At 38.4% G+C, this 124,221-nt stretch overlaps 1 protein-coding gene across 5 annotated transcripts; it reads left to right on the forward strand.

Moving 5' to 3' along the window:
* The first annotated feature begins 31,597 nt into the window (after positions 1 to 31,597).
* On the forward strand, positions 31,598 to 106,808 carry C11H3orf67 (chromosome 11 C3orf67 homolog). Of its 5 annotated transcripts, none has more exons than XM_032120448.1 (18): positions 31,598 to 31,662; positions 32,579 to 32,796; positions 38,895 to 38,982; positions 41,199 to 41,288; positions 41,775 to 41,868; positions 43,812 to 43,884; positions 54,737 to 54,851; positions 56,707 to 56,863; positions 60,421 to 60,579; positions 65,993 to 66,129; positions 67,300 to 67,474; positions 68,006 to 68,152; positions 73,272 to 73,603; positions 75,354 to 75,767; positions 81,189 to 81,341; positions 87,568 to 87,629; positions 101,240 to 101,331; positions 106,567 to 106,808. In XM_032120448.1, the coding sequence occupies exons 3-18, from the start codon at positions 38,947 to 38,949 to the stop codon at positions 106,677 to 106,679; spliced, it is 2,349 nt and encodes a 782-aa protein (XP_031976339.1). In that variant the 5' UTR covers positions 31,598 to 31,662; positions 32,579 to 32,796; positions 38,895 to 38,946; the 3' UTR covers positions 106,680 to 106,808. The 5 variants fall into 5 exon arrangements, with proteins under 5 accessions (XP_031976339.1, XP_031976341.1, XP_031976342.1 ...); XM_032120450.1 differs by lacking the exon at positions 106,567 to 106,808 and adding an exon at positions 102,786 to 103,095; XM_032120451.1 differs by lacking the exons at positions 101,240 to 101,331; positions 106,567 to 106,808 and adding an exon at positions 88,777 to 90,339.
* Positions 106,809 to 124,221: the final 17,413 nt, after the last annotated feature.

The following is a 124,221-nucleotide window of genomic DNA, read 5'->3' on the forward strand; positions in this document are numbered from 1 at the left end:
GGGCTCTCTCCCCTTTGACACTGACCTGCTGGAAGACTCCTAATGTTCTCCTCACACCCCACTGTTCTCACTAAATGTATTTCAACAAAAGATCAAAAAGGTGAATGACCAGCACATCCCTGTGGCTGCTCCAGGTTACCCCCATAGGTTGTAAAGAGAACAAATACAAATCACAATCTGTGTGCAAAAGGCCAAGAATAACTCACAGGCAGTACTTCTGGTGCCTTTAGAAAGCTTCCCTCCCAATTTTGAAAATACCAGAAACTGCTAAACAACATGAGAACAAAAAACCAACAGAAAATTTCAGCCCTATCTACAGTCTGTGTTAGGGAAGCCCCAAAAGCCCCAGGCTAAAAATCACACAAGAAAGGGCAGCGAAAGGCTCCAGGTTCATCAAACCCGTTTTCTATCCCAAGGCAGGAACACACCTAGCTGTTCCTCTGAAGTATGTACCTGTTCCACAACTCTGCCCCCCTCTGTCCAGGTCTGCACAGATGAAAAAGACCCACACTGGCATCATCAGGATTTCCCCTGAGAAGGAACAGTTTTCCAGCATACATGTCCCCAACACTCCATCCCAGGGCTCAGATGAGACCTCTGTTCCATATTCTTGTGCAATGAATCTAAACAAAATCAAAACAAGCAGTGATTGCTTTTGACAGAATAGAGAATTTTTCTCTACAGTGTGGTAATAGTAATTTTCCACTGATTTTCTTGGCACTTTGCTAAAGATTAGATTTTTCTGATTGTAAGAGAAATATTCACAACCACACAAAATTTCATCTTATTTTCACCATTAAAAAAAGAGAATCCTTTCAATAAAAGCTGCTGGATTTTCAAATTCCAAAGTCTTTGTCACCATAAGTTCCATTTTCACTAAGTACACCTACCAAGTCCATAAAATATCATCCAATTCCAAACCTGATATCAGCTTTGCAGACAAAGTACTCAAGGCCAAGCCAAATGTCAAACAGCTCAACAAATGGTGAGGCCAGGAAACATACTCTCAGCTTCCCAATCACCTCTATAGCACCTTGTTCCCATGCCGTCTTAGCCCTCTCAGCTCTGTACTCATATTAAGAGAAGCTACATAACTGACATCACCTACATCCTGTCCATGGCTATTTTTAACACTTCAAATCTGTTGCAAGTCTCTCCCTCATCCCTTTTTTAAGTAAACCTATCAAAGAAGTAAGTCCTGCTCTCTGCAGAACATGGATATTTTTTCCTCTCAGGAGACAGGATAAATTTAAGACCCAACACCTAATGACTGAGCAGAGACAGAAGAAGGAAATGTTCAGCAGCAAAAAGGGAAGAGTTTCAACTTTTCACTCTGAGAAGCATACCATTTCCTTCTTCCATAAGTGCTCCCAGGAAATGTGTGCCTAGAAAAGAGATCTGAAATCATTTTTAACGGGTTTTATTCTCCCACTGAGCTCTGTGCATTTGGACTCATGACAGCACTACTGAAAGATTACAGTGGATTCCAGTCATTCATTCTTCACCACACATATTTCAAATTCATCAAACAGGAGTGGCTTGCTCTTCCTGCTTCCAATGGAAATTACCAAGCAACAGCAATACTTCAAATGCTTTTGCTCATAGAATGAGGACAAGTTTTGCCATTGTAAATAGTTTCCTTACTACCTCAGATCCTTTGCTACCTCAGATCATGGATGTCTTAACATATGTTTGTGCTAACCTTTCTCCCAGAGTGTGGTTTTATTGGTATCTCAGAAACAAGACCACATGGGCCTTTGGCTTGTTATTCCTCAGGCTTTATCCAAGATCTTCTCAACACTCATTCCTCCTGTCAAGGGAGTAGCTCTCTCCAAGGTACTGGCACAGGTTGCCCAGGGAAGCTGTGGATATCCCATCCCTGGCAGTGTTCAAGGCCAGGTTGGATGGGGTTTTGAGCAAGCTTGTCTAGTGGAAGATGTGCCTGCCCATGGCAGGGGCTTGGAACTGAAAGATCTTTAAGGTACCTCTCAACTCAAACCATTCTGTGATTCCTCATCCTCACTCAAGCAAACAGGCAGAAGCTCCCAAGCATGAACAACCTCAATGCACCCTTAGAAAATTCTGCTCCTTACAATTAAATCTGGAGTATGTTGCGCTAATTTGCTTCTCAGTCTCACTCAGACTGAAAAAGGGTACAGAAACTTTGTTGCCCTATTCTTTAGATAAGCAATGATTCTTGTATTGCTTTCAGCAGTTTGAGTAACATAGTTACTGCTCAGTGCAGACTCCAGAGCTCCTTTTGGGAGATATTTAGGCAAAAGCTTTGATTGAGGAAGTCACTAGAATCAGTCTGGGTTTAAACAAGTAGTTTAACATGCCAATGTCACTATTAAATGGACAGAAGCTTATGGCTTCCTTGCAGCTGTGAATGCAGAGCTGCTAGAGACCATCTTTATTATAACAAATATATAGAAATCCTTTGTGTTCATCTAGGGTTTTGAGCTGAGCCCAAGCTGAAGCCAACAGTATCTATTTCATGGTACACGGTTCTCAAGATGCCTCTGAAGCTTTTATCAGATATTTCAGCACACAGGTATTGAGCACAGGTGACAAAATACAAGTGCTTCCATCTCCGTCTGCACTCCTTGATGGAAGAAAACAGGTTCTCTGTTCTGTGCCACTGCTGCCATCCAGAGCCAGTATGAATGGCTGTTTTTTGGAGGTCTGACTCCAGCAGCAGGATATCTGCTAGAATTTCATGCTGCAGCATTGAGATTTTATTTGCTGCATTTGCAATGCCATCCTTTTTCCCCTTTAAACAAATGGACTGTTAGAGCACATCACAGAGGGAAAACAGCTCTGAGAATGCTGGCACTTTGAATGTTCTGCTGTAGTATGGGAAATTTCTATCTTTTGATGGAACAAAGTCAGTGGCTTTACTTTGCTGTCACATTTTGTTAAGCATGTGTCCAGTTTCATTTACATGGCTGTTAACATCCCTTTTTCCTCGCTTAGAAACACCGAGGCCAGTAACACAGAGCTCAGACTGGAAATGGAAACACAAGAATGCCTGTCTCTACATTTATACACTCAGAGCCATAATGACAGAGCCAGGGCCAGCAAGAAGAAAAATACCCGTGCATCTGACCTATGACTACCAGATGAAGTCTCATATTTCTGAATTTGATGGCCAAAATATGCATGTTTAGTTTTCTAATTAACCAAAGCTGTACTTGCCACGTGCTGAGAGCTTTTTATTTATTTTTTTTCTTGTTGTTCTTCAAACTGATGTAGGGATGTGGAAAAGGGGAGGCATGCATCCTGCATTTTACTGCTAGATGCTTTTACATAAATCCTGTCCACTACATTATGTTCTCTTCTACTTTCCCAATTAAGACAGCTTCACAGCAAGCTCTTTGGCATAACATTCCCTGCCAGCTAATGCCAAAAGTACACAGTATGTAACAGTTTTACATGTTGGATATAGTTCCCAAAGGTGTCAGAGCTATATTTGTGACCAGAGTGGACACCGGTCTTCCCATTTGTGAAGCTGTGCATGTAGCAGAGGGTGGTTATCAAACAAACCAGCCCCTTCAGGGTAACACTGCACCAGGTAGAAAAAGGTTAAGGCAAGGGCATTTATAGGACTTAAACACAACAGAAAGGTCTTTCCATATACAATATGATGCATAAAACAGCCTGATAACATGTGAGTGGTGCTGGACTGCATGTACCGGCCTAACCCAGGTGGTGTCTTTGAGGTTACTCTAACTCACCAGTATCTGACATGACCCAGGATGTTCTTTGGGAGCAGGAGCTCATTTCAGCTGCACAGACTCTCAACAGCACTGTCCTGCATCAGCATCTCATTAAAATGACCTGGAACATTTAAAGACATATTAATTATTAATAAGGTGGGTAGAATTCAGCCTATAATGACTTCAAAAAAGTTAAGTGGTTTTAGGCAGCATGAGGGCTGTTCTATCAGAGTGCTGAATGCAGTGAAGGCATTCGCTCACTTCCACAAAATGACTGCCTGTCTCAGTCAGTTTAGACTCATTTGACAGTGTTCTTGGTAGAATCAAATATTTCTAAGTTTAGAAATTCAGCAGGGAATCTCTCTTTGTCTGAAACTTGAGAACATTGGCATCTTCTAGACAAGTTACTACTAGCACTGCAATTCAAATTTTCTTTTTACATCTCAGTACTAATAACAGTGAAAAATGCATCAGGCCAATTTAACAAGCAACAAACTCATTTTTGGTATAATTTCCAAGGGCTTTGCCTTATGATCCACTTAGTGAAACCAATATTTATGCTCCAAAGATGAATATTTAATTTTATTTTTTAAACCATGTACCCTGCATTATACATAAGAAACAGGCAGGGTATGTGCCTGTGCCTTAATCAAAACCAACTCCATTTCACTAAGACTCATATTCCCTTTGAGAAGAAAGGTGTTAGGCTGGGATTCAGCAGGTGGCACTGTTACACATAATTTAACACTTTTTTACAGGATAGGCATACTTTTTGATATGGAGATTGATTATGCCTTTGTTAGGTTTTCCAGTGAAGTTTCTTTCTGGGGAGCAGGAAAAAAATGACAGCTCTTCCAAAGTGTAGGAGTCAGCAGTTGAAGCAGAAGTCAAGGTGTACATTGGAACCGCTGGGAGACATGATGCATTTAACTTTGAGACCATTTCTGTTTCACGAACCAGTTGAACATTTAAATAAATCTCACATCACTTGGAAGAGAGACATCATCCATATTACTCTGCTTTCAACAGGGAGTCAACTCACAAAAATTCCTGAGGGGTAAAACCTTCACACTGAGAATGCTTACAGTATTTAGTGGCAGTTATAAAAAAATAAATAAATAAATAAAATTGAGTACCTAATACTTTTTCTTTCACTGAATGTTACTTTATTGCACTGAAATTGGTCCTCCCCTCCATGTGAGCACCAGCAGGTCTACTGGGATTAACAGGGGAAGAAATCTGGGTATAATACTTCAACTCCACTCTCTTCTCCTGCCCTTGTATTTTTCCTGGATTACCTGCAGCCCAGGTCCTTGTCTTGGTGCCCTCTATCATAGCTATTCCCACCACTAGAAGCTCCCAGATGAGAGGCACTGACTTGCAGTTCCACACCAAGGAAGAGTTCAACATTATGAGAAGCCTTCTTGCAGCTGGGAAAACAAATTTTCTATTGTTTTGGCACATCCATCACTCTCTAGTTTACTCCTTAAGATCACCAAGCACCTCCCAGCAATGTGCACTGCAGTTATGAATTTGTCTTGATGGCAGAAAGCTTTTCTCTAGGCTCCAGCCTTGTTTTCCTAGATCTCCCTCACTCACCCACTTCCACTGTCACTCACAACAGAACTGGGGAGGCCTGCTCCCTCTCTACTTCCCACAACACAGCACGGTCAACCTCTGACTGTCCATCAACTCTTCACAATAAGTTTTAAATGTGACTTCAGTTTCAAAGAATTGGTTCTTTATCACCTTTGCTAGTATTGTAAGGAAAGAGATTTTCATTTGCTTTCTGCTGTACAGCCAACACTTTTGAATCAAATCTAGGGTTTAGTGTTTTGTTGTTTGCTTTGTCTGGTTGGTTTTTTTTTTTCCTATCTACTTGCATGGAATTCACCAAACATGAAACAAAGTACTTTTTTCTTGCTGATTTTTTGAGGGGTTTTGGGGGGGTCTTGTTTGTTGGGGGTTTTTTAAGTCATATCATTTAAACCAATTTGTGCCAACATCAAAAGCTTTGAACTTTTATCTAGGAGGTTGAGCTGAGCAAATAACAGATATTGCTGCCTAAGCTTTTGGGGAAAAGTGAGGATGTGGAAGCATCAGGAAAGATTTATGAGACAGGATTTTTGTACCTTTTGAGGCAAATCTATACTGAGATTACAACAGCTTTTAAAACAGATGTTTGAGCCAGGAAACCACAGGTGGGAAGAGTCAGATGGCATCTTCTTATGAAGGCTAAAGGAACTCTGGAGAAAAGATCTATAAGAGGCAGGCTGGTATCCATTACAAACTCTGGAGCAAGCAGTCTTACTGGCAGATGATATGTGGGGGAAAAAATGGGGAAGTTGCCAAAAAAAAGGAAATTATCAGATCATTCTATTTTACTAGTGAGCATGCTTATTTCTTTGCCAAGAGAATGATCAGACCCTGGGATAGGTTTCCAAGAAAGACGGTTGATGTCCCAAGCCTGTCAGTGTTTAAGGAGCATTTGGACAACGGCCTTAGGAAACATGCTTTAACTTGGTCAAACAAGTTATCAACCTTGTGTGGGAATGATTTAAATATAATTTGCTCCTGGATACTAGACAAGGAGACTGTACTTCCAAAGACATGCTGCTGCTTTGAATTAGCATTTGCCTTTGAACTCATGTCCATTTGTAAAGTTAAGGCTTTGGCACCAAGAAGAGCATCAATGCTATACAAAAGCTGCCGATTTGGGAATGAATTTTTCAGTGACCTTCACAGGACATGGCCCATTTCCATGCCTGCAAGTTATTCTGATAGGAAACTAATATATGCAGTTTGAAGACAATGCATAAGCTAAGGAAACCAGCAGAGAAAAAACTCAGAGACCAGTATCAGATGGGCTCAAAGAGACTTTTAGTATGGCAGGACATGCTGGGCTATTCTCTCTGTAAAACAATACCATCTGCCTTCCCCCTTTAAAAATTAAAATTCAAATGGAAGCATAATTCTGACTGTTTCAGCCTTTATCAAACTCAACTGTTCAGCACAGCATTAAATAGTATGAAATAAGGACTCTTGGAGGACTGTGCATACTGCATGAAAGCATTCATTAAGTCTAAGTTATGGTTACTTCTGCTGTCAAGTCAACAATGCACAATCAGTGGTGGCTAAAATTTTAGGCTGGTATGCTAGACTAACAAATAGCTTTTGAGTCATATAAATTCTGTTTCCTGCTAATGAGGACAAATTATATGTCACCACAGAATTAATTTCTTTCTTCGCACTAAACAAAATAACAGGAAGAAACTTCTTGCAGATACAACTTTGTAAAAACTTGAGATTTTTGCCAGAAACACCACTTCTGCTTTCAGCATAAGTGGACACAAAGATGGGGCAATGGCTAAAACATTTGGATTCAGACTTTTAAGAGAAAGAACAAAAATAAATTGAAAATTACACCTAAACATGATTCTGCAAGTGCCCCATGATGTCAAAAAGATTTGGATTCACATCAAAATGAAGCATCTCTGAAGTTCAGGCTGTACTGAATCCAAACACAAACTTTATGACCAGGACCATCACTAGTTAGGCATCCTACCATATCACAGACCACCAACCTGAGCTACTAGATTTTATTGAGCACTCTTCCTAAAGTTCATAGGCTACTCCTTGCTGGCTTGCCGAATGCCAACTCAGAGTCATTCAAAACAATGTCCCCATCTCATTTCTCTCTGACTGCATCAGCACCATTTCCTATAAACCACTTGGCATAAAGCACAAAACCTTGTCATAGAATTATTCAGTAGTTTGGGTTGATAGGGATTTTAGAGATAATTTATCTAGAAAACATTAGGTATATGGTATTTAGAGTAGGATTTGGGAGTAACACCACTGGCCACACCACCATGGCTCACGTTAAGAGCATGTAACCCCTCATGGAGGACAAAGCTTATGCCTCAAGGTCAGAACAGGAATCACAGAAGCATTCTACAGTTACTGTACTTCCTCAGGATTACTAAAACAAAAAATTACATGTTTTGCAGTCCAGGTCATGCAAGTGAATCAAGATAAAATGGCCCATAGTTCCATAAAGCTCTATTCATCTAGTGGGCAAAGACCCCCAGAAAACAAGCACTGTATAGGCACTACAAGGTGCATAAGTTCAACTTGTGTCAAAGAAAAAGACTGGTTTTCCATTAAAAGATGGTAAAGCCTGCTATAGATGGTTTGGAAGAAAACACAAATAAGAGGCTAAACCTATCTTAAGCTTGTGTTGCACTGAAATGAAGAAGAAAGCTTGCACAAAGTAGCCTACCACCAATAGCTTCAAATTTTCTCCCAAGGCACAAAGAGCCCGGCTCCTCCACAATCCCAAAACACCTGAAGGCATTTGGTTGATATCTGCTCCTCAGCCCAGGTGCTCCTGGGAAGTGCAATTCAGGTAGTTAAGTGACAAAGCCTGTGGATCTGAGAATTACAGACTGTGAGTTCAGAGAACTGTGTATTTGTATGCAAGAGAAATCATTCATCCCTTGATTACAGAAGACAAAATCAAGTGTTTTCAGGTGAAAAGACAAAATCTTTGGGCTATTGCAAGAGGTTAAATTCCTTCTACAAAGCCAAATTAACAGCATCTCAGGTAAGGGAGTTGGGATAGAGTTATCCTAGGAAAAGGTTCTGTAAACTTTGATGTGCTCATTGTTATATTTGATAGGAAGTTCTAAAGGCTTAAATATTTTTTATTAAGTCTGCTAATATTTTTATCTAAAAGAGATCTTTTAAACCATTTTTTCCATTTCTCCAGGAGTAAGCCTGCCAGTCACAATTGATTCCTGCTTTCCCAGTACCTCACAAGGATGTCATCCCTTTCATTTTAAACCAAATCCTTACTAGCATTTCAGAAGACAGAAATAAAATCATCTACTCACAGTTTTAGCTATAATAGTTCTGAATAATTTATATGTAGGAAGAGAAGGAGATGTACAGCATATGACTGATCATATTAGCATAGAACAGTCAGATAAACTGTTTTCCAGAGGAGAGGCAGTTTAGTTGCATCTTTGTAAATTTTACACTGAAAACTGAACAAGCCACTTCCAAAACAAAAATATTTATAATTAAATCATTGCATATAAGAGTAGCTTTCCCTATCCTATTGCATGCATATTTCTTTTTCTTAGAAAAGCAGGTAATTATTTGACTTTATCAAAATTCCGATTAGATTAGGAGAGGGTGCACTGAGTTATAGGCCTGAGAAGCAGGAATTCAGGTCTCATCTATCCAGTTAGCTGTTCTTTCGGAGGCAGTGATGGATGGAGCATCATGCTGAAAGGCAGAAGGCAAGTTCTGTTCCCAGTTCTGCCAAGTGATCCCAGGCAAGACACTTGTCCTGTTACAATACTATGGTCTTCACAATATAGCAATAGACTTCTATGACTTCTTTTTTTTAAGGTCTACAAGACTCAAAAATCTGCAAAGTTTAGTGAGACCAAAAAATAAAAGGGAACCTTGGCACTTGTTCTAACATGAAAGAATTAGTGAATTGCCCAAATAATTAGATATAATTACACACTCCAGTTGGCAAAACACACAAACTCTCACAAACAAAACCCACAACTCTCAGTCCTATTCATCTACCTTCATGTGCATTTGTAGGCTGGCATCCACATTAGCACTAGAAATTTTCCAGTATATGCCAACTGAAGACCTTACTAGGAGGTGAGTAGGTCCCCAGGCATGGGAGTAGTCCTTTGCTCTTCCAGCACAGCCATACAGATTTAATGATATGGAATATTTACAGTTTAACAGGCTCAGCAGATTATGCAAATTTCACCCTTTGTCTCTCCACAGTATTTCCAGATTGTATCATTAACAGAACAGCTCCTACCAGGAAAGAAGAAAAAGTGGGTGTGAGTGAGAAAGACTTCATGTACTATACATATACAGAAAAGTACATGGGAAGAAGCTGATGCGAAAAAAATTAGTCAAATGACTGAAAAAAGACAAGGAGAATACAAGCAGAACCACTCCATAGGTTGCTGTATGCCACTCTGCTCCCTAAAAGGATCGATCATGATGGTCATTGTCATGTATATGGTGAGAAGCTATTTACATACTTAAAAATCCCCTTCTATTGTTGGGTCAGACTGCTGAGAGAGGAAATAGCACAAGAGCCAACACTTGACCAATTCTGAGGGAAGGTTAAAGCATTGCCTTTTAAATTTAGACTGAATTGACTGCTCTTCCTTTTCTGTCTCTCTGTTCTGAGCTGCTTGCTGAGAAGTGACAGCTTCCTTGCCCTCATCCCAGGCCCCACTTACAAAGTGGATTCTGGCAGGAAAAAAAGAGGTGTTCTGCTCCTGTTTGGACAAGGCTGCTCTGTGTTAGTAACCCAATACAGCCAGTCAAGCAGGTTGTATCGGTGTCACAGCTTAGCCAGTCCCGCCTGAGCACACTGACAATGGAAAATTGTGCAACATTCTGCTTTCTTTTGTAATAGAGGAAAACAAGTTAAACTTCGTCAGTCACCAGGAAAAGCGCATCTAAAATTGATATTCAACTTTTCAGAGACATTTTTTACATCCAAGGAGGTATTTTCTAATCATCTCTGATGCTTCTTATTTTCCAGACATTCTAGACACTGCCGTGAGGAAGCGGATAATTGATTGAGGCTTCAAGATTTAATGTATTCACTGAACCTTGGTCTACTAACAGCTCATATTCATCTCAATAAGAATTGAATCAGCAGGTCACACCATGCCACCAGGATAATTATAGACAAAATGTATGAGATTTTTAAAATCCACTATTTTTTGTGTAGCTTTAGTTTATATCAAGCATGAATGACAAGGAAGGTCCAAAAGGTTAAAGCAAATGCTTAGCACAAGAAACAGACAGCAGAATACTGTGATATTCAGAACCAAACCTGCGATGTTTAGGGAAGTAAAACACAGTTATTTTCACTTGGAAGATTGTTTCTTCAAAGGGTTTTTTTTCCCCCCACGTAACATTTGGCCTTCTTCACATCTGAACTTAAAGGCACTTTATTACAATTTATAGTGAAACTCAGAGTGTAAATATGCATTTAAAAGTATTTATAAAAGCAATCACTTCTACAGTCCACAATTTCCACACTTCAATTTGGATCTTATTTCTTCACATTTTGTTATTTACACAGTAATTTCTGCTTATCCAAGAGTGCACTGCTCAGATGTAATATCTCGCTTTCAGCAAGGCCCTGCTTTTTATCCAATTTTTCACAGCTTAATTCACTGGAGTAGAAGAAGGTCAATAAGCAACTCTCTCAAGAGTCTTAATATATAATCCAATTATTTTATGCATTTTTTTAACTTGACAATGTGAAGGGTTGATAAATTGAGAGTTAGATAGATGCACTGGAAACAGATGTTGGAGGCAAACTCTTCTGGCTCCCTGGTCTCTGGGCCCTGGCCATTGGCCAGATTAGAAGACTCTTGCTCATCCATACCAAGAACACTTCATTTAGAAAGCACTTATATCCACCAACTGTATCTCAAGGCTAATGACTCCCACAGACCTGTGCCTGTGTCAGAGTTAGGTACCTACATGATTTTGCTGAATTGTGACCAGCACCAACTTTGCAGCAGATCTTGTGGAGCTGCAAGTGCTGACATTTCCATTGCATGTGTTGTGAGCATACAGGTGGGAGAGATGATGCTACCAGAGCATTAGGAGTCAGACAGAGACTTCTAATATTTTCAGATATTCTTAGGTATTTTGGAAAAATAATTTATCCCTGAAGCAATGTTTAACAGCTTAGACTTTAATGTAGGCAGGCAAAATAATGTTTAGCAATGGGCCAGATGACCAAAGGTAAATCCTACAAGAATGTAAATGCTACCAACTAACAAGCTGGTAATTCCTCTTAGAATGACTAAGGAATGTGTTACTGGTGTGTTGATGGGGGAAGGCAGGTGTAGTAAGTGGGACAGTATAGGAGGGATTTGGAGATAGACTCAAGGACAGAAGTCATTTGTAATTGCCTCAGATGAGATGACAGCAATAGCTGTTTCCATCTGACAACTATACATATTCCCATGCCAGTGGAATAAGGGCTGTATAATAAGATGAGATCTGTGGTGCTCTGATTCCCATAAAAAATAAATAAAGCTATTACAAATAATATCTCATAAATAATTATGATATACATAAAAATAGAGCAACAAGGTTTATAACTGGACAGTCGGAAGTGTTTTGAGTGACTGAAAGAAATTATCGCATTTAATTTAAAAACATACTTAATGCTGATAAATTATTTTCAGATGGGGAAATTTCAGGCCATTATGCTGCAACTTGCTGTTTGAAAGATTCGGGATACAAATATGGTTGACTTGGTATCAACAACCTGGCACAGTTAATCACTGCCAAAGTAACTGAAGTGAAATTACCATCGTACCACTTAGGACTCACAGTTAGGCATTGCGAGTCCTGTATATTAGAAAGACAGAGCAGAAAGTCAGTACCTACTGTGAGAAGCTTATAGACTGGTTTGTCATATGAGACAACAGAAGAATGGACACAAACAAGCAAGAGAAAACACACACTGGCAATGCATAAAGCTCTTAGCAGAATGCCCTGCAGAGACCCCCCAGGTTTGTTTGCTAAGGTCACACCAGAAAACAGCAACGTGTAAATTAGGTCCTACTGCTTGAGCACCTGCATTAGTCTACACTTGTGCAGGCTGAATTGTGTTTTGGTCAGTAGAAGCCAAGGCTTCAGCAGAAGGTAACAGCTCCCATTCCCTGCAGGAAGAGAGGACCTCACTCATAAGGTGAAAGTCATCTGAACCACTGCCAGCAGTTCAAACTCAGCCCACCTTCCTTTGATACAAATGCTGCAATTGCTAGCACATGCCCTTGGCTGCCACCAGTAAATGAGTTAAATCATTATGATTTGTTGCCATAATTTCTTTTTCTGAGACATTTTAAACTGTTTTAATCCTAAAGGTTGTCCATTCCCTCCTTATACTGCAATTTTGGGATGTCTGCTCTAAAATTGTCATGTGGTGGAGCACTATATGATACTACTGGGTGTTGGTGATTAAAGATAAACAAACTCCATGTATGGTTCAAAAGTTCAGCTCCAATTTGAAGGCTTTGGAATACGAAGTGATAAAAGAGGAGAGAAAAAGAAGGGAGAAAATATGGGATAAAAAATGCAGTTGAGAAGAGGAAGTAGAAAGTTGTAAATAAGCATGAAGCAATTTAATTACCATATACAGCACAGTTGTCAAATGCTACATTTCCCTGCTTTAACACCTGATCTACAGAGTAAAGCTGTTTGCTGCTCCTTCAGAGGCAGTTTGGTTTTGCTTTACTGATTCAGCAGATACTATTGGATCCTCTGCTCTTGACTTCTGCCAAATGTAGCCCAGAGAATTTCACCAGTCAATTCCTGCATGGAGCTCAATAACATCTTGTTGAACTGGGGCACAGCTTTTAGGAAGACATCTGTTCCTGACTGGATCCATAGGTGAGTTGTTTCAATTATTAATTTCCCTTGCTTTTAAAAAAAAATTGACTTTATATCCCATTTGAATTTGCCAGCCTTTGTTCTAACAGTCACAGGTTTGTACCCTGATGACAGCTCATCTATCAGTTCAGTATTAGACAATTCATATGTGCCAACAATCCTGTCTTTGGAAGGACTTTCCTTTGGAGGGAGAAAGAAAAACAACCTTTAATAAAAACTCCTCAGCAAGAAAAACAGCCTTTAATAAAATCTCCTCTGTAACTAAAAAAGTGAATCAGAAACTACAGGGAGAAATGATACAGGGATTAATCAGTAATGACTCTAGAAACTAGAGTGACAAGCTTTAATGTTACAGCCTGAAAGCCCGCTGCTGATGCAAAACCAGAACACCCTCTCAATGATTTTTTAATGACTTAGTGGTTCTGCATTGGACTCTGCAAATCATCTCTAAAATGGAAGGAATGAGGTGCCCAAAATTCGTCAATCTTTATCATCCAGACGGAGGCACTGTAGCAAAAAGTTACCACAGTTATGTCTTAATGACAGCCGAAGAAGGTTTCAGAGTGGAGCACTGCTGCTACTTTTAACTACTCTCCAATATTTGTTGCTATTCACAAATATCCAAATACCACTACATCACCACCAGCTGCCCAAAGCAGGGAAGTGCCAAGAGCAGAGAAGGGTCTACTTCCCTTTAGCACCAATGAATGAAACTCAGCTGGCTGAGGAAAAGAGCTGTGTGATCTTGGTGTAGGGTTAACCCACCAAAGGCAAAAGGGCTTGGCCAAGGAACATGTTATTGCTAAGACTGGCTTTGCAGAACATGCAGTTTTGACTGAAATGCAGTCTTCAGGGACACAGATGACTGTTCCATGTATATGCACCTTCTGCCAAATTCCAAAGAGGGAAGAGAACAGAGAACTAGCCATAAAATAACTAAAATCACTATTTTTATAGGTAGTATTAAGTATTCAGGGGCACAGTAATACTGGCCAGATAGAGATTTGTATTAAGGCAACAGAATCTTGCCTATACCCTCTAGTGTCTCTCCATCTAGATTTTCCCAGATCTCTGTTAGCAGGTGTGCTATGTACCTTCCTAAAACCCAAGCTGAAATCCATGCATCCATCTATTTACTCACTTGCAAGCTCCATATTATTTTTCTCCTTCTATTACTATATATAGACACACACATATGCAAACATAGCTATCTATATACAGGATGCATGTGTGTATCTGCTAGTTTAATTGTAGTCAACACAGCACTTACATTTCACCACAAAAGAATTATTTCTTGCATTAGGCATCTTACATACACTCATTATCTTCTCTCCATTTGAGTTATTTCAAGTCCACTTTTTCTGGCTACCATCGTTTTATGTTATATAGGTGGACATGTGTGAGACAAACCAAAGGACTGGAATTGTATCACCATCTGAGCCAATGTCAACCAACATTTCCTACATATTCCCCAGTTCTGACATTCTCAATCTGAGAGATGTAAATGCACATGAGATGGAACAACACCCTGACCTTGCACGGAGAGCAAGAAAAAGTGATTTCCAGCCAAAACAGTTTGCTTTTTGCTCTGTGTATCAGGCATGAAATTAAAAATCATCAGAGCCATGTCTCAAGAACTAAGTTCAAGTTTTCTTGCATGCATCTACAACTTTGTCTATGAGAGACTGGCAGGTAGATTGCTGAGCACTTGGAAGGGTTTGAATCAATATATGCTTCTGACTGACAGGTGGTCAACTACTGTGAAGGAAACTTCCCTGTCTGCCAGTCCAGGAGCCACTCTGGCAGCCACATTCACACCACCTGAGCTGGGACTGAGGCCCCTTCAGAGCTACACACCCCACACCCACATAGACAAGTTTTCCTTTCCTGCTCAAGCCAAGGTTTCCCATAGCAGAGCCACAGATATCTCAATTTTTAAAATACTTTAGTCATGGTGCAACAACAAAGTAATACCTCGAGCTTGACCTGGGTGCCTCCAAGGAGGGATCCCAAACAAAGGAAGCTGTGGGTTTTATACTCTTAGAATCTAAGCACACGAAAGTCTGGGGTCATCGGCTCCTGTCATGTCTCTGAGTGTCCAGTCAAAGTTTCCAGCCTCTTGCCTGAGGCTCCTGTCACCCAGAGCTGAACCTGCAGCTGCACACTGAGCTACCTCCATGGAATGTATTCCTCAACACCACACAGTACAAAACTACTCCATGAAGAGCCTCCTGGATGCTGTACCGAAGCAGCTAAGCAGCTATCCAGGTTAGTGTGGAAAAACAAAATGGGAAAGTTTAATGTCAAAAACTGTGAATGAGCCAATTACTGCTCTGTCTTCTATAGAAATCCTCTCCAGAAGGTATGGTAGACCACATAGGACATGTGCTGGACTGCAAGCAGACTGTTGACTGTCCATGTGGGGGACACCAAAGCCGGATGAACGGCCATCCTACAGCAATTCAGCTTTTGCTCAGAGCACTCATTGTGCAGGCTCACCAAAGTAGTTGCATTACTATGAATTCATTGTCATTAATAATCACCAAAAATTATTATTATGAAAAAAAGTACTAGAATAGCCTGTCCTGCTGCAATGTCTCCTGATTACAACTACCACAAGGCATGTAAAGTTCCCTAGAAGGCCACCCCAGTTAATAAATTGGTGAAAACGCAGCAAGATTTTTTGTCTCTGCGTTGTGACCACAGATCTTGTGACTAAAGAAAGACAGGAAAAGTTTCAGTGCAGTAAGATTTTCTTAGCTGCTTGAGAGCGCCAGCAGCTGCCTGGTGGAACAAGCACTGAGGTCTGGCTGGCAGGAATAACTTTATGTCCTTTTTGAAAGTCTTCAGCCAGAACCATTTGCCTCCCCACAGCAGCTAAGAATGTCATCTTGTGTTACTGTCCTTTAGTTCCAGCTCTACACCCCCTTATTCCAGCCCCATCCATCCTTATTTCTTTGGCTGGCACTTTAATAAGAATTAAACCTACTCACACTTTTCTGATGTTAACTTTAATTTCAGTTTCTGCAGAACAGGTGTCATGAGGAATTAGTACCATTGCATTTAGCAATTCAATTAATGAAAGTATATTAAAATTACAGTAGTAATGAGTAAAAAACTATTTAAACCGTTAGCAGTGTCAGAACTCCCAAATTTCAGTAAAAATATGCAACTCCAATGAATTAATATTAACTCTGGAGCCTGAGAACAAAATTTGAACCCCTTGCCATCCAATCACATCTCTGCTCTTGGCCTAACCAGTTATTAATAATTTCTCTGCTGGTGATGAGGGCTATTTTGCAATTTTATTTCATCAATTTCTAGTAGAGCAAAGAGGACATGTAGTTTGGTTCCATTTTTCATCTCTAAAGACATGCGTAAATTATCTGTGGAGGCAGAATTTGAGTTTCTGACATTTAAATAAATCATTTTCTCCTGTAGAAATGATAATAAACAAAAGTCAAACTCTTATTGATCTTCACCTTGCATTCACCACACTGAATCATAGAATTGGCATCCAGAACCTGCATGTATAATAGATATTTTTTAGCGTTATGATTGTAGAGCTAAGCCTGAATTTTGACAGCAAAAAAGCATATGTCACTGCTGCCTGTCAGCATATGTGGACAGCTTGAATAAAGCTCTAGAGGTGTCAGCTGCTCTCCTCTTCTTCTCCCTGACAGCCAGGTAGACCCCAGAGCTCTGCAGCTGTTTCATGTGTCAATTAGCCAGCATGCAAAATGCAAAATTTTTGTTATGAGAATTGCCCGGCCCCAGCAAGATGTGATAGGACTTCCTGCCAGACCCACTTGTACTTGCTTCAGCTTTCCATCTTTTAGAGAGAAAGGCTTGGAACAACTTGAGGATCACTTGGGAGGCAATGGAGCAGGCAGGAAGATTGCTGGATTGCAAATGATCACATGTAAGAAAAGGGAGATTCTATGTTGGATTGCTCAAAGAGCAGAATTTTGGGAGAAAAATCATGAAGTTCTTCTGCAAATTATTACAGACAACCCGATCTGCAAAAATAATGACTGACAGAAACAATCCTTCACACATTTTATGTCATCTATTATTTTCAAATATGGGACTGTAGATGTGCATGCTTTGGTGACATCACAAAAAGAGTGAGAATGACAAACATACCCTGCTAAGAGGACAATTTAAGGGAGTAAAACATTCTGGAATTACTAATATCTAATGTAGGATGGAATGTTGAATAAAGTGATTCAATTTTGCCACACACTTTCACTGAACATAGCGGTTGCACATGAATGGATTACAGGATCTGATTGATTTATGTATTCACTTTGAGATTTCTAAAAATATAGATTAAAACCACATTGAATAAAAATGTAAAATTACATCCCATTACAAAGCCCTAGTAGTGGTAAATGAAAATGGAAAGTGGAAATTGGTGGAAAGTGTGGTTTTGAATATTTCTCCATACCCTCACACTCTTTGGACTATGTGAGGCAAAAATACCTATTTTCTACATTTAGAAATGAATAGAAAAAAAGCAGCCAGGATTTATAAAAATAATTCTCATTAAAGCTCAGCATTTCCAGATTACAGAAAATGTTTCACATACAATCAGCTATATTCCTTTAAGTAAGAAATTTCCCATTGATAGTTATGGAAACAAGACTGGATCCTGAACTATAGAGAACATTTGCATTTTTCATTTTAGTAATTGCTCAAAGTTCTGTTTGACTAAGTGCCCACAAACAGCCACAAGAATGCAGTGAGCAAAGAGCTGATGCCAGGGAGGACTGGCAACTGCCATTACTATCACACACAGCCAGCAAAGCTGCCAGTTATGTCAGGCTCCCTCCTCTTCCCCTCGAAAGCTATAAAATCTTTTTAAATACTCAAGAAGGGAAAACAGGTTGGGAAGCCAAGTGAGTTGAATAAATGATCTCTGGAACCAGATTTTTAGCTACATAAAACACCTTTCATGAGTCAAAGTCAAGATGTGTTGAGTCAAGACCCCCCAGAGGGACAGTGCTTTGAGCAGGGAGGAAAGAAAAGCCCACAGAGAACTGCACGTGCACTGTGCACAACAGCATTCCTGAGCTGGGGGGACTGGATTCATGCATGTATAATTTATCAGTCTAAAATGTGAACAAAGCTTTGCCCCCCATCAGAGGCACTGTCCTTTCACAGGGCTTATGTTCTGTAAACACTGCAGATCCTCAGTGAGATTTCCAGGACACTATTTTCCTCAAAACCTTCACCTAGGTATCACCCAGCAATTCTTTTCCTTAAGCAGTTTTATAATGACAGTGCCATGACCTGACTCCAATGAAATTAATTCTATAGCCCTTTTTAACTTAATCCAACAAAAACCTACTCATCTCAACACATACTCATGAATCATTTTAAAATATACATTTATACTAGTACAATTAGTGTTATTAATATAAATTAAATGAGAACCCTAACATTATTTTACAGAGTAGTGATAGAATTATTAATGCCAGTGAGTATTAGAACAGTATTGAATATTGAATATGCTGTAGATCATAGGTGTTTTTAAAGTACATGATCAGAGAAAATTTGTTGACATAAAAAAAAGTAGGGTTTTTTGTTCCATTTCATGTAAGTGATTTTTTATTTACACAAGTTAAACACACACATAGAGAATGGTTGACACAATAACCCATTGTTAAATCCCTCCAGTGAAAACTCTTAACAGCAGATGCAAGTTTCGTTTCCTTAACCTACTTCTGTACCTGCATGTCTTCACTCAGATACTGCCTTTTCTGATGGGGACTAGTGTATGTTTTTTTCTTAGTGTGACAGAGACCTCCAGCAGATCACTCTGTCTCTGTGTCATTAGAAACATGAAAGTATGAGAAGAAGTATCTGTTGTGTCCTATATTAAGTACCTACTCAATTAACAGATTGTTGAATTCTTTTTCAACTGTATCCCTCTTCTCTGGAGAAGCTTTACTCAACTTTTCCAGGGTCTCCACACCACATGCCTACAAAAGACAAACTATTTTTATCTGGGTTTTTTGTTTCTTATATCTAAGAGACAACCATGCCTTCTTCACCTGTTCTCCAATTACCAGTCTTCATGTAGAACCTTCCTTCTCCAGAACACCGGCTGAGAGCCCCCTCCTACTTTAATACCAACAAGAGCAGTAAGTCACCAGCCATGAGGAAAGATGGAGCTTCTTTATAGAAGAGGATATTATAGAATAATATCCTCAACATCTTTACATTTCAACAAGTACAAGTGCAAATCATTTTCCAACAAGTGGAAAATCATCATTTATTCGAAACAAAAATTCAAATGTATCCAAGTATAAATTCATTAAGTTTAGGCAGCTTGAGAAGTTCAGAGTATTCTGCCTGGCAAAAAAAAAGTCTGAAACTAGGCACTAAATTTTATTAAAAATCCATTTTTAATCCAGATTAACTCAAAATCCAGGTAAACTATCACACTTGAAGATTTACTGCATTTTCTGTATAAGATAAGTGCTGAAGTCTTCATTTAAACTCAAGCGCAGACCCTAACTATAAAATTACCACTAGAACTTCTGGAAATCCATATGGACAGCTTTTCTGGTGCAGAAAGACATATATTATTACATTAAGATCAGCAGGGCCAAGAAAGTGGTTCTGTATTTGAAACAGTTTTAGCACAAAGTACAATGTCTTTGTAAGGGATGTGCATAGAAGAGAACTTTATCTTAATGCTTTTGCTGTGGGAAATGAAGTTTAAGGAGTATGATTTTGTTAAACCAAAAAGCAAGTGCAAATATCTGATAAGTGATATACCAGATGTGTGTGAACAGAATGAAGGTTGTCTTGTCAAGTATTGCAGAAAATGATATCTATGTTTGTATTAGGGACAGATACCTCAGGGAAAAAAAAAAAAGAAAAGAAAAGGAGCATTTGATTTCATGAGTAGAAAACATTCATCTGACAGATTAATTATTTTTGAAGCAACAGCAGCAATGAGCTGATTAATACATGGAGCTCTCTATCTCCATGCTCGTATAACCACCACATTAAGTAAATTCCATTTCCCTGAAAAGATTCTGACTTACTGAAAGGTCTTTATGCACTTATAAATGTGTCAACAAGTGACAAGGAGGTAATAGTTTCCAGGAGGTATTACTGCAATGTATATTTGATAATGAAATTTGCTGGGTAAATTAGCCAAAGAAAAAGTATAAAGGTCTAATGGGCTTAGTATACCTTTCAAAGAAGCACACACTGCCGGCTGTAGCAAAGATATGATGCATGCTTTCTGCAATGGAGTATCACAACCAGCCAGACAGAGAAGAACTTACCTGTTTGCAAGGGAGATATTTTTACAAATAAATTTGGCCATGAGCATGAAGTCTTTTCTTTGACAAACCAATCCTCATTACCACAGTCAACAGTTTACCAAAAAAAATTAAACTTTCTAGATCACTGCAACTTTCCCACTTCAGGAACCCTTTACTGGATATCCACCAAGGGTCACTGACCACTTAAATCATAAGGTGTCGCTGCTGTTCTGATCCCTAAACAGATTGTTCAAACTAGAAAGTGATAAACAGCAAACCAACAGGTCCATTCTGAACATTTGGATACTTTCAATTTGTACTGAAATTAAGATTTTTAGATTTGCAATTAAGGTGGAGATTCAGAGACTTCTGGGGGCTGTTCAGAGAGCACACATTGGGAATTTTATGCCCCAAAAAATTAATATAAATCAAACTCAAAGCTTCTACTCTACAAAAATCACTTAAAATCACTCTTGTTAATAGTTTAGATTAGCCATACCAGCTAAATAGGGTAATGAGTGCTACTTATTACGCTGGAGAGCAGAGCTGCCTAAAAGCAGAAATCAAAATCTCAAGGATTTAAAGATGCAGAGCACTGGGGAAGCCATTTGACCAGTACTCAGTCATACACTCAGATTATATGATGAGTGGCTTACAAGGAAGGATTCAAGTGTCAGAAATGTGTCATGTGCTATCGTGGGATGATATTTAACATGTATATCACTTTTGTCACTTCAGCTCATTGTCTAAGAAAAGGAAAAACCTAGCAGGATGTAGTAAAATGGCAATGGTATATTTATGTAAATGCATCCTTCTCATAGATTCTCATCAAACAAGATGAATTACAGTTCATTGTCAACTTGAGACAAATGATAGAATATCAGAATATTTTACAGGTATGCAATTATTATCATCTGGAAGAACCCAATTGAAAGGGGTGATGTGAAGCAGTGGAGAGCTCTGGGACAGGATTTCCTTAAGTAAATACATCCCATATTTCTGTAGAGAAAAAATTCACGTTGCAGAGTTCTGTATTAATATAGAATCATGAAAAAAACTTTGTAAAACTATACTGGTATGTTAATGGACTAGGTCTTCAAAATAGGAACCAGATTTATATTTCTTCTTATGAAATGCAACAAGTCCTTTCAGATTCTTTCAGAAGTGAAAAGAATTAATGTTGATTTCTGGAAGTGTGAGAAATTATGTTTTATCTGTAAATACAATATCTTTATGGATTCCAGTGTGAAATTAATACATCACCACTACATAAAATGTATAATTCATATACTGATGCCCAGTCAGATGTAGCAACCATGAAAACTGGGGCATCTGCAAATCATCAGCATACATCTGCAGAATAAGTGAGGGCAAAAATCCTCTAAAGGTGGACTATGTGGGGGGCTTTTTAAGTATCAAATTTTCACTGCATCTACCTGTTACCTTTGCAAGCTAAGATTCAAAAATGGAAATAATACTTAGAAAAGAAGATAAGTTTGTTTGTTTGTGTGTGTTTGTTTAAAATCATTATCGTGTCTAAATAGGAAGCAAATTAGTTGTTTTGAACTCTAGAAGACAAACAAGTATATACAATGAATATAATTATGGTATGAGCTCTAGGAGAACAGTAGGGGCATATATTGAAACGATGTAGCTTGTCAGTGCTGCTGAGAGCGGGATTTGGGAAATACAGTGAGCAAATCAGAAGCTAGTGACACAGACCATAGGCAGACCCTCACAAACTCCCATTTACTTTGAGTCCTTCTCTGTTGTGGACCAAAGTGTGAAGGATCCTCCCTAGCACATCCAGAAGGTCACAGATCTCTGATAAAGTCACTGTGAGCAGATTGCAAGGGACACCATGGGACAAATAACAGGTACCATGGAAGTGAATAAAAGTAGTGTGTAAAGTTGTGGATTAGCTTGTCAGTAATTTAAACAAAGAAAAGGTAGATATCCTGAATATAAATTTATATACCAAGAAACAAAAAAGTATCCCAAAGAAGCCAGAATCTGTACAATATATTTACTGAGAGAAAGAATTGAGTGGATTTGAGACAGCGTGCATAATAAGTATTCAGTGTCTGATGTAGTGGATATCACAGTCACAGAGTAAAAATGAGGGAATAAAAATGCCATGTGTCTGCCATGGCTGGAGTGCCAGAGTATAGGGCTCACAGCAGGAAAAGCAGGAAAAGCCAGTGCAAAAACACCTCATTTCTGTGGCTCTTTACAGGGATCTCTTTCACATTTCAGCTCAGTGCCAATGTCCCCACGTAACCAGAATACGGCCTGAAAAACAATTGACTTTGTTGCATGAACCTCAGAGTATTCCCCCAAAGTATTCCTACTCATCCTTAGGGGAAAATGCTGACAGGATTTGCAGGACCTTGCACAGAAGCCACAGGAGACGGAGGCCTCATTCTCCTCTCAATTACCCAAGGCTATACAAAAAAATCCCTCTCTCCCACTGAGCCTGATCCCGCTTTGCTCACCAGCTGCCATTCACTGTTCTAATGGCTTCAAGCAGCCCTAAAGCCCATTAGCCATTCACTGGCAAGAAACGGGACATTTCCAAAGCATCCCGAATGTGCTGCAGTCCCAAGCTGTGAGCACAGCCTCTACAGACACTGGCAGAGAAATGAGGGGAGGTGAGTTTTCACTAGGAATTGCAGCAGAAGATGGATGGCTTCAGGGTACTTATGGCATAAAAGATGGCCTTTAAGTCACCTTCATATGTAGCCACAAATGAGGGTCTGGCTCTTTGCACAGGACTGAAACATGAAAAGAATCTTTTAAAAGGATACAAGAGCAAAGAAGCATTTTGTACTGGCTAGTCCCGTTCTCCCTGCTGTGATCTCCACACATTGGCACACTGGCCTTGACAGATGCAAGGCATTTTTTGTTCCTTCACTCTCATTTTGCAGTGGTGGCACAACTACAAGAAACACTGTGAATCCATTAATCAATTACTCTCAATATCCAACTCCTCCTCAGACCAAACAGATGTCCCACAAACTTGTCACTGCATGTCTCAGGGTGCCTTTGTGAAAAAAGTTGTTTGGTTTGTTTTACTTAAATAAAGAATTGGCAGAAGAAGCTACATGTAAGGTTTGAGGAATAAGCAGAACTTGGTATCACAGGATCATAGAATGGGTTGGGTTGGAAGGGACCTCAAAATCATCTTGTTCCAACTCCCCTGCCATGGAGGCAGGGACACCTTCCACCAGATCAGATTGCTCAGGTCTCCATCCAACCTGGTCTTGAACACTTCCAGGGATGAGTTATCCACAATTTCTCTGGGCAGCCTGTTCCAGTGTCTCACCACCTTCTGAGTAAAGAAGTTCTTCCTAACATCTTACCTAAATCTCCCCTCTTGTAATTTAATTTTTCTTTGCCCCTACACCTCTCACGGGAAAACTGTTCCAGAATTTTACTTCATCGACAACTAAAAATGTCCTTTTAGTTTCCAAATTTAATTGTATTTATGATTGCTTTATACTCATTTGTCCTTTTGCCAACACTGCTCTTTAGCTTCAGCACTTCTTTTGCTTCCTCAGTCATTTCCCATACACAAGCTTGCAACTTATTAGTCTCCAAATGCATGACCTTGCACCACACAGCAGTGAATTTCATCTGATTTTCACTACTCCAGGCCTTAAGTTAATCCACTTCTTCCTAGCTGATAGGCTGCTCCTATTCAGAGCTCTTTCATCTATGTATTTCACACATACACATCTCTTTTTTGGGAAAACGATATGAACAAAAATACCAAAAAAAAATTAGTCAGAAGACCAGTCCTTAAAAATTGTACTGTAACCTAGTCCTTCAATTAAAATTTTACAGTGTCTCCTGCAGTTCTCAGACCCTCACATGATTCTTTACTTGCTTTGTAACTTTCTTTCTGATGAGCATTATCCCTAATTTCCCTAGGAGATGCCAGATCACATACGCAACTACAGTCCAGCTAGAGTCCAATTGCATTTTCCTATATAGAAAATGAGTTATCTTATCAATGAGGTCCTGATAGATTTATCCTCAATGTATTCCATCAAATCAGTGCTGAACAGTGGCCAAAAGGACAAGTTGCTGAAAGATTGTTTGCAAAAGTGCCAGGTGCTGTATATTTTATCCAGCCGAGTTCACCTTCATTGCTCATAACCCAAACTTCTGTTAGTGGCTAATGTGACACCAGTGCCAATGTTTGCCCCTGCCAGGCTGAACCAAGTTCCATCATCACTTGGACCTGAGTACCCCTATTTATCTCAGCAGCTATCCAGGGGCACAGAATCCTCCCTGTCTTCCCTGTCTTTAGATTCATGTTGTAGCAAGGTGCAACATAGTCTGTAGTAGACTGTGGTAGAAAATTGCAACTCTAGCAGTAAGCTCCAAAAACAACAGAAAGTTCGGTCAGGGAAGGGACAAGGCAAAAATGTGATCTCTTCTTCCAGATTCATGACATTCATAAACACAGTTTCACATCATCATGATGGCACTGGTGTGCAGGACTGCTGAATTATGCCAGTTTGATTTGCGTCCCAAACTTCTACAGAAGCTGAAGGTAACACAACAGAAATTGAAGAGATTGAAAAACTTTTTCTATTTTAGCAATTCCCTAAAGCCTATTATTCTACAGTTACTTTGCATTTGGCTTTATTCATAAGACCTAATGATGAAAGCATTCAAACTATATTAGCAGAGTTCTGTGAAAGCTCAGATCATCAGTGCAAACAAAAGCATCGTGTGCTTTCACCTTAGCAATACACCCTGGTAAGAAGTAAATAAATGTACCACTCCCCAAACTATCCTCTGTGAGAGTGGCTGCTGCTCTACAGGCAACCCCAAGAACTTGGTTCATTAATTTAAAATTAAAGTCAGAGTAATTCAAGTTTTATCCTTTCAGAGGAATCAGTTAAAAGTCATACAGAATTCATGCTTTGGAAGGGAGCAATGTATTTATGTCACATATTTTGCCTACTGCAAAGTCATTGCAAGCAAGCACATAAATGTATAATAGGAATTTCACATTCACTTTGGTAGGTTTAAATTTGTTCATGCTCCCCTCATGACAGAAGAATTTGTCAGCTCCCTCTCAGAAATATATAGAAACATTTGTTTTAACTTGTTTAAAATGAACCTGCTAAGAAATTATCTAAGACATGGCTCCCCTCCTTTTCAGTCTGCTTACAATAGAAAAATAAAATCTGGCTGCATCTGAAAGAGGAACACAGCCTTAATTTCTACCAGCACTGGAGGTTTTGACAACCAGCTACTCAGTCATAACGCAGTAAATATTGATTTACATTTCAGATCAAGGATATGAACAAAAGACCAAAGACAGTTAACTTTCAGAATACACTGTATTACACAGAAATGTAAGACATTAGGTCAAGTACTCCAAATCTTCCTCTCAAAATTGGTGACATTTTTTAGTCTTACTTCATATGGAATATCCTAAGACATTAAGCTCCTGAAAGGTTTATGAGAATCAACAGCAGGGTGCAGAACAGATGTTATTGATGCTGCCATTAGTGAAAGGTGGGAAGAAATTAAGTCACTACTCATTTTCTTTGGCAGCAGCCAGGCTGACTGGCTGTCCACTCAGCACAGCTACTGTTGGTCACAGCACAGACTTTCTTTTCTGGCTGCTGAACAGAAAAAGAACAGAAAGGAGTTTGGACATCTGGGAACTCTGCACTGCAGGAAGAGTTTTAGGAAAGCAGAAACTGGTCAAGATACAAGATAAATGACCATGGATGTAGAAATGTGAAAATATTACAGAGGGAAAAGGAAAAACAAGTGGGGTTGGTGTTTTAAGGGAGTCACGAGAGACAGAGGAAGTTGAGGTTTTTAGACAGGAGGAACTCAGGGCACAAATCTGCATGATATCTGTCTTTGTGAAGATTCTTTTTCAGAGAACAATTTTGTAAGAGCCAAAATGAAGAATGCTTCATGGAATCCAGTGACTCAATCCAAATGAATTAATTGAAATCTGCAGATGCTCTTTATTTCTCAAAATCTGTATTTGTGTTTTTAGGTTTAGTTCTATTCCCAATGTGCAAAGAATTTTATTTGAAAGTGCTTGGATTTCTGAAAAACCAACATTAATTTATAAAGATTAATGTAAAAGATAACCCAACAGAGGCATTTATATGCAGTGCATACTCTGAGAAACCTTAAACCCTAACAATGTGAACAATAATTGAATAAAAAAACAGTATCAAAACACTAAACAAAAATCTGACAAGTTGGATGAGCAACATCAAACTATATATCGACTTCTTTTTCTATCTTGTCAGTAAAAATAAAATCAAAAGTGGAAAGAAAGGAAAATAAGCCCCACAGTTATCAGAACAAATAAAGGCTCTGTTTATCCCATCTCAGCACAAAAGAACACAGGAAATGTCAGAATAGAAGAGCCCATTTTGATCCATTGCAACCAATATCTTTCTTTCTAATATTTTATGCTGCTTCAAAGGAAATACTCTATGGCATTCTTGTTCATTGTACAAAGTATGTGATGGAGAGATGAAGAAATTCCTCTGTGAGTCCAGACAGCCATCCATTTTAATGCTGGATCATGAGGCTGCTTGTGAAATTCCAATTTTTATTCTTGTCTGGGCAAGTTACTAAAACTTTTTAGGTATTATAAACTATCTGCCATAAGAATATCCCAATAATAGTAAAAAACTGGTTAAATTTTTTTTGTATATACAAATCACAATCAATGGGATAAAGACCATCGGTACATTTCAGAGGCAAAACTCTGCAGCATTGGACTGGTGTGGAGAGTGTTTCATTCCGGACTGAGAACACTCTCCTCCGATTTATAATAGATAATGTGCTGAGTGCATTATACAGAAAATGTACAACAATTTCTTAAGAAATCATTGGCACCTTAATTGGGTTATAAAAATCAATAGTTTATCATTTAATGAATTTACTGGACAGAGAAGAGTGGTTATGCTATTTAGAGTTCCCACCAGTCATCCAGAGGCTGTTTTTTTTAATCCTATTCAAAAATTCTCTGAATCAAAGAAGCATGACCAAACTAAAAAGGCATTAGACAAAATATCCTTTTACACTGCAAACCTGAAATGAATCAATCGATTGGTATTGTTTGGGATGTTTGAAGACTGTAACTCCTGTAAGCCCAATAGCAGGTGCAAAGAGAACGTTTTTCACTCTAACATAACTCGGCAAACTTAAGCACAGGTTGCTTCAATAATAAAGCAAACCATGGCAGGTTTTCACTTTTCCTGTACGCTTTCCTTGTTGCTACATAGCTTTAACAAACTATCTTGAAGGAATGAAGGGCATTAGCACATACACTGCATAAAGCTGATGGCTCTTTCAGTTACAGAAATTCACCACCTTTCTTCAGATGGTACCACATTTATTTTTATCTGTAAATAGATTCCAGTTGCCTCAAAGTAAACCAAACAAAGCATAAAAGAGGAACAGATTCATAATCTCTTTAGCTGTGTGCTGGTTGTCTTTCTACATCCATGAATGCTGGCTAACTAGCTAGGCATCCTCATTAAATACATCTTCATGATTTTAAGGGTTTAAATGCCTGCTCTGAACTGAAATGTGGCCAGCTGGTCACATGGGTGGATTCCTATAAAGCCTGACAAGATATAAGCAGCCAGTTTTCCACTTTCAAGTATTACTGTCTGTGGACTCAATGCTTTCTGGAGTGGTGCAACACATTTATTTTACAGAAAGACCATGATTTTTTTCAAGCTTTGTCAACAGAATTAGTCTGGTGGTGGAGAGTTGTCTTTGCTCTCAACTCAACACTGTCCAGTGTGGTGTAAAGAATAGGCAGATGCAGAAGGAATGTCTCCACAACTTTTCCATCCCTGCTGCAGCTGTCTATCCCCTTGACAGTCCCTTTGACCATGACCCTCCTGGAGTCCCCTTCCACATTTGAGCATCAGGACTACATCAGTAGTAGTATGAGCGTCAGTGAGAGGAAACTTTGTGAAAGTCTAATCTTGGAAGTACACACCACAGAAACTGGCCCAAATGTGTTTTGTCATAACTATCCACAACCCTCAATAAGGATTCTTACTCAATGTCTATAGATTAAATATTTTTGTGGCTTTGGAAAATAGGTTGTGAACTGATTTGCAATTTTAACATATTTACCCAAGAACAGTCTTCTGCAAATTGCTGCTTTCTGAACCAAAGGTGTTACTCCACCCTTCTAAAAGCAAATCCTAAAGCTGATGGAGAGATTATATGCATCTCTCATAGAATTTATTTTGTTCTAGAAGATCAAACAGACAGTCATGCTAATTAATAAACTTCACTTTTTTATTTATTTGAACAGTATTTCTATCAAAAGACCAACGTAAAAATAAAATCAACAAAAAATTCAGAGCACATGTACATGGCTGAAGAAGGATGAAGCATTCTGCTGGAAATTGTTCAGAGATCCACAAATAGTAGCAGATACAATGGTGACCATGCAGTTAAATTACCCTGCATGATGTAATCTTGGCAAACGTACTCCTAGGAAGGTCACTGGCTGAGCAGGAATGTTCAGAGGAAATGCAGAGTGGCTTGGCACTGGGGCAAGTACGCCTTGGCTCCATGGCAGCTGTTACCAAGTGAAGGCTAAGCAGGCAGCAATTCACATCGTGTCTTCCTTCCCTACACATCAAGAATGGCAAGAAGAAACTACAGAAAATTTCATAGGATGCCCGGGTATCTTCTTTTTTAGCTTAACTTGCATTTATAATATATATAGATCTCAAGACATACCATGACATTTTACACAATACAGTAGGAACTAGAAAGACAAGAGATCTCCAGACTACATGAACTGACAGTCTTAAAAAGCACAAACCAAACCTATTCAGAACAATACTGTACAGAACAGACTGGCCAGTGGTTATTAGAGCTGAAATGGAGCTTTACACAGAGGGAAGGGAGACTGTTCCAAGTGTGAGCAAGAGTATGTAAATGGTGTGTTTGCAAAGTCAGGAAAGGATGAAGGAAATTACAGAACTATTCCTATGGATACAAACCCAAGCTATGTCAGTGGGGGTCCTTTAAAAATGGCTGGGTTTAATACCACACATCAGATATCCAGTGCACATTGAATACTCTCCTAAATTAAATCAATTCATTTCCCAGCATGATGCTCCTAACTCCTCAGTATTTTAATTTAAGACAGGAGACCTAACCACACGTTGTGCTTAGGTTATTTATGAGAAGAAGGGATGTTCATGTGTTCCAAGACACAATAGGAATCTCTTCACTGAAATATGTTCTAACATGTAAGGGGTGAAGATAAATGTATATGAGTTCTCACAGTTTTTCCGAATTATTACCTAAGCAGCTGGTGAGCACTCATCAGCCTTTCCAGGGCTTTAGTAGATGTACACTGCACAGAGGCTTCAAGTATTTAGCCAAAGAAAAGTACATAACCCAGCAACTCAGGTACCAACAGCAGCTGACCTAAAGGTGCAATCTTAAAGAATTCATCATTCACACCTTGATTGTCTCATCATTACTTTTACAGTGTTCCCCACATCACCGTAATTCCAAAATAGACTATGGACGCATGATGTGCTCAGGCTACAGATGAACTAAATTTAATGACACAAGATTCCTGGCTAGTCTTACATCACCTGCAACTTTTGAGTCATAAGATATGAGGTTTTCTCTGTAAAACCGGAAAAAACAGGGAAAAAAATTCCCCTCACAGTATGTCTAAAACCAGTTTCCTGTGGCAGCTGGGAAAGGGTAATTGGGCAGCCCAGATTTGCCCCCAGCACGCAGGTAGCTCCTTATACCTTACACTCACAGATGGCTGCTTCATATGCCATTTGAACTTTAGGCTCTTTAGCCCAAATCTCAGCTTTTAACTGGAATTTCTAAACTACTCAGGCCTTTGCATAACTCCTGTCAGAGAGGATGCATGATTTTTAGATACAGTATTATGTGTAATTAATTTCAAAACTACTTCAGGTTATACCACCTGTAATGAACTATGTAGTTTCTGTTGGCTACTGAACTCCACAATAGTTTTTTAACCTTTCTTTTGCTATCATCATCTCTCTTCTGTCCTCGTTCTATTAACTGTTTTTATTTAATAACCTGTAGCTCTGCTTTAGTATTATTGTTTTCCTTATCTCCAGTACCCAAGAACTCAAATCAATGTAATCCAGTGTATGATAAAGCTACACTGGATTTCTTTGAAAATCCTAAGGTAAAATGAGAAAGCTAAATACATCCTAAAGCTGATTTAACTCATTCCCTTCCTTGGCAAAATCAGGATAGTACCTTTCAGGAGGAAAAGCGAGGAAGGTGAGCAAGTGATGGTGGGCTGAGCACAGTTGGTCCCATTGGTGGCTCAGCCCTTCCACTTCATATATGTCAATATGCCGTGATAGGTTACAAAGTTCTTAATAATTGCTCTTCGTAGAAACATTAAGACCCACTTTGAGGAAGAAAATGGTATTTCAGCATTTTTCTGTGAAAAGGCTACAAAGTTTCATGAAGAAACGCTGTGATCAAAAAAGCAGTCACTTCAAGGGAAGATCTTGTTTGACTAATACCGCATTATAAAACCCCAGATCAAATTAGTTCCCCATAACCTTGTTCCCAGAGATTTTTGAAGCCATCGGGAGGTGTTTGTCTGTACTTGCCAGTGATGTTAAACTAATGGGGCCGTCCTTCTTGCTTTCTTCTCGTAGGGAAAAATGCCAGACCTCCGAGGCCAGTGTAATTCCTTAAAAACCAAGGACTTTGATATGGCTGCTGTAGCTCATCCTTCATCCCTCTCACAAAAAAAAAAAAAAAAAAAAAAAGAAACAAAACAAAACAAAAAATTTTAGAGAATGAAGCCTTAAAGGGTAAAGGGCAAATATATTTAATGAGTTGACATGTCAACGACATTTGCGCTCGCGGGACCTGCACGGGCCCTGGGTGTCACGGCGTCATTTCACACACGCTGGGGGCCAGCAGAGGCTCTGCGGCAGCCCCGGCCAGGTGTGAGGGACTTGGTTGCGGGGGCGGGGACCGCGGGCAGCGCAGCCGCCGCCAGACACCGGCACCCCCCGCACCCCCAAGGGGCCGCCGCCGGCGAGCCCGAGCCGGTACCGGCCCTCAGGGGCCGCCCCGCCCGCGCCGCCATCTCCAACGGCCCCGCCGCCCTCACGCAGGTGAGACCCGGCGGGGACGGAGCTCCCCAGGCTCGGCGGCCCCGGCCCCAGTTCCGATCCCCATCCTGACGCCGACTGCGATCCTGAACCCAACAGCAGCTCCGGCGGAGGGGCGGGGGGGGGCCGCGGCCGTGCCGCTGTAGCTGCGCAGGGAAGGGGGGGCCGCAGGTTGTCGTGGGTGTTGTGTCAAAGCGTTTTGTGGTCCTATTTTTATAAAGCAAGAGTTCCGATTTTAAGTTCTTTTTCCCCTTAATTCTGCACGTTATGCATAAAAGCCGTTCTGCTTCGCGCGTTGGAGCACCAGTAGTTTTGCAATAGCTTATTAATGGTCTTCTTGCCCATTTATTATGCTAACTTGTATTTTGAGAAAATATATAGCGGTGTTACAAACCCAGCTTTAAATATTTAATGTGTGGAATTCATTTGTCTGGGAGATACTAAAACCTTTCATCAGTGATGAACTGCTTTCCCTGGCGTGTCCCAGCCGCCATAAATCAGCTCTGGCTTTGGGCCCATGATGGTGAGTTATATGTATCAACAGTCGTGGGTCTAAGCCTGCGTGCCCTGCCAAAAATAGTGTATTCGTGTCATTTTTCAATGCAAATTAGTAGTAAGTGCAAATTCACTTTATTTTGCTTCACGAATTTGACTTTAGAATAGAAAATCTTAAATAAACACAGCTTTTCCAACATCGGGATATTTATCAGAAACATGTATTCATATACTTATGTAAATAGTGCCTTTTAAAACAAGGGACTAACCATGACTATGAAGGGGTTTAGGTTTGTGTGAGTCTGACCATCCCTGTCTCTCCTGAATTTAGAACAGTGCTTAGTACTAATTAGATTAAGAAAGCATGAAGGTCTGTTTGCATTTGCTGTTCATGAAATACTCTTTTTGCTTATTACTTTCAAAGGACCAATTGTTGGAATCCTGGGGCTACATAAACACCAAATATTATTGAAAAATACATAAGAAGCTGTCATAGAACGGAGATATTTCTGCGGAGTCCTAAGTGGCTTGTGTGAATGGAAAGAATAAGGGGCACTTTGGACACTGCTACTTTATTATCAATTATAAGAAACATGGTGAAACTAATGATCAAAGTCACTGCACAAACCAAGGCATCACAAGGTAAATCCTGATAGGACTCTATTCAAAGATAAGTATCTTTAATTGTTGCTTAACTTTATAAGTTACATTCTTGATTGTTTGTCATTGACTGATACCTTAAGCCTGTATTTCCAGTTGGACTGACATACTAAAGTACATGGTTCAGGGCAATAAAAAAGTAAGTTTGATCTGTGACTGAAAAATGAGAAAGCTACTAGTTTATGGCATTCTACAAAGATGCCATAAAATTCCTATTTATTTCATAACTATGCAAAAAATTGAGGACTTGCATTTCAAATTGCTGTTGATTTTTTTTAAATAGTCCCTCTGGATTTTAAATGCTCTTGATGTTTAGAATTTCTGGAGGGACTGGGAAGGGGAAAGGTGAAAAGAGGAAAAATACTGCAACTATCAATTTTCCAGACCATTCTCTGCTTTAAGAATAGGTTACTATTATTAAAGACAATAATACTTGATGCAAAATGAAAACACATTTTAACATTACCTCAGTAATTACATGACAAATACATCATTCACTTAATGTTGGTAGTGGCTACCAATCTTAATAGCAAAGGTAATTTCTAGTCTTCATTTGTAGTAATGAAATTTGATAAGTTATAATTAAGCAATATATGAGCAAAGATGTGTTGCAATGTCACTTGCAGTATTTTTCCTGCCTTTTTGAAAAACAAATTGACATTTTGCTGATTTCACAGAGGTGTTTACAATTATCAGCTTTGTAGCTGAATGACTCATCCAAACACAAATGCTTAAAAACTTTGGGTCTAGTTTACTTTCCACTGAAGTTAGGAAGAGGTTATGAATTTGGTACCTACAACAGTCATCAGTTTTCTGAGTCTGCATAAAATATGTTCTGCAAATTAGCAGTGTAGCGGGTTGAGTTCGAAACCGGGCGGAAACACCAATTAAATGTAGTGGTTTTGATTCAAAATATCCATTATTTACTTATTTTTCTTCTGTGAGATAAGAATTAGGAGAAAAGCAAAGCAGGCACAAACCTTAAACAGTTGCAGTACAATGAAAGAGCTTTATTACTAACAGAATTAAAAGTAAAGAGAAAACAACAAAACAAAATTAAAGTAAATTCCCCCCCCCCCCCCTCTTTCCAGCACTTCTCTCCTTTTATCCAGCTCACACAAGGGATAACAGAACATGGGATGTTAGTCAGTGTTGCAGTTCTTGAAAAGTCTTTTCTCTTATGCTTAAGGAAGAAAAGGTTTTCCTTCAGTTGCACATGGTTCCCAAACTGCCGCCAATAGCAGACCCGCCCGGAAACAAACAGTCTGCTGTGTGTAGAACATCTCTCCCATGAAGAATTTCACAGTTCATTCATACTACAAAACATGGGCCATCACATGGGGTTATTCATCTTTTTAAGGATAAGTTCTTTTGGCCTGCACACAGAGGCTTTTCTTCGCCACAAGTCTCTAACAGCCTCTTACTACTTCTATATAGCCTGGCATAGGCATTCTTCACAATCTTCACAGGCACACGAGGATACTCCATCCCCCCATGTTCTTTCATTGGATTAAAGAGACAAACAGTTTGTGGTATTACAGTTTCTTACCACGGCATGCAAGAAGGTTTCTTTTAAGCTGCGCGCCAGAATCGCGGCACCGCCCTCTTTTCTCCTGTCGCCATTTCCAGCTCCGTCCCACCGGACTCACTTCCCTTTCTCTCTGACTCTGAAGCCTCCACGTTGAAGGGTGTTCTTGTTCGGGCTTTACGGTGGGGAAAGCCTCGCTCCCTCTGTGCTGCTGGCTGCGTGGTGTCCTCTTCAGTTCAGCACGAAGTGTGCTGGCTGCAGACAGGAAGCTCTGCCGGCTCCCGCTGGCTCCGCCGGCTCCGCATGGAGAGGAGAGGGACCCGCCTGTCCCCAGAAGCCGCGCTGGATGGGTTTAGCTGTGGCAGTCCATGGCTGGTTTGAGCTGCCTGCGGCTCTGGGACAGCTCCCCCCAGCGACCCAGGGTCCGTGCCGTGGTGCTGAGAAAGGGGGAAAGGGGCAGTGGCCCCGGCCCGGCCCAGCGGGGCCGGGAGGCTCGGAGCCCCCCCACCTTCCAGCAGGCGAGCTCCGACCAAAAAGGGGAAGTCCCGCCTTTCTGTGTGGTTTAAATATGTAAATTGTGAGAAGCGTAATTGGTCTTAAAGACTGTCCATCAACTCAGGGTCAACCCAACACATTCCACCCCTCGCTTCTTAAAATTTACATATCCAAAAGTTACTTAAAATAGCAAAACCAGAGCTAAAAGAAAACAAATTACATAAACCTCCACCCCTAGAATTTTTACCACTACTACAAAGCAAATTTCTTCTATTATTCTACTTAATGTTATAACTTTCTACTTGCTCTGCTTATTATTTTCTCCTAATTAATCTTCATCTCACAGCGCTCATTAATTGCCCGCATTCTCCACCATTGATGTAGCGGGTTGAGTTCGAAACCGGGCGGAAACACCAATTAAATGTAGTGGTTTTGATTCAAAATATCCATTATTTACTTATTTTTCTTCTGTGAGATAAGAATTAGGAGAAAAGCAAAGCAGGCACAAACCTTAAACAGTTGCAGTACAATGAAAGAGCTTTATTACTAACAGAATTAAAAGTAAAGAGAAAACAACAAAACAAAATTAAAGTAAATTCCTCCCCCCCCTCTTTCCAGCACTTCTCTCCTTTTATCCAGCTCACACAAGGGATAACAGAACATGGGATGTTAGTCAGTGTTGCAGTTCTTGAAAAATCTTTTCTCTTATGCTTAAGGAAGAAAAGGTTTTCCTTCAGTTGCACATGGTTCCCAAACTGCCGCCAATAGCAGACCCGCCCGGAAACAAACAGTCTGCTGTGTGTAGAACATCTCTCCCATGAAGAATTTCACAGTTCATTCATACTACAAAACATGGGCCATCACATGGGGTTATTCATCTTTTTAAGGATAAGTTCTTTTGGCCTGCACACAGAGGCTTTTCTTCGCCACAAGTCTCTAACAGCCTCTTACTACTTCTATATAGCCTGGCATAGGCATTCTTCACAATCTTCACAGGCACACGAGGATACTCCATCCCCCCATGTTCTTTCATTGGATTAAAGAGACAAACAGTTTGTGGTATTACGGTTTCTTACCACGGCATGCAAGAAGGTTTCTTTTAAGCTGCGCGCCAGAATCGCGGCACCGCCCTCTTTTCTCCCATCGCCATGCTCAGCTCCGTCCCACGGGACTCACTTCCCTTTCTCTCTGACTCTGAAGCCGCCATGTTGAAGGGTGTTCTTGTTCAGGCTTTACGGTGGGGAAAGCCTCGCTCCCTCTGTGCTGCTGGCTGAGTGGTGTCCTCTTCAGTTCAGCACGAAGTGTGCTGGCTGCAGACAGGAAGCTCTGCCGGCTCCCGCTGGCTCCGCCGGCTCCGCATGGAGAGGAGAGGGACCCGCCTGTCCCCAGAAGCTGCGCTGGATGGGTTTAGCTGTGAGCAGTCCATGGCTGGTTTGAGCTGCCTGCGGCTCTGGGACAGCTCCCCCCAGCGACCCAGGGTCCGTGCCGTGGTGCTGAGAAAGGGGGAAAGGGGCAGTGGCCCCGGCCCGGCCCAGCGGGGCCGGGAGGCTCGGAGCCCCCCCACCTTCCAGCAGGCGAGCTCCGACCAAAAAGGGGAAGTCCCGCCTTTCTGTGTGGTTTAAATATGTCAATTGTGAGAAGCGTAATTGGTCTTAAAGACTGTCCATCAACTCAGGGTCAACCCAACACAAGCAGATAACCTGCCTTGTCAATTTGTGTATCAGTTTAAAACACAACTGCATTGATGACAAATTTTAAGCCTGGTATTAGTCCCTGAAATACTGGTAGTAGTCCCTGAAAGAGATGAGTTACTTTTTTCAGTCTCAGAACTGATAACTTTTTATACAGTGACTTTTAGTTTAGAATTCCTCAGGTTTATGTAGTCCTAATATTTTTCCCTAAGATGTAATAAGGCATAACAGAACTGCAGAATATATGAGGGCTGTGCTAGGTGCATTATGCTTGGCAAATCTGAAACTGATCTTTAAAGCAAAAGTTAGTGAAAGTACTTTGACCCAAGTAGAAAGCAGTGTATTCCTCTGCATCTCCTTCACTTTAAATTAATAATAAATAAAAACTGGGTGATGGTGAAATCCTTAGTCCTAGAATGACAAGTGCCTCAGAGTGTGAGTTACAGGGAGACACTCATCGTAAATATGTCCTGCAGGAGGGCTTGGCTCCTGTCTCTTATTCCCTACTGGTCCTTCACACTTTGCTCTGGCAAAGGGAATCAAAACAGTAGGTCACTGAGATTAGTTTCATGGTGCCACTGCTTCTCACTAAGATGTGAATCATACAATTTTGAGTAGCTCTGGCTTGTTTAAAGGCTGTAGATAATAACAAAGATGTGGCTGCAGACAGAAAAGTGAACAGTGATTTCAGAAATAAGTGATCTTTATGTTAAGTGAATATTTAGAGAGAAGGAAAGTCTAATACACTCGCTTTAGAAGTGCATTTTTTAAAATATATTTCTAAAATGTCTAGTTCATAATTAAGTCTCTCAATATAACTATTAATGTAGTAATTTTTTAAAAAAAAATTAAGCCACCAAGTGGAAAATTTGTATAGAAAATGGTCTAAAACATGGAAACTGGTGTTTTAGAAGTGCAGTGACAATATTAGTAAAATTTGATCAAAATACTAATTACAAGTTTTGATAGGCCTGTTATAAATGCTGTGGTTTATAATTTCATTTTCCTTATAATAAAAAGTAAAAATTAACTACTATTTCTGGCAGCATCATGGGATAAGTTCATAATATCTGATTGTTTTTCCATTTTTATTTTATTTACAGACAACTTTAAGATTTAATTATTGCTGATTAAAATAATTGTGAATAAATATCAATAGATTTCATCACATTTTCATGAATGAGTGATTTACTTCTTGAAATAGAATGCTGCTCTAATCCTTTAAATGGATTCATTCTTCATGAACTCATGCATATTGTCACTGAATTTCTAGTACATTTGTAGTCATATTCATATTTCATAATTTTTTTAAGCTTTGTTACTTTTTGATTGTGAGACTTGAGCTGTTCATTATGAGAAGCTGTATTTATAATCACCTGGTCAGCATATTGTTACTCTTTGTTAAGAAACTGGTTGCAGTCTGAAAAAATATCCAGTAATTAAAAATAAATTAATTCTTAAGTTGTTTGTACCCAAACTGAACAGGAACAGAATAAAGTATTTCAAATAAAAGTGAGGCAGAGTCTTGTGAAAGGATTTTTCTGTGAGTTGAGAAGCACTTTCAGTTCTCAGTGAAGGTGCTTGTTGTCTCTTGTGGCTGATTCACCCTGTCTGTGGAGAGTGACAACTTCCTTTGTGTTCAGGGTCTCTTCACTTTCTGTTGATGCCAGGTGAGCCCAGACACTCAGCGTGATCAAAGAGGAATGTAGGAGGCTTCCAGTATCAGTCCCTTCCCTTCCCACTGTTCTGATTCTATAACTGCAAGCATGTCTTAATTCACAGTGACTTGAGCAGCCCTCAAATAACTGAAGTGCTTGGTTTGAGTCATACAGTAATCATCCTCAAAGAAGAGTGCTGAATGTGAAAGAAGATAACTTGTCTCAGGAGTCTCTGCCAAATACCTCTAGATGAAGAGATTTCTCCTGCAGCTGCTCCACGTTTCTGCTTTTCTATATTGAATGTTAAGCTCCTCTTCAATGGATTCTAATGTTTTCCAGTGGGCACTTGATAACAAAGAACAATAAAAGATATATATCAAAGATGATTTCTAAGAATTTTTAAAGAATGAGGAAGTCTTCATTGATTAAAAATAGGGCCTGACGTAAATGTACTAGTTTTACTTGGAATATAAGAGAAGGCGGCCCTGAGTACTTGATGCACAAAGAGAATATTTTCCAAGACACCGTCAATATTAATATTATTTTGGTGTTAATTCTTTTGCAGTAGCACTCTGAGGCAGTTGATATACATTTCTACTCTGAAAAATACTTTATAATAGTATTCACATATTTTAAAATATGGCTGGAGTGTCATTATAGGATTTTTTCCTGTCAAATCCTAAATAAAGTTGTTTGTTTGTTTTTCAGCATAGCTTGCAAGTGTCTTTACTATATGAGAAGCTAAAATTATTTTCTGCTTATGAAAGCTGGAAAAATGTTCAAAAACCACTATCAGGTAAAACATAAATAATTTTATTTTTTACCCATTTTCATTTCATCTCTGAGAGAGCTCAATTAAAATGGCTTATCTTGAGAGGCAAAAAGTCCAGCTACAGGAGTATTTTGGAGTGTTTCATTATTCAGTATTTTTATAGAAGTGTTACGAAGTAGTGGGTAGCTGCTGATGCTGTCAGGTCTAGAATGGGCACCAACATGGGTTTGCCAGTGGCTTTTGTTCTTTACCCTTGTGGGCCAGGGAAGGCACATCTGCTTCCATGCCGTCATGGAAGGAGTCCCAGCTCCTAAGGTGTAGTCAGAAAAGGGGGTTGGTTTATTCTCTTGGTCCAGCACAAGCTTGTGACAACAGCAGTCACGTCATTTGGAACTTCATTATCACTTTTTACTCTTTTCTGGCCTCTCTTTCCACCACACTTTGCCTCCCTTTCTCTGCACTAGTCCCATCCCAAGAGAACAACCCACCCCAACTACATTTTCCCCACTGGTCCCAGATGTGCTACTTCTGTACCCAAAATTGGTGTTTCTGATGCTGTTCCCTAGGCTGTGTCAGCTTTTCATGGAATTTCTGATGCCTAGCTGCCACTGGCTTTGCAGGATTGTGCTCCCCAAAGATGCCCCATACTCCCCTCCAGTTGATTGTGGAGTTTGGCAGTTTCTTGCCTAACTTCACTGGGGCCCCCCATGAGACCCAACCATCTTTCACAGCTCCAAGTAACTTTTGTCAGCTTCTTGCATCAGTGTTTGTTTGATATTTTCTCATGTCATGTCTGATCCTTTTCCATGTCCTGTCCACTCAAATCAGGGCCAACTCAAGGCCTGTGCGATTAACAAAATGTATTTGTAAAGATGGAAGAAAAAGCCTCGTTTAAGATTTGCTGCAAGCACATACAACTTGGCAGTTAAAAATCTTTTTTAACTTTTTGAGAGCTTGATCCTGTAGTCCTTAAATAAATCAGGTAACTTGGAAATTGATAATATACCATATTAAAAAATTCATCCATTATAAGTATAAAAAAGATTTTGAGTGCAGTTTATGGAATGCCATTTTGAATTTCCTTAGAACTTGCTAAGTCCAGTCACTGGGATCAGCTGTGTGGCTGGAGCTGCCAGGTGCATGTGGGCAGAGAAAAATACCTAATTCATATACAGTGCAGAGTTGATGTTCTCTGAAAAACTAATCTGAGGAGCGTTTCTTTTGCTTGCCCCTCTTGCTCATTCTGACTTGCGGGCAATTGCTTGGGCAGCTGAGCATAAAGAGAATTGTGGAGTGCAGGCAGCTAGAAATGAGAAGGGAATGGCAGAGTTGTAATGATTGATTAGGTCAACCATGCTGCTGAAAAATGCTTAGCAAACTGTAGGCTGAGTGCATCAGATGTCACAAAAAATGCAACATCAAATGAGAAAAATATAGAAGCAAGTAATTCCCTAAGCAGAGGAGATAAAGCCAACCTCCCCAAGAGCCTATGTTTAGATTCCTTGATATCTAATAGGGCACCTGCTCTGTGTCAGGAGTGTTCACCTGACAGGGACATCCATAATAATCTTTTTCCAGTAATAATTCTCTGTTGCCTCATGAAGGCTGTAGCCCTTACCTTTTCATGGTGATACTGACTGGAACAGATCTACCACCAGGCCACATAAATTGGCCAGAAAAATTAGTAAATTTTTGTTTGCTCAAATCAGGCTGGAATTTGGTAACTAGTAGAAAAGTTACTGCAAAATAGATAGGCCAAGCCATTCACATATGTAGACAAATGGTGTAAACTTCATTTCCATTGGAAATCAGACAAAACATCCAATCTGTAGCACCTTTTATTTTTCAGCAGCAGGTTTTAAAACTCATTTCATTTGGCAAATCATATAAATAAATCTTATCTAAATATAGATTAGTCATCTCCTGCATGGTTTTAGAATATTTACAATAATTTTGCTTTTAACAGAATGACAGTATAAATAAAATCATTTAAAATACTCCATAGTATTCCTTCAATTTTATCTTCTGATCCTCTAGTAAAGCCAAGTATTGACTACGTGAATTGATGTATTATAGTAGTCTAGAAGCTGTTATTGATATTGTGCTTTCTGACTGATCAGTAATGCTGACTGTGGTAACAGCATGATACAGAGAGGGATTCTTAGGTTCTCATCTTGACCTGAGAGCATTTGAGCTGAGCATTTGGCTGGATGATGTATCCTTAAAACATTTTGTCATAGGGTGGCCGGTTTGTTGAAGTATTCAGTGCTCAAGGCAAGAACCCAGGAGCAAAATGGAAGATATTTGGCAACCCATCAGCTATATCAAAAGTAAGTTTTTTAAGAAATCTATAAAACCTAGAGTATAAACCAGAAATATGTGAATGAAGCTTAAAATTAGAAGGTAATGAGGGCTTTGACCTGATAGTGGAGTTGTCACTTGCAGTTCTGTCATTATGACAGACTAAATGACTACTTAAATTAGTTCTATATGCCTGCTTGCAGACTGAGTTGGTTACAGTGTACTTTTACAGTTTAAATATCTAGACAGTAATTTTGATACTCTGGTAACCAATTAATTGAGCTTTGCACACTGAATCATGAGTCCTTTTTGTCAGCATTATTTGTTCATAAAACACACAAGTAAAAAACAGATTTATATGGATTATATTTTTGCCATCAAATTTGGATCAGTCACACTTGCAGTGCCATCTGCATTTTCTGATTAAAAAAAATAGCTTTGCATGTTAGTAGCATCGTTGGTTGTCAGGAGGAGAATTCTATCAGGATGCTTATGTTTGTTATTCCTTTTTGTAGGAATATGACAAAGAACTTAAAGGCTTTGTTTTTGTACTTGAAGGAAACAGTCTAATCAACAAAATGAAGCTACCAAAGGAAACTAGACAAACCTGTGAGTATCAAAGAATTAAATGTCTGTGATGTTGTTCTGATTATTACATCAGTCTTACACTGGAATGTAAACTTACATTATTCTCCCTTAGTTCAGGCATAATTCAGCATAGGAAAAGTGGGTTTTTTCATTTCAATTTTTAATTTTTTTTCATTTTTTTCATTTTCATTTTTTAGCAGGTCAGTCACAAACAAGTATAATTACAGAAATGCCATATTAGAGTAAGTGCTGTAGGGAAGATCTTACATGTCCTGGTGCTGCCAAGTTCAATTCTGTACCTGATTCTGCTGCAGACCACTGTCTGATAAATAACTTCTGACTCCATTCAGCACTTACTAAAGTCACTAATTCAACTGGCATTGATGAATGTGAAATAGGTTCCTGTCCCCTTTCTCATTTTACTTTTTAGAGAATTTTTACTTTTGTATCAAATAAGCACTAGCGGTACAAGAAAATTACAGCCAAATTTCCACTGTGTTTGTGTAAGGAGTGTTTAAGGGTAGTGTGGAGTGTTTTCCCAGGATGTCTGTTGCACTACAATAAACCAGTCTGCAATACAGCAATCACCATACGCCTTAAACTCCATGACAGGGTGTTGTACCTTATAAGGCTTGTAGGAGTGAATTGAGCTGGTTTAGAATTAACTAAATCAACTGGTTTTGAAAAAAAATTGAGATGGTGATTTTAAACAAATGGAATGGGAATCTTCTAGTATACTTCTAATGCAGGGTGTACAGTAAGACATAAGTTTTTTCCAATAAACAAAAAAAAAGGAATAAATTTTTCGGTCTGGTCATGCAGTAAGGCCTTGAAGTCTAGTCTGATTTTCATAAAAGAAATTGGCTATTATCTTCATTAAAATAAATATTAATGCAATGTATATTTTTGAGAAATCTCATTCATTTTCAATCATACAATGAACTACTATAGCAAATACTAGTAAACAATTGAAAGAAAAAAATTCCTAGCTGTTGCTAAACATTAAAATGAGGATTAAGAATTAATTTTGTGGGTAATCACTGCTAAAAATAGTTTGGTTTTAAATTTACTTTAGCTGCTGCTGCAATAATGCAGTCAGGTTTCCATCTGTTACCATTCTGTTCCCTTCTGTCTTGGTCTCTTCCTCTCTTGAGGTGTATGTACCTCAAGTATTTAATTTATCAAGTATATGCTCTCCCAGTTGCACTGTAACTTTGTATACTCTTCCAAAATAAAAGGTACCATATATGCAAATCTAATTTGAAGTTTTAAGGTGTCATTTGGCCCTCAAAAGAAGAAAGTTCTGATCTGTAATTTTCAAAAGAGGAGCCAATGTTTCTGTTCAGTCTTGTGAAGTCAGTGAAAAGCAGCCTGTATCCTCCCTGATGGAATACCTAAGAAAACAACATATGGTTCAGTTCAGGCAGCTTTGTACTGTTTTCCCTTGATAGGGAGCTACCTGAATTTTTTTTTGCTCCCTCAGTCAAGCTCCTTTGCTATTGTTCTAAAAATCAGAAGTCTCCACTGAGCAGTGTTGTCATGATCTGAATTGCATTCTTACCCAAGAGTTTTTTCAAGTTGTTTAACAAGGTGTACATTGTCACCAACATGAGTGCAAGTTTAACATGACTATAAGATAATCTTGATAGGAAAGTATTACTTCATTTTATAATTCTTACAGGATATTTATTGTCTTCATGCTCTTGGAAACAAAAATTGTAAGCTAAAAGAAGGTTCCTTTTGCTTTCATGAGAATTCCACCAAAGCCACAGGTGGGACTTTTAAAACAATACTTTTATTGCAGTTTGAATTGGATTTCTTCAGGTTTTTCTTGTGTTCATATGTTGTGTGAACCTTGGGAAATAGGGTTGCAGGAGCATAGCTTATGGTACAAAATTGAAATGCTGGATACTGAAACGTGCATCTCCATGCACACAGCACTTTTTTTTTTTTCCTGTTTCTAGTGGGACTGATGCAGCAATTTCTGACACTTCAGATTTTTGTGCCATTGGGAAAAGACTTCTCCACTGAGTTACTGTAAGATGCATAAAATTTCCTTCAATACTTAAAGTGAATTCTTGATTGCAGTCATTAATTGTGGTGGCATATTTTGCATTAAAGCATGGTGACTTGTCAAGTCAATAAAAAGTAATTAAGCTAATGAGATCATTATTTCTTAGATGTTTTAAATAGTGACATTCCTTTGAAGACAGAACAAACTATAAAAAATCCTGAATTAAGGTGAAAAATCTGAAGAAATGGGACGCAAGTTTATCAAACCTAAGAAAACACCGGTGCATGAGGACTGCCTGAAAATTCCTAAGAGACTTATGAAAAAGCCATAAGAGGGGGCCCTTTGGTCCAGGGCAGAAAGAAATACATATTCTAATAACTGGGGGAGAAAAACACAACCAAACAAATGCTAAAAAGCTAGTACAACAAATGGAGTGCTCAACTGGTATAATTATTTTCACACAGTGAAGAAGGAGAGATACAGCAGAAACAGACTTTTTTATTAGTTCGGTGTGAAATTATTTGACAGAGTTTTAAACTTGGGCAGTTGTCAGGCTTTGGACAACATTTCTCCCCTAGTGACACCATCTGTTTATATATAAACAGCACAACTCACTCAGCTTTGTAGCCTGTAGAATATCTGAGACTTGGATTAACAAAAGAAATATTAGGCTGTTAGAAGCCCTGCAAGAAAAAATGGGTTGAATGATATGCAATTAAATTGTGTAAAGTGAAAGAAGGATTTTATTTTTGTTTGACTTTCTGTAAGTTTGCATTTAAAGGGACGAAGAGACAAAACAGGATATGTAATGCAGCAAACAGAGACCAAATACCAAGTACTAAACTAAAACCAAGATTTGCTTCTCATGGGCATCCTGTAGGCAGGGGCAGAGACTTAATGACAGGTGCAGGAGTTCAGATTTTTCTATAGTGTCATATTGAGTTTGATTGTTTTGGGTGTTTGCCACCTTCTTAACAAGAACCTCTTTTCCACTTCTACTAATTTTATTTTTCTCACGGCTTGCTTTTTTTTGATAAAAACATTTTCTATCACCTCTCCCACCCTTATTTGTCTTTTCTCTTTCCAGTTTATATTTAGACTTTACATTTTCTTCATCTTTTCTCTCTACTTCCTGTTCCTATCTTCACTATGTTCCTCTTATAAAAGCAAATATATATTCTTATAATATTCTTAGGAACTTGTGTACATTTAAATACATGTATTTTGTATTTGCTATATATATATTTTATGTAATATATACTATATTATTAAAATGCCCTAGGGTATATTACCATGTCCCACAGCCGTAGGGAGGAGGAGAGAAGATCCAGCAGGCAGGAATTGTGCAGGAAGATTGATTTATTTAATTATTTTACAAACTCTTTTATAGACTTTTTTCTTCATAGTCTAATTGGACAAAGGATCAACCACCCCTTGGGGTGATTGGCTAAAATCCTAAAACATCCATTGTCAAAATATTTTTCTACTGTACCATAAACAAGACTTTTCAAGGTTGCAGGTGTTTCATTGTTTATAGAACTCTGCTACTCTCTTCTGTGAGAGAGAAAAGTCTCTCACGGACTTAGAAAATAGCAAGAAAATCCTTGCTAGCAGCATTTTTATATCCACACTATATTGCTATATACTGTATATAATCTAAACTGTATTAACTATATATTCTCTCTGTAGCTCCAGTGACTTTGAATGAAGGTGTTTATATCTTAAAAGTACAATATTAGTTGTACCCCACTTAGTGCAACTATAGAAAAAGTTAATAAAACTTCTTTAAAAATAGTTTTAATAGTAAGTTTTGTATTTGTAATCAGCTATAACTTACTTGTACCCATAAAGTCCTTCAAGACTTGCAGAATAGACTATGCATAATTTTATCCTAGCAGACTGAAGATAATCCAGTAAATATCAAAGTCCTTCTTGCTTCGTGTGACTGCCATTCATTTCCCTTCATTTCAGATGTTTCAAAAGAAATCTCTTGCTTGTGTGCAGACAGAATATTGTATTGTTGCTTCCTGAAGTTTAGTGTTCAAAGATGGTTTCTTACACAACCTGAATATTTAGTGCTGAATCTTTGAGCAGCTTCAAGTGAAAATTGATAGCATACCAAGCTATGAAATTTACTTTATGTGAAAAACACTGACAAGTTTTGTAATAGCTGGGCATGAAGCTTTGTGTTGCATTTCTTGCTCTCCCATTCTGAGAGATGGAAATAGAAATTTAGTTTGAGCCTCATCCTCTTTTGCATTCTGTTCAGTGACTGATCTGGTCAGCAAACAAGAATTTCTTCAAGGCCATCCATCACTGCTGGCACCAGCTGAGCTAAACTTTCTAACTTGCTGCTGCCAACCAGTCATGCAAGATTCCTGTCATAAATACTGAAATGTGCAAACTACTGTCTGTATTAGCTGGTTTATCTTTCTTTGGAGGAAATTTAAGTAGAATTTTAGATACTTTTTTACATGGCATGATTAGATGAATACCACCACATTAACAATCAATGTATTGATCTGCATAAAAATGTGTAAAATAGATTGTGGATGAAAAATTTGATGAAGCATAATAAAATCACAACTAAGGTAGAGAGCATGTAATTTATGCAGCTTCTTTGGAGCAAATAATAGCAAAGCTATTAGTAATGCTGAATATAGCTGTCTGCTGCAAATGCAGTAGCCAGTTGTTAAATCTTCAGTGTTATGGATTTTGCTACTTTTCTAAGAAGCAAAGGTAACTCAATGCTTGAAGAAATATTTGCATGTAAAAGAAAACAGCATCTGGCTTGTGTTGTCATTTTTGCTTTAATTCCCAAATATGGACATGTGGGTGTTAGTACTTCTGCTTGGCATTTTGACAAGCACTCAAACATTTATTCCTAAAGAACTGTAATGCCAGTCATGGTCATGCTTTGTTTCTGATAGGGTTTTTCTCAGTGTTGGGTGTCACATGAAATCAGCACATTTTGTAATGGAAAGTTTTACAGCAAATGAGTAGAGCTGTTGATGTGAGGAAACAGACCTTGCAATTGTACCATAGCATCAAAAAAAAAAAAAAAAAAAAAAAAAAAAAAAAAAAAAAAGTCAACTGATCTGGTGTAAGAACAAACAAGGATGAGATGCTCAATTCCTGGTTGTGTACTGAAATATTTCTGAAATATTTTGTGGTCTTGTATGAGTCCCTGTGGATTACTCAGCCTTTTTTTTTTCCCAGTTCAGGTGTGGTACTTAGTCATCCATTGCTGCAGCTCTGAAGTCATGCTGCCTCTCTCAGTGATGGCCAATTCATGGTGCTTCAAACTTGTTTAAATCTTCGCATGGTAAACAGCTGTAAATCACATGTGGCATAGTTTGTAGCTGGGGAGGTCTGAGTTCTCTTATGAGATCCCCTCACCTCTGACATGACAACCTGCAGAGCAAACATGCCCACTGTCAGTGAAAACTGCTGCTCCGCCAAGTCCTGCCCCAAAGCCCAGACCTGGTGCTCGGTATTAACATGCCATGGGGTTCTGCTGTGTTGCCACTTCATAGAATCACGCAGTACCTTATGGACCATCTTTCCAGCCAGAATGTGCTGAGTGTCACATGATGGTTCATTCACTCTAACAATACTTGTCTCTTAATTTCTTAATTCTTCCTGATGTTTCAACCTCAAACCTTTCAACCTTTGCTCAGCTGGTAAAGCGCATATCAACAGGGTTGCTCAATTACTATCCCACTGTTCATAATCAAATTAGCTTTGCTTGCCACTAGCCTTTGCCAGCTCCAGAAGGCATCAGCTCTTGTTATATTCTGAATTAATGCAAGCTCTGTGAGAGTTTCAAACTCTGGAACATGCCTGATAAGTTTTCTGTTGAAGCTAGTTATGTATGGAGGAATCTGTAGGGAAAAGGGGTTAAAATCTCTTTTTTCCTGAAGTAGTTGTGCTTGCTGATAAGAAATCTTATTACAAGGCCTGTGAACAGTACAGTAGAACATATATTTTGGTACCATATTTCCTGTTTTCAAACAGTTGGTTCTATACATATAAGTTTATTACTTTGAGATTTTTAATAACCACAACATAGTAGGTTTTACAGGCATAGCTAATTTATTCATAGATACCGTAACCGTTTGAATTTATGTGAGTTAGGTGCTATCATAATCAGTCATCATTTTAGCTTTGCTGACAGAGATAATCATAAATTATTCCTGCTAACCTAAACACCCATCATGTTTTCAGATACAGAACAATATGAATCTAGGTTAGTCTTGCAAAACTTAGACCAACCTCTTAAAATTCAAAGCAGGACATAGTTCCTAATTCTATCATGTACATCTGAAATTATTGGAAGATTTTAGATGGAGACTGGAGGTAAACTTTATTGAATAGACTTAGCTGAAAAATTTTTTGAAATTCTGGTATTTAATAGCATGAGACATGTTCCTTGATTTTTTTGTGAAGCAGGAGTGAAATACAGAAACATTCTTAAAAGTATTTGGTTTGTTAAATTTCATAATTTACAAAGCAGATTTTAACTCATATATTTGTGTCTTGGGGTGACCTTATGATGTGTATCCCATATCGCTGCCCTATGCCCAGAAATTAATTTTTGTGCCTTTCTATGCCTTTAAACTGAGCCTGAGAGAGGGGAGGAAAAACTGAGCAAAACTTTTTCAAAGCAGTTTGCAGCTTGTTCAAGGTCACGCAGAGATAGAGACTTTTTTTCAGCTGCTGCAGGGGAGCGAGAGGGAAGGGAAGCACCCGGCTTGCTTTCCTTCCAGTCAGCTTTCGGCAGTTTTATTTCCCCAGCTCCTTTTCTTCCAGAGAGTTGAACTTTTGTTTTCCTGGGACTTTGTTTTTTTCCTTTTCTCTCTGCTGGACAGTTTCAACATCAGAATACATTGGGAGGACCTTCCACCAAGGCCTTGGCCCTGGAGGTGGGCCCACCACCCTTTCCCAGCTCCAAGGAGGGAGAGAGAGATCTACGGAAGGACTCTGAATTTTCCCCCAGGTTTCTCTCAGCAGGGCGAGGGATTTTATTATTTAGCATTATTATCCTTTTCATTTGTGTTTGTTAAATAAATGGTTTTTATCTCTTTCACCTTACTTGGAGGAAAATTTATTTTTTCCCGAACCTGGTGGGGGAGGGGTGGTTGTAGCCTGCCTTCTCTCAGAGGATGTATTTCTAAATTTGGCCAAACCGGAACTATTTGAAAGTAAAAATTTTTTAATAACTCTCCCAGTCATCACATCTCCTAGAACATTAGATGAAAGCAAAGTACTAATTATTTATATTTTGGTTGGTGGATCAATATAAGTAACATGAAGTAAACTAAATCCTGTTTATATTTGGTTGGTAAGGTTTGTTAGTCAGGATTTTCATATGCCAAATAAAGTAAATTCTGTTAGCAAGAAAGTTAATCTTGTCTTTTTAAAGGGAAGACTTCATAGTAATTCATAATAATTAGAATAAATGGTTTAAATATGAGAAATAACAGCTGTACTTAAGAGAACTGTTACATTAGCAGGTGCAAACATATCCTTTCCTTTGTCTGAAAAGGATGGATGAAAGGATGGATTGTCACCTTAGAACAGAAAATTCATGGAAAGAATAACAAAGTGGAAAAAATAACAGCCAATAAACTTAAAACAAAAAGCCAACAGAACTTGCTGCAGGCATAAATAACTGCATTATAGAGGTAATTTGTTTAGATTCTGGAAAAGAATTCAGCACTAAACTTTCTATGTATTAATACTCATTAGAATACTTTGTACTGAAAAATTAAAAACTATTTTGTAGAATTACAGTTTTCTAAATGATTTGGCAAAGTTAGCCATGCTTCAGAGGAACATAGCATTGTGCTGTAAAATGGAATTTATTAAAGACTTGAAAATAAGAGAATGATGAGAGTAGTTCAAAACCAAGGATATTAAAATACTGATAGAAGTTTCTAGAATATATGTTACGAATATTAGTGAGCACTTCCAGAACAATTTTTGAAACATGCGGAGTTGTAAGAGTAATTAAATTTTCACACTAAGTTATTCTTGGTCAGCAAAAATACCAGGTCATTTTTTTATTTGGTGAATTGATTGCAAATAAGTCAGTATCTTGTAGGGAGAGGTCAGGATTCACCATTTCTTCATAACTGCTCATATTTTGAAAGATTTCTATTCTAACAACCAGATTTGATGATTCTTGTTTTGTGCCTGCCACTTGTGTTACTCCCTCTTTATGGATACTGGTTAAGGGCACTTTGTGGGGTTTTTTTCTTAATGCTCTCCAGAAAAAACACAATCAACAGGAAATTCAGTACACAACACAACTTGTTCTCTAGGTCTGGGTGACATATCAGTCTTCCAGATCTCTTGTTTTGTAGAGATTTGATTGATTTTCAAGGTAACTACATCTGTTTTTATGAGGGTAGGATACAGTGCTGTGGATTTCAGATCATCAGGCAGCCACTTCAGTAACATAGTATCTCCTACAAGACCAATTTACAAGTAGCACATAAAAGAAAATGTATGTGAAGTACTGGGTGCTCCTGAATAAGGAAACTTGAGAATTTGAAAGCATGGCAAATCAGCTGCCAATTGCTATTCCCTTGTTTTTCTGTCTTTAAAATTGAGATGATGATGTTACTATCTAATCTTTAGGAAGCACATGCCTTTTATGGAGAAAATGGCACTACGATTGTTAAGTACTAATATACTAATGTACTAATAGTGAACCATTAGCAGAGAATTCTCTCTGAATTTTGACCAGGATACAAAGAGATTTCTGTTAGTATTAAATTGCATGGGAGTTGCTCTTAGCTTAGCAACATCGATGAAATACCTGCTTTCGTGTTTGGTAAACTTCCAGGTTACATCATTTATAAAGAGAAAAACACTTTCATTTGAAGACCAAGTGATCCTGACAAATGAAGCACCCTTCCAACAGTTTAGTGTTGTTTTTTTCTGAGTTCATTTTTAGCCTTGAATTGAACATTAACAAATGGTTATAAATTATTATCCGTACAGAAGCAAAGTGAATACGGTAATCTGAGCAGATGAGTCTCTCTGTGCTCTTGGGTAGTTGCTACCATTTGCTTGCAATCTCACTATAGTTACCATTGTGAGGAAAACAGTCAATCAAATTTGAAGATGTAAAATAAAATTGAAAATTGAATTGGAAGGTAATTTTACTTTCAAATGGTTTGCAAATGTAGATGTTAAGTGTGAAATGAATGCAGTTAATGACCATAGCTGGAAGAGTTATGCACCTGCTGATCACAGGAATATTATTATAAATGAGGTTGATTTTCTTGTTGACTACCTCATTTTTCTCAACATGGTCTCATTACTTTTCTATCACATGTCTGACCCTTAGATATAAATACTCAAGCACAGACATAATAAAAATACATTAACTCCCATATAGATTTTTTTAAATTCGTCTTTGAAAACCAAGATGTGTGCTGCAGATGTTTCTTGTCATTGTAGGTTCTGCTTTTTGATAGCATGAAAAAAAAAAGCTGAGTTTCACCAGAAGTACTCTGGAATCATTTTGCAACTGAGAGATCTGATGCTTTAGCTCCCATTGTCTGAATTATTTCAGAAAAGAGTTTCTCCAGACCCTTCCTGTATTTTTATTGTCCAATAAGCAGTGTAATTGAAAAGTCTGAAAGTTACACTAGCTCTTAAGTAATTATCTTCCTTCTCCTGGGAAATAAATTATTTTACATTATTTTAAGGCCATCTTCTTTTTCTTAATTTGTCTGTTTGAATGTTTCACCTACTTTTGCCAGTGGAATATAAATATTTTTATTGTTTTAAATGTATTTACAGAAATAAATTACACTGCTTTAGAAGTGATTATATCTATGTATCTAAGGTTTCCCCCTTCGTTTTGGCACATCTATCATCATAAAAACAGTCTTATTTTAGACTTATATGACAGAGTCTGATATAAATGTATGTCTTTTGATCTAAACAAATATGTTCAGTGTTACATTTTGGAATGTAACCAAGCTGTACATTTACCAATGGCCTTTCTATAACTAAGGTACTTATTTATTTTCATGAGGTAGAGAGATAAACCTATTCATATAAGACATAAATAATAAAATTTAAACATATTGAGCTGATATTATAAAGTGAACTTTGGCTTTTATTGCCAGATGTTTGGAGATACGCATGACTTAGTTCTAGGCTCCTACTGCTCTGTTATAGCCTCTTTAAAGCAACATTCTCTGTTGAGAATTAGCAGTTTGAGGTTCAGCAGGGATAGTATTTTTGTCTCTCAGCAGTCAGGTTATTGCAACTGCCTGGTTTCTCTGCACAGTTACTCAGCTCTACACGTAACCAGGAAATCCAAGGAGCTCCAAGCAACCACTGCTCCAATACTTTGGAGTTCTTTGGTGCCCCAATTTCTTAGCACTTCTGAACATCCAAGATTTAGAGTGAAGAGTTTCTGGAAACTAGATCCATAGTTTTTCACCAAAGGGTATATGGGAAGTAAAGTGATGAGTGGAACTACGCATTCATTTGGGACAAAGGCTTAGCTGTGTGGCCAGTCAGCTGGTGATCTTAAGGGAATTCTTTCGCATCTTGCTTGAACTTCTTCAAAAGTAAGATCAAACCCAGGTTCTAGCACTGTAAGACACTTAGAGGTTTTCTGATGAAATCACTTTTCAAGGACTTGGTATAATTTGTCCATTCATAAAAGTATGTGCCACTGATTCTGGAATCTCTCATATCAAACAATAACAATAGTGAGGATATAATATTTTTGTCTTGGCACAGTAGTGGAATTTCTGCTTTTCAAGTGCATGTGATCTATAAGAGGAACTTCTAGTCTTTCAAACTGAAACAGATAGTAGAGTCTTCCACTTTGATTTGGTTTGCCCACTCATGTTATGAGGATGAATAGTTTAAAGGTCAGGTTATCTGCAAGGGAGAGAAAAGAATCAGCAAGTTCTGGAAAGCCAGTGAATGGTTTGCTTTGGATGATGGTCTTAATGACTGTGGGGGGAAACAAGAAGGTGCTTATGTATTTTTATTGCCTGTGCTAGTAGAACCTTTTGATATTTACATACTTGCAGTATATTTTGTACTGTCCTTGATTAAACTCTCAAATTTGCAAAAATAGCTGAAGTATGTAATTTGCTCCAGAGTTAATGTCCTCCTAAGTTGATCTAAGGAAACCTATAAATGTTTTAGGGTGTTTGTCTACAAATTTTGGGTGATGACATTTCATTAGTTAAGCTACAGGTAGTTCTTACCTAATGAAAAAGTGTTCTCAGTAATAATTTTTAAAAACCAAATCTACAGGGGAGTCTCACTATTCTATAAAACCTGGAATTTGAATGATTATGAGTAATTACTTTTACCAACACAAAGTAGTGACAAGTTGTTTATTGTAATTATTTGTCATCTTCTCAGAGGGGATGCTAATTACAGAGAAATACCCATCTGTTAGAAATAAGCTTGTTCAAAAATAGTAGGTAAATTAATCATTGTTTCCCCATACTTTAAGCATATTCTCCCAGACTGAAGCCTTTAAAGTAATATTTGTGCTCTGGAGTGTTAAGGGAGGACTGCTGGGGAATGTCAAGGTTGTGCTGCTGTTGTGGTTTAACCACAGGAGGCAGCTGAGCCACAGCAGCCTCTCTCACTCCTGCAGTGCATGGGGAACAGAAGACACAAGGGTAAAGTGCACAAAAACTTGTGCATTGAGAGAAAGACAGTTTAGCAGGGAGAGCAAAAGCTGCACATGCAACCAAAATCTAAACAAAGCATTAGCTCCTTCCCATGGGCCTGCAGATGTTCAGCCATCTCCAGGAGCTCCACAGCTCCGGGCTGTGTAATGGCTACATGGGAAGACAACATAACTCTGAACTTTCCCCATTCCTTCTCCTTCCCCACAGTTCTTACTGCTGAGCATGGCACCATATTGTCTGAAACATCCCTTGGGTCAGTTGGCATCAGCTGTCCTGACTGTATCACCTCCCAAATCTTCATACATCCCCAGCCTCCTGGCTGGTGAGATGAGGTGAGGAGCAGAAAAGACCTTGACTCTGTGTAAGCAGTGCCCAGCAGCAATGAAAACATCCCTGAGTTACCAGCATTGCTTCCAGCACAAGCTCAAAGCACAGCACTCTCCAAGCTCCTCTGAAGAAATTTAAGTGGGTCCCAGCCAAATCCAGTACAGCTGCTCACAAGACTTGAAGGAAACAGAACATAAAAATTACCCTCTTTATCAGTTTAAAGGAAACCTAATTTTTTGTTGTGACCATGTCTGTGGTCTGAATTTATTAGAAATGTTGAAGTTCAGTGCCCTTGGTGTCATTGTGAGATGACCCAAATAGTGAGCAATAAACTTCTGTATTATAATTCACCTTTGAAGATATGTCCTCATGAAGTAAAACAGACAGACAATGTATTGTGTTTACCTTTGAGCTGAAAAGAATCTATGTGCAGTGACAGGCATTTTTAGGAACAGAAAGCAAATAATGTTTTTCTAGTTAGCAGGTCCCAAGATAGCACAAGCTTAAGCGGCCCAAACACGTATGATTATTAAAGGCTACTGGGTTCTCAGTTCATACAAATTGAATTCTTTCATAATCTGAAGGGCTGTGGAAATCTAGCAAAGAGTGTAGACTGTTGAAATGAAATTAGCATGTAAAGTGATTTTATATAGGCAGGGATATAGCCACGAAGTTTGAACTGGAGAAAGAAATCTCATTACTCATCTTGTAAAAGAAGTAGTTTTTAAATTCCATATTTGCTATCACTGACATAAAGGTTCTGCACACAAACAGGGTTTTCTGTGATTTCCCAAAGATACTGGATTATTGAATTGACAAAGATCTGTTCCATTCTCTCCTGCCTTTTCTTTTATAGGATAACTGATTTTGGCAATATTAAAAGAAGATTGTATTTGTCAACGGTCCACAAGGAGTTGTCTGTAAGCCCTCTGCATGCAAAAATTCCTCTGTTTATGATCAAGCGCAAAATAGTAGGTACCTTGGGAATATTCCCTGGACTGAGGTTGAGCATGTTTTCTAATCAGAAATGTTTTGTGTATATTAAAAACTTTTTGAAATTATTGTTTGGTTTAGAACTCAGCTCCTACTGATTGAAGATACTTGTGTACATCCCCATTACCAGATGGCAGCAGAACCACTTAATGCTGCACCTCTTCTATCCTTCTTCTATTAGGAATTCATTCTCATTTTACAAAATTATTGCTGTTTGTGATGTTTCTTCACCTCTCCTGTTGATCCAGCCTCCATAAAATTCTGTGTGTCCCTGATACTTCTTCATGATGGTGCTCCTGCTCACATGTCCCTTCTCCTGTGGCGACCTTTAATGACATTCACTGGAGCTGCAGGCAGACTGTAGCTGATGGCTGCTTTCACATTCTTCAGGTTCTTCCAAATTCTGGCATATATAGAACAATCTATATGTCAAACTGATGAAAACAAAACAATAACCATTATCTTCTCCTCGTTCTCCTCTCCCATGCCCAGCCACAACATACGGTAATAGCTGACAGGATACAAAGCCTGATGGTTACTGTGTAACCGTGTAAGGACTGGAGTCTCAAATACTGCTTTAAAAAATAAACTTGATATGAGAATAGTTAGATTTCAAGTATCTTAAAATACATATTTGCATGCAGGAAACTAGATAACAGTATACTAAGCAGTTGTGATTTAAGGCTAGACATGAGAGAGAATATTTTACAAAAACCTCTGAATTTATAATTTTTTTTGAGATAGGTTAAGTGAAAGCAGCTGTGGTATCTAAAAATTGAGGAGTTTTCTGCGTGGGAAGAAGTAATTGGATTTTTTTTTAATGAATATGTGTCAGATCATATGCCTGAAGTTGCTGTTAATTCAAAATCAGTGAAATAAAATTATTTTTCTTCAGTGTAATTTCAGTTAGTTGGTGTCAGACTACTACAAGTATTTCAGGAATAAAGTGTGCATTAATGTACACCAATTTAAATTCAATCAGAAGATGAACTTCAGTTATGTATTTTAACTTAGATAATAAAGCATGAATCAGATATGTCTAGATGCTCTCATCAGTTAGAAGGACAAAATATTTTAATAACCTTAATGCTTGAGCAACCTTAAAGAGTAGATCTTTATTTCTTAGTGTATCTGAATACATATCTGTCTCCCTTAAATTGTTATCTGCCTTTTTATCATTGCTTTTGCTTAAAAGAGGGAGCATGCTGCTTTCAGTGATTAGATAGATCTTTAAGATGGCTCTGGTAGTTCAACTTAACTCTGTACACAAGCTGATCATTATTATCAGCATGAGGGGTGGTGAATCAGGATATATAGTAATTTGTTTGTTCCATCAGCAGAACACAGTTTGCATTTTCACATGCTAGCTTTCTATATTGTATTCCTACAAATCATTGTATTTTTCAATCTCAGCCATAGAAATACCAGTTATATAACTAAATACTGAATTTTTCAGTCCATTGTTTGGTGTCTTCAAAACAAGTATTATTTTCCTTCCAAAATTTCAGATTTAAGACCTGAACAGTAATGTATGCACCTAAATTTCTTCTCAAAATACTTGCCATTTGGCAATTAGAAGCTAATATTTCTACCTTGACTTTATAAGGAAATTAGGCATGTACAATCATTGTGTTGTTACTTTTCTTTTCCCTTAAAACTTCAACCATTGATCAGCTAAATTTTACACGAGTAATCGTATAAAATATATTACAGTTCTGCAAATTGAATGAAAATTGCTGCATTTCTCCTCAAGGCCGTCTTGTTTATTTGTATAGAAGTTATGTTAGCCTCAGCAGATGGGTTTTACTAAAGAGTATTGTTTCTCTTTTCTAGTGGTGCAATATGTGTATTGACTTGGTAGCGTTTACCAGGGAAATATTCAGAGGAGCTGTCTTCCGGTCTTTGGATGGAATTATTATTTCAGCTAACTGTAAGCTAAGAAAGATCTTCACTTTAAAATCCAAGCCTCAAGATACAGCTGAGGGAGATGGTGTGTTTTAATTACTATCTAGTCTTAATCATAACTGTTCATATTATAAAATCAAGAGCTTCCTATTAATCAGACTGGCAATTTGAAGGATTGCATGATTTCATAAAACTTAAAGTCTGCTAGTGTTGGACTTAAGGCAACTAATTAAATATGTGTGTACTCCTGTGTTTTAAACACTGAATTCCTTAGAAGTATTTTATTGAAGAAATTCTGGCAAGATTTATCAAGTACAGAGCTTGTTTTAATGAGGATTTCTTATGCTGATAGAAATCAGGTTTTGGCCAAGAACAGAGTATCTGAAAGGAAAGAGAAATACTTAAACCAGGAACATTTGCTGATTGTTTTCTTAATTTTGGACATTAGCAGCTGATGAAAAATTTCTTTATAAAATAATGCAAATGAAATTGTAACAAAACATTATATGAAACAGAGCAATGAAACTATAAAAAACACCTCAGATCTTATGTCCAGTTATCCTAATGGGTCCTTGTTTATTGGGAAGGTAATATTGGTGGTGAGCTGAAAAATGAGAGGGTTTTTTGTAATAGATCAGGATACCCGTCAAAGTTTACCAGTCTCCAGACTCAGATCATAATCCTGAATCATCATTTTCCAAGGGAGAGAACTTCATTCCTCACTGGTATTTGCAGTAATAGAGGAGAAATTTCAAAAGCAGAGCAGGCACTTTCTTATTTTAAGGGCACCCCTAGGAATTGTTCAGCTTCAATTTCGTTCAAATTTTCATTTTGTGGCGCTTTTTTTGCATGAAAAAACGTTTCTGGTTTCAGAAGGAGTATTAGTCAACAGTATTGTAAGTGTAACAAAATGTATCCTCCATTTGGAAACACTAAACCAATAGGGGAGAGTAGGCAAACCTTGTGATTACTCCTCTGATTTTTTGTTGGTAAGATTGGAAAAAAATTAATTTAAAAATGTCTACAGAGAGAATATGGTAAATTCTTAGCAGGAAACTGCAGTTTGAGCTCTCACTGGCATTCACTTAATTTAATTCCATTGGTGCATTGTTTTTTCCCTTCCATTCTAAACAGTTTCTGAAATGTGATTAAATATTCTAAATGAGTTCCAAAATTCTAAAATGTAGTTAACATAATGAGTTGACAGCTTTAATAAACTGTAGGCATAGTAAAATATTACACTTCTAATTACTTCATTATCAATTCTGTGATTATTACACAGCTGGTGGGCATTAGTACTTTCTGTATGCTTTTGAATTTCCCTATCTAGGCAATTCATGGAATCAGAATCATGGAATTGTTTAGGTTGGAAAATACCTTTCAGGTTACTGATTCCAACAGTTAAGCCAGCACTGCCAAGGCCACCACTAACCTGTGTCCCTAAGAACCCCATCCACATGGCTTTTAAATACCGCCAGGAATGGTGACTCCACCACCACCCTGGCCAGCCTGTTCCAGGGCTTGACAACCCTTTTGATGAAGAAATTGTTCCTAGTATCTGATCTAAACCTCCTCTGGCACAACTTGGGGCCATTTCCTCTTGTATTGCTGCTTGTTACCTGGGAAAAGACACCAACACCTACCTCTCTACAAGGTCTCACTTCATCCTCCTTTTCCCCAGGCTGAACAAGCCCTGCTCCCTCAGCTACTCCTCTAAACTTGCTCTCTAGACCCATCTTAAATTTTCATTGCAACTGAAAGTTTGGCTGAATTAAAATTATTCTATACTTCATACTCAATTACAGAAAAACAATAGTAAAGGGTTTTGATATTATTAATAAAGTTTCAGGTAACAATTACTCTTTGACAAAGCTTTTTCCCTCTCTGAATGACTGGACCAGTTGGTTGAGCTCCACTGAATGCAATGACATTGCAACTTGTGTTGAGAGTTGTCATGCTTTAACCTCGGCCAGCAACTAAGCACCACACAGCCATTCAGTCACTTGCCCCCTAGTGGGATGGGGGAAAGGCTCAGAAGGGTAAAAGTAGGAAAATATGTGGGATGAGATAAGAACACAATAATAATAAATTGTAATGACAAAAAAAACAAGATAAATAAAACCCAGGAAAGACAGTTGTTTTTTATTTGCATAATTTGTTTACCACCTGCAGCCCCCCAGTCAGCTTTCCCTCTAGCTGATATGCAGAGCACATTGTCATTTGGTCTGGAATATCCCTTGGGTCAGTTGGGGTCAACTGTCCTGGCTGTGTCTCCTCCCAGCATCTTGTGCCCCACCCATCTGCTCACTGACAGGGCAGCTTGGGGAGCTGAACAGCAGCTAACACATCAGTATGTTTTCAGCACCGGTTGCACGCCAAATCCAAAACACAGCACTCTACCAGCTACTAGGAAGAAAATCACATCTTTCCCAGCAGAAGCCAGGACAAGGGTCAAGTTCTTTGCTTCAAACTCCTTGGTGTGGTGGAAGTAGTGATTTCAAGGTGCAATGAGTGTGTTACTCTTCAAGTAGCAAGTATACAGTATGTTTGGAATTTTTTAAATGATAGGATTTGCAAAGGAGAAACCACATATATGAAGAAATTATTTCTGTATGAGATAATTGAGATAGAGGAGGAAATAATTCATCTTTTCTGCCTCATGATACTGAAGCATACAAGCTTAAACTGCACCTAGTTTCTTGTTTCCATAGTGATCCAGAACTTACATATGGGTTTTTATCACTAAGTGTTGCCCAACAGTGATAAATAATGCACTGGCTTGGCAAAAATAAATGGTTAAAAAAATGTGTCCACTACTGAAATACAACATGGGACACTTGATTTTTTTTATTTGAATCTCAATACTTGATCCTTCATTCATGTTTGGGTTTCAAGTTATGTTTTCCTCTTCTTATCCTTGGAAAATAGTCTAGTATTCATTAGCTTATTATATTCAAGTCTTCTAAAATTTGGAATCAATTTGCATTGTAACATCAGGAAAGGTTCTGACATGGATTCCTTTCTTTGTATAGAGCAGCATTCATAAACTCAGTCTGTATTGGTTATCAAAGGGAAAGCTGAGATAATCAGCTCACATTTTACTAGTGCCTGATGTCACAAGAACACATAGGTTGACAGCTTTTTGGTTTATCATGAATGGGTAATGGTGTCCAAAGTTTGGAATAAAGCTTGTTAAATTCTTTACTTGCATATATGGGACTTCTCCTTTGCTACTTCAGTCCCACTGATATAAATACCATATTTAGCTGTTCATTTTATCTGAAAATAACTGCATCAGTGTACAATTAAAGCTGAGTTGTAATAAAAATTAACAAAATGTATTTTGTGATTGTTTTGTTTGCTCTCTTGAAAAATCAAAGAAGTTGATTTTCTACAGCTATTCAGCTGTTAGTGTATATTTCTTTAACTGTATTCAAAATTTTTGGCCTAAAAGTATACACAAAATAATTTTTTAATTTACAATAAAAAGTGACCAGTTGCAGCAAGTTTTTCAAATTACCATAACCTACTCCATTTTTATAGCCATATAAACTAAAGTGTATGTAATCTACCGAATAATGTAAGTCAAATTTAATTCCATAGTGTCACAAGTGAAGTAAAGCCCATGTTTTTTGATGCTAGGTACGGGAGGTTTTCCATCTACGCCGTGTGAGTGCTTAGATGTTATTCCTCAAACCTGCCAGCTCAATTCTGATGTGCCACAAGTTACACAATTGCTGAATCTAACTAAAATTCACAAGCCAGAAATAAAATGTAGGGAAAATACAGTGCGGGAAACAGGTATTCTGTTATATTAAAATACTGTGAATACAATCAATACAGTATGTGCACAAATAATTGTTTTGTAAATGTCCATGTGAAGAGTTCCAATGTCTTAAAGGGAAACATGTGGCACCTGTAGTGCCACAACATAGACACATCTGTTCTATAGTTTGAGGTCTGTGTGCAGCCTGAGCAATTCTAATATAAGCATGAGATTTATAACAATGTTTGAGATGTCATATGAATGTACATTGAAGCATTGTACAGTGAAGTTGTTACACTTCTTTTTAGAATATGTTCACATCAATGAAACTTTTCTGGCAATATGACCATGTAGTGCCCTCAGCTTATACTCTGAAAGGGAAAATCTTGTCTCATTGGTGTCTTGGAGTTATTTGAATGTTTCTGTAAGCTACAAAATAATAAACCATGTAATTTAGACTTTGGCAGCATTGAATAGAAGAGGTCTATTAAAGAAACTGGGCCAATATAAGCTATTGACTTGGATAAAAGCTAAGAGAAAGCAAACAGAAGATTAAATTTAAAATTATTGTTACAGCTGAAAGCTAACAGCAGGAGACCTCAAAAGTTTTTGTTTCAGTCTCTGTATTGTTTATTGTAGTTATGAATAATCTCAACAGAGAAGTGAATAACAGGGGAGCAAAATTTTATTATGATACAGATACTGGCTTAATAAAGACTGGGACATCAGAGAGTTTTAAGCTTTTGAGATGGGCAATCCCATATTTACTTTTTCCTGAAAAACAGAGCAGGTAACATGCAGGAAACATGACAGTTTTCAAAGCAACGTTTTCTGTTTACTGGTTTTATGTCTTTTGGCCACTGTGTTGAAGAATTATGCTCTAGGGACCATTGTATGGGGTAAATGTGGAACATCATGTAAAATCTAGCTTTGCTAAGTGCAAAGGATTGTGCATAGGGGAGGAATGATAACTACAGTTAAGCTTTAAAGGATCAAAATTAAATGACTCAAGGCAGGAAGGTTATCATCACCATAGATATAGCTCAGTAGAATTTTCAGTTAATGTTTTAAAAAAACTAAGTAGCAGGAAATTCAAATTCATAGGAAATGAAAAAGGTATCAAACCTTTAAATCATTTTTGCATTATTATCTGAAATACTTCATACATTATCAGTTAAGCCATCTCAGAAAATACCTTACAGACCAAGAATTGATTCAGGGAGAAGCAGTATGAGTGAAAAACTCTCACATACGATATGTTGAAAACATTAAAAATTTACGTAAGGGCATTTATAAAGTAACGAGTGATACAAAGGAAGTTCAATAAAAGCTACTTTTCTTATCTCATGGCACAAAAACAAGACATCACTTGATGTGATGATGCAGTTGAACATTAAAAACTCATAAAAGAAAATGCTGTGTTACACAGAATATTATTAAAATATGGAATCTACTGCTAAAAGAAGCTGGTAAAGAAACTGGTATGATTCCAAAATCAGTTGGCAATTTATATGGGTAACAGTAATGTTGTATTTAGCAGCAGTAAAAATGTGAAGAGAAAATTCAATTTTGTACTTCCAAGTTTTTCCAACATTTCTCTAAGAATTGTGTTGAAGGCAAATGATTTCAAAAATCCATACTGAATTATCTTGTGCTATTTCTGAAGCACTGGGTTTGGCCTTTGAAACTGAATGTTAGAGAGATTATTGGCCTGTTCTAGACTAGCATTTCCTGTGTTTTTATGTTTAAGTTGGCATGTCTGTTCGAATAAGATCTGTAAGCCAAGAATCAGTAGAAACTGAATTGTAGATACGAATGCCAAGATGTGAAATTGCTTAAATAGACTTGGGTCAGACAATTGAGAGCTTTTTACTAAAGCTGCTATTTTGCTTTAAAATTGTGTATTGCTTCCTACCCACAGTGAAGTCAACAGCAGAATTTCACTGTGGCAAATAAATTTAAAGTCCTTATTGTCTTGATTCAAAATACTGATTATCTCTTTAAAACAAATTTGTAAAAAGATAGATCATCATTAAAGAACAGCAGTGGAGAGAAACATAGATTATTTATGTTCATTATTAGAAATCTGGAGTTGTAAAATTATTCATAAGCAGTACTGGTCTTCACAGAACTATGTAAAGAATGAAATAAAATTTTCAGCTATTGACAAGTTTCTTTGTATTTGAAGAAAATAAGGGGGGATTTTAATCAGTTTTTTGAGTTTTGAAGACATCAGCTACAATTTCAATGAGGAAATAAATCAATGTAGAAAAAAAGGTGATATTTTTCAGTAATATGTCACTAAATTTCATTGATTAGAATTCTAAACATATCAAAAACGTAATTTCCTTACGCCCAGGATATTTGGGCATAAATTCAGTCGGGTTTGTAAATTCAGTTGCATGTACACATAACTGATCTTTTTTCTTTTTTTAAAAAAGTTCTTCTGTAGATCCATTTACAACAGTAAATATCTTGGAATATGTGCAAGCCCTTCTTAAAAATGATAGTTACAATGGATTTTAAATGAGGTGCTCTAATTCATGTCCTTCATGGAGAACTGATAATTTCACTCTTCTTAAAATGTTGGTTTGATTGTTACTTTCATCTTAATCTGGAGAAGTACATAAACTTCTTATTGCTGTAACTTAGAAAAATGCACAGGTGAAATCTCTCTGTAGGCATCCTCTTTACTCCTTTGTTATGTTATTATTGGCCTCTGAACAAGACACAAAGCTAAAGCTTTGGTTTAGCCCATATAATAGTTGGAATGTTTTCCTAAAGTATTTCATTTTCCCCTTCCTCTGTGACCCCTTTTATTAGTGATGTGATCATACTACAACAGGGTGGTAGAACATCTTCTGAGAAGGAAGTAGGACTGAAGTAGCTTCAAAGTGAGTCTGAGCAAGCAAATTAGATAAAGAACCCATTTTGAACACATCTTCATCAGTACAGGCAGTTTTAGAAGTGGTGCTGTAGTTAAGGAAGGTAGATTTTTATTCCACTGGGTTTAGAACTTTCTCAGCCTTGAGGATTCTCATCTTAAGTATTTGAATTCAGTGAATAATCATTTCCACTATTTTTGTTAAAATGCTCTGAAGAAACATGTGCAAAGTATTGACCAAAGCAATAAGGTTACAGAGAATGATAACTACTGGTTAAGTTTAAGACTGTACCATCTCATGAAGCTCTAAAGAAAAATAAACTTTGAGAGCAACCTTGATAATATCAGAAGATTTTAAAAACTACTTTTTAAACTTCTTTTCTTCTGCTTTAACCAGAATATGAAAAAAACAACTCATAAAGATTTCATCATCTGCACTAAGCTGCCTGTGCTGGTGCTTTTTCAAGTTGTTAGCTTTTGCTCTCTCTCAATATACCTCATTAGCAAAGGCAATCTTTGTCCTACAGCAGCTGAAATGAATAGAAGGGGTTTTGAATTTTTGCTTAGAGTAAGACCCTTCATATATTTATGTATTTAAATTACATTCAGCCTTTTTTTTACATGCAAGTACCATTTTTGTAGTATTAAAGGGAAAATCATACTTTTAGAGTATTACTGCCCTACAAGTAGTCAAGCCAGAGTTCTGTTGTAAAGTTGGATTATAAATTTGCCTTTGGAATAGCAGAGAAAACTCTGTAATCCAATTTCTTAGTGACTATGTTCAAAAGAAAAGCTTCTTGGCTGGATTGTCAAAATATGAGGGACTGTAAAATTTAAATAAGTAGAACAGTGTGAATGATGCATCTAAGCAGAAAAAGTGTATGTTTATTTAAAACAAGACTCAGATTTTACCATCTGGACTACAAAGATACATAGCCCTCAGGAATATGTGGTAATTAATGATAACATCCCTCACCTACATGAAGATGAAATGTCTTCAGTTTAAGGTTTAATCTCTTTTTTAATCCCACGTTATGAAGATAGGATGTGTTCTTCCAGACGTGTTTTTCAAATTTCAGAAGTTGGCGTACTTGAAATTGGAATCTTTGGTATGTTTAGGTACATTTTAATTGGAAAATGTTCTTTTAATACACTAAACTTTTTGTTTATTTGATAATTAAAAGCCCTAATTATTTTTAGTATCATTCACTTTTAATTACACGTATTATTTCATTATGTCATCAACACACTGTTACGTGTAGATGTAGGTAATTAATTGCGGTCAATTAATGTGGTCATTAAGACAGACTTTAATGCAAATCAGCTTTTCTAATTGGAGCTAACAACATCCCAAGGTAGCCAGCAAAAAGAAATTGATGTTAAACCAAGACAGGTCATCTGATCTTGTGAAATGGCAGCTGTTAACAGCAACCAAATGTCACATCAGGAAAAAGGGAGGCAGGTAATGGCAGTAAGTAGCTTCTTCTGTGCTTATTAGTACAGTAAATGATGATGTTGGTGGCTAATGCATGAACTGTTTTTCATTTCCTTGATGACACCGTAAATAAAGCTTAATCTTGAAATAAGGTTATGAAAAATGCTCAGGGGAATCGGCAAAATGTTTTGTTTCTACTTTATTGCTTTATAAAGGTGTCAAATCTCTAAAGTGAAATAGCAATTTAACACTGAAGTTGTAGCAAGAAAATATCTTTGGATGATGTAAATATTAAATATAAATTAATGTGAAGATACCAGTTTTATCAGCTGTGGAAAGGAGAATTCACTGACGATCTTGGAGAATTATAAAAGAGGAAAATAGATAGTACATGCAGCTCTGCAACCCTGATAGTAAAATTAATGTGTAACCATTTTACTGTCCTTTTTTAAATTTTTTTGGGAACATTCACTTGCATTCCATGTTTACTTTTTGTTTGTCTTGAAGACTTGTTGGCAACTTCTGTGCTTTGAAAGACTTACAAAAATAAATCTCCAATTTAAGCAGTAAAAAAAAATAAATACTGAAAAGGGTAGAATATTTTAGCAGCAATAGTTTGTTTGCAATATTAGGCCTCAGCCCTGGTAATACAGTAGATTCAGTAATTTCAAAAAGCAAGCTGCATGTAAATAGTTCTCTGAGCTGTGACTAATATCTTGACAGTCTTGCCTCAGTTTTTTTGTGTTATTATTTATTTATTCTGTTATTTATTAATTAGAGTTCTTTTTTCTTCCTGTCAGAAGTTGGGTTTGCATTGAAGTTCTAAAGAAATCCTGCAAACCAAATTTTTTTTGTTTATAAATAACCCACTTTTAAATAAAACTTTAAAGCAAGAAGATTAGAAATATGTCTCTATAATAGACCAAAAGTTTCTTGCTGATATGTTGACATACTTTTATAAAACGTGTTATTCCTATATTTCTAGGGATTGCACTTTAAAGGACCATAATTTTTATATATGTTTAGTATTCATAATTCTCTTCTTTTAGTTGATTTTTAAAAAACATTACTTTTTATTGCTTGTAAGTACTGTAAGGTTTTTTTTAAACTATTTTTTTTCTTAACTTAGGTAACTTGGTTAGTAGAGTCCAAGGCAACATATTCAGCAGTAAAACTCAAGATGTATCACATATTGCATTTGGGTCAAAGATCCTTGGACCACCTCCATCTTCAAACAGAAGACCCAATACAAAGGTATCTAGAAAGGTAAGAAGGGCTAAATTCCAGCACCACTGTTGGCACTTTTGCAAAGGAAGACATTGATAAGCAGAGGAGTTACACTAAATGTTTATTTCAGAGGCTGCCTCCAGAGAACTGTGGTAGGTCATGAACCTCCAGTGCCAGAGATCCTGTAACATCCAGAGGAGGGCAAGGAAAATGCATGGGTGGCTCCAGCTCAGGGCATGGGTTTGTTGAGCCCACAGGAGAGAAGGCATGGGGGGAATCTAGTTGCTATTTTCAATGAATGCGGGGCTGTAGAGAAGCCAGGCCTCTCCTAAGAGGTGCCCTGAAAGGCCAGGGGCAGTGGGCCCTAATTGCAGGGAGGCTCTGACTAAATATGTCAATGAAGAGGTTCAGTACTGCAACAGGGTCATAAAGAGATTGGAGAATTTCAGAGCTTCTGAAGACATCAAAACTTGACTGCAACGGGGTGATCTAATTTCAGCATCAGACCTAAAGATGTCTCTTTCTACCGAAATTACTCTGTGATTTCTCATCCTTATTTTTCTGAAATTTTTTTCTAGACTGTTGAAATTTCCTGTGTGTGTGTGTAAATATTTTTCCTTATGATGAGAGCTATAATGCAGAGCAGAAATTACATTTCAGTATGCTCTGATAGTCAGCCTTACAGTAGCTCGTGTGATGCTGTCAATTACAATGCCAAGGAAAACACCTGGTCCCAGTCTGCCAGCAACAAATATACAGGTTTTTGGAATCTGATCAGGACTACAGTTCTCATTTTAACAGCAAGAATAAGGGATCCAGCCAAAGGAAATAGACTCTTGTGTAGGAAGTCACTTGAAAGTCAAGATGTGAAGTGATATTACTTCCTCCAAGGAAGAAAATACTCCTGAGGTCTAGAATAACTACAAGTTTTAGTCTTTTTATTCTGATAGTGGATTTTAATTTTTTTCCCTTTTCTTTGCATTGTTCCATTCACTCCGTGAAAAAAAACCTCTGCCTGCTACTTGACTGTAAAGATTGGAGATACCACACTGAATAGAGCCTAACATGAAGTTTCCTGAAAAAATGTTTAAAAAAAGATTTGGAAATATGTATTTGAAAAAGACGTGTAATTCAAAATGTGTGTTTATCTTTGAGTATTTTGAAAGCTGTTATATTTTTATCTTTCATCAAGAAATAATGTCTTTCAAGGTAAAAAAGACCTTTGGTAACAAAACATCATGCCAACTTCAAAATTCAGGAATGCCAGCTGAATCCATACTAGATACTGAGAGATTGGAGCTATCATTCAGGCCATCCAATGATACTTTAGATCAAGGAGACGAAAGAAATACTCTCCGAACAACTGCAAATGTATATCAAAATGGTAAGAGCATAAAGCAAAGAATATGTAGAGTTCTCAGACTGCCAAAATTTTTGCATGATTGTGCCTTTGAACCTAAGACTTCATTCTTGTTTTTCTAATCCCTTATCTACCTAATTAATTACTGAAGACATATTCATTAAATAATGACTTACTCTCCTGTATGAGGGTGAATAAATGCTCATTCTCTCTGCAGCTATTTGTATTGTGAGTGATTGAGCCAGGGATCAGCACCTGCTGGCAGTAGCCACAATTTATACACATGCTCCTGCTTCCTCATGCTGCGAAAATAACTGAACTGCTGCAGTGGTTCTTGATTGTTTTGCAGACTTTTGCAAGCCTGTTTTTTATAATTACTATGGTTTGCCCTTCTTCCATGCCTAGTGTTAAATTTTTACTTCCTTTTGGCTGACATGCTCCTGCTGCCCTGCAAGATTCCCACACTGTTTGGAAGATGTTTGCATCCCAGTACAATGCCCCACATGCGCTCAATATGAGTCTTCACAGGCATTTCATTTCTGCATTGCATTTCAGACCCTGAAATTCAGACTCAGAAAACATCTGTGAGTGGAGAAGCAGATTTTCAGCTCACCTCACCACAAGTACCATCACCAGACAAGAGCAGTGATAGAAGATTATCTTTAAAAAATGCAGCCAAACCCGCATGGGAGATAACCAGTGGTATGGTACTCATTTCATGTTATTTTACATTTCAGTTCTATGTGGTGTGAGGGACTATCTGCTGTAAATTTCAAAGGACCCAAAAGCAGTTCACATAAAAAAAAAATGTCTGTGTTGTGGGGGATTATGGAAATCAAGCACCCTGCAACAGAATTGCTTTTGAGCACTGATAAAGATTTGCAGGATTAAGCAGAGTACCAGAGCAGCGAATGAATATAAAAAGAAAAACTCCATGCTCTCATGATTAAAGGAAAAGAACTAAAAATAATTTATTCTTTAAATCCCTAATAAATTTAACACTGAAGACTCCAAATATGAAATGCACAAGAAATTTTACTTTTCCCAGATAAGAGTTTAGAATGTTAACTACAGTACCTATGTAATATCGGGGGGGGGGAGAGGGTTATTTTGTTTATTAAGTTCAGTGGTGATTTATTTCTTTTCTTATTCACAGAAAGACACCTCAGCTTATGTTTTGGGTTTTTTCCCTTTCACACCTGTCTACCAAAAAGTGTGGATTTTTTTTTTGTCATACAGTGTCAATCAACTTCCTTTTCATGTGTCTGGGAAGGGCATTATTGTGGCCAAAGTATCCTTTGTCTCTATGAAAAAGTAGTGCTACATTTTATTAGAAGGCATAGCCAGCAATTTGAAAAGTAGTTGGACTACTCAAATGTGCTCAAAATTGACCAATGAGGTTTTCCTTCATATTGTGAATGATTTCCATTGTGTGTATTCTTTGGGGATATTTAGAAGTGGTTATATAGTATGGCAGCTTCAGTAATCCATAATTGCTATTATGGGTTCTATAATTTGACTGAAAGAGATGCAAGATATTCAGGCAAATAGAGAATTCTTCTGGAGAATATTTTAATTCCTTCCTATTTACCTGAATTTTGAGAACTCTGGGGCAGGAATCACTGTCTTAACTTGTTTTTCATCTAGAACACCAGGACCTCTATTCAATGCCAGAATTTTAAAAAAATTAATCAACACGTTATTTTATGTAATTTTAAGTGATATGAAAAGACAGCCTTAGGGCAGTAGACTGGCCTGTCTAAATGCCCTCTCATAAATTCAGAGGCAGAGAACTGAGGAAGAAAGCTATGTGTAAACTCTGCTCTTTTGCTGTTTGTGTTTGCAGGAATGAAAACTGTTTCCTGATAATCTTAATTGTGTGTACAGGCAGATAAATGCATTATGTGAGTTTGTATGGTACAATTCTACAAACTGTTCCCTGTATTTTCACTGTTTGTCACTGTTAGCTCAGTCTGCAGATTTCAGTTTCTTTTCAATACATGAAGTTATCTAATTGTATGTAGATGACTTAATGATTTCTTTTTCCATTAATACTGGATTTATTTTTTCTGAGGAACTTCCTATGAGCAACTTCTTTATCAAGGAAAGTCCTCTTCTAGGCTTTGTTCTGGACTTCTTCCAAAGTGGGATATACTTGACCTGAGAGAAGAAATAAAATGAGTTAACATTGTTTGCGCCAATCTTATTTATTCAATGCTGAAACCTTCATTAAAATGTTAGGCTGTGATTAGAAGCTTTAGCGTAAGTCTGACTGTGTAGAAGAGCTAATTAGATGGTAAGGTGATCATTCTTACATTTATGTTGTTTGCTGCAATGTTGCGATTACGTAGTAGTTTGCATATTTTGCTAAGAATGTATTCCAAATTATTCATTACAATTGACATGGAAATTATGAGTTAAAAAGAAATTCTAGTATAGTTTCTGTTGGAGAGATAATGGGATTTTGTTTGGTCCAAAACTCCCTGCATCTTTCACTTTTGGACTATTTAAAAAGTGCTACACTGACTACAGGTTACAGAAGTTGCTGAACTCTGTAACCAGCATAAAATGTCATCTTCAAATCATACAGACTTTTCTGTCTTCCCCATGCGTATTTCATTAAGAATAAATACTGTGCTATGCAAATAAGTGTTTGGGTTTGACTTATTCCTAACTCAAGTATATTTCTTCAACAACTCTGGAAATGAATGTAGCTCTTACAGGGAGGCTTAGGCTAAAAAGGCAGGATATTCAGGCTAATGTTATATAGATTATATAATTATTTTAAAGTGCTTATTTTTATTTCTGAACTCCTTTTGGTCTGGGCAAGACATTACAATGGTGACTAAAATGTAAGAAAATTTTGGATGTCTGAGGCAGAGCCAGGAGTAGAAGTCAGGAGTTCAAGGCTCTAACTGCCTCATGTTCTCTAAACACTTGACAAAAACTGTTACTCTAGGACTTCTTTTATAAGTTTTGATACTTCTATCAAAATTGACTTAAAATCTTAAAAAAAGCAAGTGATTCATCATGTTGTTTCCTTCAGAATTCATTACAAAATTTTATCTGTAATGCCCTCTATGAATTAAACAGCAACAACTGCATTGGACATTATTCTAGAATGAGAATAGAACAGGTGAGACTGCAATGTGGGAAGTGGGTTGTTGCTAAGTCAGGAGACAAAAAGGTTAAGCCACTCCCCTCTACTCCTTCCCAGTCCTTTGTGCATAAGAATTCCTGAATTCTCTTGAAGTGAGTTGTGCACTAAGTGCATAACCATACCCTAGAGGGCTCTTTACAGTGGTCTGAGCTATTAGTGCATATTGGTAAACCATGAAGGCAGCATGAAACGTGTCAAATCTAATTTTATGATGAGGAAAAGATCTTCTGAATATTGAGGAGTGTATGTTATGTATTTTGGTGTTAGTCAAGACACTGCCAGGGAAACCTAATAAAATGTGTCTAGATTAAACTGGAAGGGTGGGTGCCAGACTGGTCAGAAGACTGCAAAGCGCTGAGATAAGAAAAAATACAGGAAATTCCTTAGCTAGCTAACTTTTGAAGATTTGTTTGTTTGTTTTGGAAAATGCAGCAATTTAAAAATTTTAATATCATTGCCTTAGGAAAAAGGGTAAACAGTCTTTTAGACTTAGCAACCGGAATAGCTGGGAAAAAGATTCTTTACATCTAGAAGACTTTTCCAGTTGAAGTTTGGGGATAAGTAATATTTTTGTGGCATTTCTGCATAGTGCTTTCTGGAGTTGTGAACAAGGCAGCATCTTCAGGGCCAAAGACTTTCAAAACAATCTCAGCCATGGTGGGCGAGATTCCTACTGGATAAATAACAGAGTAATTGAAAATACTGATTTAGTGTGACAGAGTTTTTAAATCATGTTAGGTCACAGGATCAGTTGGGGAAAAAACATTTCCTGAGTCTTTGTTCTTGAACATCCAAATACTGTGTTCAGCTTCACTTAAAAAGTTCATGAGAAAATCCCTCTTCTCATTTCATTTTTATAGGAGAAATGATTGCTTAATAAAGGCAGCTTTTATAGATAGCAAAATATAGAGAAGGTATAAAATCTGTGAAATGTTCATGACTGTGTTTTCTCTTATGATTTTGTTTTATTTGTGTACCACCCTTCACATGTAATTCCATTGCCTATGAAAAATATGTTATCAGAGGAGTGTGACACAATCTTGAATGATAGTAGATAGGAGAATTCTGCTCTAATATCCTCCTTGAAGAACCTGTAATTATAGATCAGAGCTAAAAGTCATTTGGTTTACTCAATGAAGGCTGTTTCCTAGAAGTTTTGAAGTCTCACTCATTTCTTGATGCTCTTGGAAAAACTAGTCCAAAATATTTATGAAATAAATAGAATCACTTGCATGTTCAGCTTTCAAGGCTTATAATAATTAAAAGAACAATCTACTAGATTGTTTTAAACCAGAATGACTTTCTAATATAACAAGAGTTTACCTGAAAGCCCTGGGGGTTCTTTTTAAGATGGTCTTCATGTAGAGATTGAAAAATGGTCTTCTCTGGAACAAGAAGATGCAAGCCACGATCATACAAGTCAAGTCCCTACTTTTCACTGTTTCCTGGATATTAACTGGAGTTTGGTAGCTTTACTAGCTGTCTTCAATAAACTGGAAAAATCACAGCAACCCAATAAGAAGACAGCTGTTTCTCCTGGCATCTCATTTTTCTTTCTTTTGTCTTCATTTATGGTGATTCAGACTTCCTCCCACCCACCCAAGCTGCTGAATGTGCCTGAAGTGGTAATTCTAACAAAACTAAAACTAAAATATCACAGTAAAGCACAAAATATCACACTGAACTTACTGTCTTCTGTGATGGCAAGCATTTTATTATTGCAATGCAACTTCATTATTGCATTTTTAGTATTTTTTTATTGAATTTTTTTAGTATGGTTGATGGTAACTTTGTTTTATGGAGCTGGAAAGTTTCAATATCTAGTGAATAATCCACACCACACTACCTTTAATGAAGATAAGGGAGTATTGCATACTTGAGCAATTCTCCTTTCCTTAGATGCTATTTGAGATTGGTTGCAATCAATCAAATTGCCTTTTTTTTCTATACCAACATTCCAAACAATAAAATATAAGTTAACAATAAGAATATAAAAATGGTCTTTTCGTTTGTATCTGGTGCACTCCATCTTTAAATCCATTTCTGTAGTTTATTGTTTGTTTTTAAATTGTCAGATTAGTTGTGGCTATATTCAGGGAAACTCGCTGAATCTTTATACATCTTTATACATTTTTCATGTCGCACTTTTTTATCAGAACAGTAGTTTTAAATTGAGATTTAAACCATAAGTTCTCAATGTAAAAGTGTGGAATTCCAGCAATAAAGAAGGAGCAGATTGTAATATTATGAACTTTCCACCAATGTGTGATTATTTTTTAAATGTCAGACACAAAAAATGCCTATAGCAAAATATCAATGGCCATATTTAATAAAATTATGTTTTCCAAGAATAAAATTCAGTTGCAGGTTTCAAATCTTGACGGCTAAATAGTTTCAGGTTTGCAAATTGCAGGCTTGCATGTCATGTACCAAAGCCTGTGTGCTTTTTGAGCTCTGATTAGAAATGTTTTGATTAACCTTGCTGCACTTTGAAAGCAACCTGATCTTTTTCACTGCATCCTCATCACTCTTACTCTTCTTTGATAGGCAAAATATTTCTGTATTAGAAAAATTTACTTTGCTCTACAACTTTCTGAGAAAATGAGAATGATCAGAGTAGCTCACAATTTACATATTTGCCATTAAAATTGTATGTTTCAGATAAATGGGTGTTTCCAGAGAGCTTCACTGAGAGTATTCAGTTGGATGGGAAGGAGCACTTCGGAGCTACTGGAAGTTCAGCTTGCTGTAATTTACCCTCAGCCCAGAATGCCTCTGTTGAACATCACAACAGGGAAACAGCTGATCATCACAGGAATAATAAAGAGGTTTTCACATTTTCATCAAAACCTCGATCACCTCCTCACGGAAAGTCTCCAAATATGTCACCAGAAAGTTGTGTTTTCCCTTTGGATTTGGAGCCAGACAGTAACGGAGAAGATGAGAAAACCGAAACTGAAGATAGCTTTGAAGGAACTGACAGCAGTGAGGAGGTAGGCCACTTTGTAGATGTAACTCTTGATAAAGCAGTCTTCATCCTAAAATTCCTCGGATGAGATTCTGTCTTCAAGCCAGACAGAGAGGATAAATCATCTTTTCCCCATATACCAACAGGTATATCTGTCTTTGTCGGGTTGTTGTGTCTAACTGGATACAGGACTCAATGCAGGTGTCTTTTGCAACAAGTTGATGAAAGAAACCTAACTTTGTCAGGCCCTATGCTAACAGAGAGATGCCAGATCTGTGCATCATCGCTACAAAAAAATATTGTAGGAAAGCCTGCATCACAGATTTGAGTGAGATCCAAGTCCTTTGTGGTTGCTCAAGAATTCAGTAAATAAGACTTCATTGTACCTTTTAAAACTGTAAATGGAGACTGGTTTTGCTCATTGCCATTGTTGAAAGTGGGTTATAAAATTCCAGCTTTTGAATGTCACTTGATTATTGGTGTTTCTGCTGTATATCCTGTCTGAGCATCACCAACTTTAATTCTTTAGCGATGTGGAAATCTTCCAGCAATGAAATTAATGAAAGAAAAATTTTTAGTTTATACTAAACATTTTTTAGTATCTCTATCTAGTATCATGTGATACTGTATAGAAATTTGCTGGATTGTCAATGCATGCAATAATTTCATTATGTCATTACAGTAACTGCTAAAGTTCCTACCTTTATGAACATTCAAGTATATTTCACTTTTAACTGTAAAATTTGTTTCTTAGCATTCAAATCTGTGGCTCACAGCAGAGAAATAAAATGTAACTGAGTTGCATAATAGCAGGAAGGACTGAATTTAACTGTTCTACAAAATAACTGAGGGAATGAAACTATAAATTTCCAAAATGTGTACCATTAATAAAACTGAGGGATTATCTTTTTGAATGCGCACTTCATGCTGTGTAATCTTGGACTCACTGAAGTCAGTAACAGTCTTGGTTCACTTTCATGTGCAGCAGGATTGCACCTCAGCTGTGAGAGGCACACTGCAGGTGATACTGCCTTACATCCTGTGTGGGAGCATACGGCAGAGGAGCAGCATCACCAGATGAAGATGAGGCCTCTCTCATCCTTTCTTTTTTGAGAATAAGAACGTTGAGGCAAACACTTCCATTATTTCTCTTTCCCTCTGTTCAGTCCTGCTGATTGCTGTTGAGATGGGGTATGAGTGAACATCATACACTTGATTCGTGGGATATTTTGCAGAGACATTGTTAGAAGCATGCATTTAAGGTTAATAAACTAACCTCTAAAATTCTTAAATTGCATTCAAATGGTAATGAATATGATACCCAGTACCATATGATTACCAGGGCAGAGCAAAATTATCTCAGCAGGAGTTATTTCTTCTACATTTAAGTTGAAGATGCAATGTGAAAATATGGAATATTAATAATTCAATGGAAAGACATCATTGTCATGGACTCTTTGCTTAGTTTTGGTTTTCAGTTGTAGTAAATTCTCTTGAAATCATGACTGTCATGTAAGACACAGGTTTGGGAGGTTACCAGCATTCAAAATTTGGCCTGACATTTTGAAAAGAGTAATCAGCTTCAGATGTAAGAATATGTTTATGGTATAGTCAGTGTATTTGCCAGGAGAAGCAGCTGTTTTTCAGAATCCTTGTAAATTTGGAAACAGGAAGCAGAGATTAAAGAGAGATTTTGAAGTGTTACAGTTATGTAAAACTGAATTGTGTGATGATGAGAAGGAACCAACCACTCTTGCTTTGTTTCCTAAATTTAGGATGACAACAGTGAACTCATCCAGGCTACTGAGGACATTGAGGACAGCCACAGTAGAAAAGGAACATCTGATTCAGCAATTTTTAAACAGATCCCATTAAATAAGATGTCACAGAGAAATGAATACTCGAAGAATAAGGAACACAGCAAATATAACTTCGAAGAGACCATCTTATCAAAACCACAGAGTTCCACCGTGAGAAAAACAGAATCTATTAGCTTTCAGAGAAGTTTAAAGCCTATCCTCTCTCTTTCTCCAATTCAAAGTAAATCTAAATCCTTTAGAGTAATTAGAAATGTATCTGAAGAAACTGAAAGATATGAAGGAGTTTCAGATCAATTAGAAAGATCTGTCAGTAAAACATCTCTCAAGAAAGTCTCAAAAGAAAATTCATGTCTGACAGGGCAGACTTGTGTAAGTGATTTTTTCTTTGAAATTAAATTGTTAGATTGTATAGAGAAGCTGTATTAGATATACCCATTTGCATGAAGTGATTAATGTACCTCTTTCATTCAGATATATTCTGGCTTCATCATAACAGCATTTACTGTGCTAAGTCTGTTGAAAGTTGATTTTTTAGGGGTTTGTGGCACACAAAATAATACTCCAGATATAAGAGAAATCACAAAGGTTTGTAGATAAAAAGATGTGTCATTGAGCTACTCACATTTTGGAAATATGTGAGTTAGAAAATAGTTTGGGGCTGAAAGGTTACAGAGGAAAATTGGCAGATTTTAAATTGCTGTATTAACAAATGACCACAGAAGGAGTGTTAATTTGGGTATTTCATGGTCTCTCTGTGTGAGCCCTGAGCAATAATAAATTGTGTGATTGAGAGCCAGCAATGAGGCAGCTTCTGTCCAGCAGTCAGCCATAGATGGCTGCAGAGAATAACCGGGCAAGGACAAGGAAGGCACCTGGGGGTACCTCAGCAGCATGGCCCTGCAGGCTTCCTTCCAGCGGTCCTTAGTTTAGCCATTTCTTCAGGAAAGGTGGTGTCTATGGTAAATAACTGGTGGTGGAATTTTTTTCCACAGATTTGTGTTTGCTTTTTGCACTTATATGGCCTTTGCCTAGTGAATTTCAAACATTAACTGCTATTTGTGGGAAAAAAATATGTATCTTCATTTTTCTTGTTTTGAATGCTTTGTCTCCTTCCTGGTGCTTTCTTATTCTTTTGTTTGTTATAAAAAACAATGAGTAATCTTTTTTTTTTCAATTCATATTCTTACCTGTGCCACTTCCTACTTCATGGCTGTGTATCATATTCCCTTGCAGGTGTCTCTTTTCCAGGTCAAAGAGTTTTATAGTATTTAGTCCCAGGATTGCTGTTTTGTGAATTTTTTTGTGTAATTTTACCCAGGGATGTTGAGTTGAGCTACTGCATGATCATTATTGTAAGCATGGAGTTTGTTTTCTAATATCTTGAATATATCTTGAATTTCTTGTAATATCTTTTGTCCCCAGGTATTGCACACCTCTGGGGACCAAAAGAATAGACACTTCTCTTTTTGGGGGGCTCTATGAAGTAGTTATGCATTGTTCGAAAAAAAATTCTATTTAATGTCTTGGAATATGATCTGTACCTCATTTACATGAAGGAAATGGACATGTATAATTTTGAGTCCTTATAGTTTGTCTCATCTGCTGTAGGAAAGGGAGTGTGCTGTCATTCTGCTGTAGGAATCTTGGTCTGTAGCATTTCTGTGAGCTGTTGATACAGTTAATTTTAGTTACCTGATTTGACAGCCTCTGTAAAAGGGAAAGCAGGAGCCATGACTTCCATGGGACATGGCTGCTGCTGTTGGGGCAGGGCCATCCCACTGAAAGGTTCTACCTGCCTACCTGGAGCTGCTGTGGCTGCTGATGGACAGCCCTGCAGTTAACTGTGGGTATGGAAATCCAGGCATGGAGCTAGGAGGAGCAATCCAAACTGGGCAGCAGATTAAAGAATAGTCTAGGAAAGCACATATTCAGCTTTTCTGTGTCCTTGATGGGGAAATGCTCTGCCATGCCACTGATGCTTCAGTGCTTTTTTGTGAAATGAGTCTCTTTTTGTCCTGGTGCAGGGGCTGGGGTTTATGTGTCTCACAATGCTGTGAGGTTGTCTCTCAGAGGGATTCTGGAAATCTCTTCCTGTATTCTGCAAGTAGATTATTGGATTGGTGGAGGCCCTGTGCTTTTCCTGATAAAAACAGAACATCCTTTTCCATGAAGGTTGTGGAGACTGGTTTCCTTTGGGAAGGAAGTAGATTAGGGGGAAGCAAGGGGAATGAAACACAATAGCGCAAGTGAAAATCAGAAACAGTGCTGAGACTCCATGATAATGAGAACTATCAGTGGCTGGTAATTTTAAAGACTATGAAAAGCAAAAAAAATAAAAAAGCAGAGAAAATCCTACAAATAGCAGCATATGTTCTATGTATTTATGATCTGGAAAGGACATTAGAACTGCCACTAGTGGTGTAGAAAATGTGGAAGAAAGCCATGCATGGGTTCATTTCTGTTGAGAAAGAAGATAATGTTTCTGTAATTTTCAGTTTTAGGAAAAGCCCCAGTTGATACTGATAATCTGATTCTCTTTGAGATGGTAATATGCAGTGAGTGTGTATGGTAAAATTTGTTTGTATTTTGAATTCCCTTTCCCTCCTAGTATAGTTTTTAGGAATTTAATTTTTCTGTTTTCCAGTAACTACTTACATCTTTGCAATTAAATGTATTCCTTGTTTCCTGATCTTTTCAAGTGTTAGAAAATTTTTCCACTTAAAATTCAAGTATGTTTATTACTTATCATAACTGTAATCTATTTGTCCATAATAAATGAAATTATACATTTATTACTTTCCTAAAAGATATTATCAGTGTTTAATGCAGTCATCAACTTTGTCCTGTAGAACACAGCTAAATGTAGACTCTCTAGGTGAATTGCAATAGTTGATTACTAATTTAGACAATAAGGTTATTACCATACTGCACTTGTAGCTGTAAATGTATTGCACATGTGACTTGTTACCTGTAATTATTTTTGTTCAAGAAAAAATCCTATTATTAATGTATAGGAACTCATTAGCTACAGAATTTGTTTTACTGCTACAAAACATAAGATTAAAGTATCTGGCAGATCTAGGTCCTATACTTGATTTAATCAAGTCTTAAAATTTTACAGAAGCCCTTCCTTGGAGTTCTTTGACACTTCTTTTTATGCTCATACAGAGGACTAGTGAAGAAGGAAAAATGCTTAACCAAGTCTTCCTGCAACTGATTTGCCAGCTGCTTAATATGCTTTAAAGACCTGGTTTCTTGCAATGTTTTATTCATGTTTTAATAGAGTTCTCTATTATTAAGTTCAAATATTTTTAATTAAGGAAGAAGTATAGCCCTCTGGGTAATATTGCAGGCATGTAGATAGCTGGTAATTAAAGTTTTCCACACGTATAACTACTTTCAAACAATTCTGAATAAATCATTTGAACCTAGAAGAATGCAAATGTCATTATATATGAAAAAAATCCTTTAAACAACAGGTTTTGTCAATCTAGCAAAAGTTTTAAGTGCTTAATAAAAATGCCTTGTTGTAAGGGAAGGATATGCAAATAGACAAGATAAGCTTTTAATTACTAAATGAAATATTAATTTTAGACAAATTTACGAGTATTGCAAAAGTACTTCTTACATCAAAAGATTCTCCTAAATTACAAAGTTAACTTAATTTCAGATTCAGTTTTCAAATTCTCTGTTTGAAAACCAACAAAGACAATATGAAATTTGTGAAGAGGCTTTTTGGTAGTAGTCATCTGAAGTTGAAGAATAAATAGTCCAAACTATTTCTCCTTCATTAGTTTATTGTAGGGGATGTTTAACACAGAAAATGGTCATAGCATCTCTTCTCCTTCCTGAGTATGGTATTTTCAGAGGGAGACCATTACAGGAAAAGAAAACAGAATGACAATTTGAAATAAGCTGGGGAGGGGGTGGGGGAACAGCAGATGTTTAGAATTATGCTGTGATAATTCCAAAAATCTATGCATCTTTCTTCATAGATGTAAAGGAACAGACAAGCAAGTTTGGGCAATTTTTGTGCTTTTATTAAAAAGAGAATGAGAAAAAAAAGTTCTTTCAATAGTTAGTGCTTTTATTCTGCAGAGCACCAGTTCATTCAGTCAGTTTAATGACTGCATACCAATTATATGAGGGAAGAAAGATAAGCCAAAGCTTCTCTTACAATAATCAAATAACTGCAGAAGGTTTATATATAGGAAAATTAACAGGAAATCAGCATGTTCAGTAAGATCAATAAAAGTTACAGCAGCTGCAGATCTGGTAGAAGACTGATACATCAGAGCAAAGCAGGCTCCCCAGGTGTAACAAAGCAAGCTTTGGATGAGGTGAACAAACGACTAATAGTCACTGAGCTAGTAACAGGCATTCAGAAAGGGTCTAGAGAAAACATCTCATATTATTTTAGGATTAAAAATGATAGTAGTAATCACAATATTCAGGAATGAAGCTTGGACCACATAAGCCAGGGGTAAAAAAGGAATGGTAGCTGTGCAAACTGCTTTGTACCTTCTGTCATCTTCTTGTACCTTGTATGTTATATACAGAGAAAGCAAAGAGTTGTAATCATAATTTCAGTATGAATTCTGGTGGTAAGGTGACTTTTGTACCCCTAGAAGACACACTTAAACATTACACACTGTATTTCGTAGCAGGAAAAGCTGTCAGTGTTCGTATCACTTGTACTGCTGACGTGTGTGTTCTTGAGGTCTTCTGGTACCTGGTACCATCTCACAGCAAAACAGACTGAGAGATCCTCCCTTCTGCCAGGAATATGATACACTCCTGGTCTAAAAACTCCATTCTCTTCACTAGAATCAAAGCACTGTCCCTCCTTGGGATATTGTTGTATAGTGTCTCACAGCCCACTGGCCAATATTCCAGTCATCTAAATCCATTCAAGTTCTGCTCACTGCCTGGATTCACTTTTCAAGCAGAAATGTTTTCTACTTCCATTTAGAATCACAACTAGATGTCTCAAGTATTAGACTTGTTCCTTTGTGAAAGAGCAATCTATGTGGACCCTTTAAAAAGGGATAGCTTTTCTCAAAGAAGGAGTTCTTTAAACAACGATGATGCCACCAGCAGGTTGGGTGACTTTAAAGTATCTTATTTTAAGGTTTTGAGTGAGGTTCAAGTACCAACTGCAAAATGGTTATTATGTGTTTGCAGCTTTTGACTTGTGGATCAAGTTTGATATAACAATTAGGGTTATATTAACAATTCAACTAGTGGATATGAAAAAAGTGAAAAGACATTGAAATTTACTTAAAAATTCATTCACTAACAAATTGCCAGAATAACTTTTGAAATTTAGTGTTGACACGGCTTTCCAGAGAAATTTTATACTCTGTTTAACCAGTAACTAAATGGTATGTTGATGGTGTTGATGATACCATGATAACTGTGGGATTGGGTTTAATTCAAGGTTTGCATTTATTAGCTAGGATTTTTGAACTTCTTAAAGCCTGCTTTTATCTTCTGTTTTTAATTGCAGTGGAACAGCAACTTCACCAAACACCCTGGATAAAAACTGCCATTCATTACAGTGTTTGTGGTGTTCTTCTTTCCTGTAATTATGTGTAAATATGCTTGATCTTCATAGCTGAACAGAAATCTGTTAACTTATTTTTTCTAGTAAACATTTTGTTTCTCTTTCAGTATTGTACCTTCTTGAAGATTCTCTGAGAGATTCTCCAAGGTCTCTCTGGGTTTGAGTCATCTATTCTGTTTGGTGATCCTGTCCTATATTGTTGACTTTTCAATTTTATTTCACAGGAGTATGACAGGGAAAAGTACCAGTCAAATAGACTAAGTTCATCTGAACTACAGATGCTGGCCAGCATGAAGAGACAACAAAATGAAGAATTATGGGATGCTGGGATCTCCCATGAGCTGAGCGTGTCACAGATCGATATCTGCAATGTCAACGTAAGTACAAGCAGTGATGATGATACAGCAACCTGGAACTCCTGTTTCCCACCAGTAAGTCTAAACCCACAGTATTTTCTCAGGGGTCTTGAATACTAAATCTTCTTTGAGTAGAGTTGAAATTTAAGGTATCATTACCAAAGGCTCTTAGAACTTATCAAGTAAAATATTTAACCAAGATACACACGCTTCCAGCAGGTTCTCTAGTACCATCACGGATAAAGAGAAATTTGTTATATATATTCCTTCCTAGAATCCTGAATAATCATGTAGTCTGTACAGTTTGTCACAATAGTGGCTGACAACCTGCAGGTGTGTGATACAGTACTTAAAAATAGTTCCAAAATGAATGAAACCCATATACACCAGTCAGCAGCTGCATTACAGTGTGAGTAATGGAAAATAATTGCTTCTTACAATGATAAAGTCTCATTACTGGAAAGCTAAATGTTTAAAGAACTGAAGCAGGAGAAAGCAGCAAAAAGCTGCAGTAGTTCTGTGTACTTGGTATATGATCATTATGAATTTTACACCTTGGATCATTACTTGTCCTGGTACAAAGTGGTACAGAATCACGCAGACCTGCCCTATGTGACAGTACTGCTATAAGAAGCTGAGTATTTGTTGCAGTACACCAAAAAGTATTGAATGTATGAAAGCACAGAATAACATTTCAGGAACTATATAAAGGTACTAGCAGGAGCTGCTGTAAAACTAGATAACCTCCTACTCTATTTATACATCAGCAATATAGCTGTTTTTTATTACAGTTGGAGCAATAATAAACAATTAATGTGGCTTAAGTAAAGCACACAGCATAACTCTGAGGCAGATCCATCATTAGAAGAGTAAACGCAGCTGTGTTGCCCCAATATTAACTATTGCAGAGTAAATGCTCTAAAGTGTTAGGTGCAAATTACCTTCAAGGTTCTACAGGGTCCAAATAGAGGCCTGTAGCAGCAACTTTCTGTAGTGAATTATCAACACAGTGCCGGAACTTTGGAGTACCCTGTTAAATGAAGGTTTCAAAACAGAAGAAATGTATTGGTAAGTGGGTAATTGTACAAATAAGAACTTGATTTACAGAGTACTATTTCACAGGACATCAGAAAAACATTAGTTGGTATTAACTATTTGATATACATCTCCATTACACATTTTGTTAATTTAATGATATTTCCAATGTGTTTTCTCTGTGCTCACTAAATAGGCTCAAACATGGTTCAAATCTGCAAGACTAGGCAAATGGAAGTCAATTAAATATAGAGAATAGCAGTCTCATTAATTTTTTAGTAGCTTAATTATAAGGAAACTGATAAGAATATTTAGATACATCAGGTTTGGTTAATACAAAGTGCATGACTAAAACATAACGAACTTTTAAAGTAAAATGTACTCCTTCAGTGTTCAGTGAAGCACAATATGATTGCAAAGACTATTCTTTGATCTTACTGCCTTGATCAACTTCTGTAGCTTCAATCTAAAAAAAGTGTTTAGACGTAATAGGTTAGTAATATAAATTGCAATTTAATATAATTGTAGTTTTTCATAACAGCCCTTTATGCTCATCTTTCTCTACATAATTCAAGTGTAAAAGGCAAGATTTTGTCTTTGAGAGAGTTTTTCATGTTTCATTCAGCTGACTGAAGAGTTTGTTGTACCTTACACATTCAGCCTTAGCAGGTTTCTCCACTGCATTTTGCAAGGCGGACACTGAGACTATTTTAAGATTAAATGGCAAGAAACTCATTTTCAAGGAGAAATAACTTAGGAAAGAAACCTGATCTTTCTCAGATAAAGACTAACCACTTAGTTCCTCACAAAAACAAAGACATTCAGCTTTCCAGGTCTTCCCTACCCATTTACTCAGCCTTTATGGAGAGAACTCTGAACAGTGTCAGTCAGTCCCCAGCATCTGGTGGGGACTTCATGTTTTCCTTTCTGAGATATCAGCCAGAGCACCAGCTATTCATAGATATGATAGAAGTTTTTTGAGTATGGACTTCTGTGTTTAACACTGCTCGATGTAATTCTGTTCCAGCATTTGGAAAAATGCAGAGTATCTATGTGAGGGGGATAATTCACTCTGTAGACCTTTGGTATCTAAGAAGGCTGTTAACAACAATTGTTAATGGAGGTGATTATTTAATCACCCCACATTCTTTCAACACAAAAGCTTTTAAAAAGTAGTTGGGGAAATTTTGGTATGCTGATGGTGAATGTTAGTATATTTTGATATGCTTACAACGTTTCAGAAGACGTGAGAGTAGCAATGCTGTGCCAGTATTTAAATGGTTAGCTGACATGAAAAAGTCTTTAGTCAGGCATTCTCTTTCTGTAAGACCTAAAATCATAGAATTATAGAATAGTTTGGTTTGGAAGGGACCTTTAAACGTCATCTAATCCGTCACTCCTAGCACTGGGCAAGGACACCTTCCACTAGATCCAGTTGCTGAGGGCCCCATCCAATCTGGCCTTGAACATTTGTAGGGATGGGCAGTCACAGTTTCTCTGGGCAACCTGTTCCAATGCCTCACCACCCACAATGTAAAAAAATTCTTCCTAACATTTGGTCTAAATCTACCCTCTTTTAGTTTAAAACTGTTGCCCTTTGTCCTACCACAACAAGCCCTGCTAAAACTCTGTCCCCCTTTTTCTTGTAAAGCCTCCTTTAGGTACTGAATGGCTGCAGTAGGACCTTTCCAGAGCCTTCTCTTCTCCATGCTGAAAACCCTAGCTCTCTCAGCCTGACCTCCATAGGAGAGATCTTCCAGTCCTCTGATAATTTTTGCAGCCCCACTCTGGACTCACTACAGCAGGTCCATGTCTTTCCTGTGCTGAGGACCCCAGAGCTGGACACAATACCCCAGGTGGGGTCTCATAGGGGCAGAGTAGAGGGGCAGAACTTCCTCCTCAACCTGCTGCCAATGCTTCCTTTGGATGCAGCCCAGGATACAATTGGTACTCTGGTCTGACAGGTCATGTCTAGTTCTTCATCCTGCAATACTCCCAAGTCCTTTTCCACAGGGCTGCTCTCAATGCTTTCATCCCCCAATACTAGTAAACTCATCATTTCTTCAGCTTCCAGTTTTTATAAAGAAGTGTTTCTTATACATGTATTTATTCCTTATATATTTTTATTATGTAAAAAATATATGTGTAGAATAAAAGCAGATTTGTTTTTATGTCCCTGATCTTTAGTACCACCATCATTTGAGTTAAGAGAATTTTCAAATGCTCAATCCTTCCAAAATCAGATGTACAAACTGCAGAAAAGTTTAGAGAGAGAGAGAGAGAGATATAGATCTGTAGCCATCTTTCAGTTGCATAGGTAAATTACTTTAGCACTGCAGTATATGGAAAAGAAATAGAAATAATCCTCATATTGGAATTTGAGAAATTAAGGACAGCTTGAAATTCTTGTCATGATTAAACTTTCATGCTTACATGTGTTTCCAGGTTGTATCTTTCAGATTCTTTAAATCAGTAGTATCAATTGCTTTCCTTCTCTTATGTTTTTCAAAGATAAATAAGGAGTATTTTCTTCCAAATTTTTCTTCATTTTATGCATTTGTGTCCTTTAGTTGGAATCTATGGCAACAGCACCACCAGAAGGCAGCTTTTTGTGTATCTTTAATTTTGAAATACCTTTGATGTTTTGCAAGGCAAGACAGGGTATAATCATGTTAGATAATGAATTTATGTATCCAACCATTATTTTATATATAAAGCACATTCTGAGTGAGTTTAATTTTTTCATCACTTAAACTTTTTGGCTTGATTTCCAGACTCATTGAAGAGTGTCATGTTACTGACTTAAATGAATCTGAGAAACCCTTGTGAATGTAAAGGCACATAGATCAATCACATTACTGAGCTGAAGTTAGAACAGATGTTCTTAAACATGTACAAAACAGATATACTAAAATTGTGGTTTTATATTCTATGATAGTTTACCAAGAACTGGATATATGCTGTCAGGAGAAAATGTTGAAATGGAAGTGGTTTATCAGCTGCTGTAAACTATGACAGCCAAAAAAGAATAAAATCACTTTGAATATTACACACTACCCAGCATAACTTTCAGTTATAAATATGAAAAACTTCTACTTTAAAATGGGTTTGCTTTGAAGGAGGATTGTAAGCCCTTGTAAAATGTGTGTGGGGCACAGTTTCAATTCAATACTATGTGTATGTAGAGCCAAATATTTTAAAATATTTTATTTGACGGTGTCTTACCTGAATGTTCTCTTAAATCTTAAGACCTATGAAAATCCATGCTAGCTTTGCAACACTATGAAAGACACAGTTATATGTATTGCAGAGTTTAATGTGAAGTTTATACCCACACATATAAACATTATCCAAGAAAATTTGCAAAGCTTACAAGACATTTCTGCTTAAATGCCTTGCTTTATTCTAGAGATCCTGTAAGACTTCCTTGCCCTGTCAGAGAATTGGCCCATTCAGCTTCTTGGATAGTTGTTTCCACACTTCAGACATCAATTCAAATACAACACAAACATTCTGGAGAAAGATTGTCTACAAGAGTATTCAAGATTTCTTACTGCGTATGGTCCCTGTTTCTCAGTCAGAAATGCAAAGGAGAAGGAAGATTCTCCTAATTGCTCACTGATATATCCTGGAAGCTTGTAGTGGTATAATAGTGGTATAATGTTGCATTAGCAGAATCCAAGTTATGCCCACCACTAAGATATGTCTTTCGGGTAAGGAGTACTCACAGAGAAGAAAGATTACTTGTTCCACAAGCAACTGCCTAAATATAAATTCAGTCACATAAGTCTTGATCTGAAAAATATTTGAAAGAGTACTTCCAGGTTCATACCTAATTTGTGGAAGGTCTTCTGGCCTCCTTTGTGAGTTTTCAGAAAAGAAGGTCACTTAACATGGAAATGGTCTGGCAGAACTGAAGTCTTACAGACGAGAGGAATGTTATTTAAACCCAGAATTATGCCAACTGTGAGCTCAGTTTGACAACCCCTGGAGGGATCTGTTCACATCAAGTCAAATCGCAAAACTGAGGCAGGGTATTCTTTACTATGAAATAAGACCAAAAATTATTTAGACAGATATTCTGGTTCATAGACTGACTAATTCACTCTCTGTCTTGTCCTCAATCTTCCACTAGCTGTCATCAGGGAATTGCACTATCCACCACCAGGCAGTGAGTCATATTTGGTAGTAATTAGGATGTCATTCATCCTGAACATGTATTTTACAACATCCCTTTCCATTTTCTGAAACCATGAGAACATACTCATTTTTATATTGATCTTCTTTAAAAAGAATCCTTTCACAACACTTTTTATTATTTTAGCATTTTGTGTACTAAATTGTGTAAGTATTGTTAGTGTATGCTTACATTTTCACTTACTTTGCATTTCCTCCAGTGATTTGTTTAGAATTGCTTTTGAGGTGTGTGATAATGGCAGGGGAAGTCTCTTCTGGTAGAACTACATATATTCTGGGAGAAAATGTATTTATGGATTTTGAAATTCTTGAATTTTTACATCAGTTTATGATATTGATCTTTCTTGCAAATAACTCTTTTTAATGCCATAAACCAAATGTAGTTTGAAACTTTTGGGACATGTACTTACAATGGGTAGGTAAGATTTGAAGACTGGAAAATTATTGTATTTTGTATGAATATTCATACAGTCCACTGTTAGCTGTTCAGAACAGCTTAATCCAGGCTTCAAAGCTGCAGTGCCATGGAGAATCATATGTGCTTCAGTAATCTTCATTTGGGACTGCTAAAATAACTGCTATTGGTGCTTCTAACCTGGTGTACCAGCTCTCTTACCTCTCCCTTGGTGTTTTCTACTCTTAAAAATGGTTTGTTCTGCACAGATCCTACTAAGAGTTCGTTCCTCATGCTTCCTACACATGCTCAATCCAGACTCATCTGTCAGACAAGACTTTACCACCCCCCATTTCTGAAGTTTCCTGACTGTCCCAACACTCTCACAGGCAGCAGAGAAATGACTGCGTGATCGACTCCTTAATTTATATGTATTTCCACCCAGACAAAAATCATCCTTAAAGTTGTGCTTTTGTACAGTTCGGACCAGAATATCCATTTTTAATTTCACAGATAAGAAAAAAGACTGTAAAATTCTAGTATTGGCAGCTGCAAATGTGTATGCTCATACCAGGTCTCTGACATACTTCTAAACAATCTATTATTTTTTGTTTTCCATAGCCCGTCAGTCAGGAGCATCACTATCAGAAAGAAATGAGCCCACTTTCTCATTCCAGCCCACGGTAAGATTCCATTTATAGCCCAGGCAGTAAGGATTCAGTTCTGAATATTAAATGTGACACTCTTTGATTTAATCTTCAATCTCTTTTCAATTGCAACCTCCTCTCAGAGGGCTTTATTGCTCATTTTAGTCATTGTCTACAGTATGTCTGAGCTGTCCGGGAACACAGAACCGAATTCTGCATGTTTTGGATGTACCACTGTGTATTTAAAGTATCTGACACAGGCCTTGCTCCTACATCTGCTTTGATGTGTGATTCAGCAAATCGTCCTCATCTCACATACATGCACTCTCATCTATTTCTTTCTCCCTCTCTCCCTCTCTGCTTTGAAGGCTTAGAACTAGAATTCTGTATGTGACTGTAGGTGTCAGGGAATCAATTTGTTCCAAAAGATTTTAATGTTACTTATTATGAAAGGGTTTTTTTTCAATAGATAGCCCAGTTAGGAGTGGGGGTTACAACACTCTGGGATAGAGCAAAGGGATCCTGTCTACAGCATATTTTGTCTGTCAGGTTTTTAGCTTGATCTGTTTTGTTTGGAATCAGCAACAAAATCCCTGTGACTTTAATGTAAGGTGAGATGACAAGGGGAGAAGGTGACTAGGGAAAATTAATCAGATTGAGACTATTGAGACAATCAAGATTAATTGTCCAGTCTCAGACCTCCTTTGTACCTGTGAAACCCTCACATCACTGTCAATTTTTTAACTGCCCGAACAAGAGGTGTACTAATTTTTAAAAGCAGTCCTATTTCACTTTCACTTGGTGTTGTTAATGTGGATTTTGCTTGTCTGAGTTTTAACTGGATGAGGTATGTGTTTTGGGGGGTAGGAGTAGGAGGAGAGGACATTTCAGATACAACTTCTTTATATTTTACCAAGTCTGAAATGTTTTATGAGAGCTCACTGTCAGTCAGTTGTGCAGGATGTTTCTCCTCGCAGAGATGTTTTCAGCCACTTGAATCACTCGCCATCCATATTTTTATGGATTCAAAATCTTCTGATTAGATTTTATGAACTGAACAATATGAAACTTTCTGTGCAAGTTCACCAGATGCATCAGTTATTGCAACATGCAGCCATATACTTCCGATACATTACTGGAGTTAAAGAATAATCCTGGATTCCTGTTCCCTTTCACATGCAAGTCAAAGTACCTATGTTTGTCTAGAAGACCCCTCTGCCTTGGGTTGTCAAAGGAACCATCTCCTTATGAGTTGTTGAATGGATGAAGTGGACAGAGATCATTGACTATAGTCCACAGAGTGCAACGGGAGGTACCTTGAGACAGAACTTTGGACGCTTTATTCCAAAATTGATTTTATAATTCTGATGACATTAGAATTGCCTATATTTTAGTGCAAGCTATGTTGTTTGTCTTCTTTTTGCCCATACATTGGTTAAGTCAGGTTTTATTAAGTTATTTTCATGCATGTGCTAAAGCAATTTGGTACTTGGTACATTTTATATACTGAAAAAACAAATAAACACCATCATCTGTAAAAATAAAGTGTTTCATCATATCAACTTAATATGATCAAAATGAAAACTTGTATTTCCATATAATAAAATTTAAAACAAAAGAGTATAATTTATGACTTAGTTCTTATGCAATTTTAATCCAGTACACACAGTAGACTTAAATTTCCCTAGAAATCATTTTCGAGAAATGCAGGTGGTATTCATAAAATACCTGACTTGCAAGTGCCTCGTAAATTCAGTAGCCCTTGTGAACTGCCAGAAAAGCGTTATTGGGCTGTAAATACAGAAGATGACAAAATTATGAGGTCAGTTTGCATCATGATATAAAAACTGGAAATGATGTGACTTGAATACCATTATTCACATAGTTACCTTTCATTTATAATGGAAAACTCTGTAATGTTTTTCGCAGAGGATGTGTACCTAAATAAGAGGGAAATAAAGTTAACGGTAATTCTATAACTTAGTTCCTAAATTTTTTTAAAGGCAATTTTAACAAATCCTGTATAAGCAACTAGAAAATGTCTAAAGCTTTGTAAGCCTGCTATAGCTTTGTAGGGAACACATAGAATATTTGAAAAATTGATACAGCCCCTTTAGGTGTGTGGGTGTAAATGCTATGGTAGGAAGACAGTTACATGGTGCATTTACTGAATGAACAAATAGTTTGTTGTAAAGAGGGGTAAAGAACGGGTCTTGAGTAATTTTAAAAAGTGTAGTAGTGATATTTTCTGGGAAATGAAAAGAGCCCAATGTGGAAGCTATTGTCCAGTAAATGTAGGTTCTGTCCATAATAAGATAAAAGGACAAGCCAGGAAAGAAAGCCTGTGAAGGTAATGGAAATTCAGTCAATAAAAAGACTCAGCTCGACTCATTGTCCATTGGTTCCACTGGGTAAAGGTCATAAGTCTGCCAACAATATTGCTCCTGCCATACAAATCACCTCACCTCATGCTGCTCTGCAAGGCAGAGAACCAGTTAATGAAAGGAGACGACTGAGTGCAGAGGCTGCACAGCCAGAAGAGCGAGGTGGTGTGCAGTGTTTCGGCCCTGGCCATGCAATTCCCACTGACTGATGTGCTGCGTGGTCCTGGCAGAACTCGGGAATTGCTTTCTTCTCTCCAAATAGGGAGCTGTAACTATCCGTATTGTTGCTTCCTCCAGTGCAAGGACTAGAATTTTCTGTGTAACCAGCATTTACTTCATAAGATTTTGTCATCCAAACTAGTTGTGTGTCATAGAAGGTTTGGAAGTTTCACTAAAGGAAATCCTGGAAGACAGTAAGTGTTTTACAATTTCAGCCATACTGAATTGTGAAATGCAGAGCTGCTCTCTGTAAAAGATCACTTGAACCTAATTTATTAATAGACTTTTATAAACTTCAACAGATGCTGTCCAGAAAATTTATTTCTGATAAAAGCTGGTTTTTCTACCTTAGAGAAAGTTTTCAATTTATTAGAAAAACCCTGTCTTTATAAACATTGCCTCACTAGATCCTGTCTTGGCATCCTACTCAGCTCTTCCCAAAATACCAAATAAAATTCGTTCCTCTTGTTCAAACAGTTGTTCCCCAGAAACTGCACTAAAGTACGGCACAAATATTTCAACATTTAATTGAGTATCCTTTCACAAGAAGAATATTTTATTTAAATAATTTCATGCCAGATGTGCATGGCCAAATTTTCAATTAGGTTTTACCCAGATGTTTCTTTTTCAGTTTCTTTTATCTAAAATCAGCTGATAAGGCCCGCAGCCTCTGACAAATGATTAAGAGCCACTGACCTCCCTTCAAGTGGGCTTGTTACAAGCTGACGAAAGCAGGTTGGCTTGTCATTGTAACCTACATTTTTTATGTGAGACTGATTGGGACGTCATCATTATTCTTTCCTCTACAACAAAAAACCCAAAAAAACTGAACAACACAGTCGACCCAAAGAAAAGTAAGTAACATTTTCATCCCTTTTATGGTAAATGTTATAGATTTGAGATTTGTCACCACATAATGTTTCATTGATATGGAGAGTGATGTGTCTGAGGAGGACAATAACTTTTCAAAATAAAGTTGTTGGTTTTACCTTAAGGAAAAAACCAGAACCCAAGTCCTCAGTTGCTACTTTATCCAACAATGTGATTTTTTTATTTTTGTAATGACATGCATGCACAGTACTTCAGGTAATGAATCATGAAATGCATAACCATGTACCTTTAACTGAAAGTATTTTTAAATTATATTCAAACTTGATGACTGGTAAAATTTAGGTATGTTAGTTATAAATATAAATTATATGTAAATGTAATGAACACCTCTTTCTGTGCATTCTGACCACTGCTGGTTTCAGGGAATAAATTATTTCTTTCTCTTTCTTTGAAATTTTCTTCTAGAGAAGTCTTTTTTTAGAACCTATTGTTACCATATATATTGCCATTATCATGGCACCTGAAATTTGCATAATTTGCATAATATCAGTGATTCCAGCATAAAACTTTACTGTAAACTGTAAACTTTCAAATATTAAAAGTATCTTTGAGACTACCATTCAATTACTCTCATCCATCCCAGATGAAAACTAAACATTGCAATAGCTGATGCATGTGTTACTAAACCATTGAGAGATTCTGTAAAATTAAACAAATGGTGCAGCAAATGAGAGATTGTAGCTATGACATATGTTTGCACTACAGCAGAACCTCTCCCTCATGTAGAGTGTGAAATTCAGGCACAAGAGGCCTTTGTATTTCCATGCAAAGGTTTGACTAGCAGAATAACTTAGTTAAGAAGCACATTTAAAGACTGAGTTTTTCAAACAAAGAAGCATATTTATTCTTATGATTCATTACAAGATCAAGGTCATACAATCCCATTACTTCTGCAAAACAGACAATATTACATTATGAAGTAGTATAAAATTACACAACAGTTGTCAAAGTAATTGAACAAGAACGATGTATCACAAAATGTACTTTGGTTTTTATTTTACTTGTTCAGTTACTTACCCACAAAATAGAGTAATTTGCAGTAGATCTCCCAGTCGTTAATCTGAATTAGCGAAGTTCTGCTGCATTTGTCAGGCAATAATGTGCATGAAAAAGAACATGACAAAAGAAGCAAATGGCAAAAGAACCATCTAATTGAACAGGTTACATTTTTTAATCATGATGGTAAAAAGCCTAGCTGCAGAAAGGTTATGGAGAACCGAGTGGCTAACATGTTAAAGCTTGTTAAAATAATCCAAAAATGTGTTTCCCTTGTATGGGAATCTAAGAACAAGGGAAAATGTGGCAACATATGCACTAAGGATTTAAATATAAAACATGGCAAATACTTTCCAACATGCTGTTACATCCATGTCAATGTAAGGTAGTCTATCTCTTTTTTCTGTATCTCTCTCTTTTTTTTTTTTTTTAGCTTCAGGACTTACTGAGAATAATTTTATTGTCAGTCACACACTTTTTATGGATATTCCTGGGCCATTCAAACAAAGGCCTTGCTTATATGTTAAGATGGACAATAGGCAGTAAAAGACTTTACCTCTCAGATATGTCAGATTGAAAGAATGAGATCCCTGTTTCCAGACTGTTGCAATCTCTCTTTCCATACTCAGCTGAACTGTTGCTATGGCCCTTTGCCAGTGTGGCTTTTTCCAGGGTATCTCCAGTGTTTATGGATGATGGGTTGCTTTGGTCCAGCCACAAGTCAGCACCTAAAGTCTTAGTCCATCTTCTGAAAACTCTGAGAGCCTTAGGAACTGCACAGAACAGTCAGATGCTGTTGGTGGCTAGTTATGGAAAAAGGAATTACTTTAATTGCAAGACTTCTTAGTCACTAGATTCAGGTGCTTCCTGAACTGGTAGAACAGTAAAATAGAATTTTTTTTTAATTTTATTTAATTGTTAAAAATATGTAAAAAAGTAAGTACACCCTACCTAAAAGACACTTCACTAAATGTGAAAATCCATTTGATTCACTTATCAATGAGTATCTAATGTATTTACTAGAATTTACTTGCTTAGATTAGATTAACACAGAGGAATTTTGACACACCTTTGCAAATTCATTACTTCCAGTTTATACAGCTGATCTTCTGATAAATGAATCACAACTAGCAAGGAAGAAAGAGCTAGTACTTTACTCATATCGGATGTTAAAACTGGTTTTCTCTACTAGTGCCATTTATATTGCTAGTGAATATCAAGACTATAATCTAGACAGCAAACTAACATGGTGATGATCTAAAGGTTCAGTCTTCAAGTAAAATTATATGTTCCTCCCATTTAACAAAGCTATGATAGAAATTTCATTTATTTAACTACAAAACGTCGACCAAATAGCAAAATATTTTAATTACTAAGTTGTTAAACCTCCAAATTCAGGTCATTCATATTTTTAGATGTAGATGACTGTGTATGGTTTTAATAACCTGCACAAAGTTATCATTTCCACTTTGATAATGAAACAGAAACTGGAAAGCATTGACAGGTCAGACTTTCAGCAAATACCAGTCTGCATGATTATAGTGTACATAACTGTAGTAGCACCAAGCATTATCTAAATATCTTGTTTAGCAAGTAGAATTCACATCTCCTTTGTTATCCTTGAATCCAATCTAGCATGCCTAAGATAGTTCATTTAGAGATTTAAGGCTTTAAGAGCAGATTCAAGTGTTCCCTGCACAGTTGCACTTGTACTTTTTATGATCTCATGTTACTAACTCACGGACAATTAAATTATTTAGGTTTTAAGGAGGTCCCTGCCTCCATTAGAAGTGCAGTGTTTGGCAAAATGGACTTGCTGAAGTGGTTTGGAGGAAGGGAAAAGGCATTTTCTAAATATGCTTGTGATTTTCTCAATCTTAGTGCTAGGAAAAAAAGGAAGTTCCAGTAAGGCATACAGTAAATGAAGATATTATGTATTAGGGATGAAATGAATCTGTCACTTCGATGGATTGTGAGGCAAAGAACAGATTAACAGATTACTCATAGTCAGAATGCAGCTCACTGTGAAAAATGTGCAGGAAATGATAAGTGTTGGTTTGTGCTGATTTAATGATATCTTGAAACTACAGTGGCACTCCAGGAAAATAACACAATGTAGCTCATGGCTTGCTTTTTTTTAAATCATCAATGTATTGCCAGATTGTCCTTAAATACTTTTCAAAACAGAACTTCCAATTCATGCAAAGTCATAGGAAAATATATATTTATGTTATTTTTCAAGATTTTTGTTAAAATATGCATTCAAAAATCCTTGATTTTTATGTATAAGTATATTCTGTATTCTTTTGGTGGTATATCTTCTGCTTCTGTGAACTCACTCAGTTTTTCATTTTAAAAAAGCTGGTTTCCCCACCTGGAACTGAGTAGCAGTGAACAGTTATTGATGTATAAATTAATACTGAATTTGTCTCAGTTTATGGAATTTTTATGTAAAAACTTACAAATGTTCAAGAATTTGAATTGTTCAAAGCATTTTAGATACAATAATAGACAACATAAAGCTCAGATGATTTCATAATCATTACAGTCATATGTGGTGGCAGTACCTGAAATTAGCTTCAACATATTTTCAAATAATGTTTGTGTTTTGCACATGTCAAACAAATCTCTTTATTAATAGCCTACAAAAGTCCTTGCTTCACTACTGAAGCTATTATTGAAGAGTTTATTTCTATGGAGGTACTTCCATTAAAAAATAAACCCAAACCTCAGACCTCCCATTATGAATACAGGATTAACGTATGACTAAGCAGAAACAAAATAGGTGTGTGTAGGTAATTTGGCATAAGTTAATGAAGTTACACGTGCCTGAAGCTGACCAGATATGGAAATAATGGAAAATTCACATTTTTTAATCTAGAGGAGCCTAACCAGCAATGCATGGTCCAAAAAGAGATGCATCAGGGAATAGATGAGGGGTCTTACAAAGCCAGGTGACTTTTTATTAATTTATCTAAGAATTGAAATAGTCTCTACTAAATTTTCTTAAGTAGATATAATTAAAACTAAAAACAGAAGTGTCTTGGGGTGACTTTATGATGTGCATCCCCTATCTCTGCTCTATGCCCAGAAATTAACTTTGTGCCTTTCTGTGCCTTTAAACTGAGCCTGAGAGGGGGGAGAGGGAAAAATAACCGAGCAAACTTTTCAAACAGTTGTTTCAAGGACGCAGAGATACACAGATTCCTCTGCTTCCAACAGCAGCAAGAGGGGAGGAAGTGCCCTGCTTGCTTTCCAGCCAGGTTTTCCAGCTCCTTTTTATCTGTAGGGAGATGGAGAGTTGAACTTTGTTTTCCTGGGACTTTGGTTTTTTCTCTTCTTTTTCTGGTCTCCACCGAGGCCCTGGAGGGGGGCCCACCACAACCCAGCTCCAAGGAGGGGGAGAGACTATGAAAGGACTCTGAAATTTTCCCAGGTTTTTTCTCCACAGCAAGAGGTTTTATTATTGAGCATTAGTATTCTTTTCCTGTGTGTTTGTTAAATAAATAGTTCTTATCTCTTTCACTTTCCTCCGAGGAAAATTTCTTTTTCCCCAAACCTGGTGGGGGAGGGATGGTTGTAACCTGCCTTCTATCAGAGGATATTTTCCTCCAGATTTGTCCAAACGGGCACAAGAAGGAAAATAAGTCTCTATCTTAGCAGAACTGAACCATACTTTAGATGTGAGCTGGCACTCTGCATTCAGTCCATCATGGTATGATATCACTTATGCACTTTGAGCATTTGCAGCAGGATTTGCTCCATGTGGTATTAAATATTGCTAATACAGCAGAAGTATGCACTGAGATTTAAGTTGATAGCAAGATGTCAGGAACTGGTCCTTTTTTTGTTAAAATATTTTTACACTTGATTCACACATTGACATTTTCTGGCCCTCCACAGTTAGTCAAATAATCCAGTGTAAAAACACAGTTCAGCAAATGTGCTCCTCTTCTTTCACTCAGGCACAAGTCCATTCTCCTCTCAAGTTCATAAAAATTCACTAAGTAGTTGCAGTTAAATACGATCTTTTGTGTTTCTAGTGACTGTACCCTTCAGGTGCTGAATAGACTGTCAAACTGATGTGTTGGTAATGATACAAAACTGATGCTGGTTTTTCATTCCCTGATTTGATATAAAGTGCCTTGCACTTTTGCAGTATACTACAAGGCTGAACAAATACTCCTTTTAATTTTGGTATAGATTGTTGGACAAAACCATACTAAAACTTTCAAGCATTTCAATTTTGTTAATAAAGTGGATGAAATGATCCCATTGATTTAAATAATACAACTTAAATTTGATCCAAAAGAAATGCAATAAAGTATGCTATCTCAAGTCAGTGCAATATTAAAAATCTTTATACTAAGTGATTTGACATTTTCTCAGTCTCCCAGTCTGCAAAAGTATCTGTGAAAAAATCAAAGGTGTTCATTTAGATTTCAGTGAAAAACTTCTGATACTAAGGATTTCTGTTGATGGTAATAATTTTAAGACATTGTCATTGATAAGAGCTACTTAATAAAGCATCACTAATTCTCTCAACAGACTTTGCTGATGGAGGCCTTTTTTCTGCAAAATTTAAGATATTGTCATAAAACCGAAATTATGTTCATAAGGTCAAAAGATTCTCTTGCTTTCCATCACAGTTCAGCTGCCATGTGATATTTCACTATATGACCTCTATTATCTGAAAGTATTTTCAAAGAATTTTTAAGTAATATTTTTTAAGAAAAATGTAACAAGATTATATAACATTTGCATTATATTTTGGTATGGAGAATAGCTTTCAGAATAAAGAAGAATTTCAGTGCAAGCACTAAAGGTACATGATGCTGTTGAGTGTGTGTGGTAGCTGTTCTGAGCTTTCCTACAAAGCAGCTCACAGTGTCAAAAGACAGTATTTGGCATTCCACACTGTTATCAGTAAGCTCTAGATAGTTCATTGCACATTGATTGTATTGATTACAGCTGGAGGCATTGATAGCATAAATAGAGCGTTTTTAATTAGTCAGAATGTGTGATTAAATTTTCTGTTTTAATGAGATAAACTAGCTTCTTTAATAAGTTCTCAAAAAATATATACTCTTTATTGACTCAGAATAAAACCACAATAAACAGGAACACAGGCCACTGTGTTTCTCAGAATATTGCCAGTTGCCTCCATGCTAGTCCTTGACCTTTTGTCAAGGTCTAACACATTTTTCAGGGTGCTTTTTTAAAATTCACTGAAACCCTCTGTCACACATACACATACAAACATGCTTTAGTTGCTTCTTAAAAGCAACTGCAGATTTTACTGTGGAAAGTTTGTTGTGACTGCTCAGCTGCAGCATCTGTCAGAATTCCTGCTGTAAACCCACTCAGAAGTTTATCCATCAGCTGCCAGCACTTACTCTCTACTGTAATTTGACCAGGAAGATTTCAGCATGCATGAGATTTTTTTTAAATTTCTCTTCAAGATTTTAGGAGGCTAATTTAGACTTTGCTAACTAACTTACCGAAGTAGTAAACCAGTTTTTAATATATGTTGGGTAAAATGTTTTGTTCTTGAAAGTAATACTAAGTCAACAATGAATCCCTAATACTGTTCATTTTTGATTACTTGTCTTGGTGGGAGGTGGTTGAATAGCAAAACTATTTGTTTTTCTTGGACACTGAGAGAAAAAAACATGAGCTGAATCAAGACTGTCTTAATAGGAAACATTAAACTTTCCAACACATCTCTGTTGCTTCTGTCATTGATAAAAACTTCTTTGCCTCCTTCTAGAACCATCAAATCATTAGATCTTACACTTGTACCTCCTCGAAAAAGTAATCATTCATCTACTGAATCAGATACATCAAAATAAATATGAATATGAAACTGAACAACACTTTTAAATAATATTTGACTCCAATAAATGAAGGACAAAATCAAAGATAAAATTACCCAGATACTCAAAAAGCACCCCATCTCTGATTTCTCAGACTAAATATTTCATGCAGATCTTCCAGATATGAGACTTCAAACTAAAATTCACCAATTTCCTGAGTAATAAGAACTATTACTATAGCACAAGTACTGGTTTAACAACATACTATTACTTCATTCCCTCACTGTTTTCTAAATGAATTGCCTCTTTCTTTTTCATTGGGGGTAATTACCTTAATATCTTTCTTTCCTTCTTGCTAACATCCTTTCTGCTTTACAGGTACCAACTACTTTCTTTAGGAATTCCCGGATACATGTTTTATATGAAAAACAGGAATCTTTAAATGCTTGTGGTTTGTACCAGACCTGTATAACTGCATATGTACTCTAAAGCTTTTATATTTTGTAACTGTGTTTGTTGGTCTGACTAAGGTAACTCTCTTTAGAAGTGAGCACTGTCTTTCTCTCTCCTTGCACTTTTGCTCCCGCAGTTGTCCAGCAGAAATATTCTAGTTCTTCTCAGGTTCTCAAACATGGCTGCCTTTTGCAAAAGCTGTAGTGAATGTGGAAGGAAAGGTAGCAAGGCAAGCAGAGGTGTAGATTGGCACTCACTGTAGTTCCTTACCTTCCCTAAAATTGATGCCGTTTCTCTGAGAGATCACCTTTGCCTTTGCTGACTTTGTGTTTCAGTGCAATTGTAAAGAATCAGGTTTGTGCTGCTGCTTTGTGCTGTCAGCCCACATCCTGTGAGGATGGTCAGATTCTAGTGTTTATGTGGCTGATTTTGAGGCAGATCAAACCACACATGCAAGGGACAGGAATAGAAAATATATTCTACCATGCTAGTAGGTATCAGCCTGCATTTAACTGTTATTCCTAAAAACTTCTGAAGCTTTGGTGTAAACAAAGAGCCTTTGGCTGCATTCAGGGAATGCAGATATGGTGAGCAATGACAGACAGCTAATAATGAGAAGTCTAGGTAAGCATATGGCTGTGTACATTGGTGGTACCAGCTCCCACTGGCCCTAGCTAACAGCAGAAGAGAAGGATTGGCTGTGAAGTTGGCCATATATGTGAAAATAATATGACAGTGTAAGAAAATTTTAAAGTATGTTTTTTGCATTTTGACATGATGGAAAATCCAATATCTCTTCCTTTAAATCTGATATACTGCTTGCTGGATTTCTACACCAACAGTTCTGTTTCCTGAGGCAGAAAATTAGTTTTTTCCATTTTGACTGCAAACAGATAGGTGATTGTCCCCAGATTCAACCCAGATTATGCACACAGGCCAACAGGAGATGATGTAGAATCAATAACAAGTCCAGAAGTAGCAGAAAAACTAACAGAAAAAAAAAGCAGCTGGCATATTTTAGCAATTGTACCAGATGACTGAGCCTTGCCAGATTTCTCTGACAGAAGCAACTTGTACATGAGATCATGAAGGCCTTTCAGAAAATAGAAGTGTATTACCTGTTTCCTTGGTGTTGGACAATCAAGTTGAGACAATTACAGTCTGGAATGTAAAGAAATCTGCCAAGCTTTGGAAAAAGTTATCCCTTTTAGACAAAGCCATGGATGTTGAAGTTACCTCTACAGCTCTGGCTAATCTCCTTGGCCTGTAGCACAAGTTCATATGCATAATGCTTTTGTGCCAGCTGTTGGAACAGCCAGACATAAATTGAATCAATCCCAAACCAAGTTTAATTTACTTTTTAGAGCTGTACTGCTCCCATCAGCATGAAGCAAACATATGGGAATTTATCCTCTTCCATACCTCTTGCCTTGCAGTGAAATAGGTTGGTCAAAAACGATGAATCTGGTTCTATCAAAATGAGGTGGTTCATTGAGGTCCCTCAAATTCTGTGTTCAAGTGCTGACTTTCAGTTTTTCAGTCTAGTTAATGATGATATGGAAGCTTTAATGTGTTACAGCTCTTTACTGCCGGAGAGGAGAGATGGGAACGTAAGGAAACAGCAGCTATGCACAGTGTGCGGGGATTAATTTCAGATGTGGAAAAAATTACAAAACATGGCCACCTGAACAAAGAATGTCTTTGTGACTTGGATGTGTCCTTCCAGGGCTATCTTTCTCTGACTGATAGCATAATCTGAATGACTTGGTCACTGCACTGCAGTTTACAATAAAAAACCATGACAACAATAACAATAAAAACAGCTGTTCTGTTTTCCTTTCTCTGAGATGTAACAATCAAAAACAGTGTTTCATAAAGTGGGATATGTGAAAGGAACATTGAACTTTGCATGAATGTATGATAGCATGAAAATAATTTTTAGAAGTTATCACACTAGTGTCCAGGAGAGACATAATTTGTCCGTGAACAGGACAAGAAAGTACTCTCTCCTCGATGAAGATCCCATCAAAATCTTTTTCTTTACAGAAGTGAAATAGATACATGACACCTGTGATAAGAGTCCTCTATATTGTCTTGCCAGTGGGTAGAATCATGTTATGTTCAGTAATGAATTTTTATTTATTACATACAACATTTTATAACAATAGGAAATGGATATAAAGAATTATTTATAATGTATTTGCCTAAGAATGTTTTTTCCCCCATATCAACGACAACATTCAGACTCAATCCAGTGTTTCCTCTTCAGAAAACTTAGTGGCATCCATTTCCTGTCTTAAGTTCAGCTCTAACTCACCACCCATCCAGACAGGGAATGTTACACCACGTTCTGTGTCACCCTATTGCAAGGGCACCAAGCACTGCCAAGTCAGTGGTAACCAAACCAAACACATCTTGTGATTGTCTTTGAGCCTCTTTCCTTAGAGAAGGTAAGGATTTTTAATCAAATTGACTCCCACAGGTTGTTCATTCCAAGCTTTTATTCCTCAGAAAAAGACTCTGATCAGTCCTGTAGGCTTCCAAAGGATAACTCTGTGTTACGGATCACACCTCCTGTACACCCTGTGCTGAGAGACCCACACCAGCTGAAATCTGAAAAGCAAACCTGACCTAAACCACAGATTTTAATGTGAACAGAACAGGTGAAAAGGCTAAGGAAGTAAGAAAGCCTTAATGTCTAATAATTGTATTAACTGTAAAATCTATTTTTATAATAATGAAATCTAGCTTGATTTTGTTTCAAAACACTTGACAACCTGCAATTTCTTTTTGGTTTTTGGGTTTTTTTTTAATAATCAAAATAATTAGAAAAAATAGCAACACAAACTGTGCTTTTATTAATGATATTCTGATTTTTATTTTACAGGAACTGGTTAAATGTGTTCAGTCCCCTCATCATTCCTGGAAGCCAACAACTAGAAGAGCACACTAAATCTTCAACAAAACAGAACACTCAAGGTAGGAATTTATGAAGACAATGAAAAGAACCTAAGTAGAAAGACATTTCTAAAAGTTCTTTCTGTAGTGCTGGTACTGCCTTCTCATAGTTTTCTATCTTACTACTTTTTGGTTTCAAATTCCCTTGTTTATTAATCTCAGCTCAAGGTAGCAGAGTCTTCCATGCAGTATTATTTGCCTCTGCTAGAAGAATAACATGCTGTTGCTCTTTCCTGATGTTCTGACTCTATACAGATTAACTCATAAAAAATGCATCTTATTTGTTAAAAATAAGGAATTTATGCTAATGGGGATGGCAAACCTACATAAGAAAGAACACAAAGACTAAACATTCTTATTCAGAGGCACGATTATACTTGCATAAGAGATACTTCTCTTATGAAGAAAAATTGCAGATTTAGCTTTAAATGAAATCTTAGTGTGATTTCCTGAGGACTATTGTCACCAGAGTTACAGGTTTTTGCTTATTAATGGTGTTTGCTTAGAGGATGGTAAAGAACTTCACTGAAACTGGAAAGTCAATGACACAATAAAGAAAATACCTTGTTTTCCTCAAATGCCCTTTTTTCTTTTCAGTTATCTTAGGAAACAGGGTAGAATCATCATCATAGAGTATCATAAAATGGTTTGGGCTGAAAGGGACCTTGGAGTCCAGTTCCAAGCCCCCCCTGCCATGGAAAGAGACACCTTCCCCTCAACCGGGCTGCTCAAGGCCACATCCAGCCTGGCCTTGGACACTTCCAGGGTAGACATTTACATTTTTCTTCAGGTCTCAGAAATTCATTGGGAGCTCTCATAAATTGGACCCTTGTATTTTGGCTGTCCAAGGGGTACAGACATCTCAGTGATTTACTGTCTAAAATAAATTATGCCCCTCAAAATGGGAACATTTTCATAGACGTAGATTTGTAATTGTTTGTGACAGCAAAATACAATTTTTCTGTCAGGAAGGGACCTTGCTTTGAAGAATCAAGTAATATGTAGTGTTAAGGGTCCTGAATAAGCCAAACAGAATTGAACAGTCATCCTTGAGCTATAGGTACATTGGACAAAAATTCATGAAAGGTCCCAGAGAACTTTTCTCGTTAGTATTATGAAATCCAAAGCTTGTTGCATTAAACCGATAATTTTTGTAAATTTTTTAAACTGTATTATTACCTTTAAAAAGCTTTTAAAAAGAAGTATATTTGGGAATTTGTATTTCTCCTGTTATCCACACTAGAATTTCCAAACGGTTTTGTGTATTGTTCCTAAACTCATTTTCCTTTAAGCTGAAATATTTTACATCATGTGCCTTTGATTACACATTTGGAGAACAGAAATTGCCTATATACCATAGCTTTTTATTTTGGCTTTTTATTTTAGTACCTTCATTCAGTCAAATTTATATCATCATTTATATGTAGGATGTTTGTGATTTTGATAACTTCATACAGAAATTTTTCTATCTCCAGATACACAAAAAAACGTGCTGTATTGAAGTGATCATTTCTCCAAGAGAGAACGACAAAACCAGTCCATGACCTTCCCTCCCCAAACAGGACAGTTTGGGTTTTTTCTGAACTACTGGACACTCCTCTCTATGAAAGTAGCAGAGAAGCTGCAGTGCTGTGTGATAAAGGCCTGCCAGATTAGATCATCCCCATCAAACATTAGAATCTGGGTATTTTCCTTGGTTTAAAAGAAATCCTGATGGATGATAACTAGATGGTTTGGAGTATCATTTTTGAAAGAGGTGCTAAATAAATTGTGTCCTGTGATATATCTCAAGGACTTTGGGAAAAACTTTTTTTTCCTTAATCACTTCACTTGAGGTCAGTTATTTGTGCGGCAAAAGAGCTGGTTCATTACTGACAATTACATACCAGATCTGAACAACAAACTGAATGCTCAAATCCATTCCAGAAAATTCTGCTGCCCTGCTTACCCTCACCTTTTTTTGATTTTTTAGTATCACATTGGAAAATTACTTCATTCTCATGTTGGGAAGTGTCCCAAGATTATTTTCTCTGTCTGTGCAGTTTTCCAGTGTTCCAAGTATCACAGGATAACAAAAGCTCTGAAAATCTGCAATGAGTCATAATGTATTCAAGATAGGAATTTTATCTAAAAGTATCCTTAAAGAAAAACAGTATAGCATTAGTAAATTAATAAAAGATTTGTCAATTCTTATATTTTAAAAAAATCTTCAAGTTGAGACTTAACTTTGGGGAAAAAGGTGATTCCTTTCTAAGAAAACATTTCACTCTGTAGTTCCTTTCTCAATATTTGCACCATCCATTATTTAAATGGTGAGATGCAATGAGAAGTAGCCTTCTATTCAACAGGTTTCCCAATAAAATGAGGAAAATTTAGACTCATAAATATGATACATTTCCATAGATTTTTTCATTATTGGGCATTGATATTTCTGAGGTATAGACAGTTTCATTTATCTTGACATAACAAGAAAGTCTCCACAGTAAGTGACAGTGACAGAGCCATAGATTCTCTGGAACTTTATGGTATCTTGGTCTTAAGACCAAGGGATAAGGTTATAAAAACTCTAGGACCCACACAGTCTTCTTTTTTGGGCTACAGCTGCTGACAGTATTCATATAGTAATCCTGCAGTACATAATTACAGTATAGATTTGAGCATTGTAGTTCAGTGTTCAAGGATCATCTTGGAGAAAATATCAGCAGTGTTCTTTCCAGCACACCATCTGCTGACAGCTGATGCAGTGCACTTGACTTCCATCAGGGTCAGAATATGATCCATGCATCTTAAAGTGAGATTTCCTACAAGATGTTTTCTAATATTAAAACCTAGAATATGGTAAAAATGTATTTCTGGGAAAAGGGAAATGATTTAGTTTAGTTCTCCAGACTGTGGTGACTATGCAAACACTGTTAACATAATCCAAATAACAACACATTTATTTGTACATTCATTTCCGAGCTCAGAAAAAGCTGCCACATGCCTGCCCTGTTCTTTGTTATATGGATTTAGACATCTTGAGCAAGTCATTTTCCAGAGAAACAATAGCTCCCCTGATTTCAGTGGGACAGCATTTCATTTAGCATAACAGGTATTTACAGACACTAGCTACTTTCAGTCTTCTTTCAGCTCAACAAAAAAATACTCATCCCTCTGTAATGTACATCACAGACCTCAGTTTTCATTTAAAATCAAGTTATTTTCTCACCTAAAATACCATTTAATTTTTTAGTGATTGAAGAACAAAAGCTTTGGTTTTGCTTTCACCCTGAGATGCAAATTAAACTGCCAAGAGGTTTTTTCATGCAATTCTGAGCAGCTTCAACCCCTATAGTGTGGGCAGTGGCAATATGAACAGCTATGGAAATTTTCTTTGAAAGTGACCTGTTTATCAGTTAATTTGGCCACAAGCACTTCTTTCCTGCATATGGTCAGGTTGCCCACTTGAAATAAGAAAGACACCCTCTAACACAACCATTATGTACTATTGGAGTCTTTTAGAAGAATATCACTTAATTTAAGCAGTACTTCTATTTAGGAAGAAGAACAGCAGTGAGGTTTTCACATGTCTGCTCAGAACTGAACTCCATGCTGCCATTGGAAATTTGTTGCAACACCTAGAAATGCCTTATAATGCATTTGGGGGTCTTGTGAGCTGCTAAAAGAAAGAAGCCTGACTTTAAAAACAAGATAGGTCTAGAAAACTAAGTTCTTCTTTTGGTCACGTGACAATACCTGCAGGGAATTATTGATATAAAGGTATAAATCCAGCTAGTCCTGGATGCAATGTAATTCTGATTTGGTAGGAATTCAAGCCACACAGGGAAAGAGGTATATCTCTGATGGGTCTGAAGAATTCCTAACTCAAACCAGGGAGTATATTGAGTGGCCAGTTCCAAGGTAAAGCAGGAGGGACATTTAAGCTCAGGGGAGAAAAGAGAATAATTTTGAAGCAAAGCATAGGCACTGAAAAGCAAAATAATAAAAGGAAGAATGCAGTGGAAATAACAGCATGGTTTCAGGTGAAATTGTAAGGCTGTGTGAGGGAGTGAGGCATGAACACTGTTTGCTTGTGTACTGTGATCTGAAATGGAGAAAAAGACATTCAGTTCTTTACCTTCTTTCTGCACTACATAACTTTTTCCAAGAGCTGTCCAAACAAAATATCCCAGTTAACCTCATTTAGCTTCCTAGGCCAGATGAAGCTCCCACAGCAGGGAGGGAAACAATTTGGCTTTACCTTCTTGTCTTTGGTTACAGTGAAAGACAGTTTCTTTCTGATGGTATTTGTTACATGCTACAAAAATGAAATCTCTTCTAAAAGGGTAAAGTGCACACTTCTGTATGCATCAAATGCACCAACCTACTTTCTGGTCTCCAGATAATGTAACCTATATATGGCTGTGTGATCCTGGCTGTAAATAGACTCTGAATGTTTGAAATCATTGCCATTTGCATAACAGGCCATTATTTATCATGAGGTGTTAGGGCATACAAAGCACTCGGTATTAGCAGGCTAAGTGTGGGATGAACATTTATGATGAAATTCAAGATACAGATTGCATTCAACTGTGAATTATCTCCTATCAAAAAGCTGTAGATCATATGACTTAGATTTAGCTTATATGAAAGACAGGTTCAGAAGAGAAGCTACAATATATAAAGTATCTGTAAGAAAAGCCAGTAGGGCTTTATCAGCGTATTTTAGACTAAAGGTTAATTTCTGCTACCTGAAAACTTTCTTGTGTTTATATAATTTTAGATATGCTCGATTTAAAATTTTTATTGTCTGGAAGAATCTTTTTTTCCACTCTGATACTAAAAGATCCTTTGTACAGATTCACCTATCCTGGATATTTAAGTGACATAGTGGATACCAGTCATCCAAATTCTTTCAGCCTTACAGGCCCTAAGTCTTTGTTCAAGCTAAAAAATTATTGAGGTTATTGAGGAAAATACCAGTTAAGAATACTTCGATCCACTATTAGTAAAGGTACTTTTGGTGAACTGCTCCATTGAACTTTGAAAATTCCAGTTGTTAAGCAAACTCCAGCTGACCTCTTTTCACCTCAGTTAAGTACTTGTCTTCAGAAATATAATAAAAATGTGAATTGCTGTTACTTTGAAGGCAACAATTCAGAAGTCAGAAGATTATACATTTGAAAGAAAAAATCTCACATCTGACAGAAAGATATTTCCATGTTATTGTTTGAGGGAATAAGAGTGATTTATTCTTACTTTTTCCGCTTCACACAGGTGAAGATCACCTCAGTGCTGAAGAAGATGAGGAAGCTTTGACTCTTTTGTATGATCCATGTCTGAACTGTTACTTCGACCCGAATTCTGGGAAATACTACAAATTGGCATAGTCAGAATACCAGAGGATATTATTTTGTATTCATAGTTATCTTCTAACTTCTTGCAAAATCTGACTGAGCCATATAATTTATTATATAACTTAAAACTTAAATTAAACAATAGTTTTGCAACCAAATTAATATATTTGTCAAACAGTGTCTTATTTTTATAGCTTTGTATTAAATTGTAATGCAGTGGAAAATCACATAGCATAAAAGTTGCTTGTGTCTAAGAGAGTTATTTGTTAGTCTAATTTATTTCCAATATTCACAGCTTCCATATGAAAACAAATGAAACTGAATCAAGAAGGTTGGTGGTATTTATGTGTAAATTATGGTTTTACTCAAAAAAACAAAACATTACTTGCTTACTGTGTATTTTTAATTGGGGTGAGATGCTGACGGCATCAGCTACCATCGGCTTTACAGCTGTAACAACACAGGGCTGAAGAGCAGGGAGGGATTGGTCCAACACTCAGAAACTGGAGCCTTGTTTCGGGTAAGGCAAGGAGGTCTGTATGTGATCTATGTGGCAGGCTGTGCTCGAAGGGCAGGTCGAACATGTTTGTGTGAGTTTCTCCATTACACCTTGCAATAAAATAATGCAATTCATTTAACACGTCTGTATTGGGGTTCAGTGCAGTTTTCAGTGAGGGTCCTAAAGTTCCAACTTGGAGTTTTAAATTGCCTGCATCAGTGTATATTTTGCTTTTATGGTATGTAAAATACCTCTACTGACCACAGAGAAAGAATACAGATAAAAAACAGACCATATGTAGCATTTGGAAATGAAATCATTATATAAAATTAGTCAAATACTGTGTATGTATTTTATTTGTTTTATTTATTCATGGATTTATTACTGTGCATGGATACTGTGTACTGTACTTTGCTCTAAAATCCAGTTAACCTGACCCTGAAGTTTCTGGCTGCTACTTGGCTCCGAGCTGCGCCTGACATTCCCAGCCCCAGAGCAAGTGCAGTGCTGCTTGCTCAGAGCATCCCCCAACCAACAGGACGCTTGCCTAAAGGGTAAATAAATCATTAAAACATCAGGTGCTGGGTATAGGAGAAAAGGTGTTGCTTAGGAGTTGTCCATGACACAAGAAGTCCAAGGAGTTTTGCTGTAATGGAGGTGAGTCAGTGGAAGAGCTTTGGAGTCCACCAGTTCAGTACATAACACTTTCCTGGAGACAGCAGAAGGGAATGTGAAAGCCACGTGGCAAAAGTGATCTATAGGCATTTCTGGTGATTCTTGTTCTAAGTTTCTACTTGATTATACCCAGTGCTACCCACTGTAATTATTTTCAAGCTGACTACTCAGTGAATTTTTAAGAATAATGTATTTGAATGTCATAAAGCGAGCTTAGTAAGCTCACTGCAAGTGATTTAAAATTATACGCCTGTAAATTATATGTAATTGTGGATCCCAGTTAATGAATATCCTAGAATCAATTGAAAATGCAGTTGTTAATAGTGGCTTGGCATAAGATCAAATTGTGTATTTGGCTCTGTGGCAGGTACAAACATATCATCACAAATTGATTGGAGGAAGAGTAGCACTGAAATCCACAGGAAGACAGATACTGCACTGAGATAATTTACTTACCCCACCTTAGCCAGAAAGATTTGTACCTGTTCTTGCTAACACCATCATCAGTTTTAAAGTTCAATGAAATCATAATTTTGACTTTCAAAAATCAGATGCTGGCTTGTACATGCCTGTGCATATCTAGGCATTTTGGCATCATTTAGTGATCAGGACCACACTCCCTCTGTCTGTAGCAAGGGTATTTAAAACATGTTATTAACTTTCTTTCATAGCCACATGTCTCACAGGAGAGGTTGGGTGTTGCAGGGCACCACTGTGAGTCCAGACTGGGTCCCTGATGCTTCTGAGACAGCCACTCTCTTGGGAAAAAGAACCCAACTAAATACTGGCTGCATACTGGTGTCAGAGGGATTGTCTGCCAGCACCTATCTGGGTGGTTGTGTTTGTCCTGGCTTCACAGCAGGCAGTCACCAACCTGTCACATACAGAAGTGCACCAGTAGGCATGCAAAGCTTGGGCAAAAGGGAGTCCTTGGAGACTCCACGCTCTTATCTCCACCTTTAATGAGATAAGGAGTCAGGTGAGTAGCAACAGTAGGTTCAGGGTGAGTCTATTGATCCCAGTTCATAGTCAAGTACAAATAGAATCTGTTTTCAGATTCAGCAGTATTTTATAGGTAAGCAGTTGTAACCTGCTTTTCAAAATCAGCAGTTTGGGATCCTTGCCCTTTGTGTTCTAGTTAGCAGCTTTATGTCTTCAGTATCTGTGGGGATTGATTGCCCTGATGCTGTGAACAACACCTCTGGCTTGAGCAGCACGGGAGGCTCACAAGGGCTCTGAGTTTTGCTCACAATGTTTTTCTTAATCATCATCCTGTGAACCTCAAACTAAAGCACTGCTGACACACAGCAGGTGCTTTGTTGAGCCAATTTGTCAAAGCCAGCAGTTATGGCAAGTGATGAGGAACACAGAGATTTGCTCTTAGCAGTCATGTGCAATGTTTGAGCCCATGAGAATCACACAGTTCTCACTAGAGCATGCTTTCCAACAGGTAAAAAAAAATACCTGTGTCTGGGCATAAAGTTTCATGTTAATGAAACTGCAGGGATTTATTTCTACAAACCCGGCATCAGTTATGATTTTTGGGAACAGAAATTTTGAAATGCAGTAGATTTTAGTAAGGCTTCATTAATGTTCCTTGGATCTGCATTAAAAATATAGGAATTGAAGTTAGCTTGGTAGAGCTGCTGGAGTCAGCAGATCACAAGTCAATCAATTGGTCTCTCAGGCCTTTCTATGTTCCTTACACACGTGAGATGTGACTGATATCTCTGCTTTGTTTCTGCTTGCTAAAAAACACAACCAGCTTTCAGATAGTTCAGAAGGAAGAAGAAATCTTTAAAACACATTTTATTGCTTTGAAACACAGCCCAGAGCAGTGTGTTTCTATGTTGCTGGAATGATTCTCCTCATTTCTCATTCTTTTTTCTTAGGTCCATCTACCAGGGTTTTCTCCAAAGTCCAGCCAAACTACCAGGTTTCAGCTTTCAGGTGTCTGTGGAGAGCAGCAGCCCTGAGGTGCAGGTCACTGACAGCCTGGTACCTTGTGCACCCACGTGGGCTCCTCCAAGCCTCTCTAGGACTTCATAATCTTGCAGTGCTGCACCCAAGTGTTGTCTGTACCTCTGAGCCTCATTATGCCAAACAAGAACACACTCTGTCCTAAGGAGCTTACAGTAAGAAATCAATATTGATTTTTCTCCTCTGCTGCCTGGGTTACTAGGTAAGAAAATATGAAAAGTCATGCTTTATTATTCACATAGTCTTCAGCCATAAAGCATTCTGTTCAGAGGCACATCCTCTAAACACTGACTCAAGTAGCAAGGATACACGGGCTGGAAAATCCTTGAAAATAATTTTGCATAATGCATTTCATATTCAATTTATTTTTCCACGGTATTTCTTTTTTTCAAAACAGGGCTTAATTTTTTTAAGCAATGGGCTACATGTAAAATGAAAAAAACAATCCAGTCTGTCTTTCCTATGTGGTATTGCTGATAATCACTGCTTTTCTCATGGTTACTATAGAAACTTGGCATCCTTATCTGCCGCTTTTTTCAGGACCTTGAAAAAGTCTATTTAAATTGAGTTCCCTGATAAACTGAAAGCTTGGCTTCACAATACCCATGGGAATATGTAACAACAATATTTGTCATTTCTTCTTATTTGGTGTTTAACTTGCTCATTAGCAGCTGTACAGGCATTTCTGACTGTGATGTTTGGGGATCCTGCTGCAGGCGTTGTCACCAGCACAGATGCAGAAGTCCTGGATGAAACCCAGGAACAGCCATGAGCTCCCAAGGGCTCACATGCAGCAGCCCAGGATGCAAAGACCTGAGCAGGATTTTGCTCTTATCACACCACTCTAAAAGCAGTTCTGTTTCCAAGTTTGACAGTTTTCAAGCAGACAAATAATCTGTGGGCATTAAACTACATGGTAAGAATGATTATGAAGGTTCCTGTGGTAAATCAGTGGTGAATCAACAGTCTTGTGATGCTTTTAATCCCTGTGCAGGTATGTGCCATCCAGTCTGCATGGCAGATGAGAGCGGACTTGGGCTGGGGATGCCGAGGTGCTGGGAGACGTTTTTGGAGGTGAGTACAAGGCCAGTGCAAACACCAGGTGTCCCAGCTGAGCACAGCTCTGCAGCAGTTTCACCTTTTTTTTGTTCTAAGGGCACCAGAATTATGCTTGTAATAAAGGTTGTTTTTCTAGTTCTGTCAAAATGTGGCCCACATAGGTCCCTCTGATTACACAGCCCCTGCACTGGCGTCCTTCAAGATCTCTGCACAGAAATCCCCTCAGCACTGGAAGGGGAAGGAGATGACAACACCTGAACAGCTGCTATTGGCTCCTGGCCATCGGGCACAATGGTCCAGCATGGACTGCAGGGGAGCAGAACATTCTGCTAAAGCCAGAGCATTTGGTGATCCATCCCTGCAGATGTGGCATCTTCAGCAGATCTCAGGGTTTTAATTTGTTATCATGTTCTTTCACCGGGAGTTTTGAAGAACAGACAGGTTTGAAAGATTACAGAAACAGGTTTACAAAACAGCAGAAGAAAAATATTATCAAGAGCCATTAAATAAAAAGGAATTTTACTTTTGCATTGTGGCTTGAGTGCTCCTGGGGACTGACACTGTGTTCTCATCCCAATCCTCACAGGTATCCTTGACTGGCCACTGCCAGAGAAGAGGTTCAGGCTATGCCAATAGTGGGTCCTCTGCACTGACCCATACATAGAGCCACAGTAAAATACTTTTCATAAAGAAACCTGGCTAGGCTCCGGCAGTACAAAGTGCTAGTGTACTTCAAAAGATGTTTACATTACACTGCTTAGGGGGGTTTTTGATGAAAAAGTTTATTATTGGATGATTGTGCATTTTATCTGCGTGGGAGACCAAAGAACCTGAGGTCACTGAAATTACTGACGTCGTTTTAGAGCACTGCATATTTATTAGACCATCTGCTGCTGCAGCACTCAAGGCAGAAACCTTCATCCAGGCAATCTATTCACAGCTACTGTTTTACCACCTGATGTGCAAAATATCAAAGCTCTGGATGCATTTATTATGGCACTGGGTAATTTTCTAATGAATACATAAAGCTCAGGAAACATCCCACGCAAGATTTTCCTGTACATTAGGCCATTGTTTTCTCACTGGGGCTTGAGAGGGGCCTCTGAGGAGGAATACCATTGTGTCATGCTCTGAAATGTTAGTAGGGTAAAATCAAGTCATTCCAACCGCGTGCAGGCACATCCTTGCTTGGGGCTGCCCATCATACTGCTGGGATTGAGCAGAGGAAAACAGGGATGGACAGGGGCCATGTGGGACACTCTGGACACCCGTGAAGGGCTCCTGCCATACTCAATGAACTGCTGCTCCTCTGCAGTGCCACACAGTTCACCCACTGCATCAAGGGTCCCAGGGTGCCCAGTCCCAATGCTGCCTTCTCTGGGGTGATAGCAAAGGGGCCAGAGCTAAACACTGGCCTTGCTGTGAGACCCCCAGATGCAAGCCCAGGGTATCATGTCCTGAGCAGCAATGACAGATGTTATTATGAGGGACGTGTTTCATACAAGCAAGGGACCCTTCCCTTGTGCACACTTAGAGCCAGACTGGGACTCTACACTCAGCCCAGTGCAAAGCATGGAGAATCCTCCATTTCTGTCTGAAACAGCTTCATCCTGCCCTTGGGTGTCTGCCATGGCAGCAGGGCTGGGAGTGGTGAGGGCCTGGCAGCTCATCGTGCCATTGATACATTACAGTGCCCTGATCACTTGCTGTGCATTACAGCTCATTTAATATGATCTATAAATCCTCATGTGCCAATAGAAGGAAGTGTCTGATCAGTCCATAAGGTGCTCCAAGGAGTCATCTTTTGCTGATATCTCCTGTTAACTTCCAGCTCACGGGCAAACCAACACACGGCAGGTGCTGAGACACGCGAGAGAAGCATGTCAGCTCGCATGGATCCATCATCCCATCTCCTGCTGCCACTTCCCCTCCAGAGCCACCTGAGAGCTACACACACACAGACAGAAGGTATTTAAGGTATTTATACCTTCCTCCAAGTGAAACAGGGGGCTTGATATCACTTTGTGCACTCATCACATTGAAGGTAATCGTGGGAACACTTTGCCACTGTTACAGGTTAATGATGCATTGTTTAAACGGGAATGAGATGTTTGTAGTCAAATTTACAGCTGGAGTTGTAGCACTGAGTGCCAGGCAGAGTCCTGATGCTGAACCACAGTGCTACTGCCATTGCTTGTGGCAGGGAACTGCCCCCAGCCCTGGTGTGGCTGGTGGCCCAGGGGAGCTGCTGCACCCCACCCTACTCCCTGGGACATGCTTTTCTCCTCCTTGGGCTCTGCTGGCTCAGACCCCATCCATGTGCGCCCCAGAGCCGAGAAAATCTTGGCAACAGACATTTGTAGGGTCCTGCATAAAGAACCCAGTGAAATAAGGATAAGGGTGCTAATTCACAAATTTGCTTCCCCTTGCTGGTCCTCTGACACCTCCAGCTCTGCAGTCCTCTCAGCAATAAACTCGGTGCCAGGAGATTAAAATGTACAACTACGTGACACCTCATAAACCACATAAATATGAACTGGCAAGGCCCTGTAACAATGAAGGATTTTGCACAAAATCTTCAGGCTCAAGGCTCTCTTTCCACTGCAGTGGGTATGCAGTGCAATTATGAAACCTTGACTGAATTATAACCCTTTATTCTCCTAAGGCATCTTTTATTCTGTCTTCAACAAGGTTTTGTTTTCACCCAATCATGAAAACAAAGAGCATAAGAAATACAAATTCACTTATTGATAGATTTGTTTTCCCTGGAAAAACGTGTGATATGCTACGAAAACAGCTGTTAACTTGTAGGTTATTTTAAAGCTAATGGATAATTATTATTCTGTGGAACATTTTTTCCCAATGAAGAGTTTAGTTTGCTGAATGGTCCCTTTCCATTTGCAGCACTGATGTTTCTCTTCCCCTGCATTAACACGTTACCAGATGTTATCAGAACAAATGGCTGTGCTTTTCGCTTTGAATTTTTCTTCCACATTTTTGACAATTGTTTTTTGTATCTTGCATAAATCACTGTAACACATGATAAAGCAAAGCACATTCAATGCCTGTGAATAGTTAAGATACTGTTTCTCCTTTATGCAATAGCCCATAACTATATTTTAAAGCAGTTAAAGTCTTTTATCAAGCACATTGGCACATTTTTGTAGCTGGATCACTGAGCACACTCTAACAGCTCTTAACAGCTCTCTCACACTGTCATGTAAATCCTTCTTAACTCACGGTTTACTGACCACAGTGGTTCTGGATAAGCATCTGATGCCAATCCCCTCATGTGGGCAGGGTGACACCAGCTACCACATCCCATGGAAATTCCCAAATTTTCTCTTGAAAAACCAGTCCAGGTGTTGCATCACTGCTTCCATAGGGAAACCAAGCTGGAGAGATGACACCATTTGCAGTGGGTTGATGAGTGGAATAGCCCATGGCCAAGCAGACAGGAGGGCCTTGATCCTGGCGGAAAAAGCTCATGGGAAAAGCTCCAATCTTGTGTGGGATGAGGGAGTGGGAGCACCCCATCCCCTCAAGGGTCAGTCCTGGGGGGACAGGAGGTGACACCCAGCTCTTGGGGACATTTGTGGCTGTAACCAGCTCGATGGCATGCAGATCTGCAAACCTCCTGTGCATCCCAGGACACCATTTGTTCAGTGCCATCTGCAGTCAGTGTGGGTGGAAGGGGGTTATTTTGCTCCTTTTATGAGCTGATTTATGACTTGTTTACTTGTATGCCTCACCCACACTGCTAATGTTGTAATTAAACATTGTTAAACTGCTCAGGCCCCCCTCAGGCATGTGTTGTAACATATTTTTCCCCCCCAGAACCATAATTATTGTATGGGGGGTGGGGAGAAACCTGGGTGGTGAGGAAGGGTGTCAGGCCAGCTTGTTTGTAATAAATACCTATTTAGCAGGCAGAGGATGTTTAGTCCTAAATCAGATTGTGTATTAAAAGTGGAAATTGCTGAGATTGGTGTTTACCTGTGAAACCAAAATTACTTCATGAAGAAAATAATTATAGGTGTAGGCTCTCTTAGAAAACAGTCGTGAGCCTTTATTAAACAGTTAAACTCAGGATGCTGCTGTGAGCACAGCATCAGCCCATTGTGCGTGGGTTGGCTGGGAGGGGGCTGTGTGTTGTACATACCCCACAGAGCTCTATCCCACAGTTTTCCAGTGCACTGCAATGTTTTCTAGGAGATAACAACTCCCATGAAGTAATACTAAAGCAGGTGAAACAGGGCACAAGGGAGATGTTTCATTACCAGAAAAGGCTGATGAGTTCAGGAAATTATTAGGGAAAAAATGAAAATTATATTAATAATAGTCATTTTTTACCTGTAATGAGACAGAAAACACCTAATGAGGGAGTACAGAGGCATAGGCATCACCATAGCTGCAGTGCCTGTTCCACAGAAGCCCTTCCCCTGACTCTAAAGCAGCTGCAATTCAGTTAACTCAGCGCTGGATTTACACAGGGACTTCCCTTCTGAAGCAGATCCAGCAGTTACTACCAGAAGGAAGTCTCTCTAGATGTGCATCTCCAAGCTGGGGGTGTGTGGGTGCAGGTGGGAGAGCCCTGTGGGGCTTGGCCGTATGTACAGCACCAGAGAGGTGTCGGTGGCTGGGTGGCAGCTGGCTGATGGCAGCAGAAAGCCCCAAATGCCCTGCAAAGGCTTTTGCAGGGCCAGGGAGCTGCTTACTGTCACCTAAACCTGCTGTGGACACAGAGCCAGGAACAGGGTGGCCCTTTCCAGTAACTCTCCTCCAGTGCCGCATTACAAGATGGCTCTTCCAGGAACGGTTCCCTCATGTTGGAGCTTTACAGCTGAGGCACGCTGGAAGCTCACCAACAGCTGCTTGGATCTGGGCTATTTTTAGTCAATCCTGTTCAAAAGGAAAGTCTTTCTTGAAATAGGTGTTCCTCCTGGGTGAGTGGCTTAGCACAGGATCTGGGAGAGTCACTTGAAGGACAAAGGTGCTGAAGAGCCCCGGGTTTGGTCTGAAGCCGATGCTCCACATGTTGTGTGTCCAGCAGCATCGGGGCCAACAGCAGCTCTCCCCAGCACACATCACTAGTGTGCCAGGGCAGCAGCTATCAGACACCAGTCTTCAAAATTAGGTTATTTGGGAAGGAATTGCTGAGGTATTCAGAACAGCAGCTCACCGCAGTGTCAGCAGCGTGAGGGGTTTGGGTTTCACTGACTGGAGAAATATGAGTGTCTTTAGTCTGGACTAACACTTTCCCCTTCCAAGGATGGCAGAGCTGTGGCAAGGGACCCCTGGCAGCCCAAAGGCCTTGACTCTTGCCTTCACCCTGACTCTTTACCTCAGGAACTGCACCACTCCTCCATGCAGCTCCTGGATGGACCCTCAGTGACTGTTGGAGGTGGGAACAAAAGGGGAAAAAAAATAGATGGATTCTTCTTATGAAGCTACATGAAAAAAATTCTTTATAGAATTTTTCAAGCAATTAACCACTGGTACCAGATGGCACGTGCTGTCATTACTAAAAATGAACTAGTCGCTGTGCTGCCCTACGTAGAAGTTGATGGATGTTAAAGCCACGCAGTTTTCAAGGAAGTACAGACAGAAGTGCAAGGAGTTTTCACCCAGCTTGGCTCAGCTATACATGGGGGGCAGTGAGTGTGTGTGTTCATTAAAAAGAGTCATTAGTTCTTTTATCAGTTCTCTTGAGTCAAACACAGGAGTCCAGCTATAAGGACTCTCACCAGTGGTGAGTTTTTGAATGCTCTTGAGGTGCCATTTATTGATGTGAGAACAGCATCATGCACTGCCTCAGTCATGAGGGAATCTCTGTGATGTGTTACACAAATGCCCCTCATATTTGGCCAGTCTGGCTTGAAAATCTCTGGAGGAATTTGTACTTTTGCAAATTTTATCATTTCCTTTGGTAGCATCAGCCACTGGCTCTGGGGCCAAACTGGCTGTGAACTGCATCATGGCTCTTGAGAACAGCAAAGGAAAACATAAACTATTGAAATACAGCAGACAGAAGAAAGACTTTTCACCCTCTAAAACCATAATGCTTGAGTTGTTGGTGCATTGTCACCATAAAGGATGCTGGGTCAGGGCTCCAGCATGGAGTTCATGTTCTCTCAGGTGTCTCCTTTGTAAAGTGAGGAAGGCAACTCCAGCCCCTCACACGTCAAATCCCTCAGCCTACTTGTCTCAACCAAGAGTAAGGGCTAAATAAACATATCTAAACAACTGAAAAGCACGTCAACATCCAACTTCAAAATAAAATGCAGTGAAGTGTGAAATTATACCTTTTACTCCATAAATCTTCAGCAACTGGCACAGTTCTATAGCTTGTACCACGCTTTAATACTGGCAGAATTTAACACACCATGCAAAGCCCATAAGGTAATTACATTTCATCTCAACAAAGCAACAAAATCCCAGCTCATTCAACCCCCTCCATCTGAGGAAGGATTATAGACAATTCAGCGCATGTTGATTTTTCCTGGTGATAAATCCAAAGCAGGTCACCAATGAAATGCTAGTGTGGGCTCCCAAGGCAGCTGATTTATAGGGAAAAATAGAGATGTTATTTAGTGTCCTTCAAGGCAGTGTCACTCTGCTTTCTGAATCTTTCTGAGGTTTATCCTCCACCTAAAAGAAGCTTAAAATGTAAAACTTAACCTTGAACAGACCATTTTGGCACTTGGCAATTGCCCCTGTGCAGGTTGTTCACATGTTTCACAGCAGATTCCTATCCAGCTTTTAAAGAGTTATTTCATTTTGCAATAAATGAGGTTGTATGAGTGATGATGAAGATGATGATAGAAAGCCAGCAGAAGACACTCACAGCCCCACACCCTGTAAAATGAACCATCAAGCCCCAGGGGCTTGGGTACTCCAGACCCACAGGCCAGGCTGGAAATATTTGTCATCAGAGCATGTGTTGGCTGCCCTTCTGCCAAACCAAGGGTATCTCTGTATACAACAAGCCACAATTAATTTAACTAATTTATCTATTAACTGCCCTCAAATAAAGCCTTCAAACTTTAATTAGACCTTTGTGATTAAATGCAATTAAAACCCTTAAAGCAAGTCAACAAGGACTGTGGGCACTCTCATTCCCAAAGCCAGCACAAATCTGCAAATACACACAGGGACGGATAACTGAGGGTGAGGACAAAAGCATTTTTCCCCACCAGGCACAAAGTAACATGACTTTCTATAATCCCTTACTCTGCCTCTGGAACAGGACAAGACCTTGGAAAGGAGACAGGACGCAGCGGCCTCCTGAGGGAATGGGGTAAGAGGCTTAAAATTCCTAAAAGGGGAGAGGAATCCAACTGCCTGCCATGATAGGTGTTGTTGCATCAGCTTAAATAATGATGATGCTCCTCAGCAGCCCTGGCAGTGATGGGGTTCAGTGACAGCACAGACACAAGGGAAACTTGCAAGGACACTTTTTTTTCTTAATTCATTTGTTGTGCCTTGTTTCCTTGCATCTGAACCAAGCAGTCTGTGATAAATGTTGTGCAGTGATGGGAAACATGGTGGGGAAAAGGCATTGCAGCTTCCCAGCACTTAGTGCTGTTGTATAAAACTCAAGGCAGACAATGCATAAATAACTTGTACAAGTCTCTCCACACTTTTCAGCTGATACACCTCATGAATGTAGCTCAGTTCCCAGTTCCTCCCAAAAAAACCTGAAGACTTGAAGTTGTGCATGCAATTGTGTTGCCATAATTGAGTCTTGTGCATGGAGAGGTCGGAGGGAAACCATCACAATTACCAAGACAGAGTGAGTGACACTGAGCAGCGGCAGCACAGAGGATTAAACTGTGCTAAGAATCACCTGAACACAGAGTGGTCTTTGTGGAAGACATAAAATTTGATGGGAAATTTTTATATCAATAAGTTCCCAACCTTTCTAGGAGCTGATGAGCAGTGGAAGACCAAAATGAGGCAAAATACTGCAAGGCGAGCACTAGACTGGTTGCACAGGGCAAAGAATTTGGTAATGTTACCATCAATTATGATGAAATAGGGAGACAAAACTAGAAAGGGCTATGAGAAACCAGGAAATGTCATTGGGGTGGGGGACAGCAAGGAGGTGAGCAGCAAGCAAGGAAAAAGATCAGATTTCTAAATATAAATCCCATCCATGTCCCTGTTCCAGCTGTGGTCATTTCTTTTGCCCTTTAGACTTTTTGAAAAGCTGATACTAAGCTATAACTTGGACAACCCCAAATCATCCCTGCTAATGGCACCTGTATTCAGATTTATATTCTGTAGTGAGCTGGAGTAGAAGGAGAGTTGCAAGAGGCACCCTGCGGCTCCCCAGCCACCACGGCTCGGAGTGTGCACGGCGCCAGGAAAAACCCAGCAGGTGCAGGAGAGTTCCCTGAGTTATTTCCTATTCTCTGTCTGGCAATAAAGACACAGCTACACCAGGTGGTAACTCTTAGCAGACGGTGACTTTTTAAAGTTGATTGCTGTATAAATGATACTTTCTGAGTTTGTTCCTTTTAATTCAGATTCTCAGTAGTGTGTTCAAATGTCAGAGAGCATCATATTTCTATCTTTTATTTCCTTTGTGAGCAGAAATCTTCTTTAAGAGGTCTAGGAATTACAGCTTGGGAGAGGAGATAGACTCCCTCGATAAAAGTGATCTACTTTACAAACGTTACAGAATATAATAAAAACAGGAGATGCAAAAAGCCCCACTGGCTTTGTTCTCAGTGGAGAGTTTGAATTTCTATTGCACTTTTAAAGAGACATTTTGTCTGCACTGTAATGTTTTACTAGATCTGTGAGATCCATTAGCAGCACAAAAGCAGGATTTCCTCTCCTGCCAGCACAGGGAGGGAGGGGAGTGGGGGTGGAAGATATCTAATTAATCTACTGCTGCAGGTAAATAATAACAGGACAGCTGAATGAGGATCTTATTGACCCCCCAGGTGCCCTGCAGCCCCAAGCTGGGGTGGCCATGTGCCAGACCCCCATATCCTGCTCTGCTGTAACCAATCAACAGGTCTGGCCAGCCCTGTGTGCAGGACTGTTGCATGCTCCTTCAAGTATTTGCTTTACAATGACACAGACATACCAGAACTGGCCACAAACAAACACCTCACTGACCCAGCCCTAAGGTCCATCACCTCATGACGTGTACTCTGAAAAAAGTGGAGGTGATGAATAGATTAAGCACCTGTATGATTTGCACCACTGCAGACCCCCTGCCACCACAAGACAGCCCCTGCCCGAGTCCCCAGCTTGGGAAAGATGTACCAGAATAGCCACTGTGGCAAACTGGGGACATTCAAAGGGCTCTGGTACAGTCACTCATCTGCCCTCTGTACTTCACCTCCCCTCAGAGTCTGTGCCTCAGCCCATTTATTTATTGCACCTCATTGGCAAAAAAGGAAAGACATCCCCTGGCCAGAGGGAAATGTCCCAATTAAAGAGCAAACGATGCAGTAAAACAGCAGAGCATTCTTGAGAGCAGCGGTAAAAGCGGCCACCTCTTGTCCTCAATTTATGCTGCTCCCATCACCCTGGGCATTATATTTGTGCTGACAAGGATCAGTTTAACCCCTGCCTGCAATCTAATAAAAATCTGGCATGGTGCAAGCATGCATAATCTTTCTTCAGTGTCCTAGAATGGATGCAATAAAAAACTGCTGCTGCTGCTGCTTGATGGCCACAGCCACTGCCTGGAATAAATAACTCCCTGTCCGATGCCAGCGGTGGAAAGTGCTTTGGACCAGAGGCTTTTCAACCCTCATCCCTTTATAGAACTTTATAATCATAGGGTTGTTAAGGTTGGAAAAAACCTCTAAGATCATCGAGTCCAACTGTTCCTCCAGTACTTCCCAGTTCACCACTAAGCCATGACCCAAGAGCCACATCTACACGTCTTTTAAATCCCTCCGCAGATGGTGACTCATCCACCTCCCTGGGCACCCTGTTCCAATGCTTGACAACCCTTTTGGTGAAGAAATTGTTCCTAATATCCAATCTAGAACTCCCCTGGCGGAGTTTGAGTTCACTTCCTCTTGTCCTGTCACTTGTTACTTGGGAGAAGAGACCAACCTCCACCTGGCTACAACCTCCTTTCAGGGAGTTGTAGAGAGCAGTAAGGATCTCCCTGAGCCTCCTTTCCTCTGGGCTAAGCCCCCCAGTTCCAGCGTAACACCCCAGCACATCTGTGAGTGCAGCATGTGCCCGGTGGCAGTCACCCACCACTCCTCAGTATATACTAGGGGCAAAGCAAAAGGAAAAGCCCCAAAGGCCTTGCCATTGATAAACAACAGATTCTTTCCCTCTCATCATTAATTGACAAAACCAGCACAGCAGAGCTGGCATTACGCTCTGCTACACTTTGTAATGAAATCACTGCCTGTGCGCAAGAAACAAATTTAATGATATGATACTAATAGGGTTAGAAATTTCCCATGCAAATATTAATAATTTATATCTACATTCATTTTTTTTAATACCCTTGCAGTCAGTAGCAAGGAAGTGCTGAGGTCTACTAGCCTCTCTCACAGATCTTGTCTGGGAAGGGTGCAGGCATTACCCTGGAGACAGAGGCTCCCAACACAATTGCACCGGAGGTGCGAATTAGCTTTTGGAAATTGTGTCCTGGCATATTGAAAAAAAGAGATGATCCTTAAGCATCTTTGCTTAAACTGGAGCACTGCTTGCATGGACCAACCGGCAACAGGAGATGGATGTGGAACCTTGTTGCTGCCCAGACCCCTTCCCACAGGCATCTTTGCAACACCTGCACCAAGAGCCGGGGCTGCTGATGCCTCTGCAACAACCCAGGGTGAAATGAGCTGTGGCCCTGCTGCTACTGAACACACCAAGCACCCACCTGCATCTTGAGGCAGTTGGCAGCAAAAGGAGCAACCTTTGGGCTGCAAAGTCAGAGGGATTTAGGGACTGAGGGGGGGGGGGAAGGGGAGGGGATTTTATTGTAGAAGTAGGGAGGGATTTGTGTTGAATGGCCTTTTTTTCAGCAGTAAAAAAGTCTCAGAAAGGAAGGGCAGTGACTGTGAACCTGCAGGGTTGAAAGAGAAGCTAATTCCCTCGGACAGGCATAATTGCTACAATTCAGAATGGTAAAAATGTGAAATTAGGAATAATCAATGGCTGTTTATGATCTGTGTCTATACTGTGAATTCAGCTAATACGGAGTAATTACACTGCGCTAATTCCTGGTATTTGTCATCGTTCGGTTGCAGAGCAGTCCTGCAAAACAATAAAAGCAGATTGGCTGTGCTGGGCCCACAGACCAGGGGCTTAGCACCGCACGAGCTAATTTCTCGTTTAATAGTAAAAGCGGCTATGATTTCCCTTGTTTGTTTTTCTCTCGCAGCAGCAGAGCCGGCGGTGGGCGGTGCGCGGGGCTCGGCGGGCGCAGGATGCGCTACACAACAGCACCCCCAATAGCCGGCACACAGAGCTGCCGGGGGACCCGCCGCGATCCGACTCCCCCCCGGCCAAACAGCACCTGCCTCCTCTCGCGGAACTGCTTCCTCACGTTTCTGTCCGATATTGTTATAGTATCCCTCCTATAAAACTTTTTCCTCACGCAATTCTTCCCATCCGGCACAAGCAAACAGTGCCGGCGTCTCACCCGGATGCTCAGTCACCCTTGAAACCTTCGGGATGTGTCATCAGTTTGCTGGCATGATTCACTCTTTGGCCAATGGAACGGTGCTGATTACTGACCTCTGCAAAAGTGGGAGAGGAGAGGTGAGTACAGGAGCAGGATGGTTTAGTGGAGGGTGAATTATCCCCCACAGCAGCTCAGTTGGGAGGTGTGGGCTGCAGGGACAGCCCTCGCCCTTGTTCACCCCTCGCATGTGGCATGCGGGAAGTGCAGGTGGTGTTTAACCCAAGACAAACACAGAAGCTGCAGATCGTTTTCTTTCCGATGTGCTACACTTAACATCTGCAGTACTTCGGCAGGAGCAATCTGAAACCGTACACCCACTGTGCTTATCAAGTGGCCAAACCCTTCCTAAGAGAATTTGTCACGAATTTATCCCCGTGAGAACACTCCTGAAAAGCAGCATGTCCTGGGCACTGCAGAGCCCGACGAGGGATCTTTTGGGGAAACCTTCTCCCAGTGCTGAACTTTCATATCCTGGGAGGGACAGTCCTGCAGCCACTTTCTTGGCACCAGCGTACCAATGCTCCCCACCACTCGCTGGGGGTCAACACACCCAGTGCTGACACATGGCGGGAGGAGGAGGAGGAGAGCAGCTCCTCACTTGCCAGCTTGCTCCTGCTGATCCTACCCCAGTGCTGATCACAGTGCAGTGAGTTTGCACCACTGATTATTCATTCCCCGGTCTGGCAGCTTTTTTGATGCCACATCTATTATTTTTTTCTTAATTCTTCTTTTTCTATGTCACGCGGAACCCCCTGGGGGAGCCTGCGAACGAGACTTGATGCAATTTCATTGCACTGCACCAGTTAATTATTTGCTGAGTCAAGACTAAGCTGATGCCCCATTCCCAGCACTTGACACATTCCCTAATGTTAGGTGGGATTTAAAAGCCCGTTTCTGCTGTGTGCCACAATGGATGGGCAAAACCTGGGCTACCACAGGATGCAGAGATGGGATATGAGGACTCTCCACACCAGTGTGTGCCACAAGGAAAGCCCACAGTTCTCCATCTTTTCCCATGGTTTCAGGGAGACATCTTGGATGAAATGTTCAGTTCCAGAGAGCAGAAGCATTTCTCACGAGATTTCGTTGTTGGAGGCTCCTGGCCTTGCTGAGGGGTTTTGTTCATTTCCTCTGCAAGCAGCAGAAATGCCTCCATCTCCATAGAGGACTTGGCCTCAGGTCCCTTGAAGCAGAAGGCAAAACTTGTCATGGAACAGGCCTCCCCCAGGGTGTTACAATCCTCATGCCGTGGGCCTGCTCCTGCAGGGGCAGGAAGCAGGGGGACACAGCAGGGACGAGAACTGTGGCACACCAGGGCTTGGGGCACTTTGTTACTGAGCTGAGCCAGTTATTGCCAGAAGCTAAACAAACTAATAGGAAGGATATTTCCCCGGAGAGGGAGAAGGTTTTTGATTTAGACTGTGCTGTTTAAGCTCAGACTCTCACCACAGCTAAAATTTCCTTGCAAGAGCAATAATTACCCCAATGCAGAGCCCAGGCATGTGTTTGCTTTTCTGCTCTCCCTGTGTGGAAGGGTTTGGTTTGGAGTCTGTGATTTACCCTGGTGTTCAGCACCCCCTGCACCTCTTGCCCAGCACTGAGGACCAGAGCTGGGGGGAAGCAAAGAAAAGCTCAGTGCATAGCTTTATACAGAGATCACCCTCAGGTATTAAACTAATTAT

Source organism: Corvus moneduloides, chromosome 11 (assembly GCF_009650955.1).
Source record: "Corvus moneduloides isolate bCorMon1 chromosome 11, bCorMon1.pri, whole genome shotgun sequence".
Classification (NCBI taxonomy): Eukaryota; Metazoa; Chordata; class Aves; order Passeriformes; family Corvidae; genus Corvus; species Corvus moneduloides.

Bases quoted from the DNA above. Each gene is read 5' to 3' on its own strand.
- C11H3orf67 (XM_032120448.1), top strand. From the start codon at position 38,947: ATGAAAGCTGGAAAAATGTTCAAAAACCACTATCAG. The intron at 60,580-65,992 runs GTATTCTGTTAT...TTCTTAACTTAG, and splicing joins AAATACAGTGCGGGAAACAG to GTAACTTGGTTAGTAGAGTC. The intron at 75,768-81,188 runs GTAAGTGATTTT...TTTATTTCACAG, and splicing joins GTCTGACAGGGCAGACTTGT to GAGTATGACAGGGAAAAGTA.